General features: G+C 43.6%; 1 protein-coding gene and 2 long non-coding RNA genes across 3 annotated transcripts; 2 read left to right on the top strand and 1 right to left on the bottom strand.

Annotated features, from left to right (window-relative positions):
- Positions 1–8,978: 8,978 nt before the first annotated feature.
- On the bottom strand, positions 8,979–88,386 carry LOC137383826 (peroxisome proliferator-activated receptor delta-like). The gene is made up of 7 exons (XM_068057096.1): positions 88,252–88,386; positions 51,499–51,733; positions 34,981–35,129; positions 24,768–24,906; positions 23,293–23,495; positions 16,671–17,118; positions 8,979–9,318 (listed from the first exon to the last, which is right to left on the bottom strand). The coding sequence occupies exons 2-7, from the start codon at positions 51,620–51,622 to the stop codon at positions 9,071–9,073; spliced, it is 1,311 nt and encodes a 436-aa protein (XP_067913197.1). The 5' UTR covers positions 51,623–51,733; positions 88,252–88,386; the 3' UTR covers positions 8,979–9,070.
- Positions 54,894–66,282, top strand: LOC137383828 (uncharacterized). The gene is made up of 2 exons (XR_010977471.1): positions 54,894–55,256; positions 64,305–66,282. It is a non-coding gene; the product is annotated as an uncharacterized lncRNA (long non-coding RNA).
- Positions 71,908–110,589, top strand: LOC137383827 (uncharacterized). The gene is made up of 3 exons (XR_010977470.1): positions 71,908–72,096; positions 91,470–91,522; positions 110,299–110,589. It is a non-coding gene; the product is annotated as an uncharacterized lncRNA (long non-coding RNA).
- The last annotated feature ends 1,415 nt before the right edge of the window (positions 110,590–112,004 follow it).

Raw genomic sequence — 112,004 nt, 5'->3', positions numbered from 1 at the left:
TACAAGGATTACAGGTTGAAAGTTTTGGGAAAAAGATGCAGGGGGAAATGAGGAAGTACTTTTTTATGCAGCGGGTGGTAATGACGTGGAACTGGCTGCCCACAAGGGTGGTGGAAGTAGACACAATCAGTGACTTCAAGAGGAAGTTGGATGGCCACCTGAGAGAATTAGACTTGCAGGGCTACAGGGATCAATTCGGGGAGTGGAACTGACTGCATAGCTCTGTGGAGAGCTAGCATAGACCCGATGGGCTGAATGACCTCCCTTTGTGCCAGAAATGACTATGACTCTGGGCTCAGAGTTGATCTGTATCTCAGAACCACTATCGACTCACCTATGCTAATCATTTCATAATATACAAAGGAATGAGTGATGGTGTCATTGAGTTGCTGATCATAACTACAAAGTTTCATAACCAGTAGAAACTTAAAAACAATTGATGGAAATCAAAATAAAAACAGAAAATATGGGATCTGTACAGCCACTCAGTTTTCTGAGGAAGGATCCACATCTAAATCATCAACAGCCTTTCCTGATAGGATGATCAAGCCTCTAGCATAAAGGCCTTAAGTACCAGTGACCACGATATGATCACATTTGCCATTACAGGAATTGGAGAGGTTACTAAAATCCAGATAAAATTGCTATATTTTAAGAGGACAAACTTTATGTGCTTGAAAAGTCTTGTCATAGTGCACCTGTAAGGTTTGAATATGGCTAGGAGAGTGGTAAAGCTGCATTGTATAGATAAAATTCTAAAAGTAGTGACACAGGTTAGTAAGGCCACCACAAAAGAAAGCACTGTGGTTCATTTCTAAATGGATTACATTTCAATTCTGAGAAGTTGTGTTAAATTTGCAGAGAAACTTGCTTACTGTGAACAGTTCTGGTCTCCATATTATAAAAATATAGAAAATGCTGGGGTAGATGCAAAACAGATTTACTAGAAAGATACAGTAACTGAAAGATTACACCCATCAGGAAAGATTGAATATGCTTGGGCTCTTTTCTCTAGAAAAGAGAATACTGAGGGGTGATGTGTTAGAGGCCTTCAAGATTATGAATGGCTTTGATAGGGTCGACGTAGAGATGTTCCACTCACAGGCAAAGCCAGAACTAGGGGCCTAAATATAAGAAAACCACTAATAAATCCAAAAGGGAATTCAGAGAAACTTATTTTCCAAGGGAGTGGTTAGATTATGGAACTCCCAACCACATGGAGTAGATGAAGCGAATAGCATAGATGCATTTAAGGATAAGTGTATGGGGGAATAAAGGAATAGAAGGATATATTGATGGCGTTGGATAAAGAGAGGTAGGAGGAGGCTCATGTGGAGCATTACCACCGTCAACTTCTTAGGCCAAATGGCCTGCTTCTGTTATGTACATGCTATGCAATGTAAAATCAAAGTGATCTGTGGCTTGATTGACAATAAAGCTATTGCATCAATGTTCAGTGACTGAGTAAAGCAAATTAGATGTTAGAATGTACTAAAAGGTCAATTTCAATCCAAAAGTGAGGTAACCCTGCCACTTTATAGCTTATTAGTGCAATTCTACTTAGAAAAAAGTGTACAGTTCTGGTCCCTGTGGTACTAGAGAGATTGCAGTTATTGAAAGTGTACCAAAGAGAGCAACCAGAATGATTGTGGATGGAGGGATTAGATTATGAGGAGCAATGATGTTAATTAGACATGTTCACACTGAAAGAAGACTAAGATGTGATATGATTGCTGTTTTGGGGATTCTGAAGGGACTAGATCATGTAGACAATGACAAGTTTTTTCATCCTAGCTAGAACAGTAGAACCAGAGGTCATGGCCTGCATTTAAAGGGGGATAAATTCAAAACTAATCTGCTGAAACATTGGTCTGAAATTTATAGTCCCGCCAAGATCAGCGGCGGGCGAAAACAATGGCGGTCTGCCCGTGCAGGCCGCATGTCGCAGAGCTGCCGCAATATTAAGCACGGTGGCTCATTTAACTATCCAGAGTGGACCACCCACCCCGATGACATGGAGGTGGCAGACTGTCCATCCAGGCAATGGCGTCGATTGCCTTTTTGCAGGCATTGATGCCATTTTTAAAGGACTTCGAGCCCTACATTTCAATTTAAATTTTTAAAGGGAGATTGATTTTTTTAAATTAAATGAATTGATCTTGCCCCTCTCCTACCCACCCCCGCCACAAATAACCATAATTTAATTACCTGCCCTCCCCCCTCAGAAAAACACACATTGTGCACCTGACCTTCTTCCCCCAAAGTGCATCAACTTTACACTTTACCCCTTCCCACCATCCCCTACACTATTGAGATGACTGTGACCTCGCTCCTCCCTCATCCCGCACAGAGAAACTTACCTGACCCCTCCCCACCTGCATTCCACCACGGATCCCCAGACAGGGATCCTAAGGCACGTGAGTGCCGGCCACCAGCATGAATATCGCACCAGGAGAGATGGCCGGAGTGTAAAGGTAATTTATTCATCTATTTAAATTAATTTACATATTTAAATTGGGGTCCTGTCACCGAGTAGCAAGGGAGCCACCATGCGGCCTCGCTGCTGCTGGCAATATCGGCATTGAGGTCTGTGGCGGGACTCTCCCAGAGGCATTTTCCGCCCCACCCACCCCCGCCATCGGTGGTCTGTAAAATTCATCCCATTATTCCGATGGAGCAGGCTACCTAGGGAAACTATAGAAGCAGATAGTATTCATTCAAATCCAAATTTGATAAATTTCTCTCAGAAAAAACAGTATTCAAGTAAATTGAAACATGATAAAGTGTAGCATGCTTGAGTGGAACAGGTGACTTGGAATCTTGTTTCCCAAAGCTTTCCACCAGAGGATTTCCTCAGCTCATGTTTGGGTCTGTTGTGGACTAACTGATAGAGTTCTATTGCTAAGAATGGCTTTGGGGTCTGATCTACATAATAGGAGCTGCACGTAGATGTATTTATGATACTCCCAGCTGAGTCAGAATCCTCTTTTTAGTGAGAACTAAAGTGTTTGAGAGATTGTTTTTTCCAGTAAAGTGATTTGCACCAGTTCAAACAACGACAAAAACGTCCAACCACTTGCTTTACTCTGGATTAATTTTTATTTCAATTGCCTGGTCTTTTGAGGTAAGAGGCTTCATTAGGTACAGGACAAGAGAACCCAACTTATCCAAAAGTCACAGCATAATTTATTATTTTCGCTTATTACACAAAGCCACCTTATATTTTCCATGAGTTTCTAAAATAGGTTATTTTTGGCCCCATTAAACCTGAACTATTGATTTATATTGGCTGAGGTTCACTTCAATAGAAATAACAGCCTAAAAGGAACAACTTTTGGGAGGGAAAAAAATACTCGGTGAAACTGGTTAATACAGCTGAGTGAAAGGTGTATTCCATGGGACAGTGTAACAAACTTTAGGAGAATTGGCCCCTAGTGGTTGACATTTGCAGAATTTCAGCAAAAGGCATTAGACACGGGCACTCCTTAATAGTAATTTTTAGTAACATATGCCATTGAATGCTTTAGGGAAGTCATGAAGGATGCCACAAAAATAACATGTTTCAACATAAAAATATGCAGTTTTCACGTGTTTAATTTTTCCAGCTTTTACTTTGAAATTTATTGCATGCTTCTTAGGACATATATAACGCACAACCTAAATACAGTATCAAAAAACCTTACTGTCCTGAGATGTGATAAAAAGGATGCCCATTTCTACTTTGAGACATCAGTATTAGAACATGAATGGTGAATAAAGCACCTTGCATGTCTAGGCACCAACCCTAATTTGTTTTGTTCAACCATAATGGAATCCTTTCCTATGGAGGTAACAGCTATATGAGTCTAACCTCTGAACATAGAATATACACATACCTATAACTGATATGGTCACAGCAACTATGTAAACAAAGGAAGCTTGCCTGGGATGTTAAAATAAACTAATTATGGGATTGAAATATTTCAAATAAATGGCACAGTGCTTTGAAGTCCTGAGTAGACACTTGTGTCTGAGTTTCCTGTACGTACTACATTGAAAACATGGTGAGTAAAATATCCTATTTATTCACATGTCAGGGCAGATTTTAAAAACAGGGAAAAGTGCAAATGTACAATTACCTGTCCATGGGACAAGTATGTCATGTCTGATGCTCTGATTTAAGATCAAACCACAAAGAATGGAGATGGAATTACTGGTGTTGGCTTCCATTTTGACATAATAGGACAATTATTTAAATTGTGCAATTGTTTTGTGTACACCTGCATCTGAAACCCTATCTGTTGGTTTTGGAAAAATTGAATTAGGGAACAGGGATGCATTTTCAGTTTCATGGCCAGAAATATATTCCTGTTGTGTAGTGTTTCAATGGCAGACCAAATTCCTGGTGTGAGAAAATGATTGAAGGAGATAAGTCTTGTTCAGTTTTACTACTATATTGGAGAGACATGCGTAGGTCCCCTTATTTCTGATAAAATAATGTGCATGTTCTGTTGCTAGTAAGATGGTAGAGCTGCAGACAATATCTGTCTACATTGGTGAGTATGAGTTTAGCTCATCTTTCCACTAGGCGAGTGCTGCAATGGTTACTGACAGTTTTAAGATTTCCGGGTTCCAACATAAAACACATCCTTACACTGGAGTCTTTAAGAAGCTGTTTTAGTACAAAAATACTATCAGTGCAACAGCATAATGTTAGAACCACATTGACCAGGTAGTGCATAGCTCTATACAACAGTATTGAAAGGAAATAATCTTACCAAGAAAAAAAAAACACATCAACCAAACAGAGGCATTCTGTATAGGTGACAAAAAAGACAATCTTTAACAAGACAAACAGCCTGAAAAAATACATATGTTAGTTTAGCAAAACATACATGATAAAGCTTATTTATTGCATCTCCCATAGATAGAAACCCTAATAATACTAAACAAAAATGATTTAAAAAGGTTATAACCATTTGGTTCAAAAACTAATTAAACTGATTTATATTTAAATTAGTATTAGAGTCTATTAGACTAAAAACAAATCCATTTCCCAGGTGCCATTTGCAATCATTGCATGAGGCTTATTACATATGTAGAAATAATACAAAGACAGTTGGTAGAAGATCTCTTTCAGTTTAAGAATGTAACAGACAATTCAAAGACAAATACAGTTGATAATGTACATGGAGGGCACAAACTCAATAACACCATGAATATACATTTAGAGTCCGAAGCAAATAGTCAAAAAGTGCATAAATCAATTTCAGACTGTTTATGTTCATTATTTCTCCTGTCTTGCTATCATTTGTAGTTACTTACTGCCACCAAGCGATATTCAGTAAATATACTTGACATCTTTAATGAAGCCTTTGTATTGCAATAGCCATATAAAATATGATATTGGGATGGAAAATACCAATATCACATGAATAAATCACCCTGGTTTCCTTTAGACAGAACATCTCATCTGAAATCTATCAGGGTCATCATGGAAAGCTAAATATTTCCAGTTTAAATCTTGGGTAGCTATAGCTCAAGAAAATCACAAATGTATTTAATTGTGAATTTAATTTGGTGTAATCCCTTCCAGAGAAATGGTATGTATAGGTTTGAGTATAGCTGTCATATTAACAGTCATTACAGTTTATTCATCCTGTAAGTTTCATAATTTCTGCCATCAATCCCTGCACTATCCTTCAGCTCATGAACAGGCAAGCAGAAAACACTTCCCTATTTTCAAGCGCTAGTATTGCTCAATACTGACTCACGAAGTAAACTAATTAGTAATTTAAAAAAAAAACCTGAATATCAATTCGGATATAGACTTTTTAAAACTTCTATCAGTTTTCTGTGTTCACATTATTTTACCAGTGAGAATCTGCATTCAGATTTTCCAGCAATCTCCCAGCAGAATTTGTGTTAGTGTTGAATATAAATGATCAATATTTTGTGGTAAAGCTCTCAAAATAATTTGCTATGTGAACAGTATCTGGGCATCATCTGATGTAAAGTAAGCAGTTATACATATTATATCTGTCCAGGGTCTACTGGAAAATGTCAATTGGGAGTCAAATCCTGTCTTGAAAGGAGAAATCCAACACTGCACCGTTGTTGCACTGCATACTTGATTCCCCCGGCAAATGTCATGGATGGTGTTGCAAATATACATATTTGTTGCTCCTTCCCTCCTCGCACCCATTTTACTGCCGTTGGGCTTATATAATATAAATCATCATAAGGACACTTCCCCTACATCTCCGTGGTTTATACAGTAAATAGCTGAGCCTTGCAGACCAGAAAAACACCAAGTTCAATCTTCAAATTGTCAAATTTTGTCCATACCCTCCTGTAAAGCACCTTGGGACGTTTTATGATGTTAAAGGCACTATATAAATGGAAGTTGTTCTGAAATGCAGAGTTTGGCGATCTGAAGTGGAGTAGATTGGCAACTGGCCTCAGCAACCTCAGGGTATGGAGAGATAAAGTTAGCCACATTTCCCACTCCTGATATCTATCCAGCACTCCTGTTGGAGGGTCACATGTGGACATTGAGTTAGGACAGGGCTGGCCTCAGCTTCAATGCATCCTCTGTGGTCAAATCTGCGCTGTCAAGGCTCACGTGTGGAAAATGAAATAACAGGCCAATTGCATAAGGTAGTGGAGGGCACCTGGTGCTTTTGGAACTACACCCGAAGCAAGGAGTGAATATCTGTAGGAGAGGACTAGAAGGAAAACACTGGCAAGGGAAGAAAACATTTAAAACAAAATCACATGGCATCAGGAGGAAAATAGATAAAATTCACTAAAAGAAATGTAAAAAACATAAACAAAGATTATAGCTATTTGAAACAAACAGCAGCAAAACTCATATCTGCATTCAGTTTCCATGATTTAATCATGTGCCAGTATTACAAAGTCCCCTGAAATGGCCCTACCCAGTTTTAAGTTCCAAACTGATACTTGTCTGTCTTCATTATGTCCTGCAGCACACTCCATTGGCCAATCATCAATCACCTCTTGTTCAGTCTCTGCTGCATAACAACTGAACTGACAGCTAATTCCAGTAGGCATTCCCAACTCTGAAAGCACTACCAGGACATATCAGAAACCTCTCCAAGTTCCATTGAAGAGATCCAGCAATAAAATAATTCTAAAATTGTTGCAATTAAGTCAAAACTACAAATGAATATAAAATATCATAAAACTGTAATACTGCACATTATTTTGTGGACTTACAGAAGAATTTTCACTTATGGCTTAAGCTACATTACTTCATGGCTAACGCATGGACTATCCAGGACTCAACATCAATTTTGCACTGAACTAAATTTAGTATGGGCTATACTTTGGAAAAGCTTGGCAGTGTAAACTTTTCTGGTATCATGCAGACAGAAAACAATATCTGAATGCTAGAATTCTTAAATGAAACCAGAAAATGCAAAGCAGGTGCTACAGAATCTGAAAAATATATGGTAGCATTTCAAAGGGCCTAAGATTGGAATTTGATCCTGTTTTCCTCTTCAAATGCTGGTGGGTCTGCTAAGTATTCCCAATATCATGTTTCTGAATATAACAGTTTTGTATTGATATCATAACAAGTGCAGTAGCTGAGTTTGGAGTTTGCCAGCCAGTCACAAACCAATAGCTTGGAGATACTGTACTACTATTCTTGTTCCACTTGTGCTCCCAATTATTGAAGCATTCCTTGTTAAAATGGCTCCTAGAGAAGAAAAACTGCAGCATTTCCATGTCTATAGGAATTCAGTACTCATCAGGAAAATAGCGTATTCAAAAAAATCTTTTCAGAAAGTTGCTACAACATAGAAATGGAAGGAAATAAATAAATATGGATGTATCCAGTGTGCCATTAAGAGGCACAACAGAACACAAAACAGAACTGTAACCAGGCCATACCAAATTAACAATTTTCAATGCAAAGGGAAAATACAGTTTTGGCAATTAAGATAGATCTGTTTCAACTAGATATTTCATTACTAATTAGAAAGACATTAGAACAATTTCATTACTTTCATATATAGTAATATTTCACTCAGAGCTTCTGACCATATTATTTCCCGCCAAAGTCTTCAATGATGTAAACTGAGAGCTTCATTAAAGGTTCCTCACTAATCCTGCTGAGCCTATTTGGGTGCATTTTACCAAAGCAAGGAAGGAATGCTCCTGTGAACAGTCCAAGGCTATAAGCCTACTGCAGATACCCTTAGAACAGTCTGTAAAATGGTAGGTAAAGGGTCAGTTTCTCCCAATCCTAAACGTTAATGCCCAACAGGGAATTTACAAACATGCCCTCAACAGAGTTTGGTAAGCAGGTACAGCTGTCAGATACAGAAGGGTGAAAGTAGTGACTTGAATAACTTGAATGAAATTCTTCATCATTAAAGAAAGAATTGCATTTATCTAAGCAATTCATTACATTTGTGAAACTTCTCAAAGCACTTCACACAGAGTCCTTTTGAAAGGTGGTAAATTACTGTCTCCAAAAATGCTACCTCGGAAAAAGTTAATGACTAGCCCTATAAATTTATGCACATTCTTAACTAAGTACTTCTTGATGCAAGTTCTTTTCCACTACGGATTGTTACATAGTATACTCTACATTCATTGCAGCAGTTTATACAATTTCCATACCCTCTAATTATATCAGAATGAAGACCAGCAAAATGGATGTATACTGTTGGGCTCAGCATGCTTAGTACCATTGAATAGTTATGCAAAATTTTGTTTCTGGCCAGGGTTGCATCTACCAAGCAGAAGTTTTAGTACTGTAACCAAGATCATAAATTACAACACAAAAATCATTTATTGCAGTAAGTCAGTAGTGTTGTAAATGTATATGCTTTCCCACATTCTTCAGCTTTAATCATTATAGTTCTGTTCTGCTGACTTCAAATGAGTCAGCTGCAATCAGCCAACTGAAGAACAGAAAATTCAGAGAGGAGTGCCTAGTTACAGATCTATTACGTATCATCACGCAGACCTATTTTGGTGAGAGTTCAATGGAGCCATGTTGGGGTTTGGCGTGGGTGTGTGAAATTAAGCATGTATACTGAATGTGCAATGTTTGTCAATACATGTCCTTGTAGATCTCCTGTAGCAGAGGATGTAATGAAGTATCTGCTTCAGTTTTCTTAATCTTCTGGACAAGCTGCGCATTCTCAGTTACTAGCTGGCGCAGATCAGCCATTTTCTGGAGGAGCTTTGGGAAGAGGTACTGAGAGTCTGGATGGTTGGTTTGCAAGTGTAGGCTCAAGGCTTGGAGAATACTGTCTTGCATCTTTTCAATCTGCTTCACACTCATCAGCCCAGGACGGTCTACATTAAAAGAAAAAATTACGGGCTAATTTGTTAGCATTTTTTTTGATCTGATTGTTCAGCTGAGACAATGATGCTTAAGAATAGAACATTTTCCACCTTATTCCTAGCTGTTTACTCTCCTTCCCCTCCTTGTAGGCAAACATTCAAGTAAATCCAGACAAGGGTAACAGAGCCAAAAGATTCTATAAAACTGAATTTTTGCACAACTTCCTGAAGCTGGAAGTTAAAGGAGCCTGGTCAAAAACTGGAATTGCAGGAGCCACAAACTAACAATTTGACACATATTTTCTTGCTTTTGATGGCAGTGCTGCAATATAAAAAGAAAAATCAGGCTAATGCCATTGGAGAAGTTTAGAATCATGACAGAAAGTGGTTTTCTGAGACCTTTAAGCCATCAGCCTCACTAGCAGTGAATGTAAACTGCAGCCGATGGTGTCTCTGGGTGCTGAGGGCTGCCAATTTTATAGTATGAGTGGGTTTACTCTTGAGTTGCCTGTCCACATGAGAAATACAATTTTTATTTTTTTTGCCCTATACTGAGAGAGATCTTGAATACCAAATTCATGGTAGTTTTAAACTTAATCCCAATTCTGGGAAACTGACAGCCAGGAGCCAGGTCATGGTATTTACACTATTGAATGCATTTTCTGTAACCTGTATCAGACTCATAAGATCTAATTATCGATCTCATGGACACTGGGGTGTCCAAATTAAAATACAAACCAGTCAGAGTTCCACAAGCACAATCTACACAAGTAGACAATTTTTAAATACATTAGCTGGGACAGTGATTTTTGGAGGGCTATTCAATTGTGGGGAATCAATAGTCAAGCTGGATATCCTGCCTATCCACTCACAAACACTTTGGGCTGGATTTTGTTGTCCCACCACTGGGAGCAGCAGCGGGTACAGAAAATGGCAGCCACCTGCGCGGGACCCACACCGTCGCGATTGTGTGGTGGGCAGCCAGTTAGCATATTCACGGTGGCCACCCCCCCACCCCCCAATTATGTGGTGGGGGCAGCATTGGTGAAGCTGTTCACAGCATCACCTGATGTGGGAGCAGGTGCTGCCGACAGCCCTGCAGACAGTTCAACAAAATGCAGAGTTGACCCCTTCCCTATACAAAAACTGCAGAGTTGACCCCTTCCCCCCCACGTTCCCTATACAATTACTGCAGAGTTGACCCCTCCCCCCCCACGTTCCCTATACAAATACTGCAGAGTTGACCCCTCCCCCCACGTTCCCTATACAAATACTGCAGAGTTGACCACTCCCCCCACGTTCCCTATACAAATACTGCAGAGTTGACCCCTACCCCCACGTTCCCTATACAAATACTGCAGTTGACCTCTATACCCGCCCCCCCCCCACTCCTAATACAAATATGGCAGAGTTGACCCCTTCCCCCCCACAAAGGTTCCCTATACAAATACTGCAGAGTTGACCCCTTCCCCACCTCGGTGGCACCAGGTTTCCCTGGATGGGAAAGTGAAGGCGAGCGAGTGCCGCAAGTTATGTTGCAGATCAGGACTGAAGTTAAGGTCGCTGCGGGTTACATTCGGAAAGAGGGATAAAGGAAAAGAAGGTGCATCTTCAGCAATGGAAAAACAGACATGCAAGATTGCTCATTACCTGTTGTTGAAAAGTCATAACCATAACCTTAATTTTCTATCTGCAGACGATCATCGATGTTGGGGGGGTCGGGGAGGGGAGGGGGTGTAATCTGAACCATCAGCAATGCAAAAACTGCTGTTAGACTATACAGGCCAGATAAACACCAAGCCCAATCATGGCCTGAGAAAAAGTGCAATTCTTGCAGCAGAATTTATATTTACTGCTAGTGGCACTGCACCTCTGGCTGCGAAAGAACATACCACTTGTTGAGGTGGTTCTCTGTGGCAATAGACATCACCACATTTATATTGCAGCCAGAACCAGGTCTGCTGTCAATAGGTTTGCCGTTATGTAAATTCATCAGTCAATTTTTAAATTGAATATTTAATGTCAGTACTGAAACTTCATTTGCTGCAAGAGTGCAGTATCTACAGATCAGGATCTGTACAACTCATAGCTTTGTGCTGCCTTTACACAGGAAGTGTTTCAGTGCAGTTATGCTGCTTTGCAACCATTTGCATACAATTTTTCACTTGGCAAATAAGATTTGCATACTAAACAAAAAGGCTTGGCTCCTCAATAGACTAATATCAGAAGACTGACAAGTTCATTTATGAAGCTGGTAAAAAAATGCATTTGTGAAACATGAGATTAACATTTTTCCTTAAAAAACTTGTAAAATACACAAATTTCAAAATATCAAGCAGCTTGTGGCTGATTTCAACTGTTACAGTTAAATAAACTTTAAACCTCAAAGTCAAGCTTTGAAACCAGCTCACAGCTTAAGGGATAAATAAATCATATACTGCACTTAAAAATAAAAGCATTTTATGGTAACTACTCATACAGCCATAGAAGATCCAAGGTTTATTTCCTGGTCAGCTAAATTAACTGATCTCAACCAGTGCAGTACAATTGGCCTCTGAGCTCCTAATGAATAGGAAAGGGATAATCAACCAGGATTCCCACTCAGGATTACTGTTCTGTGAAATAGGAAGAGGGTGTTACAAGCGGTTTCAACTTTGATTTAGGAAAGGTAGCCAGGGTTCCTGATCCCAATGGGTAACCTGTGACCCTGCTAGAGGCATGTTTGCTAGGTGAGGATAGGATGAAATTGAACTGTGATGCCTTCTGTAGTTGTGTAGGCTTCTCACATTCACTGTCCCGTGTCACACATGAAGAGCGACCACATAGGTGAGATACCCAAGGACTACCAGAGGCTGCAGAATTGCATCCCATCCAGTACAAACATTGAGAAAAGTGACAGGGAAAGTGAGAAAGAAAAATAGGCAATTTGCAGATGATAGTAGCCATGTGAACAGAGGCAGTGATGTGAGGGGAGACAGTGCATCAGTGCATGCAATGGGGGGAGGGGAGGGCTCAGGTGGAAAAGGTTGTATTAATAGTTCAAAAACAAACGACAGGGAAGAGAGTAGAACAACAGCAACAAATTGTGCTTTAGGCAATACAGTTAAAATAAAAATTAAGAGATGTAAAGTGATTAAGCCAGGAGAAAGAAATAAGAAACATGTGAGTGATAATTAGAGCTGAAGGATAGGTTAGCATGTGTGGCCCAAATAAGCATTCTTAATACAAATTCACAGAGTGTAAGGAGCAAACTGACTGAATTGCAGGTGCAAATTCAATTTGGAGGGTGTGACATGGTAGCCATTACTGAGACATGGCTGCAAGACAGTCAGGAATGGGAACTAAACATACCAGGTTATAAGGTCTACAGGAAAAATAGGGAAAATGGTAGAGGGAAGAGTAGCCTTAGTGATTAAGGATGAAATTGTTTCAATGATAAGGGAGGATATAATGAGAGGTAAGCAAGCAGTGCAGACTTTATGCATAGAATTAAGAAACAGAAAAGTATTTAAGACTGAATTGGGAGGTGTGTATAAACCCCCTGGTAGCAGCTGTGAGGTGGTAGATTGTATAAATGCAGAGATTAGACAAGCATGTAGCAAAGGCAGAGTGGTTTTAATGGGGTTTTTAACTTTCATATAGGTTGGGACAAGAAGACTAGCACACATCAAAAGAATTTCTTAAGTGAGTCAGAGTCAGCATTCTGCAACAATGTGTCCTAGAACAAACAAGGGCACATGCCATATTAGATTAGATTATTAGATTATAGATACAGCACTGAAACAGGCCCTTCGGCCCACCGAGTCTGTGCCGACCATCAACCACCCATTTATACTAATCCTACACTAATCCCATATTCCTACCAAATATCCCCACCTGTCCCTATATTTCCCTACCACCTACCTATACTACTGACAATTTTATAATGGTCAATTTACCTACCAACCTGCAAGTCTTTTTGGCTTGTGGGAGGAAACCGGAGCACCCGGAGAAAACCCACGCAGACACAGGGAGAACTTGCAAACTCCACACAAGCAGTACCCAGAATCGAACCCGGGTCCCTGGAGCTGTGAGGCTGCAGTGCTAACCACTGCGCCACTGTGCCGCCCTAGGTGTATTAATGAGCAATGAGCCAGATTTAGTTAAAAGCCTAACAATGTGTGAACATTTATCTAACAGTGATCATAATGTGATTGAATTCAATGTCATGCTTAAAAGGGGGAAACAGCTACTAAGATTTTAGATTTAGGTAAAGTTGATTGCAATGTGATGAAACAGAATGTCCACAGTAAACCGGTCAAGTTAGTCTATGAGTTAAAACAGCAAAAGATCAGTGGCAGGTGGTCAAAAAGAATTTGCTATGATACAGAACCAGTTTATATCCCTAAGGGGCAAGAACGCTACTTGCAAAAAAAAAAGCCATGGATGACTAAAGAGGTGACAAAATGAAACTAAGAAAAAGCACACAAAAGTGCAAAAGAATGACAGCTCCTGAAAAATGGGAAAGATACACAGAACAGCAAAAGGGTGACAAAACAGGTAGTAAGAGCTACAAAAGGACTAAGCAAATAAATTTCTAAGGGATATCAAAATCAACACAATTTTTACAATTATATTAAGAAAAAGTGGTCAGGAGCAATGTGGGTCCATTGACAATTGATAATGGTGACATTGTCAATGAAAATAGGAAATGGCGGGCATATTGAATAATTACTTTGAGTCAATATTTACAGTAGAGGAAAAGGTCAGCATTTTGGACATCCCGATGAAAGTAATATCAAATCAGGGACAAGAACTCTCCAAAATTAGCGTAAGCAAAAAAAACAGTAATGAAGAAAACAATTGCACTAAAGAATGACAAACCTCCAGGACCAAATGGTTTTTATCCCAGGGTTTTAAAGGAAGTAGGTGAGAACATTGCAGATGTCCTAACTATAATCTTCCAAAGTTCTCTCAATTTGGGAACTGTTCCTTTATATTGGAAAATTTCACGAAAGGAGAAAGAGATGAAAACCAGGGAACTATAAACCAGTTAGCCTAACATCTGTCGTTGGGAAATTACTAGAGGCTACAATTAAGAATGGGTTGACTGAACATCTAGAAAACTCATGTGATTAAGAGAGCCAGATGTATTTGTAAGGGGTAGGTCATGCCTGATGAACCTGATCAAATCTTTTAAAGAGAGGACTAATGTAGTGGATGGAAAAATCAATGGATGTTAATTATATGGACCTCAAGAAGGCATTTGATAAAGTCCTTCATAACAGACTGTTAGCTAATGTTGAAGCCCATGCAATTGAGGGCAAATTATTGACCTGGATGGGAAATGGTTGAGCAACAGGAAAGAAAGTAGGAATAAGGGGCAGATACTCTAATTGCCAGAATGTGACTATTGGTGTCTGACAAAGCTCTGCGTTGGGTCCTCAACTATTCACCGTATTTATTAATGACTTAGATGATGGGTTAGAAAGCCACATATCCAAATTTGCTGATGACACAAAGATAGGTAGCAATGTAAGCAGTGTGGATGGAAGCATAACATTACCAAGAGATATTTCTAAATTAAGTGAATAGGCAAAACTGTCTCAAATGGATTTCAATGTAAGCAAATGTGAGGTCATCTATTTGGACCTATAAGGATAAAACAGGGTACTTTCTAAATGGTGAAAAGCTAGAAAAAGCAGACGTCTAAAGAGAATTGAGGATCCCAGTATGTAGATTAGTAAAATGTCATGAATATGTACAGAATAGTAATCAAAAAGGCTAATGGAATGCTGGCCCTTATATCTGGAGGATTAGAATACAAGGGGGAAAACTCAAGCTTGATTAGACGACATCAGGAGTACTGTGAGCAGTTCTGGGCATGACTCCTGAGGAAGGATATATTGGCTTTGCAGTGTAGATGTACCAGGACTCCAAGGGTCAAATTACCAGGAGGGAATACACAAACTATGAGTGAGAAACTATTTCCACTAGTTGGGAAGTCTAGTCTAAAAATTATACTCAGACATTTTAGGAGCGAAAATAGGAAACACATCTGCACACAAAGGATGGTAGAAGTTTGGAATTCTCTTCCGCTAGATCAATTGTAAATTGATAGATTTTTGTTACTCAAAGTTATTAATGGGTATGGGGCAAGGCAGGTATATGGGGTTGGGTTGCAGATCAGCCATGATCTCATTGAATGGTGGAACAGGCTCAAGGGGATAAATGGCCTACTCTTATTCCTATGTAGGTGGAGGCAGTAATGTGAAGGGAATCACTATATGCAGCTGGCAGCAGTAATGTGAAAGGAGTCAGTGCTCGCAGATGGCAGCAGTTAATAAAGCAGATGGGATCTCGGGCTTTATAAATAGAGGCAAAGAATATAAAGCACTATATATAAAACACTAGTTCTTTCCCAGCTGGAGAATTGTATCCAATTCTGAGCAACACACTTTAGGAAGGACCTGAAGACTTTAAAGTACAGAAGAGATTTACTGGAATGGTCCCAGGGTTGAGGAATGGACTGAAGAAGCTGGGGGTTTTCTCCTTAAGAGCAGAGAAGGCTAAGTGGGGATTTGATGGAAGTGTTTGAAATCATGAAGGGTTTAGTTAGACCAAATAAATCTCTTTGAAACGTATAAAACTTTTAAAAGCTTGACAGGGAAGATGCTGAGAAGCTGTTTCTAGAACAAGGGGTCATAGTCTCAGCTAAGAGGTCAGAAGGGGTCAGCCATTTAGGATTGAGATGAGAAATTTCTTCCCTCAGAGTTGTGAATCTTTTGAATTCTCTATCCCAAAGAGCTGTGGATGCTCAATCGATGTGTATATTCAAAGCCGAGATCAATTGATTTTTGGGTACTAAGGAAATCAAGGGAAATGAGGATAGGGCAGGAAAGTGAGGTTGATGTAGAAGTTCAGTCACGATCTAACTGAATGGCAGAGCAGGCTTGAGGGGCCTTATGACCTACTCCTATTTCTGATGTTCTAAGAGAAACTGTTTCCAATGGCTGAAGGGCTGACAACTAGAGGGCACAGATTTGACATGACTGGCAAAAGATCTAGGGGCAACATGAGGAAACACTTCTTTTACCAACAAGTGGTTAGTATTTGCAACACACTGCTTGAAAGGCTGGTGGTGGATAGAGATTGAATAGTAACCTTCAAAAGGGAATTGGATTTGGAATTGGAAACCTGAAGGAGAAAAAAATTACAGGAATATGGGGAAAGAGCGGGGGAGTGGGAACTAACTGGATTGCTCTTCGAAAGAGCCGGTGCAAACTCTATAATCTGAATGGCTTCCTTCTGTGCTGTACTATTCCATGATTCTACGAAGTGAAGAGAGTCAGTGCTTGCAGAGATAAATATGGTTATTTCCTTACCTCCACATAAAATAATGGCAGCCACAAAAAGAGCCAAGTCACTATCATCCAGTTCCAAGGCATTGAATTTCACTGCAAACTCAAATTTGGGTTCCATAATTTCACTAAACGGTTTGCGTAAGCTCCTCAGGAACTCCCGAGTCACAAATCCATTTCCATTAGCCACAAGAAGACCATCCTTATTCATAATTGATGCCAACATGGCAAAAATGGCTTCATGTACACCATATTTTAGTAATGTCACCTGGTCATTCAGGTACAGCTTTAAGAATTCAGGGATGCACTTGGCAAATTCAGTGAGTTCTCGTACGGTTTCAACAGTTGTACACTGGCAACGATGGAAGACATGAACCGCAATCTCTTTATTCGGAATTCCATTTACCGATTGTTTCCAAACTAGATTTTTCTCGGCCTGCCAGAGGGTCTCCATGTCATGAATAACAAAAGGCTGCATTCAGGAGAGAAAATTATAAATTAGAATTTGCTTGGAGAACCAGATGTGTGTTTACTACCTTATAGCCAAAGAGAAAAGTGACCTTGACTTTTTAAAAATATCAGGATATAATTGAAAGCACCATCAAATATGAAGATTTCCTACAGTTCTAATGCTATACATAACAATCAATTAAAAAGCTGGCAGTACAAAAATTTCCATTAATTTTGGAATTAATAATGACCCATTTTATTCAGCTAGCCAGAAGTGAGTGAGGAAAATATCCACGGGCCAGTGCAAATGCTAACACTTTTAAGTTCCCTGTTACCAACTTCATTTCCCTCAATATTTAAAAATATTGATGGAAAATGCAGAGGTACATCAGGTGACAGAGGGGAAATGTCACACAGGTGAAGAGTAAGGCTGGAGTTATATACCATTCGATGCAAGTTCAAATTGATGGGCGACAATCTCCAGGGGTTAGCCCTCCAAGTTATACTGTAATTTTTCTGTTGATGCGCATCCAAAGCCACTTTACATTAATGTGAAACTGGGAATATAATTGTGCATTAAGGACTTGGAAAATAAGTGCGAGAGTATTTGCTCAGTAATTTTGTTATAGAACTGAATAACGACAAACGGAACCAGTAGAAATTTGTTTTCCTGGTTCTCCCACTCCGCTGATTAAAAATACAGGGAAATGAAGAAGTTAAGGAATGAAAGAAGGTTCTGAAAAGATAAAATAAGTATAAATTTAAAAATATATATAAAATTAAAGTAGCTTGGATTTTTCTGCAATGGCTATTTCAATTTGTTTAAACAATAATTTGATATGCATACAGGATCAGATTTCATACCAAGAAAATCAGGATGAACAGTTTGAAAATATGCTCAAATTCTCAGAAAAATCTTAAGGGTACTGAGAGGGAGCAGTCCGTCGAAAGGGGTATGTTACTGGTGTCAGGGGTAGGGGAAAACAGAGAGAGAGAGAGAAAGAAAACACAAAGCAGTGTATGTCTGTGAATGCGACCATGATGCTTTATCCTTCCTTGACCTTTCTGCAGAGTCCCATGGTTAACCATGCCATTTTCCTCAAACGCCCCTCCTCTGTTGTCCAGCCATACGGGACTATGCTTGCATGATTCCACTCCTGTTTTTCCAAACGTAACCAGAGCATCTCCATAATGGCTTTTCTTTCCATCCCTTCACTATAACCTGCAGAATGCCCCAAGGACCTATTGCTGGTCTTTCTCTTCCTCATTGACGTCATCTGCAGACATCAGAAAAGCTTCCATGTACATGGAAGATCATCCTGAACTACCTCTCTTCCACTGCCACTGATTCTACCTCCATTGGCAGCCACTGTCTCAAGCTGAACCTGAGTCTTTGAAACCTCAGTATCCTGTTCAACCCCAAGTTAAGCTTCAGATCTGATATACCCTCCACCACAGATGCTGACTTCCAACTCTGTAACAATGCCTGTCTCTGCTCCTACCCAAGTTCCTCTGCTATTCAAGCCACTGTGTAAATGTCGTTGTCATCTACAGAATCAACTACTCCAATCATCTCCTTTCTGACCTACCATGCTTCAAAAAATTCAACTTGCCCAAAACTTTGCTGCATGTATCCTATCCGGCTTTCCCTTCATCCCAGTCCTCACTGACCTACCTACATTGGCTCTCTGTTCCCCAACACTTCAAGATTAAAATCTTTGCCTTAGGCTAAGATTCCTTTGGTACCTCATCCCACATTATCCTCTGCAATTTCTCAAGCTACATATCCCCACTGAACTGCCTATTCTAAGACTCCAACTTCATGTGCAACCCCACCCTCATGTCACACGACTGGGCAGAGTCTGCCACAAGCCTAGGTTCCACTCTGAAATTCCTTTTGTAAAACCCTCTGCTTCTTCATCTCTCTCATTAAAATTTCCTCAAAATAAACCTCTTTGACTAAATTTTTGGTCACCTCTCCTTGGTATCCATTTTCCAGATCGCCTTTGTCTTTTTAATGCAAAAGATACTATGTAAATTGGAATTATAGTTGTAAGTGAGAGAAAGTGCAAGTCAAAGAGAGACAAAAAGAAAAAGAGCCACACAGAACACAAGTGACTCAGAAGGCAGGCAAGCATGTGAACTTGAGAGTATGTGCACAATTGAGAGACACAGATCATGCATGACTGAATGCAAGTCAGAAAGAAAGCAGCGTGACACAGAAAGCATGTGATACTGAGACAGCATGCACATGTAGCTGATGAGGGTTGTGGGGGTGAAGGAGCATGACTTAAGAGACTAAAAGCCTAGGATTACACTTTCACCAAATATAAGTCTATTGTGTTGAAACTCTCTATTCAGAAGTTCTGACGTATTGCCCTCTCAGTCAGAAGGCTCGCACAGTACCATCTATAGTCACCAGATGTCTCTGCTGTACATTGATTGTAAACGTTCAAAAATACATCCCAACATTTTAAGTTCCTAATTCTGAACAGTAGAGTATTGAAAACACATTAATATCTATTAACAAATAGATTGGTACTGGAAACTAACTACAAATAGAAAAACATTAATTTGATGTGATCATCTGCAACATGCACTACAGCAACTCACCGAGGCTTCTTCAACAGCACCTTCTAAACACGCGACCTTTACCACCTAGAAGGACAAGGACAGCAGACACATGGGAACACCACCACCTGCAAATCCGCCTCCAAGTCACTCACCATCCTAATTTGGAACTATATCGCCTTCTTTCACTGTTGCTGGGTCAAAATCCTGGAACTCCCTCCCTAAGAGAACTGTGGGTGTACCTACACCAGATGCACTGCAGCGGTTCAGGAAGGTGGCTCATCACAACTTCCCAAGGGCAAATCATAACTATATTTGGTCTAGACTTTAAGTGAAGTTCAATCTTTTTAAACCGTAAGCAGAACACTGCAAATGTTTGGAACCCCACTAGGTATCATGTGTCAATTAAAAAAAAATTATTCTATCCCACACATTAACTCTTGCACAGGATAATAATGGCTATTGCCAAGTCACGATCAGAGAAAAAGTATGAATGTGTGCATTATATCCAATATCACCAATATTTTTTAGCGATGGACAAACCTCAGCCAGTCAATGCACATGACACCAACCACTGGAGTACTACCCTGCCACTTTCAACAAAACAAAAACATGCACGGACCACAGTCCTCATCACACAATGGTTCTGAATTGTACCATTGAATTTTCCTATGAACCGTTCCATGATTTGCCTCAGGCATGAGGGGTGTGAAAAGAGGACAATTAACTATTTATGAATTCCATGGTCGTCCCATTTTCCTCCCCCAAAATGAGTGCACACAAAATCCAGTGCAGAAAAAATGTTGCAAAAAATTATTTGCAATAAAAAAGCATGCTAACCTCTATGCAGCACTGCCAATAACATGAACTACTGCAAACAACATAATTATTATACCACAAGACCGATTACAACACTGAATTATTCATACAAACATATCAGGTTCTGCATCTTGAACTGTTTGTGCTCATTGCATGGATATTGTTGAAGGACAGAATTTAACAGCTGTATTAAGTGCTTCTCTATTGGGCATGATTTAGCTCCAATGCTAAATACATTTGGAAATATATAGCCTTAACATTTGACTTCAGAAAAATAGTGCTTGTTGGAAGCTATATTTCTAATAGCTTGGCATTTGACAGGACACTTCCTTCTCAGTCAGATGGCTATGCATTCAAGTCCCACTTCAGGACTTCAGCATGTAATCCAGGCTGATATTCATCCCAGTGTTGTAGTGAGGCTAAGGAGCTACGCTTTGGAATAGATGTTTTCAGATGTATGTTGAAGACTCCACGGCATTATTAGTGTCTTGGGCCAACAACACTAAAACAGATTAACCGATTATTCATCCCAATGCTGCTTTAGAAATCTTGCCGTGTACAAAATGGCAGTACCATTTGCTTATACAGTAATAATTTGCGTATTTCAAAATAATTAAGTGCACATAAAGCACTTTGACATATTTCTGAGAGACATAAGGTGCAATATAAATGTAAGCCAGAGGCTTGACTCTGGAAAAAAGATCTTACACTTCAATATTTCCAGCAACAGCCAAAACTTTCCCTTTAAAAAAAACAAAATCAATAACCAGACTGTTCTAATCTAAAATTTGTTTGGTTAGCTTGGGACGACGGGGGTGGGGGGGGGTGGTGGCGTGGAGAGGGGGTACTTTTATCAAGCCCAAGTGTTTGTCACCCATTCCGGTCTTTGGGCCAGGCAACTTTCAGGTGAACGAACTTCAAATAATTCACCATCGAAAGAGCCTCATTTATATTTCTCGGAACTGGACAAAAACATGAAGCACTGATATCTAATGCCAATCCAGATTACAGTTCAGCACAAACATGGCATTACATCACAATATGAGTTATGCATTATTATAGCGCTAACATCATTCTCAGTTGGGACTGCTATGTCAAACAGTAAAGAATTCTTGTCTCATTTTCATTCTGGATTAAAGTTAAATTTCTATAACATAAGAAACAGTACTTTAAGTATCTATGCAGCTGTGTCGCAATTTTGCATCAAATTGATTGAAAAAGTCTCAGAAGCCATTATTTGACCGTTATTGCCATATAGGAGGTTGCAGCCTACCTTTTCCTGCACTTTTGTTTTATTCTGAGAGCCATCCACTGAATCTCAAAAGAAGTGCATGGTTTTTTCCCTAAATTTAATTGGAAAGCAAAGTCTAGGAAGAGTACTTTCTATTCAAAGTACACCCCTCCAGTTCTATCTGAAAGTAATAATCACGTTATATTATAAATTCTACATTTGCACACACACTTTCTGACACAAATGCCTATAATTAACATTTTTTATTGGAAATTGCCTAAGTAAATTTGTTACACTGCAAGTATAACTTCCTACCAGTTGGTACATAGAGTTTGGATTATGTCTACACTTATCATTCTTTCATTCCATTTTAGAGATCGAGCTCCATGCATTTCTCTCCCATGTTTATACAGCTGCCTTGTATGGGTCCCTGTGCAAGTCTGAGAGAAAGCAGTTCTGGGAGTGGGCGTGGGATTGTTGTGTTATGATGGAATTGCATGTAGTGAGTGGACTAGGGAATCAAACTGCGCAGGTGCCATGCCTCAGGGTGTGTATATCATGATGTAATTTTGAAACTCAACAGCCTGAACAATTTACAAACCGGAGGAGATTGTTGTTCTCAACCAAGATCAGGAAACCTATGAAAAAACAGGTCTCTGTTGTCTCAGAAATAAAGGTCAACTCATTTATGTTTACTGATTATTTCAGGGTGTGCACTTCAAAAGTACTAGCTTCTTGTCTCCATTATCAACTGTCTGCTTTGCCCTCTCAAACACAAGGAGCTCGTGGACTTCGTCATCACTAAAATTCAGATTATCTGTTCAGCTGCTTCTGCTTCTCCTACCCCTCCCCTTCCCCAGTCTCTAACCCTCCATTCTACATAAAATTCAGTCCATCCAAAACTCTGCTGCCCATATGCCATCATGCACTGACCCACTCACCCATCATCTCTGCCCTCAGTGATCGGCACTGGCTCCCAACCTCCATTCAAAATTCTCACCATGGTTAAATTCCTTCTTGGCACCACCCCCCCTCCCTATCTTTGTAACCTTCTCTAACCCTATAATTCCACCACTACCCCACATCTGCACTCTATGGACTCTGATCTCATGCATGTCTCTCCTCTCTTTGCCTCATTGTTGGTAGTCAGTCATCTAGGCCCTACGCTCTGGAATTCCCTTCCTATACCTCTCTGCCTCACCACTTCCATCTTCCCCTTTAAGACCCTCTTTAAAAGTCATCTCTTTGGCCAAGCTTTTGGCCATCCCTTCTAATACAGCCTTCTTTGGCTCAGCATTTGTTTTTATCTGATTAAGCCTCTGTGAGGCATCTTGGGACATTTTTCTATGTTAAAAGACACTGCATGAATGCAATTTGTTGTTGCGGTGCTTCATTGGCTGTGAAGCACTTTGTGATGTCCAGAGGATGTGAAGTACACCATATAGCTGTAAGTTGTTCGGTTCTTGTTTTTTATGAGTGCAGCCAACGTTAGGAGAACCAAGTAATGAAGCGCACTTATACTGATCACAAAATTCAAACCAGGATCAACAAGATTCTTCTTCTCCCTTTACTTACAGGGTCCTTTGTAGCCTTTCCACTTAGGATATCTCGTGCTTTTTTTTTAGTCATATTGAAGTTCTTTAGGTATGCATCGTAAACATGTTTCGCCAGTGATTTCAGATCGGCTATTAGTGGATTTTGAACTGTTGCTTCACTAGCTAGAAGTCCCGCAACTAGCTTTTTCTTCTCTGCTTCAGGCATTCGCCCAAAACGGATGGCTGTTACCAGAGAAAAACAAAATTAGATTTAGCAAAGAACTCAGTTTGTTTTGGTTAAGTATAAATTTAATTACATTTAAATTATTTATTGTTAGGCTGGTCAGTGAATCGCGAGTCTATTTCCAGCCAGTATCAATCATTGCAGGCTCTACTGCCATTGGAGGTTTCAACCCAAGGTCATTAGCACAAACTGAAAACAGGCAGTGCTCCACACTGATAACAACTGTAACACAAGTATCCCTTTCACTTTAACCTTCTCCCAACACACAAGGACCAGCGATCATACTGTTCTTCAGAGCTGTTGTCCTGACAACTCCAGAGATAACACTGAGGAATAATCAAGAACTATAGAAACTATAGCTGTGAGGTATCACTAAGATGGAACACAAATCGAGGGGCTTAGAGGACATTGTAAAACATACAAGGAAAGAAGAACAGACAGTCAGGGATTTACATAGCACCTTTCACATCTATTTTTTGTAGGAAAACACAGGCAGCCAATATGCATACAGGAGGGTTCCAAAAAAGCAATGAAGTGAATGAGCATTTGTAATGTTTGTGGTGGCATTGGTTGAGGGATGAACGTTGGCCAGTACACTGACGGAACTCCCCGTTCTTCTTCATAAAAATGCCATGGAATCTGTTGCAGCCACCTGAACAGGGGCAGGGCTTTGGTTTAAAACGTTACCTGAAAGACAAAAGCAACCCTTACAGAGTTTACAGTCAACTCTGAGGTTGCACCTCTTTAAAACATATGTTCTTTTTAAAACCAGACTTGCCTGGTTGATTTTTTTTGTGCATTTCTTTCCTTTCCTCTTCTGACAGTAATCAGGATCAGAAACATTGGCTGGCTTTCCTCCCTCCATCGCCTGGATGCAGTGAAACCAATACTTAGTGCCAAACTGCCACATCAGCCAAGCACATTTAACTCAGCAGATGTCATGGCTAAACCTGTGGCTTTCCTGGCAAGTATGACGCAATGGGTACAATCATTTTCAAAGACTGGACTAATTCCTAATTGAATTAGGAATCAACAATGAAGCTGAACAATTGAAGTGAATCAGGAATGAAGTTGTGGCAAGTTATCAACTTATACTCTGATTTTTAGGATATTTCTCCCATGTCAGATGCTTGTAAAGCACAACTTAACATAAGATGTATTTATACAAATAGCTTATAAAATTACTTAATTCGCTATTTGAAAACCTGTTAAGCCTGCCAACTTATCATGTCTTAAATTTTCATTTGCTCATTTTGGCAATATTGACTAACCATTATGTGACATCCCTAACGCCAGGCACTTCTGGAAGCGACAATACTGGCACTTATTCCTGTTCTTTTTCTGGATCTTGCAGTTACGATCACATTTCTCATACTTCAGCTTCATGCGAATTGTTCTTCGGAAGAAACCCTGGAAGCCAAATTTAACTTCAGTTTAAACTATGCAGTGAGACAGAAATAGAACTTCAAATCAGAGTAGGCGGCTCATTGATAAATACATGCAAATTTCAGTTAAATTAAATGCTAGCTTGGACAACATTTTACTCCTTGTCTTTCCAAGGTATTGAGTTATTTATAAGCATTTGAGTTTTCCATTATCATCTGTAGAGTAAATCATAACTGTCTCATTTTAAAACTCTCGAGAGTAAACAAGGATTAATTAAAAATTATCTGTATATATTAAAAGAATGCATGCACTCCCTGGAACAAACACAATTATTTCTTGTAACTTTCCCATCATACACTATGACTATCTAAACTTGCATACTCAGCTCTGCTTTTGTTCTCCTAGCTTCCATCTCCTGTCACCCACCTGGGACCCACTGAAAAGCTTTCTATATACCAGCCCCCTTTCTCACCTGGTTGCTGCTACTTCTCTACTCGATCCAAAGCCGCACTGGGCCATTCCTGCTGCCGGTCCAACCCGAACCCCAATACCCATGCTAAAGAAAATCCGTATTCTTGCCATCAGCAGGATCCAACTTCAAGTTGGCTTGAATTCTTTTTAAAAAGTTTCAGTTTGCCATATTATAATAATAACAATAATAATAATAATAATAGAGGCTTCTCAGGTTGGCAAGATGCTTGTAAAGCATCTCAAACCTGGGTAGGGAGTAAGATTCTTCTCCTCCACCCTATTCTATCTGCCAGAGCACTCAGGTCTTCCTGCTTCCCTCCTGCTGTCCGTTACCTTGTCCCCTCCTACTTCCTCTATCCACCCAACAACAACTTATATTTATATAGCACTTTTAACATAATAAAATGTCCCAAGGTGCTTCTCAGGAGCATTATAAAACAAAATATGACACCAAGCCACATAAGGAGATATTAAGTCAGATGACCAAAAGCTCGGTCAAAGAATTCAGCTTTAAAGGAGAAAAGCAAGGTGTAGAGAGAGTATTCCAGAGCTTGGGGCCTAGGCAACTGAAGAAGCAGCCACCAATGGAGCAGCGATTAAAATCGGGGAGGAACAAGAGGCCAGAATTAGAGAAGCACAGATTTCTGAAGTTTCTAGGGCTGAAGGAGATTACAGAATACGGAGGGGCAAAGCCATGGAGGGATTTGAAAGCAAGGATGAAAATTTTAATACGTTGCTTGATCAGGAGCCAATGTAGGTCAGCGAGCATAGGGTTGATAGGGGAATGGGACTTGGTGCGAGTTAAGACATGACCTCGAGTTTAGGGTAGAATGTGGGAGACCATTCAGGAGTGTGTTGAAATAGTCAAGTCTAGAGATAACAAAGGCATGACGGTTTCAGCAACAGATGAGCGGAGACGGGGCCAAAGTCGGTCAATGTTACGGAGGTGGAAATAGGCTGTCTTAGTGATGATGCGAATATGAGGTCTGAAGCTCAAATCAGGGTCAAATGTAACACCAAGGTTGCGAATAGAATGGCTTAATTTTAGAATGTTGCCTGAGAGAGGAATGGAGTTGGTAGCTAGGGAATGGAGTTCCCTGCCTTAAGTACTAGTGCCTTCTCGCCTTAGTGCTCCCTCCTGTACTTGCTGTTCCCAACGCAGTCCTGCTATATCCCATCGATCCCAACCCCTTGTTGAGCAACCATGACTTTCCACACTCCAAAACAAAGCTCCGAAAGTTCTTTATGCCAACTACCAGCAATGCTGCTTTGAGATTGGGGAGAGGAGGTAAATGATCGTGATTCCAGGTCATACCAGGGGAACAATGGTTAGGGAACTTTCTTAAAAGTGCTTCCCCTGCAGCAAGCTGTGGAAACCTATTATTATAATAAAACAGCAGTATTTATTTAAATAATGCAGATTTCACCAGGTCACTGTGTGAAAATGATTTTTCTGTACTTCTGCAGAGTGAATTCTGCAGAGTAAAAATGGTAGTATCTTTACCATCCCAAGGTACTTCACAAAGAGCTATTATGCTGAGCAGGAAGAGAAAGGTTAGGAGCAGTAACTGAAAGATTGGCTGAAAAGATAGGTTTTAAGAGGGCTTTTATTGGGAGAGGTAGAAGTGGAAGGGTGGAGAGGTTTAGGAAAAGAATTTCAAAATGTAAGACCCAAACAGTTGAAGGTTTTGTCACCAATTATGAGGAAAAGGAAGGAGAATTGCACAAAATACCAGAGTCAAAGGATATGTGTTGTGGGTGGGCATTAGTGGAGATATAATGACATAGGTTGCTTCATTATCATAAATCACCCATGAGCTGACATTGAAAAAACTGGATTCTCAAAAGAATCAAGACTGTACACAGTAACTTAACCTTCTCTCTAATGACCCGGATCTGTGTTTGCATGTTCCTGTGTGTCCAAGTCTGGCAATGCCTGCATTATCATACCTAAATAGCAAAAATTCAGTGAACAGACATGAATGCAAGTTTTGAATTTTGGATAATTATGACTTTGGGAACAGTCAGAATAAAACTTCTGATCATTTACATGCAGGAAACTGCATTGGCTGAGGCTAAACTTTGGAATTTTCCTGATGAATGCAAGCTATTGAAGTATAAGTTGCAATTAATGTAATTCTTTCATTGGTGATCTCTCTTGGGTGGAACTCCTTTCCATAAGGTCACAATACTTTTAATAAAAAATTAACCTAACCATTCTGAACAACAGTCTGCACCAAAACATAAGTGTATTTTTGTTCTCTTTAAAGGCACAGACTGACCTGCTGTGAGTTTCCAGCTTGTGGTTTTTGTTAGAAATAGCTAAGGCAAGTAAGGAGAAATACAATGAAGTGAAATGGAAAACCTGAGAATCAGGTATTAAATTAAAGCAGGTTTAAAAATGAAAATATAATTAAAGTCTTAATTAATTGAAGTAAATGTTCAGATCAGTTACTTTTCAGAGGATTGCATGTGCCTAGGAAAAATATGAAATACTGTTGTTAAAGCGTGCATTAATCTTTGTTGTAACAGTGTACAAGGCTAATGACATAGAAAGGACATTTGAATTTCACCTGATTGGAAATCAACCAAAGAAAGAACTTCCTGGAATAGCCTAAAATCTGCATTAGGAATTTCAATTAAGCACAGCTGGGGTACTCCATACACACAGCTGACTTGTACCCTGTGGAGTGGAGAGATGACAGAACATTGGGCATGAACACTCAAATAGGTGCATGGAGTGATGTTCATTGGACTCCAACTTGAGTCAGCTTCGACCTGCAAAGAATAACCAAAGGTTCTGACTCATGCTGCAGTATAACAACATAGTTGGCCAATCATCCTGTGGGAGTCTAGACATAAGCATTAGCAGGCTATTTGACTGTGGATGACATCACAGCCAAGTCAGGCATCCATTCAAGGATTTCCAGCAGAAGTCACTCTAATGAGGACCTGGCTAATTTTTCACTTCAGTAGCCCAGGGATACCAACTGTAATAACCATATCATCACCCTGGCTAAGATTAGTTAATTCAGTTCAGACTAGAGTCTGAATTAGAACCGGGCCCTTCCTTGTTTGTATAGTTCAGTTCAAGCAGCACACTTACCAAATGAGCCACGGGGAAGCACTTTTTAAAAATTAGTTAAATGGCAGATTTTTTCCCCCAGTGCAATCCTAACACCTGTTCAAATAGAAGCCAGCAGCTTGATATTGCACTTTTGCCAATTTTGCAAATTGGATCCAAAATTGGCTTAGTGGCAGGAGGCAAAGGATGATGGTTGAGGGCTGTTTTTGCAATTGAAAGCCTGTGACCAGTGGTGTACCGCAAGGATCGGTGCTGGAACCCTTGTTGTTTGTAGTGTACATTAATGATTTAGACGTGAATATAGGAGGTATGATCAGTAAGTTTGCATATGACATGGAAATTGGTGGTGTCGTAAATAGTGAGGAGGAAAGCCTTAGATTACAGGACGATATAGATGGGCTGGTAAGATGGGCAGAGCAGTGGCAAATGGAATTTAATCCTGAAAAGTGTGAGGTGATGCATTTTGGGAGGACTAACAAGGCAAGGGAATATACAATGGATGGTAGGGCCCTAGGAAGTACAGAGGGACCTTGGTGTACATGTCCATAGATCACTGAAGGCAGCAGCACAGGTAGATAAGGTGGTTAGGAAGGCATATGGGATACTTGCCTTTATTAGGCGAGGCATTGAATATAAGAGCAGGGAGGTCATGATGGAGCTGTATAAAACGCTGGTTAGGCCACAGCTGGAGTACTGTGTACAGTTCTGGTCGCCACATTATAGGAAGGATGTGATTGCACTGGAGAGGGTGCAGAGGAGATTCACCAGGCTGGAGCATTTCAGGTATGAAGAGAGACTGAAAAGGCTAGGGTTGTTTTCCTTGGTGCAGAGAAGGCTGAGAGGGGACCTGATTGAGGTATACAAAATTATGAGGGGCATAGATAGGGTAGATAGGAAGAAACTTTTTCCCTTAGCGGAGGTGTCAACCAGGGGGCATAGATTTAAGGTAAGGGGCAGGAGGTTTAGGGGGGATTTGAGGAAAAATGTTTTCACCCAGAGGGTGGTTGGAATCTGGAACACACTGCCTGAAGGGATGGTAGAGGCAGGTACCCTCACAACATTTAAGAAGTATTTAGATGAGCACTTGAAACGCAATAGCATACAAGGATACAGGCCAAGTGCAGGAAAATGGGATTAGAATAGATAGGTGCTTGATGGCTGGCACGGACACGATGGGCCAAAGGGCCTGTTTCTGTGCTGTATAACTCTATGACTCAAGATACTAGAGTGGGGCTTGAAACCACAACCTTATGACTCAGGGGTGAGAGTGCTACCAACTGAGCCATGGCTGACACAAAAAGTCTTGCATTTAAATAACGCCTTTCATCCCAAAGTGTTTTAAACAACCTGAAACGTTAACTCAGTTTTTCTCTCCACAGATGCTGTCAGACTTGTTCAGTATTTCCAGCATTTTCTATATTTATTTCCAATTTCTAGCAACCGCAGTATTTTGTTTTTATATTCCTTAAGGAATCAGTCTAGTCTAAAATATTCTCAACCATCTTCCAGAACTGAGTTCTTTGGATCCCTCTTGCTGCTATCTATAATCCATCTTCCTACTGTTCTCTTACTTGTAATTCTCCTTTTAGTTATATTTAATTGACGTTCGTTTAAAGAAAAAGTCCCTCACCCAATTCTTTCCCTGTTGGGGTGTCATTTCACAGTCACCTTCTGGCATCTCCCAATGGAACTTTTATTTATTCTTCAGCCGCAAATAATCCAATACTGGCCTGATCTAATTAGTACTTCCAGTAGGAACAACTGGAAAATGATCAATAATGAGATCCCACCCTGATTTTCCTCTTTCATACCAGAGGTAGTGAAGCCAATTGAGGCACTAGTTGAGCTCTGCTAACTCAGTACAAACAGAGATTAAATCTACCTGGCCTGTATGTCTCACTTACTAAATAAGTAAATTTGCCGAGCAGCAGCTGCAACACAATTTATATTTATATAGTGCCTTTAACGTTATAAAAAGTCCCAAGGTGCTTCACAGGAGCATTATAAAACAAAGTATGATACCGAGCTACAAAAGGAGATATTAGATCAGATTACTAAAAGTTTGGTCAAAGAGATAGGTTTTAAGAAGTGCCTTAGAGGAGGACAGCGAGGTGGAGAGGCGTAGGGAGGGTATTCCAGAGCTTGGGGTCTAGGCAACTGAAGAAACAGCCACCAAAGGTGCAGCGATTAAATTCAGGGATACACAAGAGGCCAGAATTAGAGGAGCGCAGATATCTTGGAGGGTTGTGGGGCTGAATAAGATTACAAAGATAGGGAGGGATGAGGCCATGGTGGAGTTTGAAAACAAGGACGAGAATTTTAAAATCAAGATATTGCTTGACCGAGAGCCAGTGTAGGTTAGCAAGCAGGGGGGTGATAGGGGAACAGGACTTGGTGCAAGTTAAGACGTGAGCAGCAGAGCTTTGGATGACCTCAAGTTTAAAAATATGGGAGATCAGCCAGGAGTGCACTGGGAATAGTCAAGCCTAGAGATAACAAAGGCATGAATGAGGGTTTCAGCAGCAGTTGAGCTAGACAGGGCAAAGTCGAGCAATGTTACAGAGTTGGAAATAGACGGTCTTAGAGAAGGCACGAATACGAGGTCCGAAGCTCAGCTTGGGGTCAAATGTGACACCAAGGTTGCGAACAGACTGGCTTAATCTCAGATTGTTGCCAGGGAGAGGGATGGAGTCGGTAGCTAGGGAACGGATTTTGGAATGGGGACCGAAAACAATGGTTTCAGTCTTTCAAGTATTTAATTAGAGGAAATGTCTGCTCATCCAGTACTGGATGTCGGATAAGCATTCTGATAATTTAGCAACAGTGCAGCAGTCGAGAGAAGTGGTTGTGAGGTAGAGCTGAGTCCTCACTGCTTTTGGTATATGCAGTCATATAAAAGTGAATTAGAGCAGATGATTCAGTAAGTTTATATTTATTTTCACCTCTTGAGGTATTGCTGTTGCTCCTCCCTTAACCTCAGGAATATACATCTTACATCTGCTAAAAATCTGCTCTATTAAGTGTTCTGCATTCAACAATGAAATTAAAGTTATAATAAAAGCAAAATACTGCGGATGCTGGAAATCTGAAACAAAAACAAGAAATGCTGGATTCACTCAGCAGGTCTGGCAGCATCTGTGGAAAGAGAAGCAGAGTTAACGTTTCGGGTCAGTGACCCTTCTTCGGAACTGACAAATATTAGAAAAGTCACAGATTATAAACAAGTGAGGTGGGGGTTGGGCAAGAGATAACAAAGGAGAAGGTGCAGATTGGACCAGGCCACATAGCTGACCAAAAGGTCACGGAGCAAAGGCAAACAATATGTTAATGGTGTGTTGAAAGACAAAGCATTAGTACAGATTAGGTGTGAATATACTGAATATTGAACATCAGCAAGTGCAAACCTGAAGAAAAACAACCTGAAAAAAACAGTGGGTAAGCAAACTGAACAAACTAAGATGAAATGAAATAAATGCAAAAAAAATTGTAAAAAATGTAAAAAGGAATGCAAAAAAAAAAGAAAAAAAAAATTAAAGTTATATTCAGACATAAGTCTGAAACCTGTCTCGTGCGAAACAGAAGCTAAAACTAAACTTATATTGGACACTTGTTATGATCATTTGCATAAATGACCAATCCACTTAGTAACTGTATGATTATACACACAATTAACTATTGAAATAAATTTTGTGAGAAAGCAAACAAATAGCATTACTGTCAATTAAAGTCACCAGTCTTCTTACTCAGACTTAAATAAATGGACACTTAAATCAAACTCACAGAATTCTCCAATATGTAAATAAGATTGACTGTTAAGTAGCCTTTATTATCTATCCCAACTGTGCATGAAAATACCTATTTGCAATTTGGTTCGATAAACAACCAGGATAAAAATTCAACTGAGGGATACGAAGAGAACAAGACTATCAAGATAGTAAATTAGCAAAAATGTCCACCAGATCCTCATCATAATAAGAATTTGCATTTATTTAGCACATTTAATATCGTAAAACATCGCCAGATGCTTCACATAGACATGAGGAAAACGGACCCTCAAACCAAAAGAATCATTAAGATAAAAAAGCAAAATACTGTGGATACTGAAAATCTGAAGTCAAAACAAAAATGACAGAAATACTCAGCAGGTCAGGACCAAAAACTTGATGGAAGAAGTAGGTTTCAAGGACAGTCTTAAAGGAGGAACAGAAAGTGAGAGGCAAAGGCTTTAGGAAGCGAGGGATTTTCAAAGAGTTACAAGGAGTGCAAGCAGATAAAATGCATTCAGATTCTAGGGCCTATTTGCTGTTGCAAGTTTTCTTTCCTCCCCTCTCTTTGTCCTTCTCTTTTCTCCTGAAGGTGTGGACTCATTTTTGGAATACAGTTCCATGGATGCTGATCACCTTCCAGTAACTACTCAAAGTGGCCAATGTTCATGTGAGAGCTTGGAAAATGAATTTCAACAAGTTACTCAGCTATGGAGGGCATCACAACTGAGCCTGGTTTTCTCCTCAACCAATGTTCATGAGTGCATATGCGCCAGTAATCACCAATAGATGATGCTCAAGAATGGATATTCTGGCCATCTTCCCCTCCCTAACCAAACTGCAGTATTCCAACTGCTGCTCCAGCTGAGATCAGGAGATTCAGCCAAGACTGGGGATCAAACCTGGGAATCTTGCTGGTGTACATGCTATTCAGCTTGCTGAAGGTGTGTGAATAATATGCTGGAATTGCCCCCTGACTTTCCCTCTGTCTATAGGTTGTAATGTCTGCTATCCTTCACTCATAGTAAGGCCAAGACTGAGACCTCGCTGTGTAAGAATCCTAAAAGTAGAGTTGAACCTTAACATCAGCCATGATCGTGCTGAATGGCGGAGCAGGCTTGATGGACGATATGTTCTACTCCTGCTCCTATTTCTTGTGTTATAAAGATATTCAGATGTTGACATGGATTTTTCAATTTAGAGATTGAGCTAGCAGAATGGTATATAATATGTCACGCTGGATGAGGTGAAATTGAAAAAATTTGAAACCACAAGGTAAAATACCTCCTGAAGCTTTGCTAACAGAATTTCTAAAATGTAGTTGGAATTTCCACTTATTTAGTTATATTTGCTGACGATGCTGCTTTAACATCCCACACAGAAGAGTGTCTGCAGAGACTCATCGACAGGATTGCAGCTGCCCTCAATGAATTTGGCCTAACCATCAGCCTCAAGAAAACGAACATCATGGGACAGGACATCAGAAATGCTCCATCCATCAATATTGGCGCCCATGATCTGGAAGTGGTTCAAGAGTTCACCTACCTAGGCTCAACTATCACCAGTAATCTGTCTCTCGAAGCAGAAATCAACAAGCGCATGGGAAAGGCGTCCGCTGCTATGTCCAGACTGGCCAAGAGGGTGTGGGAAAATGGCGCACTGACACGGAGCACAAAAGTCCAAGTGTCTCAAGCCTGTGTCCTCAGTACCTTGCTCTACGGCAGCGAGGCCTGGTCAACGTATGTCAGCCAAGAGCGACGTCTCAACTCATTCCATCTTTGCTGCCTCCAAAGAATCCTTGGCATCAGGTGGCAGGACCGTATCTCCAATGCAGAAGTCCTCGAGGCAGCCAACATCCCCAGCATAAACACCCTACTGAGCCAGCGGCGCTTGAGATGGCATGGCCATGTGAGCCGCATGGAAGATGGCAGGATCCCCAAGGACGCATTGTACAGCGAGCTCGTCACTGGTATTAGACCCACCAGCCATCCATGTCTCCGCTTTAAAGACATCTGCAAATTTGACATGAAGTCCTGTGACATTGACCACAAGTCGTGGGAGTCAGTTGCCAGCGATCGCCAGAGCTGGCGGACAGCCATAAAGGCAGGGCTAAAGAGTGGAGAGTCAAAGAGACTTAGCAGTTGGCAGGAAAAAAGACAGAGGTGCAAGGAGAGAGCCAACTGTGTAACAGCCCCAACAACCAATTTTATCTGTGGCTCCTGTGGAAGAGTCCGTCACTCTAGAATTGGCCTTTATAGCCACTCCAGGCGCTGCTCCACAAACCACAGACCACCTCTGGGCGCTTACCCATTGTCTCTTGAGACAAAGAGGCCAAAGAAGAAGAAGTTATATAACTTGCAATTCTGAAAATATCTGAATAGAACGGTCTTCTGACAATTCAGGATTTTTATGTTAAAATGAAATTGTTCAATAATTTCAATTAAGCAATATAGATAACAAAATCAGAAGTTCAGCTAAAAATATATTTTAGATCATTTGAATTAAGCAATTGAATTAAGGGTAGACTGTACAACAAGTGTTGGAAGTGCAATTACCATACAATAAAATGTCAGCGCGCAGTAAAATGTAGCTGCCTTTTTCTGAAGCCATCTAGTAACTTGGATTACCATACAGGAATCTTATATTTCTACTGATCTGAACATTAATACAGTATTAAGAGTGAGAAGGAGGTTTCAGTCCTTTTACGTGTTGTCATAAAATGTGAGGGAACATTTCTACAGTAGCACATTACGTGTTAGGAACATAATAACACAGTACCTTACAACCCTCACACGCATGTACGCCATAATGGAAGCCCGAAGCCTTATCACCACATATTCGGCATTCAACATTCACTCCGGAGGTGGTGGCCTCCTCATTAGTAAGTTTGGATTGCACAACTGATGGACTTGCAGCTTCCATTACATCTGAGAAAGGAAAATGTACTAGTTACAAAAAAAAACTGTTCAAAAATTTTAAAACTGTTACATGGGGGTATGTCTGACACAATTCAGTTCAACAGCCATAAACCATAATTAATTCTTAGCCCCGTTTTCAGTTATTTTCCCCCTTCATTTTACAATCTCTCTCTTCTATGTATCATTACAGAGTAAGATGGTGGGAAAGCAAACTGCTTTTAAGCTGAAGACTGCTACTAGTATGTTGAGAGGAGTTAAGAGAAGCCCTGGTTTAATTGGGGAATTGTCAAATATTAGTCAGATTCATACGCTCACACAATAAAACAATAGCTTGTTTATTAATTGAATTGAGTTTTTAAACCACTGAGTTTTAATTTTAAACAATGTTTTCCAAACGCTGTTATGGTTACAGGGATAAGGTGCTTCTGCACAAGGAAAAGGGAGAACAAAAACAAAAAAATCAGATACAGACTCATTATAAGTAAAATAGGAACAGGAGTAGGTCATTTAGGCTCTTGTAAAGGCCTGCTCTGGTATAAAATTGAAACCCGACCCAGGCCCAACCCAACCCGAACCTGACCTGGGCCCCGAGTTCTTTAATTTCTTTTTGCGCCCAACCCGACCCAACCCGACACGAATGCCGTTCATCTGTTCCGGCAGCAGGCTATTCCTGCAGATGGAGTTGTCGGGAATCATGGGTAAGCCTGATCCCATGAGTTCCCAGAAGCAGCATTGTCCAGCCCGACCCGACCCAAGCCCGATTGCTGGACTCAGAATATCGACCCAACCTGAACCCGACATATGTAGTCGGGTCTAGTCGGATTCAGGTCGGGTAGCCAGGCTTTAGGCTCTTGAGCCTGTTCCACCATTCAATGAGATCATGGTTGACCTGCAACCAAACTCCATATACCTACCTTTTCCCCATATCCTTTAATACATTAGAGAATAAAAATCGATCAATTTCAGCTTTAAAAGTTACAGTGATCTAGCAGCAATGTTGTTTTCCGCTGAACATACAAATTAGGAGCAGGAGTAGGACACTCGGTCCCTCGAGCCAGCTCCACATCTTAACTCCACATTCCCCCCTATCCCCAATAACCTTTCACTCCCTTGCTTATCAAGAATATATCGACCTGAGCCTTCAAAATACTCAAAGACTCTGCTTCCACTGCCTTTTGAGGAAGAGAGTTCCAAAGATTCACGACCCTCTGTCAGAACAAATTTCTCATCTCTGTCTTAAATGGGCAACCCCTTATTTTTAAATAGTGATCCCTAGTTCTAAATTCCCCAACAAGAGGAAACATCCTTTCCATATCCACCTTGTCAAGACCCCTCAGAATCTTACATGTTTCAATCAAGTTGCCTCTTACTCTTCTAAACTCCAGCTGATACAAGCCTAGCCTGTCCAACCTTTCCTCATAAGACAACCCACCCATTCTAGGTATTAGTCCAGTAAACCTTCTCTGAACTGCTTCCAAGGCATTTACATCCTTTCTTAAATAAGGAGATCTTATTAAACTGAACTGTACTAGGAGAAACCTTGGAATACGAAGAGGCTGACTATCAAACTCTTTAGGAAATGGCTTATTAGGGTATGTTTAAAGTCGAGTGTTAGCAATCACTATGCAATAAGTTTTTTCCATCTTGTTTAGGGAATTTTTCTGCAAAAGCTGTGAAGCTGTTATGTAGTTATTTGGTTTGATACCTAATTAAAAAATATTTTCTCTTCTGCAAGACCAAACCCAATTTTAAAAGGATAAAAATGATTGCATTTGGTGGAGTTATGTAAAACAAATTATTTAAATTGTACATTTTCTTGGCATTGTTTTGCTTATTGTGGTAAGCCAGTAAAAGAGAATGAATTTTTTTTCTTTCATGAGATGTGGGTGTCACTGGCAAGGACAACATTTGTTGCCCATCCCTAACTGCCATTGAACTGAACGACTTGCTAGGCCATTTCAGAGGGCAGTCATGAGTCATCCACATTGCTGTGGGTCTGGAGTCACCCGGTGCCAAGGTTCGGGACATCTGCTCAGGACTGGAGAGGAACGTACAGTGGGAGTGCGAGAATCCAGTTGTCGTCGTCCATGTACGTATCACTGACATAGGCAGAACAAGGAACCTCAAAGGTGATAATCTCTGGATTATTATCTGAATCACGTGCAAATTGGAGTAGGGCAAATAAGATTAGAGAAATTAATGCGTGGCTCAAAGACTGGTGAGGTAGAAGTGGGTTCCAATTCTTACGGTATTGGCACGTGGGGGCTGTACCGCTGGCACAGTCTACACCCGAACCGTGCTGGACCAGTGTTCTAGCAAGCCGCATAACTAGGGAAGTAGAGAGGATTTTAAACTAAATAGTGGGGGCAAGGGATCAAATTTGGGAAGATGTGGTAAATCAAAGAGTAGAGACAAGGCAAGAGAAAAAGTTATTAATATGGGAAAAGATAAACAGACTGTGACAGGAAGGGATAGTGAGTATAAATCTAAGAGTTAATCAGACAAGGCTAGAGGTTACAAAAATAATAAAAAAGACAAAACTAAAGGCTCTGTATCTGAATACACGTAGCATTCGAAACAAAACAGATGAACTGAAAGCGCAAATAGAAATAAATAACTACAATCTAACAGCCATTACAGAGACATGGCTGCAGGATGACTTAGATTGGGACCTGAAAATTGAAGGGTACATGACATTTAGGAAGGACAGGAAGCGAGGAAAAGGTGGAGGGCTGGCTCTATTAATTAATGATGGCACTAGCACAATAGAGAGGGATGACCTAAGTTCAGGAAACCAGGTTGTAGAAGTGGTTTGGGTCGAGATGAGAAATGCTATAGGTAAAAAGTCACTTGCGGGCCCCCTAACAGTAACCACACAGTAGGACGGGGTATAAAGGAAGAAATAATGGGAGCTTGTCAGAAAGGTACGGTGATAATCATGGGGGATTTTAATCTACATATAGACTGGAACAATCAGATGAGCAAAGGTAGCCTAGATGAGGAGTTCATAGAATGTTTTTGGGATAGTTTCTCAGAACAGCATGTTCTGGAGCCCACCAGAGAGCAAGCTATACCATACCTGGTATTGTGTAACGAACAAAGAACAAAGAACAAAGATAATTACAGCACAGGAACAGGCCCTTCGGCCCTCCAAGCCTGCGCCGATCCAGATCCTCTCTCTAAACATGTCGCCTATTTTCTAAGCTTCTGTATCTCTTTTCTTCCTGCCCATTCATGTATCTGTCTAGATACATCTTAAAAGACTCCATCGTGCCCGCATCTACCACCTCCGCTGGCAATGCGTTCCAGGTGACCACCACCCTCTGCGTAAAGAACTTTCCACGCATATCCCCCCTAAACTTTTCCCCTTTCACTTTGAACTCGTGTCCTCTAGTAATTGAAACCCCCACTCTGGGAAAAAGCTTCTTGCTATCCACCCTGTCTATACCTCTCATGATTTTGTACACCTCAATCAGGTCCCCCCTCAACCTCCGTCTTTCTAATGAAAATAATCCTAATCTACTCAACCTCTCTTCATAGCTAGCGCCCTCCATTACCAGGCAACATCCTGGTGAACCTCCTCTGCACCCTTTCCAAAGCATCCACATCCTTTTGATAATGTGGCGACCAGAACTGTACGCAGTATTCCAAATGTGGCCGAACCAAAGTCCTATACAACTGTAACATGACCTGCCAACTCTTGTACTCAATGCCCCGTCCGATGAAGGAAAGCATGCCGTATGCCTTCTTGACCACTCTATTTACCTGCGTTGCCACCTTCAGGGAACAGTGGACCTGAACACCCAAATCTCTCTGGACATCAATTTTCCCCAGGACTTTTCCATTTACTGTATAGTTCACTCTTGAATTGGATCTTCCAAAATGCATCACCTCGCATTTGCCCTGATTGAACTCCATCTGCCATTTCTCTGCCCAACTCTCCAATCTATCTATATTCTGCTGTATTCTCTGACAGTCCCCTTCACTATCTGCTACTCCACCAGAGACATGGCTGCAGGATGACTTAGATTGGGACCTGAAAATTGAAGGGTACATGACATTTAGGAAGGACAGGAAGCGAGGAAAAGGTGGAGGGCGAGATAGGATTAATTCATGACCTCATAGTGAAGGCACCCGTAGACCGCAGTGATTATATGATTGAATTTTACATTCAGTTTGAGGGAGAGAAGAATGGGTCTAAGACGAGTATTTTAATCTTAAATAAGGGCAATTATGAGGACATGAAAGCAGAGCTTGCAAAAGTGAACTGGCAAAGTAGGTTAAGGAATAGGTCAATAGAGATGCAGTGGCAGACATTTAAGGGGATATTTCAGAATACACAGAATAGATATATTCCAATGAGAAAGAAAAATTCCAAGGGAAGGACCCACTATCCATGGTTAACTGAAAAAGTTAAAGATAGTATCAAACTTAAAGAAAAAGTATATAATTGCGCAAAGACAGGTGGCAGGTCAGACGATAGGACTGAATATAAAAAGCAGCAAAGAAACTGGAGCAGCGGCAGTCGGCAGCGGACCTGGGAGGCGGCGAATCTAGAGCGGGACCTGTGGAAATAAAGAGCGGGGCTCGAGGCCCTCACCTACCTCAGACCGGAGCAGTGGCAGTCAGCGGCTCTGTCTGTGTCAGCACATGCTGGGTTTCAAAAGAGGAAAAAAAACTGCCAGTGACATCACAGAAACTCTGTAAGCTGATTGGTTGGGCAAGTAACAGCTGTTATTACCAGTAAATAGCTTTAAAAAAAATCAGGGGGAAAAAGTTCTTTTTTTAAAACCCTCAAATCATTACCTTGTAAGTGATAAGGTTAGTACTACTAAGGTTTTGTTTTAATTAGTGTAATTTATTAAAAATAACTACTTAGAATAGTGGTGTTTGGACAGTCAGGCTGTGAGTTGTGTGTGAGAGATTTTACTGACTAGGGGAAAGAGGTCTTTCTTTTCTTTTCTGCCTTTTTAGCCTCCAAGGTACAGGGGAAGAAGCTGATTGGCAAGTAATTGGTAAGTTATTCCACTTATTATATTAGCAATAGTTGGTTTGTAAAGCTAAGTAATGGCAGGGCAGCTCGGCCAAGCGGATTGTGCCTCCTGTGATATGTGGGAAGTCGTGGACGCATCATGTGTCCTTGACAAACACATCTGCAGCCAGTGTCACTGGCTGCAGATGCTTGAGCTCCGGGTTTCGGAACTTGAGTAGCGGCTGGAGTCACTGTGGCGCATCCGCGAGGCAGAGAACTACGTGGATAGCACGTGTCAGGAGCTAGTCACCCCAGAGCTTAAGAGAGCACAGGTAGGGAGGGACTGGGTGGCTGCCAGACAGACAAGAAGGTCAAGGCAGGTAGTGCAGAAGTCCCCAGAGGGCATCCCACTTTCTAACTGCTATTCAGTTCTGAGTACCGATGGGAGAGAGGGTTCCTCTGGAGAGTGCAGCGAGAGTCATGACCAGAGCACCATGGGTGGCTCAGCGATGCAGGGAGGGAGCAAAAAGGACAAGAGAGCAATAGTGATAGGGGATTCTATAGTAAGGGGAACAGATAGGCGTTTCTGTGGTCGGCAGACGTGATTCCAGGATGGTATGTTGCCTCCCTGGAACAAGGGCCATGGATATCACTGAGCGGCTACACAGCATTCTGGAGGGCGAGGGTGCACAGGCAGAGGAGTGGTCCACATTGGTACCAACAATGTAGGAAGAAAGAGGGATGAGGTTTTGCAAGCTGAGTTTAGGGAGTCAGGAACGAGATTAGCAAGCAGGACCTCAAAGGTAGTAATCTCCGGATTACTCCCAAGGCCACGTGCTAGTGAGTATAGAAATAGGAAAATACACCAGATGAATGCATGGCTGGAGAGATGATGCAAGAGGGAGGGCTTCAGATTTCTGGGGCATGGGGAACGGTTCTGGGGAAGGTGGGACCTGTACAAGCCGGACGGTCTGCACCTGAAAAGGACCGGGACAAATATCCTTGCAGGCAGGTTTGCTAGTGCTGTTGGGGATGCTTTAAACTAACTTGGCAGGGGGGATGGGAACATGAGCGCAGTCTCAGATAGGACAATTTCAGGGCAGGGAACGGGAGGCAGAAAATTAGTGAGTGACTCTGAAAGACAGAAGAAGCAAAGGTTGAAAAGTGTGCAGCACATGAATTTGGCAGTGTTGAAGGGTATTTATTTAAATGCAAGGAGAATAGCAAATAAAGCCAATTAGCTGTGGGCCCAGATAGACACATGGCAACATGATATCGTTGCTATAATGGAAACTTGGCTTAAAGAGGGGCAAGAATGGCAACTCAACATCCCTGGTTATAGAATTTTCAGGCGATATAGAGAGGGAGATAAAAAAAAGAGGGGGTGTAGCATTACCAGTTAAGGAATCAATAACAGCTTTGAGGAGGGATGATATGCTAAATGAATCATCAAATGAGGCCATATGGGCGGAACTCAGAAATAAAAAAAGGGCAGCCACACTACTAGGAGTGTACTATAGACCCCCAAATAGTGAGAGGGAGGTAGAAGAACAAATATGTAGACAAATTTATGAGTGCAAAAACTATTTTGATTTCAACGACCCCAATATCAAGTGGGATACAAACAGTGCGAAGGGCACAGAGGGGACAAAATTCTTGAAGTGCATTCAAGAGAACTTTTTTAGCCAGCACGTAACAAGCCCAATGAGAGGGGGAGCAATTCTAGATTTAGTCTTCAGTAATGAAGCTGGGCAAGTGGATGAAGTAACAGCGGGTGACCATTTTGGAGATAATGACCATAATACAGTAAGTTTTAGCATAATCATGGAAAAGGACAAAGATAAAACAGGAGTAAAAGTTCTAAATGGGGGGAAGGCAAATGTTACGAAACTGAGAGGTGACCTGGCGCAAGTGGACTGGATACAGCTACTTGAAGGAAAATCAGTGGCAAACCAGTGGGAGGCATTCAAAAGCGAGATACTACAGACACAGTGTAGGCATATCCCCACAAAAATAAAGGGTGGTTCAGCTAAATCTAGAGCCCCCTGGTTATCTAGAAGCTTACAGGGCAAGTTAAAGCAGAAAAAGAAAGCTGATGATGACCACAAAAATCTTAATACCTTAGAAAGCCTAGAGGAGTATAGAAAGTGCAGGGGTGAAGTAAAAAAGGAAATTAGAAAAGCAAAGAGAGGACATGAAAAATTATTGGCAGGTAAAATCAAGGAAAACCCGAAGATGTTTGATCAATACATTACGAGCAAGAGGATAACAAAGGAAAAGGTAGGGCCAATCAGAGATGTACAAGGGAACTTATGCATGGATGCAGAAGATGTGGGCAGGGTTCTTAATGAGTTTTTTGTCTCTGTCTTCACAAAGGAGGGGGCTGAGGTAGACATTGTAGTTAAAGAGGAGGAGTGTGAAATATTAGATACGATAAGCATAATTAGAAAGGAAGTACTAGAGGGTCTGACATCCTTGAAAGTGGATAAATGACCAGGGTCAGATGGATTGCATCCTAGGTTGTTAAAGGAAGACAGGGAGGAACTAGCAGATGTGCTAAGGATCATCTTCAAATCCTCACTAGATACAGGAGAGGTACCAGACGAGTGGAGGTCTGCGAAGGTTGTACCATTGTTTAAAAGGGTGCGAGGGATAGGCCAAATAATTATAGGCCGGTCAGTCTGACCTCAGTGGTGGGTAACTTGTTAGAATCTATTCTGAGGGACAGGATAAACTGCCACTTAGAAAGGCACGGATTAATCAGGGATAGTCAGCATGGATTTGTTAAGGGAAGTTCATGTCTTACTAGTGAGTTTTTTGAGGAAGTAACAAGAAGGACTGATGAGGGTAGTGCAGTGGATGTGGTCTACAAGGATTTTAGTAAGGCATTTAACAAGGTCCCACATGGCAGACTGGTCAGTAAAATGAAAGTCCATGGGATGCAGGGGAATGTGGCAGGTTGGATCCAGAATTGGCTCAGGGCCAGGAAACAAAGGGTAGTAGTCGATGGATGTTTTAGTGAATGGAAAACTGTTTGCAGTGGCCTTCCACAGGGCTCAGTGTTGGGTCCCTTGCTGTTTGTGGTATATATTAATGATTTGGACATAAATGTGGGAGGCATGACTGCGAAATTTGATGACACAAAAATTGGCTGTGTAGTTGATAGTGAAGAGGATAACCATAGACTCCAGAAAGATATCAATGGTTTGGTTGAGTGGGCGGAGTACACAATGAACGGGAGGATATTGAGAGGGGTAGAAGAAGTGAGAGACCTTGGAGTGCATGTCCACAGGTCCCCAAAGATGGCAAGACAGGTAGACAGAGTGGTGAAGAAGGCATATGGAATGCTTTCCTTTATTGGCCGAGGTATAGAGTTCAAAAGCAGGGATGTAATGCTGAAACTGTATAAATGCTGGTTTGGCCACAGTTTGAGTATTTTGTACAGTTCTGGTCACTACATTACAGAAAGGACATAATTGCTCTGGAGAAAGTACAGAGGAGATTTACAAGAATGTTGCCAGGGCTCAAAAGTTGCAGCTATGAAGAAAGATTGGATAGGCTAGGGTTATTTTCTGTAGAACAGAGGAGGCTGAGGGGTGACTTAATAAAGGTGTACAAAATTATGAGGGGCCTAGATAGAGTAGAAAGGAAGGACCTATTTCCCGCAGCAGAAAGGTCAATTATCAGGGGGCACAGATTTAAGGTGACTGGCAGAAGGATTAGAGGGGACATGAGAAAAAACTTTTCACCCAAAGGGTAGTGAGTGTCTGAAATTCACTGCCAGGAGTGGTGGTGGAGGCAGAAACACTCAATTCTTTCAAAAGATACCTGTACATGCACCTGAAGTGCTGTAACCGGCAAGGGTATGGACCAGATGCTGGAAGGTGGGATTAGATTGGGTGGCTAGTTTTTTCAGCCAGCATGGACACGACGGGCTGAATGACCTCCTCTGTGCCATAATGTTTCTGTGGCTCTATTGTTCTAAGAATGACTAAAAGATTAATAGGAGGGAAAAAATAGAGCATGAGAGAAAGCTAGCTAGAAATATAAAGACAGATAGTAAGAGTTTCTATAGATATTTTTAAAAAGAGAGTTAACAAAGTGAGCGTTGGTTCGATAGAAAGTGAGTCTGGGGAATTAATGAGGGAAAATAAGAAGATGGCAGATGAATCGAACAGATATTTTGCACCCATCTTCACCATAGAGTATACAAGTACCAGCCCAGAAATAGTCGTTTATCAGGAAATGGAAGGGAGGAAGAAAATTACAATCACTAGGGAAGTAATACTGAGCAAATTATTGGAGCTGCAGGCTGACAGGTCCCCAGGTTCTGATGGACTTCATCCTAGGGTCTTAAAAAAAGTGGCTAGTGAGATAGTTGATGCGTTAGTTTTAATTTTCCCAAATTCCCTAGATTCGGGGAAGGTTCCATTGGTTTGGAAAATAGCAATGTAACTCTTTTATTTAAAAAGTGTGGGAGACAGAAAGCAGGAAACTACAGGCCAATTCGCTTAACATTTGTCATAGGGAAAAAATGTTAGAAGCTATTATTAAAGACGTTATAGCAGGGCACATAGAAAAATTCAAGGTAATCAGGCAGAGTCAACATGGTTTTGTGAAAGGAAATCATGTAAAACCAATTTACTGGAGATCTTTGAAGTAACATGTGCTGTGGATAAAGGGAAACCGGTGGATATATTGTACTTTGATTTCCAGAAGCCATTTGATAAGGTGCTACACCAAAGGTCTTTGTGGAAAATAAAAGCTCATGGTGTAGGGAATAACATTTTGGCATGGATAGAAGATTGGCTAGATAACAGGAAACAGAGAGTAGGTATAAATGGGTCATTTTATGGTTGGCATGATGTAAGGAGTTGTGTGCTGCAGGGATCATTGCTGGGGCCACAACTTTTTACATATATAAATGACTTGGATGAAGAGACTGAAGGTATGGTTGTTAAATTTGCTGATGACACGAAGATAGGTAGGAAAACAAGTTGTGAAGAGGACATAAGGAGGCTACAAAGGAATATAGATAGGTTAAGTGAGTGGGCAAAGATCTGGTAAATGGAGTATAATGTGGGAAAATTGTCCATTTTGGCAGGAAGAATAAAAAAGCATATTATCAAAATGGTGAGAGATTGCAGAGCTCTGAGATGCAGAGGGATCTGGGTGTCCTAGTGCATGAATCGCAAAAGGTTAGTATGCAGGTACAGCACGTAATTAGGAAAGCTAATAGAATGTTATTGTTTATTGTGAGGGAATTGAATACAAGAGTAGGGAGGTTATGCTTCAGTTATACAGGGCATTGGTGAGACCACATCTGGAGTACTGTGAACAGTATTGGTCGCCTTACTTAAGGATGTAAATGCAATGGAAGCAATTCAGAGAAGGTTTACTAGACTAATACCTGGAATGGGCAGGTTGTCTTTTGAGGAAAAGTTGGATAGTCTAGGCTTGTATCTGCTGGAGTTCAGAAGAGTAAGGGGTGACTTGATTGAAACATATAAGATTCTGAGGGGTCTTAACAGGTTGGATGTGGAAAGGATGTTTCCTCTTGTGGGAGAATCTAGAATCAGGTAGGGGTCACTGTTTAAAAATAAGGGGTCGCCCATTTAAGACAGAGATGAGGAGAAATTTTTTCTCTCAGAGAGTCATGAGTCTTTGGAACTCTCTTCCTCAAAAGGCAGTGGAAGCAGAGTCTTTGAATATTTTGAAGGCACAGGTAGAGAGATTTATGATAAGCAAGGGGGTGAAAGATGATTGAGGGTAGGCGGGAATGTGGAGTTGAGGTTACAATTAGATCAGCCATGATCTTGTTGAATGGTGGAGCAGACCCGAGGGACCAAGCGTCCTACTCCTGCTCATAATTTGTATGTTTGAATGTAGACCAGACCAGACCAGGTAAGGACAGCAGATTTCGTTCCCTAAAAGACATTCATAAATCAGATGGGTTTTTACGACAATGATGATAGTTTCACAGCACCATTACTGAGACTAGTTTTCAATTCCTGATTTAGAGTCATAGCGTTATACAGCACAGAAACAGGCCCTTCAGCCCATCGTGTCTGTGCCAGCTATCTAGCACCCAACTATTCTAATCCCATATTCCTGCACTTGGCCTGTAGCTTTGTATGCTATGGCGTTTCAAGCGCTCATCTAAATACTTCTTAAATGTTGTGAGGGTTCCTGCCTCCACCACCACATCAGGCAGTGCGTTCCAGATTCCAACCACCCGCTGGGTGAAAACATTTTTCCTCAAATCCCCTCTACACCTCCTGCCCCTTACCCTAGATCTATGCCCCCTAGTTCTTGACCCCTGCGCTAAGAGAAAAAGTTTCTTCCTATCTAATCTATCAATGCCCCTCATAATCTTGTACACCTCAATCATGTCCCCCCTCAGCCTTCTCTGCTCCAAGGAAAACAACCCTAGCCTTTTCAGTCTCTCTTCATAACTGAAATGCTCCAGCCCAGGTAACATCCTGGTGAATCTCCTCTGCACCCTGTCCAGTGCAATCACATCCTTCCTATAGTGTGGTGACCAGAACTGTACACAGTACTCTAGCTGTGGCCTAACCAGCGTTATATACAGCTCCATCATAACCGCCCTGCTCTTATATTCTATGCCTCAGCTAATAAAGGCAAGTATCCCATATGCCTTCCTGACCACCTTATCTACCTGTGCTGCTGCCTTCAGTGATCTATGGACATGTACACCAAGGTACCTCTGACCTTCTGTACTTCCTAGGGCCCTACCATCCATTGTATATTCCCTTGCCTTGTTAGTCCTCCCAAAATGCTTTACCTCACACTTTTCAGGATTAAATTCCATTTGCCACTGCTCCGCCCATCTATATCTCCCTGTAATCTAAGGATTTCCTCCTCACTATTTACAACACCACCAATTTTCATGTCATCTGTGAACTTACTGATCATACCTCCTATATTCACGTCTAAATCATTAATGTACACTACAAACAGCAAGGGTCCCAGCACCAATCCCTGTGGTACACCACTGGTCACAGGCTTCCAATCGCAAAAACAGCCCTCCACCATCACCCTCTGCCTCCTGCCACTAAGCCAATTTTGGATCCAATTTGCCAAATTGCCCTGGATCCCATGGGCTCTTACCTTCTTAACCAATCTCCCATGTGGGACCTTATCAAAAGCCTTACTGAAGTCCATGTAGACTACATTAACTGTGTTACCCTCATCTACACATCTAGTCACCTCCTCGAAAAATTCAATCAAGTTAGTTAGACACGATCTCCCCCTGACAAAGCCATGCTGACTATCCTTGATTAATTCCTGCCTCTCCAAGTGGAGATTAATCCTGTCCCTCAGAATTTTTTCCAATATTTTCCCAACCACTGATGTTAGACTCCCTGGCCTGTAATTACCTGGTTTATCCGTGCTACCCTTCTTGAATAATGGTACCACATTCGCTGTCCTCTGGTAGCTCTCCTGTGGCTAGAGAGGATTTGAAAATTTGTGTCAGAACCCCTTCTGTCTCCTCCCTTACCTCACATATCAGCCTGGGATACATCTCATCTGGGCCTGAGGATTTATCCACTTTTAAGCTTGCTAAAACAGCTAATACTTCCTCCCTTTGAATGCTAATATGTTCAAGTATATCACAATCTCCCTCCCTGATCTCTACACCTACAACGTCCTTCTCCATAATGAACACTAATGAAAAGTAATCACTTAAAACCTCATCTATGTCCTCCGGCTCCACACAAAGATTGCCACGTTGGTCCCTAATGGACCCTACTCTTTCCCTGGTTATCCTCTTACCTTTAATATATTTATAAAACACCTTAAGATTTTCCTTTATGTTGCCTGCCAGTGTTTTTTCATGTCCCCTCTTCGCTCTCCTAATTACTTTTTTAAGTGCCACCCTACACTCTCTATACTCCTCTAGTGCCTCCGATGTTTTCAGCGCTTGGGATCTGCCATAAGCCTCCTTTTTTTTCCTGATCCAATCCTCTATATCCCTTGACATCCAGGGTTCCCTGGGCCTGTTAGTCCTACCCTTCACCTTAATGGGTACATGTTGGCTCTGAACTCTCACAATTTCCTCTTTGAATGTCTCCCACTGGTCTGATGTAGACTTTCCTACAAGTAGCTGCTCCCAGTCCACTTTGGCCAGATTCTGTTTTATCATATTGAAATTGGCTTTCCCCCAATTCAGTACCTTTATTTCTGGTCCATCTTTGTCCTTTTCCATAACTACCTTAAATTTTACAGAGTTATGGTCACTATCCCCGAAATGCTCTCCCACTGACACTTCTACCACTTGACCGCCTTCATTCCCTAGGATTAGGTCCAGTACTGCCACTTCTCTTGCAAGACTTTCGACATACTGGCTCAAAAAGCTCTCCTGTATGCATTTTAAGAATTCCGCCCCCTTTAAGCCTTTTGTGCTAAGACTATCTCAGTTAATACTGGGGAAGTTGAAATCCCCTACTATTACTACCCTATTATTTTTACACCTCTCTGAGATTTGCCTACATATCTGCTCCTCTATCTCTTCCTGACTGTTTTGAGGCCTGTAGTACACACCCAGCCAAGTGATTGTCCCCTTTTTGTTTTTAAGTTCTACCTAAATGACCTCATTTGAGGAACTTTCTAAGATACCATCCCTCCTTACTGCAGTAACTGACTCCTTGATCAACAGTGCAATGCCACCCCCTCTTTTATACCCTCCCCGGTCGCACCTGAAGATTCTATACCCTGGAATATTGAGCTGCCAGTCCTGTCCCTCACTCAACCATGTCTCTGTGATAGCAATAATATCATAATCCCATTTGCTAATCAACGCCCTCAATTCATCTGCCTTACTAGTAAGATGCCTTGCATTGAAATAGATGCATTCCAACCTTGCATTTTTCACTTGTGCCTTACCAGGTCTATATTTGCTCAGCCTTCCAGACAGACTCACTCTCTATTCTATATTACCCCCTACTGTATTGCCACTCTGTATCCCACCCCCCTGCCAAATTAGTTTAAACCCCGCCCCCGCCCCCCCAACAGCACTAGCAAATCTCCCAGCAAACCTCCCACCAGCTGCCATGGTGGGATTTGAACCCATGCCAGAATTTTACGGTGGATGGATGGGAGCCGGACTCCGACGTGAAAGTACGCGGTGAACCCGCTTCCGCCTAATTGTCCTTTAATTGTCCCGAGCAGGACTTCCACCCACCTGTGGGAGGAGATCCCGCCTCAGTGAGCTGCCGGCCAATCAGCGGGCCAGCAGCTCTTAGTCCCAGCAGCACCACTGGCAGCCCAGGCGACACCATGGATTGAGGAGGGAAGATAAGTAGGGGCATGCCTCACCAGTGGGATCGGTCCATTCCTGGTGAGGCTGAAGTGGTCCTTTGTGGGGAGGGGGGGTGTGTCTGGTCCCGGCGGTGGGTTGGGAGGCGGGTTGGCCCTCAATCGGGCACCCTGTGCCCGACTGCCATGCACCCCCCACCCCCCTCCCACCCCGGGGTGCGGAAAGACTGGCAGCTATCGGTAGGTGGCCTTTCATGTCCCCAGCACACCCACGTGTCACGGGTTAAATACCCGTGGAGGCGGGCGAGGGCCCTTAAGTGGCCACTTAAAGGTCTTGATTGGCCTCGGGCGGGCGGGCCGTTTCCCACCCCCCGCCTGACCGCCATAAACTTGTTCGGAGGCAGAATCAGGGCGGGTAGGCCTCCCAGAGCCTGCCGCTTAATTTTACGCCACCCCCACGCCACCATCCGACCCGCTGGGGCAGGGTAAAATTCTGGCCCATGTCTTCAGGGGATTCGCCTGGGCCTCTGGATTACTAGTTCAGTGTCATTACCGCTACACCACCATCTCCTCCTTTCTTTACAACTTTTGGCACCTTATGTCATAAGCAAGCATTCCCAGGCCAGGTAGAATAGCCTCTGTCTACTCTGTCCAGCAACCATTTTCTCTCCTCACTGGAGTACAGATTCACAGTACTTCATTCGAGCAGCCTTTGCACTTCTACTAGCCTTGTCAGTGAGCGCCAGAAAGTTATCCAATTACTGAGAACATCACAGCTGTTCCCAATCTTATATTCACTCAGCATCCACACATGCAGACTTCCAGTTGCAATCCAGTGGCCATCAGAAGAAGCTCTGGCTGATTTTCCTCTTCACAAAGTGTTGTGGCAACTACGATCCTGGATGAAGTTAGTTAACTGAGCCAAAACCAGAAATTGAACCTAGACCATTTTTGGGTATTTACAACACTAAGGTGGAAATTTGACATTTGAGCCATCAGGAAACTACCAGTTGGAATTTTTCTACTTGCCTGCTACCATCTTTGACCTTTTCCATGTGAGGCATGCAATTTTGCCACATTATATCAATATTCTGCTCTACCAAGAAACAGCTCTGACACTGCCCAATCTGCAGTTTGGTACCAATTAACATGGGTTATATTTTAATCCAAATTCCAAAAGTGAAGTAAGAATGTTAACTCAATGCCCCACGAACATCAACGCAAGCTCGAGGAACAGCATCTCATTTACCGATTAGGCATAATATAACTTCAGAGCATGACGGGCCCCCCATTTTACTTTTATTTTTAGTTATTTTTTTCTTTTTTAATTTTTTTTTGTGTTTATTTTATTTCATCTTAGTTTGTTCAGTTTGCTTACCCACTGTTTTATTTTCATGTTTGTACTTGCGGCTGTTCAATTTTCAGTCCGTTAGCACCCTATCTGTACTAATGCTTTGTCTTTCAATACACTATTAACATATTATTTGCCTTTGCTCCATGACCTTCTGGTCAGCTATTCTGTGACTTTGTCCTATCTACACCTTCTCCTTTGTTATCTCTTGCTGCACCCCTGCTTTACTTGCTTATACCCTTTCACATTTCTAATATTTGCCAGTTCTGAAGAAGGTTCACTGACCTGAAGTGTTAACTCTGCTTCTCTCTCCACAGATGCTGCCAGACCTGCTGAGTATTTCCAGCATTTCTTATTTTTTACCCCATGAATTCCTTTTGGTGTTATCATTCAAAAAATTTTATAACCACAAAACTTATTTTTGTCAGATCAATCTCAATATAAAAACACCAAAATCGAAATGGCAGGAAATTTACCTGCAAAATTAGTAGTTATCAATAAAGCGAATGCGCTTCCATTTTCTTAGATAGATAGTTACATATAAACAGGACAATAAATACCATATTCCTAGGACAGGCAGTATCAAAGAACAAATATTCTAAACTGCAAGAAAACTGTACTATACTCAGTCTTATCTAAATGATTTATGTAAGATTCCCTAAGGTATTCAGATAACTAGCAAGCAAAAGCTACTTACAAAGCTACAGCAATACGTATAAATGATACAATAGCTATAATACTTGTTTTTTTAAATGCAACACACATTAATTGATTACCTTTTTGACTACTGGAAGCTATTTCAGTAACTGGTCCCAGAGTTTCATATTCTGTGGTCTTTGAATCCACCCAATCATCCCCCTCCTCCTTAGAATCTGATGACGCATCCTGTAGCTTTTCCATGACCTACTACCCACTTCCTCAGCAATCTGACTCTTGAGTCATATCTTTGACGTGTGCATTGCTGGCACAAACGCAAACTGGTCAAAGCCCCGGTAAAAAACATTCATAGACCTGATGAGATACAAACATATAATTTTAGAACATGTTTCCCTGCAACAATTAAATGTCAATGAAACTGGGTTTTGGCAATGAACTGATCCTTTAGAGACAGGATTATTTTTACCTCTTAGATTGAAATATTGTCTGTTCTTTCACTATTTATAAAAGTGGCAAATTAACCTACACACACATGCTCTTGTATCATTTTAAATTAAAACAGAGGCCCATTCCTGTGACTTCATCACACCACATTTTAAAAATGCTTACAGAAGTGTATCCACATGTTCTCTCAAAGCTATGTATCACCTTGTTTGAAGCAGCTGCAACAGGCTCAACATGTTATAACACTATACATAGCTTTTAAAAAACCCTCCAGACAGCTGAAGATAATATACATTTTTCAAGTTTGCAACATATGTTTCCTTTAAATAGTTAGTACCTCCAACAGATTATGATCTGTCAATCACAAACAATTTGTTGTTGTGCAGTGACTGACACGCCTGTATTTCTGTACTGGCTGCTTTGCAGACAGCCATTTAACAAAAAATGTTGTGTGGTGTCTGATTAGGCACAAACAAAACATGTTGAAAAGTAAAAGGAAAATTTCAACAGTATTTCCAGCTGATGGAATGGAAATTTGTCTGTGCAAACACTTTTAAAGCATGTATTTAAAGGATTTAAGACACATATGAAACAAATTCAAGCAAGAATTTTATTGGAGGTTTACAACACCTCTGTTTTACTTGGGACAAATCCAGCATTTAACACCCAATTCAGGAAGCAAAAAACAAGAGCCAAACACATGAAAAAGGAATTTCTCCCCTCCACTGCTGAAACCATTGACTCCTGGTCAGTGTCCGTTGTGGCTCAGCTGGGCTTTGAGTCAGACGGTTCAAGTCTCAGTCCAGAGACTTGAGCACAAATATCCAGGCTGACACTCCAGTGCAGTACTGAGGGAGTGCTGCACTGTCAGAGGTGCTGTCTTCCCTAACTCTGTAACTTTCTCCAGCCCTACAATCCTCCGACATACCTGCGCTCCTCCAATTCTGGCTTTTTGCACATCCCCGATTTTAATCACTCCACCACTGCCAGCTGTGTCTTCAGCAAGCGAGGCTCTAAACTCTGGAATTCCCTTCCTAAACCCCTCTGCCTCATTGTCCTCCTTTAAGATGCTCCTTAAAACTTACCTCTGACGAAGCTTTTGGTCATCTGCCCTAATATCTCCTTATGTGGCAAGGTGTCAATGTTTGTTTGAAACTGCTCTTGTGAAGCACCTTGGGGCATTTTACCATGTTAAGGGTGCTATATAAATTTAAGTTGTTGTTATTGTTGACTGCATCAAAGGCTGCAAGCAGTTGAGGGAATAATGTACCACAGTCATGCAGAGAAAACATTAGTGACTTTGATTAGGACCATTTTAGTACTGTGGCAGGGAAGAAACCTGATTGGAAAGCTGGGAACAAATTTAGGAAGTGACAGCATGTTCAAGCACTTTGGAGAGGAAACATACTTTGGAGATGGGGCAATACTTCGCAAGGACAGAGGGGTCGAGGATTTTTTTTTAGAGAAGGGCATGGTGATGGTGCTTTTTGAATGGGAGTTCCAGCAGAGAGAAAACCATTTACCATATCACCTAGCATGGGAGCAAAGAAGAATGAGCCGCAGTAGAGCTTTACATAGTCCAGCTAGATCTAGTGATGGATGGCAAAGCCAATCGTATGCCAGATAAGTTGAAGTCTATGTCCTTTGGACTTGAGTGATGAAGAAGGGATCCATACCAAGGGGATGCGAGACAGTAAAAGGTTTTGCTAAGGACAAGGTTACGGAGTACTTGAGTAAATTGACAGCTATGGAGGAATCATGGTAAATAGATCCCAAAGGTTAGGCAGTTACAAATTTGAAATTTCAAGTCATACAAAATTCTTCTTTCCCATCAAATGCGCACCATCACGTTCACCATTACCCCTGTCCTCACTAATCCCCTAATGCCTCCAATTTAAAATCTTCATCCTCATTTTTAAAATCTTCATGACCTCACTCTTTCACCTCTAATTGTCTCCAGTCCCATAACTAGCCACCCACCCAAACATTCTTCACTTTCGCCTCATGCATTCTCCTGCCCGCACCCCGCCCTCCACCAATCCCCACACACGGTTATTCATGGCCGTACCATCAATCCCATAATCCCACAAGCATGACGTCGACATTGTCACTCTACAAGAAACCAGATTAGCCGACACAAGCTCTATCTGAGAGGCTAATTACACCTTCTACTGGCATGGAAACAGTGAAGATCGCAGAGAGCATGGAGTAGGCTTCGCAGTGAGCCTCCAGCTAACAGTCAATTGAGCCACCAGTAGCAACTTCGGAGCACCGGAGTCATCTGACAGAGGCACAGTCAACATCATATACGTCCACGCACCAACTCTGATAAAGATAAACACCAACTCTGATAAAGAACATTTCTATGACTCCCTAGGTGACGTTCTGAGGCACATCCCAAATGGCGAGAGGCTATTCATCCTGGGTGACTTCAATGTACGAGTTGGGGAAGACAATGATTCATGTGCCTCGGTTGTCATGGGGTTAACGATCAATGATAACGGACAACGCCTTCTTGAGCTTTGTGCGCTGAATAAATGCTTCAGCACCAACCCCTTCTTCCAGGATAGACACTGCCGGAAGGTATCAAGGTGTTATCCAAGGTCAGAATAGTGGCAACAACTAGAAGGCATGATTTGCCCAGTGTTCTTTACACCCACACCTACCGTAGCGCAGATTACGACACCGACCACTCTCTTATCAGCAGCAGAGTGAAGGTGCACCCCCAAAAATTCCACAGCACTAGACATGACGGCCCTGCACGCACCAACATCCCTTGCATAAGCAATGATGCCAAATCCCAGCGCTTCGCACTGTCGCTAAAACTCTTGCTATCCACCAAAGCCTTAATGGGAAGCACCAATGCTGGCATCGATGAAACTTGGAAGTCACTAAACTCAATCATCTATGAAGCAGCAGAAGCATCATTTGGTAAAGGTGGAACCCACAAGAAGGGCTGGCTTGAGACCTACTCAGCTGAGATGTTATCTGTCATTGATGCAAAAAACAAAGCCAACATGATGCACAACATAAACCTAACAGCTAAGACACTGCACGACCTGAAAGCAGCCAAGACAACTGTGCAAAGGAGAGGGAGATACTGTGCAAACAAAACACTGGATCAGCTTATGTCAGAAAATCCAAACTGCGTGCAGCAAAGGAAATCTACGAGGTATGTACAAAGGGATCATGATGGCGCTTGACCCTGCTATCACCAAAGTTGCTCCCCTGAAGTCGTCAAATTGTGAAGTACACACCAACAGAAGTAAACAGATGTCCCGCTGAGCTGAACACTACCGTGAACTGTACTCCTGTGAGTCAGATATCTACTTCCTGTCATGAATGAGTTAGATGAAGAACCCTCATCACTGGAGCTCGAGAAGGCCATAGACCACCTAAGCGAATGGAATCCCAGCTGATCTGCTCAAGCATGGTAAGTCCCATCTATTGCCACACCTTTGTGACCTTCTCCTTCTCTGCTGGAAAGTAGGCTCTGTTCCAGAGGAGATATAGAAGCCAAAATCAACAGACTGTACAAAAACAAAGGCGGCAGAGGAGTCTGCAACAACTACAGGGGCATCTCACTCCTTAGCATCACGGAGAAGGCCTTTGCTAGGGTCATACTTAAAAGACTCCATTTACTTGCAGACTGAGTGTACACTGAAGCACAGTGTTTCCGTGCCGGCAGATCTACTATGAATATGATCTTCTCCATACGCCAACTACAAGAGAAGTGTAGGGAACATAGTATACCCCTTTACCTTACTTTTGTAGATCTCAATAAAAAATTAAACACTGTCAGCTGAGCAGGGCTCTATAAGATTTCGGGAAAAATTGGCTGTCAACCAAAGCTCCTCAGTCTCACCTGCTCCTTCCATGACAACATGCACTGCACTGTACAGTTTGATGGCTCCACTTCTGACGTTTCGGAGTGAAGAATGGAGTGAAACAGGGTTGTGTCCTAGCCCCTACTCTGTTTGGCATCTTCTTCTCCGTGCTGCTGACCTTCGCCTTCCCTGCAGATATGGAAGGAGTCTACTTGCACACTAGGTCAGACGACAAGCTCTACAATCTATCAAGGCTGAAAACGAAGACAAAAACACATTGCGTCCTGATCAGAGAACTCCTCTACACTGATGATGCTGCGCTAGTCGCTCACACGGAAACTCAGCTACAAAGACTCTTGGACTGTCTCTCCCATGCCTGTAATATGTTCTCCTTGACTATACGCTTCGAGAAAACCATGGTCATGGCACAAGGTGTTGCATCTCCACCCCTGATCACACAAAATTACACCAAACTGTAAGTGGTTAGCAAATCCTGCTACCTTGGGCCCACAGTGACCAACAATCTGTCCCCTGATGCAGAGCTTGACACACGCATAGGGAAAGCAGCTATCACCTTTGACCAACTCACAAAACGCGCATGGGCTAACACTAAGCTGACCTTTAGGACCAAGCTGATGCTTTATAAGGCCTGTGTTCTCAGCACCTTGCTGCATGGCGATGAAGCATGGGCAACTTACAGCGACCAAGAAAAGAAGCTCAATAATTTCAATCTTCGCTGTTTGCGGCGCATTATGGGTATATCCTAGCAGGACAAAATCACAAATGTGGCAGTCCTCTCAAAGGCAGAGCTTCCAAGTGTGTTGGCACTAATCAAACAAGACCCTCCTTAAAACCCATCTCTTACACTAAACTTCTGGCTTGGAGCCTGGATTATGCAATTGTGAAGCAACTTGGGACATTGTTTTTCGTTAAAGGCACAATGTAAGTACAAGCTGTTATTTTATTGAACTGAACAGTTGCAGCAAAACATGCTACGCTAGACTTCCAAACCATACAGGTATCCTCCACATCAGCAAATCTTCTTGGAGGAAACTGCGGGCTTTATATGTGGTTCGACAAAATACGTCTGTGTACTTCTGTAGTTGAAGCCAAATTGAGAAATGAGAACAACACTGAGCACACAGACAGCTGGCTGTCAACTAATGTAAGCTGTTAATTAATTAACTTTAAAAAAATTTCAATTTTACTGTCTTCACAAATGCAATACTCCAGTAAGAGATTTTGGATTAACAGTAATTTAATGAAGGTCTTTATTATACATCAACAGCTACCTGAGTGGAAAGAGGCCTGGATAGAAAAATAATAAATTTGTGACTAATAGATTGAGGATTATAGAGACAATGGACAAAGTACTGAAGCGAGTCTAGCAAAGGAATTCCATTCAATATGGCAGCAATTCAAACTGTAGTATAGTTCAATGGATGTCAGTAGAAACTAAGCAGGCATTTTTAAAAACAAAATGCATTTGAACCTAGACAGCAGACGTGAGCAGGCTATAAAATGCCAGGGGCCCAATTCCAATCCCATTCCCATTCACATTCAGCATCAAAATGTACAAATGTTTCAGCAGTGATCATCAGACTGCAAATTTAGGACCACTAAGGCTAATTGTAATAAACCTAAAATGGCCCATTAGAGATCAGAAATCAGCAAGAAAAGGGATCAAACCCAGAACCTTCCTCCTCTACGTGGCCCAATTCTACACAATCTAGTGTACTTTCTCACTAAGCCATCCGACTGCAGTTCAGGTAATTAGATCATTAGGGCGGCACAGTGGCGCAGTGGTTAGCACCGCAGCCTCACAGCTCCAGGGACCCGGGTTCGATTCCGGGTACTGCCTGTGTGGAGTTTGCAAGTTCTCCCTGTGTCTGCGTGGGTTTTCTCCGGGTGCTCCGGTTTCCTCCCACAAGCCAAAAGACTTGCAGGTTGATAGGTAAATTGGCCATTATAAATTGTCACTAGTATAGGTAGGTGGTAGGGAAATATAGGGACAGGTGGGGATGTTTGGTAGGAATATGGGATTAGTGTAGGGTTAGTATAAATGGGTGGTTGATGTTCGGCACAGACTAGGTGGGCCGAAGGGCCTGTTTCAGTGCTGTATCTCTAATCTAATTAGAATTAGAATTAGAATATTACAGCGCAGTACAGGCCCTTCGGCCCTCGATGTTGCGCCGATCATCTGACCTACACTATTCCATTTACATCCATATGTCTATCCAATGACCACTTAAATGCCCTTAAAGTTGGCGAGTCTACTACTGTTGCAGGCAGGGCGTTCCACGCCCCTACTACTCTAATCTAATCTAATCTAATCATGTGAGTATGGGCACATAGGCATTTTCTATTGAATGCTCTGGAGCTAAATGTCTTTCTGTCTTTCTGTGCACTCTTGCAAACAGTATTTGTCATTCTTTTCCCACACTGTCATGAATCCTTGTGGAGCCCCTCTCAGACAGCATGGCAGGAGAACTCACAAGTACTGGCTCTGTTAGTGGTAAAAACAGGAAATGTGTAACCAACAGGTGAGATTTACAATGAAGTTCTTTTGGGGTTCAACAAGACACAGTACAATCTGTTGTGGTACTGACCTATCTTTTTCTTTTGGGCCTCCTTATCTCGAGAGACAATGGATACGCGCCTGGAGGTGGTCAGTGGTTTGTGAAGCAGCGCCTGGAGTGGCTATAAAGGCCAATTCTGGAGTGACAGGCTCTTCCACAGGTGCTGCAGAGAAATTTGTTTGTTGGGGCTGTTGCACAGTTGGCTCTCCCCTTGCACCTCTGTCTTTTTTCCTGCCAACTACTAAGTCTCTTCGACTCGCCACAATTTAGCCCTGTCTTTATGGCTGCCCGCCAGCTCTGGCGAATGCTGGCAACTGACTCCCACGACTTGTGATCAATGTCACACGATTTCATGTCGCGTTTGCAGACGTCTTTATAACGGAGACATGGACGGCCGGTGGGTCTGATACCAGTGGCGAGCTCGCTGTACAATGTGTCTTTGGGGATCCTGCCATCTTCCATGCGGCTCACATGGCCAAGCCATCTCAAGCGCCGCTGACTCAGTAGTGTGTATAAGCTGGGGATGTTGGCCGCTTCAAGGACTTCTGTGTTGGAGATATAGTCCTGCCACCTGATGCCAAGTATTCTCCGAAGGCAGCGAAGATGGAATGAATTGAGACGTCGCTCTTGGCTGGCATACGTTGTCCAGGCCTCGCTGCCGTAGAGCAAGGTACTGAGGACACAGGCCTGATACACTCGGACTTTTGTGTTCCGTGTCAGTGCGCCATTTTCCCACACTCTCTTGGCCAGTCTGAACATAGCAGTGGAAGCCTTACCCATGCGCTTGTTGATTTCTGCATCTAGAGACAGGTTACTGGTGATAGTTGAGCCTAGGTAGGTGGACTCTTGAACCACTTCCAGAGCGTGGTCGCCAATATTGATGGATGGAGCATTTCTGACATCCTGCCCCATGATGTTCGTTTTCTTGAGGCTGATGGTTAGGCCAAATTCATTGCAGGCAGACGCAAACCTGTCGATGAGACTCTGCAGGCATTCTTCAGTGTGAGATGTTAAAGCAGCATCGTCAGCAAAGAGGAGTTCTCTGATGAGGACTTTCCGTACTTTGGACTTCGCTCTTAGACGGGCAAGGTTGAACAACCTGCCCCCTGATCTTGTGTGGAGGAAAATTCCTTCTTCAGAGGATTTGAACGCATGTGAAAGCAGCAGGGAGAAGAAAATCCCAAAAAGTGTGGGTGCGAGAACACAGCCCTGTTTCACACCACTCAGGATAGGAAAGGGCTCTGATGAGGAGCCACCATGTTGAATTGTGCCTTTCATATTGTCATGGAATGAGGTGATGATACTTAGTAGCTTTGGTGGACATCCGATCTTTTCTAGTAGTCTGAAGAGACCACGTCTGCTGACGAGGTCAAAGGCTTTGGTGAGATCAATGAAAGCAATGTAGAGGGGCATCTGTTGTTCACGGCATTTCTCCTGTATCTGACGAAGGGAGAACAGCATGTCAATAGTCGATCTCTCTGCACGAAAGCCACACTGTGCCTCAGGGTAGACGCGCTCGGCCAGCTTCTGGAGCCTGTTCAGAGCGACTCGAGCAAAGACTTTCCCCTATAAAGAGCAGCAAGTTACCCAGGTCTGTCCTCAGTTAATGGTTGTCAGCAAAGAGCAAACTTCAACTGGCCTCAACATCCCTGCATTGGGGAGAGTGAATAAAACATTCAGCCAGTATTCCCAATCACGATTGCTTTTAGTGACTCCTGCTGAAAAGTGTGTATACGTACACATTAGGCGAGGATAGGATTGGCTAGGCTGTGGTGTGATCCTGGGGAAATAGACTGCTGGCATCCACTGTTTGAGCTGATATACAGTTACTGAGGTACTGCACCCTAAAGAAGATGGCTCACAGTAGAGATGTTAAAAAAAAACCAAAAATTAAAAATAAATATTGCATTATTTATAGCAGAATTGTAGTAAATTTTTCCCTAAGTTGAAGGTGCATTTATGAAGAGACATCGTAAATTTGATGCAAAATGTGATCTATGTGTCCATGTGATCTCCAGGATTTGTTTCAATCATCTGAGGGGGTCGAAGTATTTTTCCCCAGATTATTATTATATGTCTGTTTTTTGGGGGCAGGGGAGTGTTTAGCCATGACACTCCAGCCATCATGGCGTGAGGCAGGCTCATTGGACCAGCTGCTCTTTCCTGCCTGTCAATTTCATTTGGTCATATGTTTACTAATGCACACCAGCACATTCACCACATGCATGGCTGGTAGACAAAACTCACCATTAGCATGCACTTTCTGTCCTGTACTACTATCCTGTGCATTTTTGCCTCTTCTCTTCCCCAAGGCCCTAATTTCTTCACTGGAGTACAGTTTCACAGGTGTCAGCTGTCTTCCAATACTGCAAAATGTCCAGTATTCATGACAGTGACTGCCACCTGATGATGTACCTCATTGTTGTACTAACAAACAGCACTTGCAAGTGACAGGAGAAAAGTTGCACTTTCAGTTCCCTAAATGGCGAGTTCTATATTTTGTCTGAACTTAAGAGCAGCTAATGAGCAAAGAAAGTAGTTTTCTCGGAGTAACATTGGATGTGTACTTGGGGAGGGGGAAGAATCAGAGGTCGAGTCATCCCCGACTGCTGAGTGCTATTGTGCACTTTCCAACAGCTAAATAAATAACATGGTTGGACGCTTGAGTAGGTACCACCTACCTTCCATTCAGCCAGAGAAAGATGTGCCACAAGTATACAGAGAAAGGTGAAGTGGTGGGGGGTGGCGGGGGGGGAAGGTGTTGGCGTCAGCATAAATACAGTCGTTCTATGATCTTAATAGCGATTGGAAGATAGAATTGTAGCTCCTCCCACCCCCTGTGAATCTACAATACTGTTAAGAAAATCATACAGGTCAATATTTACAACACATCAAATGCTTATTCCTGTTATTTACTTTTTAACAATGAAGACAATTGCATAACAAAATATGAAGTTAGCAGGGTAACTACAAACATATCTCATTGCTTTTTGGATCTTGATTTAGTTGATAACATAGGTTTGGCCAAGAGGAAAATTTCAACTGGTTTTACAGAACTGAATTCAAATGAGATGACTTAAAGAGCTCAATTCAAATCTCCATTCATGTGCTTCTTACAGATGCTTCAAATTTTTGCAGAAGTGTTCATGCATGTTCTGGTTCAGAGTCTAGATCACTAGAAGGATTGGGAAGCTTAGAAAAATGAAACCTATAAGCTAGCTACACGAACAGAGCTCACTGCAAAAGACTCCTGGTTCTCAGTTCAAGATGGAAGATTATTAAAACAATTAAGAATCTGCAAGCCGAACTTTTTATTTCTGAACTACTGGTTACAGATACAATAAACTACAAACTAAAAAGTAAAAAGAATTCTATTAAGAGCCATTATGAGGGAGTTCAGTTGCCTAAGGGAAAAATCAATTTCACAAATATTCCTCCGATTGATGCTCTTCATCCTGGTTGACTGACAGGAACATAGACTGAAGGCCGAAAATCAATGCCACATACACAATCCTTTATTCCCTCCCCCACCCACCTCCTATTTTCGCCCCTGAAGGTAGAGGATTCATGATAGAGTACAGCTCCAGAATTGCAAGCAGTAACTTTTCATGTGTGCCAAGACAATGAACGCCAACAGCCTATTCAACTGGGGGAGGCATCATAAAGCTCAAACCCGCCTCCTAGTCTGGGAGTCAGAATAAATGGTCATTCTCAGGATGGCAGGCTGTTACTAGCAAGGTACCAGAAAAATCACTGCTTGAGCCACAGCTGTTTACAATCTATATAAATGACTTGGATATGGGGACCAATTGCAATATTTCCAAATTTGCAGATGACAAAACTAGGAGGGAATGTGAGTTGTGAGGAGGAAGTAAGGAGGCTTCAAGGGGATTCAGACAGGCTAAGTGAATGGACAAGAACATGGCAGATGGAATATAATGTGAATAAGTGTGAAGTCATCCACTTTGGTAGAAAAAACAAAAAGGCAGAGAATTTCTGAAATGGTGAGAAGTTGGGAAGTGTTGATGTCCAAAGAGTCCTTGTTCATGAGTCACTAAAAGCTAGTATACAGGTGCAGCAAAAAATTAAGGCGGCAATGGTTTGTTGGCCTTCATTGCAAGGAAATTTGAGTACGGGAGTAAAGATGTATTGCTTCAATTCTATAAAGCATTGGTGAGACCGCACCTGGAGTATTGTGTACAGTTTTGGTCTCCTTATCTAAGGAAAGATATACTTGCCATAGAGGCAGTGCAACGGAGGTTCACCAGACTAATCTCTGGGATGATGGGATTGTCTTATGAGGACAGATTGCAGAAACTGGGCCTGTACTCTCTCGAGTTTCGAAGAATGAGAGGTGATCTCATTGAAACTTACAAAATTCTTACCGGGCGTGACAGGGTGAATGTAGATAGGATGTTTCCTCTGGCTGTTGAGTCTAAAACATGGGGACACAGTCTAATAAGGGGTAGGCCATTTAAGACTGAGATGAAGAGGAATCTCTTTGCTCAGAGGGTGGTGAATCTGTGGAATTCTCTACTCCAGAGGGCTGAGCAAGCTCAATCGTTGAGCATGTTCAAGACAGGAATCAATAGATTTCTGGATACTAACGACATCAAGGGAATAGTGAGGAAAAATGGCATAGCGGTAGATGATCAGCCATGATCTGTTTGAGTGGCAGAGCAAGCTCAACGGGCCGAATGGCCTACTCCTGCTCCTATTTCCTATGATCCTGTCCTCACCTGACATCAACATATGTAGCAGCAATGAACAGTCAGAAGTAGGCATAAGGAATTTTTTTTTTACTGCCTAACCGAAGGATATAACTGCACCACCTTATTACCTTCTCTGCAAAGATCAGTTTGCTCAACATACACAAGGAATTTAAGACCATCAATCTGCATGCTTCAATATCAACCCTGTCTCCACAGTAATTTCTCCTTTAAGCCACTGAAGGAACATTACCATACACAATTTCAAAATCACTTCACTACATGAACATTAATATCTCCATTATGAGAGGCACTGGGAAGGAATTTTGCTTACAATTAAATCAATTAGCTCATTTAGCACTTGATTATACTTAGGAATACTCAATTTCAAGTTAACCATTGAGCACAATCATGTGCCACACTTACACAGTCCTTCACCTCTTATGCTAGTTTTAAAGAAAGTTTCTGAGATGTTTTGACAACAGGTTCGTAATGCAAGGGCTAATACACTGTGCAGGTCGCCGGTCAGACTGCATTTGGAGTGCTGTGCATAGCTTGGTCCCCACACATAACGGGTGATATAGTAGCCTTGGAAAAAGGTCTAGAGACGAGCTAGAAGAATGATTCCTAGCTTAAAGCAGCTCAGTTTCTTAGATAGACTCAAGAACCTTGTTCTATTTACTTTAGAGCCGCATAGAATTACATTTGAAAGAAAACCAGAAAATGCTGGAAATACTTAGTAGGTCAGACAGCATCTTTGGAAAGAGAAACAGAGGGTTGGACTTTGCGTTCCCAATAGTGGCGAACACTATTGAGAGTCACAACAGCACTGCAACTGCTGACTGCACACATGTGCACGCTTGTGTCGAAAACTGGAAGTTGTGATACGTGAAATTACGCTCCAGAGTAGCCTCCACTGATGGGTCCTGCCAACCTGCTTTTTAAAGTGGCAGGGACCCGTGGTTCATTAATTTGGAACTAATGCTGAGTTTTACGTGGGTTTGTTTACAGCTGGTATTATCAGGCACAGAGCCTGCTCAGGGAGGGTTTTTTCTTTTGTGTTCAGCAGCTCCCCGATTCCAGGAGGCATGAGCAGCAGCTGGAGGGAACTTTTATAGGTGAGTGCAGACATTTTAAATGTTGATTTCTATTTATTGCTGGTATGTAACTTTTTAGCATAGCTTATCAGACTTCTTAAATGGATTTTATTTGCCTGACTTTTTTAAAAACAAGATTGAAGTGACTTAAAAGATCTTTAAATGATTATGATTTATCAATATTTACCTGGCTTTTGTTTCAATGAAAAAGACTCTAACAAGATTGAAGTGACTTTTGCCATGGACCTGTAATTATTTTTTCTCCTCAGATTAAAAACAGTGTGTGCGCCTTTAAGAGTTTGTTAAAAACAGTGCACCTTTAAGGGAGAGAACATTCTGGAGAGACAATGTGCCACAGCTGCATTTTCTGTTACCCTGGGCAACAGCAGGAGAGAGAAGTCACATGGTGCAATGTGTTCACTTGACTGTGTGGAACTGACAGAAACTAGTTAGTTCTGAGAGACTTTCCAGCGAGGTGAACTGAAGAGAAAGAAAGCTGTCTATTTCCTCTCAGCAGAAAATTCTACAAGAAGCTACAAGCCAAGTTAATTCCCTGAGTAAAGAAGAAAAGCCTTCTTTTTCAAGACACCGTTTGAATTGCTGTGCTCATCGTTCAAAGAACTGTTTAATTGCTTGTTGCAGCCGAAGAGTTGAATGCCTATCTTCTGAAGGACTATTTTCATCAAATCCGGATGAAGAATTCCAGTGACCTTTGACTATTTCCACATTAGAAGACCTCATCCAGCAGGAATGTAACATGCAAAGACTTTCTTATTTTATTTATTCCTAAGAGACAGCTAGTTTGAAAATCTCCACTTTTAAAACCGGTTAACTGTGAGTGTGTGTGTGTGAGTGTGTGTGTGAATGGGGAGTTACATTAAAATAAGTTTTATAATGGGCTTGAGACATAAGTTTATCTTAATAGTGTTTAAGATTTAGATTTTTTAATAAATAGTTAACTTGTTGTCTAAAGATACCTGGTTTGGTCTGTTTCATTCTGGGTCACTAGCGTGTTTAATTTGGCTGTTTTTCTGATTGGGTGTGAAAGCTTAATATGCTGCGACCTGTGGAGTAACGGGCCTGAATTGACAGTGCATTGCTCCCGCTGCAGTCGTAACACTTTTAAAAGCTTTTTAAATATATATGACTATTTAATCAACAGTTATCTGACTTACTTGATGGTTTCAATGTAAAAGAAATTTTAGAAAGATTGAAGTGACGTGTAAAAAATCTGATGTTTTAAAATCCTGGTTACAGGCATTGTCAGATGGCTTCAAAATAACAGACTATTTTTCTAACCGGTACTGCAATACCTTAAAGGTTAAGCCTGTGAGGGAGAAACACGCCTTTTCCACTCTGTGCATCAGTTTTGTATGGTTTCTGTTGTGAATGCTGCAATTTTTAGTAGGATCATATTTTAAAAATTGTGATCTTTAATGCAGTAACCTCATATCAAGTCAGGCCAGAAGCACTCCAGGGGTCTTGGTTACTATGACAACAAGGAACCCAGATCAAAGACCCTTTTGAAAGCAGAGCGCAAGCTTGTAAAACCTGAAAGCGTATCGCTCTCCCAGACACTCAAATCGTAAACAGGGAGCCAGGGACTCTCAAATGCAAATCTGAATTGCAATTACTAACATCTGGAAACAAAGGAAGGCCCAGGTGGTTTTCATATAGCCAGACATATGGACTCTGAATATTGTAAAAGGAAAATGACTATTGACTTTGTATTCTGGATAAATCCAACAGGCTTTCCTAAGTCTGTAGGCTGTAAGGAAGAAAATAAGGCATGAAGAAACCAACAGGAGCTGCACAGCCTCGGGAGAGAGACAGAGAGAAAACAACTGCTCTCAGAACACTTGATACAGCTAAAGACTGCTAAGATTTGAACCTGGTTTGAAGGCTTGTGGTTTGTGGAGGAGAAAAAACCAACAGGGTCACCGGAGATTGTCTTATTAACAAAAGACCAGTTGCGTGTGCTCAGAAGAAGTGAGCGAAGAAGTCATTGGCTTTAAAGGACACGAAGATCCAACCCAGTGCAACTGGGAGGAGTTTGGGACTTTTAACTGCAAGACTATCGTTTTGCTGAGAATATTGCGTAACATATAAACGTGGTGTGGGGTTTTCAAGTGTGTTAATAAGTTAATGGGAAATACCTTTCTCTGTAATTTAATGTAATCACTACCTAAGTACTGTTCAGTTAATGTTGATTTTAATTAAGTTTTAGTAAAAGTCTTAAATGTGAAATCTTGTTGCATAATTCTTTAATTGGTCTGGGGAGTTCATATCTCTTGCTTTAAAGTTAACGGTCTCCACTAAGATCAGAAGAAATAGGAGCAGCAGTGGGCCATAAGTCCCATCAAGCCTGCTCCACTATTCAATATGAACATGACTGATCTTGGACTTCAATTCCACTTTCCCTCCTGCTTGCTATATCTCTCGATTCTGCAAGACCAAAAATCTGTCCATCCCAGCCTTCAATGTATTCAACTATGGAGCATCCACAACCCTCTGGGGTGCAGAATTCCAAAGATTCACAATCCTTTGAGTGAAGTAATTTCTCCTCATCTCAGTCCTAAATGATCAGCCCCTTGTCCTGAGACTGTGCCCTCTTGTTCTGGATTCCTCGACCAGCGGAAACAGTTTCTCAGCGGCTACTCTATCAAGCCCCTTTATAATCTTGTATGTTTCAATGAGATCGCCTCTCAATCTTCTAAACACCAGGGAATATAGGCCCAATTCACTCAGCCTCTCATCATAGGACAACCCTCTCAATCCAGGGACCAATCTAGTGAACCTTCACTGTACCGCTTCAAATGCAAGTATATCCTTCCCTAAATATGGAGACCAAAACTGCACAGTACTCCAGGTGTGGTCTCACCAAAACCCTGTGCAATTATAGCAAACTTCCTATTCCTGTACTCTAATCCCCTTGCTAGAAAGCACAACATGCCATTTGCCTTCCTAATTGCTTGTTGTACCTGTTTGCTAACTTTCAGCATTCCTGGTACGAGCACACCTCTCTGAACATCAACATTTAAAAAGAACAAAGAACAGTACAGCACAGGAACAGGCCATTCGGCCCTCCAAGCCTGCCTAAACTAAAACCTTCGGCACTTCCGGGGACCGTATCCCTCTATTCCCATCCTATTCATGTATTTGTCAAGATGCCTCTTAAACGTCGCAATTGTACCTGCTTCCACCACCTCCCCCGGCAGCAAGTTCCAGGCACTCATCACCCTCTGTGTAAAGAACTTGCCTCGCACATCCCCTCTAAACTTTGCCCCTCGCACCTTAAACATATGTCCCCTAGTAACTGACTCTTCCACCCTGGGAAAAGCTTTGACTATCCACTCTGTCCATGCCGCTCATAACTTTGTAAACCTCTATCATGTCGCCCCTCCACCTCCGTCGTTCCAGTGAAAACAATCCGAGTTTATCCAACCTCTCCTCATAGCTAATGCCCTCCAGACCAGGCAACATCCTAGTAAACCTCTTCTGTACCCTCTCCAAAGCCTCCACGTCCTTCTGGTAATGTGGCAACCAGAATTGCACGCAATATTCTGAGTGTGGCCTAACTAAAGTTCTGTACAGCTGCAGCATGACTTGCCAATTTTTATACTCTATGCCCTGACCGATGAAGGCAAGCATGCCGAATGCCTTCTTGACTACCTTATCCCCCTGCGTTGCCACTTTCAGTGACCTGTGGACCTGTACGCCCAGATCTCTCTGCCTGTCAATACTCCTAAGAGTTCTGCCATTTACTGTATACTTCCCACCTGCATTAGACCTTCCAAAATGCATTACCTCACATTTGTCCGGATTAAACTCCATCTGCCATTTCTCCGCCCAAGTCTCCAACCGATCTATATCCTGCTGTATCCTCTGAAAATCCTCATCACTATCCGCAACTCCACCAACCTTTGTGTCGTCCGCAAACTTACTAATCAGCCCAGCTACATTTTCCTCCAAATCATTTATATATACTACAAACAGCAAAGATCCCAGCACTGATCCCTGCGGAACACCACTAGTCACAGCCCTCCATTCAGAAAAGCACCCTTCCACTGCTACCCTCTGTCTTCTATGACCGAGCCAGTTCTGTATCCATCTTGCCAGCTCACCTCTGATCCCGTGTGATTTCACCTTTTGTACCAGTCTGCCATGAGGGACTTTGTCAAAGGCTTTACTGAAGTCCATATAGACAACATCCACTGCCCTTCCTTCATCAATCATCTTTGTCACTTCCTCAAAAAAAACTCAATCAAGTTAGTGTGATACGACCTCCCCTTCACAAAACCATGCTGCCTCTCGCTAATAAGTTCACACCTTTCAAAAAAAATTCTGCTTTTCTATTCATATGAACAAAGTGAATAACTTCACACTTCCCTACATTGTTCTCCATCTGCCATCTTGTTGCCCACTCACTAAACCTGTCTATTTATTTTATTTTTTTATTTAGAGATACAGCACTGAAACAGGCCCTTCGGCCCACCGAGTCTGTGCCGACCAACAACCATCCATTTATACTAACCCTACAGTAATCCCATATTCCCTACCACCTACCTACACTATGGGCAATTTACAATGACCAATTTACCTATCAACCTGCAAGTCTTTGGCTGTGGGAGGAAACCGGACCACCCGGTGAAAACCCACGCAGTCACAGGGAGAACTTGCAAACTCCGCACAGGCAGTACCCAGAATTGAACCCGGGTCCCTGGAGCTGTGAGGCCTCCCCACAGCTTACCTTTGTATCATCAGAAAACTTAGGTACATGATTCTGTCTCTTCATCTAAGTCATTAATATAGATTGTAAATAGCTGAGGCCCCAGCACTGATCCGTGCGGCACTCCACTAGTCACTGGCTTCCAACTTGAAAATGACCTATTTTTTCCCCACTCTTTGCTTCTTGTCCATTAATCAATCCTCTATCCATTCTAAAAAATACCCCCAACTCCATGAGCCATTATTTATTTATTTAGAGATACAGCACTGAAACAGGCCCTTCTTGCCTATTAACCTTTTGTATGGCACCTTATTGAATGCTTTTTTGGAAATCCAGGTATACTACATCAACTGGTCCCCCTTCATGCATCCTACTAGTTTCATCCTCAAAAAGCTCTAATAAATTTGGCAAACAGGATTTCCCTTTCGTCAAACCATGTTGACTTGTTCTAATTATACTATGCTTTTCGAAGTGCATTGTTAAGACTTCCTTTCTCTCTTCCTCCTTTCTTGGGGTCGGAACATTTCTGTTATGTGACAGCCCAATACAGGGATCAACAAAGAGTGAGGCACCATGCGCATAGGTTGATCAGAAAGCACTATAGCACAATTTTGCCCTGCAGGAAGGACTGACCCTCCATTCTGCAGATAAGATTGTGCCAGAAATGGAGGATCCCAACATGGATGTCGCTGGAGCCATGCCTCATGGGACCACCTGAGGAAGCCCCAGCTACCAGCACGGCTAGAGAGCAGCTGGTGGCTGATGCATTTGTACATTGAGAGTGACAAAATTCCTCTCCCTCCCCCAGGAAATCAGACAGAAGAACAGCATAGATAGAAAGTGAAACGTGACATTTTATTTTAGCAGCAAAGACTTATTGCAAATCTTTTGAGGTAGTTATTGTTGAACAATGTAAATTTCAGGTGCTTAATGCAAGACTTTTAATATCATTTGTGCTAATTAGCTATTTTTCTACTTTGTAAACTGTTGTAACATTAAAATGGTTCTGGTTAATAAAATTATTTTGAAATCTTTAGAATGACTACAGGCTAATGTGTAAATACGACGACAGACTCAAGAAGAACACAAATAGTCAATTAACACAGCACTGCCTGGCCCTCCTTCACACTCATTAAGGCTATATCACCTCCTGGTCAATAAATGCCCCTCGGCATCTTACACTAAACAGACATGCATAATAATATAACTTTGGGCTTCCTTGTTGGTTTAGGTAAGACTTGTTTGGTGGTTTGGAGACAATTTCACACTTCCACTCTGTGGCACGCAGACAAGATCTTCGCTTCAAAAACTTTTAAATCTTAAATGAGAAAATTTCCAACAACTCTACGAACCCTGGAAAAATGCATTACATCATTCAATTTCTTGCGACATTGCTTTGCAGTCCGCGAAATAGTGCTGTTAGCAGTCACAGACTCTGCAACCTCCTTCCACACCAAGATGCTAACTTTACTGGGCACCCTACACTTGTTACCAATGAGCCTGTGGCACTTTGCCTCCACTTCATTGAGAAGTGGGCTGATGTCTCATTCACTAAAGTTATGACACTTGTTCCTCAGCGCCTCTTGTGCTGCCATCTTCTTTTCTGTGAGCAAGTAAATAAGTGCTTTTCAAAAACTGGTCAGTTTTGCTTAGATCGTCTTTTTAAAGGATGTCCAATGGATTTTCCCAGTTATTTTGAAGTTTTCAAAGGTTTATTAAATTATGTCAAAGTTTTTAAATGTTTTTAAACTTATTTTTTAAAACATTTAAAAGTTTTTAAAATTATAAAACACTCACTTGCCTTTCAGCTGAAGACTGACCTTAATTTTTTTTAAATTCTTTCATGGAATGTCACCGTCGCTGGCAAAGCCAGCATTTGTTGCCTATCCCTAATTGCCCTTGAGAAGGTGATGGTGAGCTGCGTATTTGAATCACTACAGTCGGTGAGGTGTAGGTGCACCCACAGTGCTGTAGGAAGGGAGTTCCGGGATTTTGACCCAGCGACAGTGAAGGAACGTTAATATAGTTCCTAGTCAGGATGGTGCGTGGCTTGGATGGGAACTTGCAAGTGATGGTGTTCTCATGCCTCTGATTAATGGATGTGTTTTCGGCTCATGGTGACACCCAGAATGCACTTCGCTGAAGGGACTTTCTGTTCCTCCTGTCAACATGCCATGCTGCAGCCACTGAACTGAGTGTGAATTTTTCAGTGTGGTTAGCGGTGCCGCCACTTCACTGCTGACTGCAAAATCCAGGCTCGAGTTAACATTTCAGGTCAATGACCTTAGGTTCTGTTGAAAGGTTATTGACCTAAATGTTAACTCTTTTTCTCATCACAGATGTTTCTGACCAGCTGAGTATTTCCAGCGTCTACAGTATTTTACTTTTGTTGACCAAGAGATGACCTGTTAAAGGTCAATAAAATAAAGGGCTGGATAGCATGCCTATTGATTATTCCAGTTTAACAGATTGGGAGGACCAGGGGACACAGGGTGGCGCAGTGGTTAGCACTGCAGCCTCACAGTTCCAGCGACCCGGATTCAATTCTGGGTACTGCCTGTGCGGAGTTTGCAAGTTCTCCCTGTGACCACGTGGGTTTTCGCCAGGTGCTCCGGTTTCCTCCCACAGCCAAAGACTTGCAGATTAATAGGTAAATTGGCCATTATAAATTGCCCCTAGTATAGGTAGGTGGTAGGGGAATTGTGGGGATGTGGTAGGAAAATGGGATTGATGTAGGATTGGTATAAATGGGTGGTTGATAGTCAGCACAGACTCGGTGGGCCGAAGGGCCTGTTTCAGTGCTGTATCTCTAAATAAATAAATATAAACTATGTAAGAATAGAAATAGACACAAAAACAAAAAGTTCAGGAAATACTCAGCAGGTCTGGCAGCATCTGTGGAGAGAGAAGCAAAGTTAACGTTTCAGGTCTGTGACATTTCATCAGAACTGGACTGGAAATAGACAGTTTTTCTTTTTCCAGAATTGGAATACATTGCTGGCTGATGTGGTGGCTGTCTGCATGCCTTCATATAGAAGGTAAGTGCCTTTACATAGTGATTGCTTGCAGTTATCTGGGCTTCCCGTATACCGAGACTGTTGGGACTGCACATGCGCACTCGATCAGCCACGCATGCGCCTAGACTCCATAAAGTCGACTGAAGACGAAACCAGAAGTGGGGCCTGTCCAGGGTGGTTGCCTGCGCTATTGGTGGATCACCAAGCGGTTGGAGTGTAGGAAGTGTTTGCTGCACTCTTCGCAGCGGAAGGGTTTCTCCCCCGTGTGGACTCGCCGAGGCTCGTAGAGGGAATAAAACCCTTCCTGCAGGCCAGGTAATGGAAGGAAGGGCTTCTCGCTTGTGTGAATGTGCTGGCGGCCGGTCAGGTTGCAGTGACGGGCGATGGAAGCCCTTCCCGCATTTCACGGACTGATAGGGCCATTCGCCGCTGTGGCTGCGTCCATGCCGCCCCAGCTTGTTAGATTTTAATTAACATTTCTACCTTAAAGTAGTAGTTTTGGCCTTGGTCTCTTCATTCTGAAATAAAGAACCATCACTTCCAAAAAGAAAACAAAAAATAAAATTCCAAAGAAGTAACTGATCCACTAATTAGAGTATAGAATCTTTTATTTTACCAGCCAAGGATAAATAGAATTATAATTGCAAAATACTAGGTAAGGCCTGCACAAAGCTAACTGCAGCTCCATTTTATACATTTTACCAGATCAGCAATCTCAATGTTCTCCTTAGCCTTCGCACCTTCCTCAGCCAAGCTGTACACAGCAGCATTAATGAGTTTTGAAGCGTGCTTGCCTGTCTAACAATGACCGGATCAAATTAACACATTTCAGACAACACTCTACAGCAGGCAGGATCAAATTATATAAATAAAAGCAAAATACTGCAGGTATAGGAAATCTGAAATAAACACAAGAAATGCTGGAAATACTCAAGTCTGGCAGCATCTGGGGAGAGAGAAGCAGAGTTAAAGTTTCAGTCAGTGACCCTTCATCAGAGCAGGATCAAATTATACCTTCCAGACAAACTGGTGGGTGGCTTGTCCTCCAAGGTACCAATCAAAAATCTAGTCCAACCCACTTGTGTTGCAAATAAACAGCCGTCTTTACAGGTAGCACTTAATCTGTGTGATGATCTGGACTGGTTTTGATCGCCTAAGGGGGTGTAAGTGAAATTTTCCAAGAATATTTCCCCCTCATTGGCTCTGTTCTCTTTTCCCTTTTTTTGGCACTCAGATTATTACATGGTTTTTTTTGGGGGGAAGGGTGGAATGGTGAGGTAGAGTGGGTTTGGTCATGATCCTCTGGCCATCATGGCAAGAGGCAGGCTTAATGAACCAGGTGGTCTTTCCTCCTCAATCCCACACATTCTTAAGTTTACTAATGCACATCTGCACATTCTCAATTGTCAATAGCTAGCAGATAAAACTGTTTTTGTGAAAGAGAAATCATGTTTGACAAATTTGCTAAAGTTCTTTGAGGATATAACAAGCAGAGTTGATAAAGGGGAACCGGTAGATGCAGCATATTTGGATTCCCAGAAGGCAGTCGATAAGGTGCCACATAAAAAATTACTGCACAAGATAGGAGTTTACGGTATTGGGGGTAATGTATTAGCATGGATTGAGGATTGGTTAACTCACAGAAGACTGAGTCGGGACTAATTGGTCTTTTTCAGGTTGGAAAAGCGTAACTAGTGGAGTGCCACAAGGATCAGTCCTAGGGCCTCAATTATTTACTATCTATATTAATGACTTGGAGGAGGGGGCAGAATGTAACGTACCCAAATTTGCTGACGATACAAAAATAGATGGGAAAGCATGTTGTGATGAGGACATAAGGAATCTGCAAGGGGACCTAGATAGGTTGAGTGAGTGAGCAAAAACTTGGCAGATGGATGTTTAATCTAGGAAAGTGTAAGGTCATGAACTTTGGTAGGATGAATCACAAGGAAGACTATTATTTAAATGGAGAGAGACTTCAAAAAAGTGCAGCACAGAGGGATCTGGGTGTTCTTGTGCATGAAACACAAAAAGTTAGCACGCAGGCAAGTAATTAAGGAGGCAAATGGAATTTGGGCCTTTATTGCTAGGGGGTTGGAGTTTAAAAATAGGGAAGTCTTGTTACAACTGTACAGGGTGTTGGTGAGGCCACACCTGGAGTACTGTGTATGGTTTTGGTCCCCGTATTTAAGAAAGGATATACTGGCATTGGAGGCAGTTCAAAAAGAGATTCACTAGGCTGATTCCTGGGATGAAGGGGTTGACTTATCAAGAACGGCTAAACAGGTTAGGCCTTTATTCATTAGAGTTTAGAAGAATGAGGGGTGATCTTATTGAAATGTACAACATTCTGAGGGGGCTTGACAGGGTAGATGTTGAGAAGATGTTTCCACTAGTGGGGAATCTCGAACTAGGGGACATAGTTACAGAATGAGGGGACACTCATTTAAAACTGAGAAGCGAAGGAATTTGTTCTCTCAAAGGGTAGTGAATGTCTGGAATTCTCTACGCCAGAAAGTTGTGGAGGTTAGATTACTGAAAGTATTTAAAGAGGAGGCAGATAGATTTTTGAAATATCGGGCAGTTGAGGGCTATGAGGAGTTGGCACGAAAGAAGAGTTGAGATCTGGGGCAGATCAGCCATGATCTTATTGAATGACGGGGCAGGCTTGAGGGACCGAATGGCCTATTCCTGCTCCTATTTCATATGTTCATATATTCCCCACTGTTAGCACACATTTTCTACCCAGTCTACAGCTGTGCATTTTTGCCTGTTCTCTTCCCCACTGTAGTACAGGTTCACAAGTGTCAGTTGTCCTCCGGTACCGAAAAAAGTGTCCATTACTTGTGATTTTGACAGTGACTGCCAGACTAACAGTGGAGGACATCACAGCCGAACACAATTCTACCTTCACCTCCTGTCCACACACTTATAATAGTTTGGTGGATAACGGTCAGGAGAAAGCAACCTGGACAAATTTCATTCTTCTGACAGATGCTGCAGCCAACTATGGCATCTCTACCACAGTGTGGCGGAGGTCAACTAACTCAGCACAGGCTGACACTGAATCAGGGAACTCACTATTCAGTTGGATTCAAAGCCAGATATTTTATTTCTGACCCATCAGGATGGTGTCCTTTGCATTTTCACAATTTCCTTTTTATGCCCATTTTCTTTCTCTGTCTTGCAAGAACCTCTCACACCCTCTTCCAGTTGGAAAAGCAAGATTCAAATTCACTAATAACGTAATGGCATATTTGGTTATTAAGCAATCAAACCAAAAACACTTAACTGAAGCACTTAGTGCTTCAAAATTTAGGTAGCACATGTGATTTGGCAAAGGCATTGCAGAGTCTATTTACATGACTGCATATTGTAACAAGTCATAAGATAGACTATAAACACTTTCAGCCTGTATTGAAATCTCAGCTTTAAGCCTTGGAGGGCCATAAGTTGTATATGTTCACTAGCAATAAATGATGTCCATACATATCACGCAAAAAATCTGAGAAAGGGCTTAGAAATGTTAGAAAGGAAGCTTAGTGTTGCACAACTCCATTAAGCTCAGATGCCTAAATGCATATTCTGTGGGCCAAATATATATTCTCAATGGTAACAGTAGGTAACCGCCTGAAATTGTATAGAAGGTCACATCATGGTGAATAATAAACTTCTAGGCTATTTACATTAATTTACCTTATTCAGAAGGTCACAGAAATTAACTAAATCTAACCATGTAATGTAATCCATGCGTATAATCACTCAAATCATGTTTAACACAAGGTGAAAGACCACCTGTAGAAGTTGGTCTCGTGCTGCTTCAGTATAATTGCAGCTTTAAAATGAACATTTGTGCATGTAAAGCTACAGCTTATTTTGCACCAAACCAGCTTAGACTTCACTTCTCACTTGGTCTATTAGGTGCAGCAGTATGTTGGACCTAGTACATAAAACATTGCAGGCTGGATGCAACATCCTGTCTGGTTCCACAAAACTACTAATGAATCAATTTGAAAACATATGTGACTCAGACTCAGGTTGGCAGACTGGCCTTATGCTGTGTAATGTTTCCCATGTTTCAGAACACTTTCATTTCAGGTAAAAAGGAAAACAATTCAAAATTTCAAGACTGCTTAAGAAGCATGTTTTAATATGTGGCCATGTATGAATAATTTCATCCTAATTTACTATATTTAACAATTTAAAACAATGATTGTCAAAATGTTTATGCAACTCAAGCATGGTGCAATTAATTGCAGTATTATTCTAATGCCTTTTCAATGTTGATTTGAAACAGTGTTTAGTTTCTTCTGCTGAATTTCCCAGGTCAACAACTGACCTGTCAGTTTCAGGTCAATTTCACACTGGAGGCAGGTGATCTCTGTACACTCAAGCTTATGAAAGATTTTGAGCAAAGGAATACAATTTGAACTGTTGTGTAAATTTAGCTACTGGACCGAGTTCAAGAAGCTTATAAAATGCTGAAGTAGGATTGAGCTTCACATTTGACCTAGTCAGGTACGATTTCAGCCACTGAAGGATTCATAAGACTGCGACACAGTGCTAAATGGAACAAGACTGTCGTTTTCACTTTCTACACAGTAACTATTTGTAACAGCACAAAAGAGAAAATTATAATGTAATTACTTCCACAAATCAATAATACATATCCAATTATACAAGCACTGACAGCAATTATTACATTTTTATCTCATAAGCATGTTTAGTTTACAGCAACTGCCAGGGTGAAACAATAGGTGCTTCTGTCACAGTATAAATATGATTACACTGTCCACAGTTCCTGCAAAGGGACAACATTCATTCTGTTTACTTAGAATTTAATCCACTCTAGTGAAACTAATATCTTGTCAACATTTTATTATTCAAAGCCATAGAATGTCTTGCAATGACGTGACTTCCATTTTCTTAAATGCAAATTGAACACGGTTACATTATTTTAGATCTACTTCATCGTCTTTTTTAATACTTCGTTCTGCTAATTTATGTAAAGGTCTTATTACCCTGAACACTTAAAATATTGTGCAAAATGATTCTCAATACCAACTTGGTCTAAATGATTACTTTTGCATATTGAGCACAAAGTATATTATTGTTGGGTTAAAGAAATTAAAAATACTTTCAGAGACATCAAGTTGAATTTTAGCTAAACCGACGAAGTCCCAACATTGGGGCTCAATGTGGCCGCATAGGTGGGAGGAAGTTCCGGCAGGTGCCATATTGAAAGGGAACTGAGCAGTCTTCAGGTTGCACACAAAGAGGGCACTGGAAGGGGTGCTGAACAAGGGAGGCTGAGCAGGAAGGGCTGGAGTCAGAAGAAGGGTAGCACCAAGGTTCAGTGAAGCTTCACTGGAGGGGGTTTGTGCAGGCTGTGAGGGAAACGAGAGAGGTGCACTCCCCAGCAGATGGGAGGAGGAGGAGGAGGCCAGCAAGCCTCATGAAGGAGGCATGGCTGGAGGTGGCCAAGGAGGTCAGCAGCTGCAGGGTGGTTGCATGAACAAGGGCGCAGTGCTGCAAGCGTTTCAAAGACCTTGTATGGTCTGGTAAGTGAGTGGCATTCATAATAGCAAGCTCGTATCCCTGCAGGTCATCAATGGAACCCATGTGGCCAACCCATGCATCAGGCATGACCAGGAACCAGCGTTCATAGTGAGGCACAGAGTAGCCTCACACGAGCCCCATTGTCAGTCAAAATTGAACGCTACATTACCAAGACTGAATTGATGCTTGCAGCAGGCCTCCCAGTAGTAAGATGCTCGAGATGGAAGCTGGCCTAGGCTGACGAGCACCACATGCCTATGACAAACAAGTGGCACTCTGTATATTCGTGGTTGCAGGAGAAGCGTGCTCTCAACGCCAGGGAGTGTAGAAGAACTGGAGGTGGTGTGGCATTCATACCTGTAGTGACTCCGATGGAGGAGGCAGCAATAGAAATAGGATGGTTTGCAGCAGGGCAGACTGTCAATGAGGGCAAGGTGGTTGTGGAGCCCATGAGAGTGAATAACGTGATGGAAACAGGCATTGATCTTTCTGCCGAGTACAAACTATGGCACCCCTATGGGCCCTGAAGAACATAGGAAGCTCCAGATCAAGAACAGGCAGCAGTTGTTGATTGAAAGCGCAACATGCTAACAGTCATTTACAACATAGGAGGCCATTTGGCCCATCGAGTCCATGCCAGCTCTCCGCAGAGCAATCCAGTCAGTCCTAATCCCCCACAAGATTATTTCAAGTGCCCATCCAATTTACTTTTGAAATCAGTGATTCTCTCTGCTTCAACCACCCTTGTGGGCGGCGAGTTCTAGGTCATTACCACTCATTATGTAAAAAAATTCTTCCTCACATTCCCCCTGCATCTTTTGTCCTAAACCTTCAATCAGTGCCCCCACTCCTTCTGCCATCACTTAGTGGGAAGTTTTACCTTGTCAAACTTATCTAAGCCTGTAAAATCTTGTACACCTTTAACAAATCTCTCCTCAATCTCCTTTGCTTCAAGAAGAACAATCCCAGTTTTTCCAACCTAAATTCCCCATACCTGGAACCATTCTGGTAAATCTGCTGTCCACCTGCTCAAGGACCTTCACATCCACCCTAAAGTGTGGTGACCAGAACTGGGCACAATATTCTAGTTGGGGCCTAACCAGAGCTCTAGAAAAGGTTCAGCATAACTTCCCTGCTTTTATACTCAATGGCCGGAATTTTACACCACCCCAACGAGCCGGATGGTGGCATAAAATGGAGCAGGAGGCTCCCCCGACCCACTCCCGCCTCTGCCCCCCCTTTGCATAGGGCGGGGGGGGGGGGACAAAAAAAAACGTCCCGCCCGCCCCAGGCCAATCAAGGCCCTTAAGTGGCCACTTCAGGGCCCTCGCCTGCCTCCACGCAGATTTTACGTGTGGCAAGCGGGCGTCCTGGAGCCGGGAAAAGCTGCCTGAGAATTGCAGGCAGTTTTCAATCGTCTCAGGTGGGGTGGGGGGAGTGTGCCCAATGGACGGCTGTCCCCACTACCCCAACCACCCCCAAGATCCAACATGCCCCCACTCCCCCCAAACGACCACCCTTGCCTTGCTGGGGCCCAACCGATTACCCCAGGCAAGGCAACCAAAAAACCTACCTTTCCTCCCGGCTCCACAACATCTATTCGAGGCACTGGACTGTAGTCCTAGCAGTGGCCACCGCTCCTGGTGGCGCTGCTGGGACTAAGAGCTGCCGGCCCGCTGAATGGCCTGCCACCTTCAAAGATCAATGCACATGCACCCCCAGGTCCCTCTGTTCCTGCAAACTCTTTAGAACTGCGCCATTGCTTCAACCTATCCCTTCTGCCAAAATGTATTAAATTCCATCAGCCACTTGTCTGCCTATTCTGTGTCCTGTTGCAGGCAGTTCATATCATCTTCACTGTTTGCCGCTCCTTCAAGTTTGGTATCATCAGCAAATTGAGATTATACTCTGTATTCCAAGATCTAAGTCATTTATATATATCAACAAAAAAAAAATCAGTGGCCCTGGCACTGACCCTTGGGGAACATCACTGTCTACCATCCTCCATTCTGAAAAACATCCATTTACCAAGACTTGCTGTTTTCTATCTTTTAAGCCAGTTTTTTAAAAATCCAATTGGACACTGACCCTCCTATTCCATGGGCCTCAATTTTGTTAACCAGCCTCTTACGTGGTACTTTATCAAACGCTTTCTTAAAATACATATAGACAACATCCACTACATTCACTTCATCAACCTTCGCTGTTACTGCATCAAAAATTTCAATTAGATACATCACTCATCGTTCCTGCAGGTCCAGTTGCAAATGAGGGACTGACAACAGCTCCGTGACCAAATGATACCTCAGAGGGGAAACCAACAACTGAGGAGACAGCGTCACATCATTCTAGCACACCTTCCACCTCGCAGATACTCTCATGTCGGTGGGCATTGAAGCGTGGTTAGAAAAGGTGGCACCAGCTGGTCAGCCCAGCACAGGTGCGCAAGAGCAGATAACAGAGGCAGTGACAGCTGACAGCCTATGGGGGCTCTTCTCAAGGTGCTCTTTGCATTGAACTAGGATCCTTGGCCCCTTTGATGGTGACACGAATGCTTCATGAAGCCCCAGTGACACAAGCAGCCCCTGCACAGATGCAGGTGGCCCCACCCCACCCCATATGCTGGACCCATCTAGAGCTCAGGCACCCAAAGGCTGTCTGCCACGGTTATCTCATGTACAGGAGCAAAACAGGCAGTGGCCAGTCTACCTCCATTTCAAACACCGGTGCTGGGAGGGCACAACGTGGGAGCACCAGAGGCCTTCGGGTAAATCCACTTAGGTTGCACTGGGTGATAGTTTTATGCTGAATGCCAAAGCATTAGATGTATGTGCCACTTAAAAGATCTTGTAATGCATATGTAATGGTTTGTCTGTTCATTTCTGCACCAGTGGGCCATTACTAGATGATGAGTACTTAAGATGGAGGGCATGAAAGCAGAATGAGGTAAATCCCTAGGATTGCTATAGTAATGGAGCCAGGTAAGGATGTTTAATGAAAGGCCACCAAGGCTACATCAGAAAGAAGAGTGAGTGAATCATTTCCAGGGACACTTAAAGGGTATCTCAGGAGAAAAGTGTGCTTACGAGTGAGTCATGTGTCTCATTGGCACGTATGTCAATGTCCATTGACATCGTTCCTGCAAGTGCATTTCCATTGTCCACCTGGTCTTGATCCCCCTCTAACTCTTCCTCCTCGGAGGGGGAGCGCTCAATGTGGTCATTCTCCAGTGCTACTCCCCTCTGGGGCACCAGGTTGTTCACAGCACAGCAGGTCATCAGAACATGGGAGACCCTTGCAGGGGCATACTGCAGGGCTGCCCCAGATCTATCCAGGCAATTGAACCTCATTTTCAGAAGGCCTATCGCTTGTTCAATGATTGCCTTTGTCCTCCGAAGTCATGTCTTCAGTGCATACTCCTGGTCACCTAGTATCCATCCACAAAGTCGTTCGGGTGGCCCGAAAAGCCAAAGCATCTGGGAGTCGTGGCAGTTTCCCCCGGAACCGTGCACACACCTGCAGGATCCTTTTGCTGTGGTCGCAGACTAATTGAACATTTAGCAAGTGGAACCCCTTCCTGTTGAGAGACTCCTGGCTGCTCCGTGGGAGCCTGGATGGCCACATGCATACAGTCGATTACTTCCTGCACCTGAGGGAATCCAGCAATGGTCTCGAATCCTATCGTCTTCTCAGCTTGATCTATGCGATACCTTATGTATTGCCCTGCCCTCTGGTACATGGCATCTGTCACCTACTTGATGCAGAAATAGGCCGCTGACTGGCATGTCCCACAGATGTCTCCAGCCGACCCCTAGAATGATGACAGACATAAAAGTGGAGCGCCACAGTCACCTTCACCGCCAGAGGCCACCGCATCCCATTGGCATCAACACCTCCTCCAACATTCCGTAGAGACCCACTACCACCTGGCTGGAGAGATGCAGTCTTGAGATACTGGTGCTCCGACATCCTCACGAAGCAGAGCCTCTGTAAATCCTTTCCGCTGCGTAGCACCTTCTGGCTAACATAATCTGCATTCTTGGCCCTATGCGCCCTCCTCATCCATGTCCCCTCTTGCCATCGCGAGGCTACTGCCCACTCCATGTGGCTGCAACTGTCTCTCACTCCCCTTCTCCTCCCCACTGAAGGAGTCAAATTCTTAAAGTACATACCATACACTGAGAACTGGATCCCACAAGGTTCTCAATCCCCTAGTGCTGTCTGCACTAGATGAAGTGGACCTGGGAGAGGCCCTTCCAATAAATGGGCTCCCACTGTGCAATCCCTTCAACTTTTCACTCCTTTGCTTGAATGAATGTCACCTGCCTGTTTGGCTACACGGATGTATATGATGGCTTCCACCTCCAGCTACCAGTCATCTGCCGCTGATCTCTCACCTCCATTTAGCTGGCACGCCACTGTCACTCCATAGAACCCACGCATCCCCAGTAAAGTTTAAAATCCACCTCAAAAATTGCAGACAATTGGCTGCTCAACGGCCTCAACTGCCTGTCCGGCGCTGTTCTGCACAATTGCGATCCTACTGCCTGACCACCTCTGGGAAATCTGCCCAGTGGTGAGAAGACGTTGGAATTCTGCTCTGAAGTTTTCCCCTAACATTCTACCAGTCCCCCAGACCCTCACTAAGGGGACGGTAAAATTCCACCCATTGTGTCAATACATAATACATCATGCTGGCCAGGAGGTGGGGGATGGAGAAGAGAGGAAAAAAATCAATTTAATTGCCAAAAGTCTAAGTTTCACTGTCTAATTAAAATAATAGACGAATACAAACACTAAAGAATGAAAATTCAGTATTTTTAGAAGTTTTAGTCTTAGAATAAATTGAGATACTAAATCCATTCTGACTTTTATTCTGTTCCACTTCAATAATTCACTTTATTGCAATGAATGAACTGTCAAATAGGCAGGTTTCCAAAGAAAAATTCGCCTACACTCAAGAATTATAAGTTCATACTCATTTTTTAATGATTTCTCTTAAAGAAGTGTTGCCTCACTTGTCATGCAACAATCTCTCCACTCTTCGCTTTTTGGCTGGCTAGTGCCTTTTCTAATTCCATAGTGTCTTAAATACAAACAACTATATTAACTATGTAACTATACTTGCAATCCACTGCATAACAGGATTATACCACGACCAAAACCGTTGCTATCTAGCAGCAAAATTCCAACATTGGTAACAATTTATATACTTTTTCTGTGAATAGAAATGTCACAGGTATTCTTCAATTTACGACCATTTTAAGCTCAATACTGTACTAGTGGCACAATCGCTTTGTTTGCATTCTAGCAAAAATGTATTTGCCTTCTTAGTTACCATAGCAAGGTCTCTGCAATGCACTGAGACCAAGAAAGTATGACCTTATTACCTACGGTGCTGCCATTAGCAGTCTAATGAATTCGAAGTGATGCCTATAGCAACCCGATATCCACTTCCATAATCTTTAATGTTACACATGATACACAACTATAAAATGTACTCCCTCAAGTAAATCTGTACCAAGGTAGTTTTAAATAAAACAGTACTCCCACAACATGGGAAGGAAATGGTCTCTATTTTCGGGGGTTATTTTCTTCCCTCTGCCAATATAGAACAGCAGCAAAAATACTGCATAAGAAACTAATTAGAATTCACTTAGCTGTATCAAACATCATGGCACAGAATAAAACTAGCTCATTTTAAGTTACCTGGTTTTACCAACTTAATATAAAACAGAATTGAATTTTAATTGTAATTCTATACAAAATCACTTTTATACATATTCAATACATATAAAATGGGTCCACAAATTAAAAAAAAGTTCTCAATATATCTAAAAATTAGCAAAAAACTGAACACCAATTGATAATAAATTGTCACATATACGTATCCTAATCATTGTATAACCTTGGTTTAAAATAGTTTGTTGTTTCACAATATATTCTTCCATCAGCCCCCACAAATTCTGACATTACAAAGTTAGCAGGAAGTCCAATTCCAAGAACAAAATTACAACAAACCATTTATGAAAGCCGAGCTTGAGACTCACTATAAGCAATTCAGAGGACTACCAATGATCGATGCCAACTTGCACAAAGTCACTTGGGATAACACAGTATTAAGATTTTGTACTCTGATGAAATGTTTTATTACCTGCACCCCCTTCCCTTCCCAGGGGGGGAGAGAGATGAGTGCGGGGTGGGGGGGGATGAGTGCGGGGGGGGATGAGTGCGGGGTGGGGGGGGATGAGTGCGGGGGGGGATGAGTGCGGGGTGGGCGGGGGGGGGGATGAGTGCGGGGGGGGGGATGAGTGCGGGGGGGGGGAGAGGATGAGTGCGGGGGGGGGAGAGGATGAGTGCGGGGGGGGGAGAGGATGAGTGCGGGGGGGGGAGAGGATGAGTGCGGGGGGGGAGAGGATGAGTGCGGGGGGGGGAGGATGAGTGCGGGGGGGGGGAGGATGAGTGCGGGGGGGGGGGAGGATGAGTGCGGGGGGGGGGGTAGGATGAGTGCGGGGGGGGAAGGATGAGTGCGGGGGGGGAGGATGAGTGCGGGGGGGGGGAGAGGATGAGTGCGGGGGGGGGAGAGGATGAGTGCGGGGGGGGGAGAGGATGAGTGCGGGGGGGGGAGAGGATGAGTGCGGGGGGGGAGAGGATGAGTGCGGGGGGGGGAGGATGAGTGCGGGGGGGGGAGGATGAGTGCGGGGGGGGGGAGGATGAGTGCCGGGGGGGGGGAGGATGAGTGCGGGGGGGGGGGGTAGGATGAGTGCGGGGGGGGAAGGATGAGTGCGGGGGGGGAGGATGAGTGCGGGGGGGGGAGGATGAGTGCGGGGGGGGGGAAGGATGAGTGCGGGGGGGGGGAAGGATGAGTGCGGGGGGGGGAAGGATGTGTGCGGGGGGGGGAGAAGGATGAGTGCGGGGGGGGGAAGGATGAGTGCGGGGTGGGGGATGAGTGCGGGGGGGGGGGAGGATGAGTGCGGGGGGGGGAGGATGAGTGCGGGGGGGGGGGGGAGGATGAGTGCGGGGGGGGGGAGGATGAGTGCGGGGGGGGGGAGGATGAGTGCGGTGGGGGGGAGGATGAGTGCGGTGGGGGGGAGGATGAGTGCGGGGGGGGGGGAGGATGAGTGCGGGGGGGGGGGAGGATGAGTGCGGGGGGGGGGGGAGGATGAGTGCGGGGGGGGGGGAGGATGAGTGCGGGGGGGGAGGATGAGTGCGGGGGGGGAGGATGAGTGCGGGGGGGGAGGATGAGTGCGGGGGGGGGGGGGGAGGATGAGTGCGGGGGGGGGGAGGATGAGTGCGGGGGGGGGGAGGATGAGTGCGGGGGGGGGAGGATGAGTGCAGGGGGGGGGGGAGGATGAGTGCGGGGGGGGGAGGATGAGTGCGGGGGGGGGGGGGGGGAGGATGAGTGCGGGGGGGGGGGGGAGGATGAGTGCGGGGGGGGGGGGGAGGATGAGTGCGGGGGGGGGGGGAGGATGAGTGCGGGGGGGGGGGAGGATGAGTGCGGGTGGGGGAGGATGAGTGCGGGGGGGGGGGAGGATGTGCGGGGGGGGGGAGGATGTGCGGGGGGGAGGAGGAGGATATGTGCGGGGGGGAGGAGGAGGATATGTGCGGGGGGGAGGAGGAGGATGAGTGCGGGGGGGGGAGGATGAGTGCGGGGGGGGGAGGATGAGTGCGGGGGGGGAGGATGAGTGCGGCGGGGGGGAGGATGAGTGCGGCGGGGGGGAGGATGAGTGCGGCGGGGGGGAGGATGAGTGCGGCGGGGGGGAGGATGAGTGCGGCGGGGGGGAGGATGAGTGCGGCGGGGGGGAGGATGAGTGCGGGGGGGGGAGGATGAGTGCAGGGGGGGGGAGGATGAGTGCGGGGGGGGAGGAGGATGAGTGCGGGGGGGGAGGAGGATGAGTGCGGGGGGGAGGAGGAGGATGAGTGCGGGGGGGAGGAGGAGGATGAGTGCGGGGGGGGGAGGAGGAGGATGAGTGAGGGGGGGAGGAGGAGGATGAGTGAGGGGGGGAGGAGGAGGATGAGTGCGGAGGGAGGAGGAGGATGAGTGCGGGGGGGAGGAGGAGGATGAGTGCGGGGGGGAGGAGGAGGATGAGTGCGCGGGGGGGAGGAGGAGGATGAGTGCGCGGGGGGGGAGGAGGATGAGTGCGCGGGGGGGGAGGAGGATGAGTGCGGGGGGGGATGAGTGCGGGGGGGGATGAGTGCGGGGGGGGGGATGAGTGCGGGGGGGGGGATGAGTGCGGGGGGGGGGATGAGTGCGGGGGGGGGATGAGTGCGGGGGGGGGATGAGTGCGGGGGGGGGATGAGTGCGGGGGGGGGATGAGTGCGGGGGGGGGATGAGTGCGGGGGGGGGGATGAGTGCGGGGGGGGGGGGAGGATGAGTGCGGGGGGGGAGGGGGAGGATGAGTGCGGGGGGGGGAGGATGAGTGCGGGGGGGGGGAGGATGAGTGCGGGGGGGGGGGGAGGATGAGTGCGGGGGGGGGGGGAGGATGAGTGCGGGGGGGGGGAGGATGAGTGCGGGTGGGGGAGGATGAGTGCGGGGGGGGGGGGAGGATGTGCGGGGGGGGGGGGAGGATGTGCGGGGGGGGGGAGGATGTGCGGGGGGGAGGAGGAGGATATGTGCGGGGGGGAGGAGGAGGATATGTGCGGGGGGGAGGAGGAGGATGAGTGCGGGGGGGGGAGGATGAGTGCGGGGGGGGGAGGATGAGTGCGGGGGGGGGAGGATGAGTGCGGGGGGGGGGAGGATGAGTGCGGCGGGGGGGAGGATGAGTGCGGCGGGGGGGAGGATGAGTGCGGCGGGGGGGAGGATGAGTGCGGCGGGGGGGAGGATGAGTGCGGCGGGGGGGAGGATGAGTGCGGGGGGGGGGAGGATGAGTGCGGGGGGGGGGAGGATGAGTGCGGGGGGGGGAGGAGGATGAGTGCGGGGGGGGGGAGGAGGATGAGTGCGGGGGGGAGGAGGAGGATGAGTGCGGGGGGGAGGAGGAGGATGAGTGCGGGGGGGGAGGAGGAGGATGAGTGAGGGGGGGAGGAGGAGGATGAGTGCGGAGGGAGGAGGAGGATGAGTGCGGGGGGGAGGAGGAGGATGAGTGCGGGGGGGAGGAGGAGGATGAGTGCGGGGGGGAGGAGGAGGATGAGTGCGCGGGGGGGGGAGGAGGATGAGTGCGCGGGGGGGGAGGAGGATGAGTGCGGGGGGGGGATGAGTGCGGGGGGGGGATGAGTGCGGGGGGGGGGATGAGTGCGGGGGGGGGATGAGTGCGGGGGGGGGGATGAGTGGGGGGGGGGGATGAGTGCGGGGGGGGGATGAGTGCGGGGGGGGGATGAGTGCGGGGGGGGGGATGAGTGCGGGGGGGGGATGAGTGCGGGGGGGGGATGAGTGCGGGGGGGGATGAGTGCGGGGGGGGGATGAGTGCGGGGGGGGGATGAGTGCGGGGGGGGGATGAGTGCGGGGGGGGGATGAGTGCGGGGGGGGGGGATGAGTGCGGGGGGGGGGATGAGTGCGGGGGGGGGATGAGTGCGGGGGGGGGATGAGTGCGGGGGGGGGATGAGTGCGGGGGGGGGGATGAGTGCGGGGGGGGGGATGAGTGCGGGGGGGGGGATGAGTGCGGGGGGGGGGATGAGTGCGGGGGGGGGGATGAGTGCGGGGGGGGGGATGAGTGCGGGGGGGGGGGATGAGTGCGGGGGGGGGGGATGAGTGCGGGGGGGGGATGAGTGCGGGGGGGGATGAGTGCGGGGGGGGGGATGAGTGCGGGGGGGGGGGATGAGTGCGGGGGGGGGGATGAGTGCGGGGGGGGGGATGAGTGCGGGGGGGGATGAGTGCGGGGGGGGGGGAAGAGATGAGTGCGAGGCGGGGGGGAGGGGGAGGATGAGTGCGAGGCAGGGGGGGAGGGGGAGGATGAGTGCGGGGCGGGGGGGGAGGGGGAGGATGAGTGCGGGGCGGGGGGGAGGGGGAGGATGAGTGCGGGGCGGGGGGGGGAATGGGAGGATGAGTGCGGGGCGGGGGGGGGAATGGGAGGATGAGTGCGGGGCGGGGGGGGGGGAAGGGGAGGATGAGTGCGGGGCGGGGGGGGGGGAAGGGGAGGATGAGTGCGGGGGGGGGGAAGGGGAGGATGAGTGCGGGGCGGGGGGGGGAAGGGGAGGATGAGTGCGGGGCGGGGGGGGAAGGGGAGGATGAGTGCGGGGCGGGGGGGGGAAGGGGAGGATGAGTGCGGGGCGGGGGGAGGATGAGTGCGGGGCGGGGGGGGGATGAGTGCGGGGCGGGGGGGGGAAGGGGAGGATGAGTGCGGGGCGGGGGGGGGATGAGTGCGGGGCGGGGGGAGGATGAGTGCGGGGCGGGGGGAGGATGAGTGCGGGGCGGGGGGAGGATGAGTGCGGGGCGGGGGGAGGGAAGGGGAGGATGAGTGCGGGGCGGGGGGAGGGAGATGAGGCGGTACATTATGCTCTAGACAGCTACCCCCGTCAGCGGGCCGCTTCACACCTGCTCAGGTAACTGAGCTCTTGACAGCCGCAAACTTTCAGAGAGTTTGAGTTTCCAGTGAGGAGAAACCGCACAACAGCTGGAGCAGAGGCGGGGATGCCGCAAGTACAGCCGGGAGGTGATGCCTGATGGAAGAAGCCTGACCTTATGTTTCTTTTCAAACCTCGCCCATAAAGCATTCCTTCCGCCCCCCGCCAACCAGCATAACCTGCTGCGGGGAGCAGATACCACCCTCCTAACTGACAGGGCAAACTGCCAATTAGAGGTACGCATCCTCCCGAGCCAACCAATCAGAGCCAGCCTGAGGCGGGATTTCCGGCGCCAGCTCCGGCGGTTCCACAGCGTCAGCCTGGCTGTCTTGTGAGGTTTTCAATCATCCTTCCTGTCTGAAAAGAATCTTTTCATTAAGAAAGAAAAATCAAACCCTAATTCACGGGACTTACTCGCATCATTCCACTCGTAAAAATCTTGTCGCTCCCAAACTTCCGCATCCGCCGTTGCTCACTCACTTTTAAAGCGACTCCAACTTCTCTCCCATAATGTTTACGTGCGCAGCGGCCTAAGCAGTGACAGTGCCACTGACGTCATGCAGCGTGACAACCTCGCGCGACCATCACGCGTCGTGACGTCACCAGTCGGCTGGGGGCGGGGTCCTGATGTGACGTAACAGGCAGACGGCGCTGCGACATTATGCGCAGTGCTTCAAATTGCTGGCTTCCAAGTTGGGAACTTGCCATCCGTTTACCTGCTTTATTTGTGCTGCACAGTAGTCTGACTGCTTTTGTTTTTGAAAGCGGGATGATTGCCCACTTTCGTTCATCAGGACCATAGATCTTACAGTACAGAGAGAGGCCATTTGGCCTATCACGCTTGTGCAGGGTCTTAGAAAAATTTCACCACTTAGTCCACTTCATTCCTCATTTGCCCCAAATCTTTTCATTTCTCCCATTCTCGCTGTTGCATATTTCCCAACATGTGTTTTTAATTCTTTTTAGTTCTTTTTTTCCCTAATATTTACAGAGGAGGTACTTAAAGTTTTGGCAGTCCTCAAAAGTAGAAAAGTCACCCAGTCCAGAAGAGATGCCCTCTTGGTTACTGAGGGAAGTAAGGGTTGAAAGCATGAAGGTTCTGGCCACAAACTTCCAATCCTCCTTCGATATGGGGGTACCAGGCGGCTGGAGAATTCCAAATGTTACACCCCTTTTTTAAAAAAGGGCAGAGGAATAAGCATGACAACTGCAGTCCAGTCAGTTTAATGTCAGTGGTGGGGAAGCTTTTACAGACAATTCAAGTCCAAACTAAGTATGAACTAATCAATTAAAGTAAGCATAGTTTTGTTAAATTATGAAAGCAAAACACTCCGGATGCTGGAAATCTGAAATAAAAACAAAAAATTCTGGAAATAGTAGGGTCTGGCAACATCAATTATGTTTGACTAGCTTTATTGAATTCTTTGATAAAGTAACAGAAGGTTGATGAGGGTACTGCTATTGATGTGTATATGGATTTTCAAAAGATGATATGTAACTCAAATGTAGTAAACAATGAAGAGGATAGTAACACATCAGGAAGACAAGACTGGTGAACTGGGTAGGCACATGGCAAATGAAACAATACAGAGAAGTGTGAAGTGCTACTTTTTGGTGGGAAGAATGAGGAGAGGCAATATTAACTAAATGGTACAATTTTAAAGGGCGCGTAGGAGCAGAGATCGGTGGGTGTATATACACTAATCTTTTCAGATGGCAGGCTGTTAACATATGGGATCCTTGGCTTCATTTGAGGCATGAAGTACAAAAGCAAGGAAATTATGCTAAACATTTAAATACATTAGTTAGGCCTCAGATGAAATACTGTGTTCACTTCTGGACACCACCATTCAGCAAGAATGTCAACGCCTTAAGGTAGAGAAGAGATTTACTAGAATGGAATCAGGGATGAGGGACTTCAGTTATGTGGAGATGGAGAGACTGGAGAAGCTGGGGGGTTTTGATAAAGTAAGTAAGGAGACACTATTTCCAGTGGCAGAAGGGTCATTAACCAGAAGACACAGATTTAAGGGGATTGGCAAAAGAACCAGAGGAGGCATGATTTTTTTTCCTCATCTACTTTATCAAAACCTTCATCAATTTTGAACATCTCTTAATTTATTTTGCTCCACTGACAAGAGGTGCAGTATCTCTAGTCTCCCAACAACTAAAGCCTCTTATTTCTGAAATCATCTTATTTAAATAAAATCTGCACTCTCTCCAGGGAGTACCTCTTACTGAAATAATCCTCCCAAAATTGGATTCAAATATTCACCATATTCTATCAACAGCCCAATCAATGATTTATGTATATTTATCATTACCTCTTTTCTTTTGTAATATTTACCACTATTTATAAAACCTAAGATTCCATTTGCTTTTGTTTTACAACTTTATCAACATGTCCTTCCACTTATAAAGCTTTATGCATCTGAAACCCCAAGAGTCTCTGCTCATCTAATTCTTTTGAAGTTTTACCACTTAATCTGAATATCATCTCCTTATTCATCCTCCCAAAATGTATCACCTTGTATTTCTCGGCATTTCATCTGACATCCATGTACCCAATGTACTAAAATAAAAGCAAAATACTGCGGATGCCAGAAATCTGAAATAAAAACCGAAAGTGCTGGAAATACTCAGCAGGTCTGACAACATCTGTGGAGAGAAATAGAGTTAACGGGCTGGTTTATAAAGGTGCTCTGATGCCGGGACCAGCAGCGGTGGGGGGATGAAGATCGCAACGGATGAGGCCTGTCAGCAACTCCGGCGATGGTAGGGCCCGTACTGATATCGGCAGCGGCAGCAAGGCCACGTGACAGCCCCCCACCCCCCGCCACTCGGTGAGGGACCCGTCATTAAAATATGCAAATGGATATTTACCTTTCATTAGCATGCTGTCCGCAGCAATTCTGAGAGCAGTTTCCGATCTTCATTCCGGTGGCCGGCAATGCTGCACCTTCGAATCCCCATTCGGGGAAATGAGGTGCAACACATACAAACAGCATTGAAATAAATAACCAGACCATCTGTTTTTAGGCGTTGGCTGAGGGTTAAATATTGGGATACCTCCCCCTTCTTTGACTAGGGTAGGGGGTTCTTTTACAGCCACTTGAGAGAGTTTAACATTTCATCTGAAAGATGGCATCTCTGAGAGTGCAGCACATCCTCAGTACTTTATAGAAGCACTAGCTGATTTGATTATGCATAAAGCTCTGAAGTGGAAACCACAACCTTCCAATTCAGAGACAAGAGTGCTACCACTGAGCCACAATTGACACTGAATGAGCAGATATAGAATATATTCAAGACACAGCTTGTGTGACTAGCTAAAGGAGTATAGCTAAGTGGTGGGTATGCAGGTAGAAAGGAAGCATGAAAAATGACTTGGGCTTCCCAATATTGATTTGGAAGAAGATTTCTTTATTCAGATGCTGACAGTCTGCTGTGCTTGTCCAGCATTTCATGTGTGTTTTTCTCATAATTCGCTGCCTTTTCATGAAGATTGTTCAGTTTTTAGAGCTGGATTCCATAATTATAGTTAATCCACAAACATTTCACAAAGGAACAATGGCACTTTGAATAATTACTTTCTCAAATTTATTTTTTCTTTATTTTCTGTTCCTGTTTAGATTAATTTGCTGAATGAATAATGAAATGGAAGTATGATAAAAAAAGATTTGAGGTTGGTAGAAATCCTTCACCGAGCATAACCTGATTCAAATCCTAACAAAATATCGGCAAGTTTGCCAGGATTTATGTGTACTAGTATATTAACAGATTTGATGTTTAACTGCTCCATTCTTAGTGTTGTGCAGGAAATTAGCACAAAATATTAATGTTAATGCATAAATAGTACTACTCTGTGAGTTGGAAAATAAGACCACCAAAAATATAAATGGTAAGAACTTCTGATGCAGAAGACTCAAAGTTTCATGGCGAATTAATAATTAATGAAGCAACTTATTAACCTTTCTGGTCAGTTGTGATGGTAGATAAGTTCCAATCATTGTCATAAACTCTGATTGGTATTCAGTTGTACTTGAATGTTATTATATTACTGACCTTATCTTGGCTATGATTTTAACATTTTTGTTGTTGTTCTTTTTGTCCAATATCTATAATTAGCATTGTTACGACCAGGTGTGAAAAGGGACTAGGGTTCCTTCTCAGCCTTCACCTGGTCTTATCGTAACAGGGTTTTATTTTTAAACACACTGGGCTGAATTTTACCGGCCCCTCAACACCACAGGTCGTGCCGTGGGAGCCAGTAAAATCCTGTGGGGAGAGGCCCACCTCGACCCGTGACATCGAGAAAGGCCCGCTGCATATTACCGGTGGTGGGGAGACCTCGGTGTGGCCCCCCGCCCCCCCGCCGCCAGATGGTGGGCCCTTCATATACATATGCAAACCGTACCAAATGGGATGCAAATAAACTTACCTGCAGGTGGCAGCTGTCCCACATTGATACTACGGCCGCTGTATGTGCTCCGCGTGCCTTCGGAACTCCGCATGGGCGAGAACCTGGAGGGGAGGGGGGAGCAATAGAATTTTCAGGGCAGGAGGGGTGGAAGAGCAGGGAAAACAATCTTTACTGGCTATTGGGATGATGGGAAGAGGTTGAGGGTCAAAGGGAACACATTTTGGGGGGGAAAGTTCGGAATACTATTAGAGGTTTATTATGGGGGAAGAGTGCGATTAATGTTTAATTTACCCGTTGGGGGCGGTGGGAGAAGTGATTTCTATTTGACATGACAATATATTGTTACATCCTGGAGATTGGGACCTTTAAATTTTAAAAGGCTACTGAAGGGCTTATCTTTTGGGCCTCCTTATCTCGAGAGACAATGGATATGCGCCTGGAGGTGGTCAGTGGTTTGTGAAGCAGCACCTGGTGTGGATATAAAGGCCAATTCTGGAGTGACAGGCTCTTCCATAGGTGCTGCAGAGAAATTTTTAAAGGGCTTATAGCCCTTTAAAAATGGCACTGCCCCTTACCTCATCGGGGGCGGCCACGCCGTCCCCCTCTATTTAAATGAGCCCCCACACGTAATATCGCAGGGGCTCAGGGACAGTGCATCCGCGTGGGATGTATGCCATTTTTAGAGTGCGCCGTCACAAACTGTGGTGCACTCGTAAAATTCACTGTTTTTAGCTCCCCCGTGGTGAATCCTCATTCACCGCTTTTCAATTATAAGGCAAAGAAAGCAGCACAAACAGGTTTTCTTAGGTTTAAACAAGAAAAATGTAAATTTATTAAACTTAAACTCTAATTCGGGTAACGCCTACAGATACACAACGTGCCCACGCTAGTATGTATACGTGATATACACATGCAAATAGAGACAGAAAAGAGCAGAAGAAAAATAAAGTGGAAAAATTTGAGGCAATATCTGAAGAGTTGTTGTTACGGTTCTTCGAGCTCACTGTAGAGTCCTTGATTGTAGGTAGATCTTGCTTTTTGTAGGGACCCAGTATTCTTCTTAAACCTTGTTCACATGTAGGAGACTTTTCTCTCTTGGGGTTCATGTGTCTTCAGTGGATTCAGAGGCTTGTGAGAAAGAGATGGGAGCAGGCAGACACGAGAGATCTTCTTAGTTCAAAAGCAAACAGCCTTTTCTGAGTTCAAACTCTCGGTGGCTAGTTCAAAAAACTCTGGAACAGCCAGTTAGTCATGTGACCAGCTGGTCTAACCAATCCTGGAGACTTAGCAGTCTCTGGAATGGTCCTCTTACACACAATACCTGGTGATCAAGGTCCATTGTGGGTAGAATGTGTCAGGGAATGGTCCTTTGACCTTCCAAGCACTGTCTGTTAATATGTGAATATCTTTTCCAGCCACGCCTGATCTGTTTAACAAGTAATGTCCTTGCTCCAGCAACTGTTTAAAATCAATGTTCATGACAAAATTAATGTATCTCATTCTTGGCAGGTGGGGCCTTGCATGACAGCCTGTTATTAAGTAATACTACACAGGAAGGAAATAGTTTGCAACTGCACTTTAGTTTCCTCTCTCAATGTAACCCTTTGTATAGGTATTTACATTTACAAATCCTGCTTGTCTCCAGACAATACAGATACATAGTTCATGTTCTTCCTTAATGATTAATTTGTTCATATGGTGCAAGCAAAGCTTTTGCATTTTAGAATTTAGAATTTTAGCCAGCCAAAAATACAAGAAAAGCAGTGCTTAGGCCAAGTGGTGGACTACACGCATACACCGAACACAACTTCACCTCCCCTCCCCATTCAATATTCCGAAAGAACCATGTCCAATCTTCAATCACCCCCAATGCCTGGTCCCCTTTCCATGGCACTATCCCATACAAATGTAGGAGATGAAACACCTACCCTTGCACTGCCTCCATTCCCACCGTCCAGGGCCCTAAACACTCCTTCCATGTGAAACAGCAATTTGCTTGTACATGGTTTTGATTTAGTATACTGTATTCACTGGTCATGATGCAGTCTTCTCTACACTGGGGAGGCCAAGTTCAAATTGGGTGATCGCTTTGCTGAACAGTTCAGTCTGTAAGCGTGACCCTGAGCTTCTGGTTGCTGGTAACTGTAAAGGGATGGGAATCCTGGTGCAGCCACTTAAGTGCTGGAACAACTCAAGATTGTGTCGGGGAGGGCTCGGAAAGACCGAGGTGGGGTCGCCCTGCCTTTTCGGTCTGGTGCCAGGAGACCTGCCGGTGCCACAAAATCCAGCCGATTGTGTGAAGAAATGTTTCCTAACATCTCTCCTGAATGGACTGGCTTTGATTTTAAGGTTATGTCTCCTCGTCCTAGACTCCTCCAACAGCAGAAAAGGTTTCTCTCTATCTACCTTAGTAATTCCTTTCACAATCCTAAAATCCTCAATCAAATCAATCTTCTCCTTCAAAGTTCCAGGGAACACAAGCCTAGTTTATGTAAACTGACGTTATATTCTAACCCTTAGAGCCCTGGTTACAATCTGGTGAATCTGCATTGCATTCTTTGTAGATATTAATATATAATTTTCTAATGTGCAGTGCCCAGTACTGTACATGGTACTCCAGGTGTGGTCTGACCAGGGCTTTGTAAAGCTTCCTCCCTTTTATATTCTAGTCCTTTAATTAAAAAAATTAACATGCTATTAGTCTTTTTGAATTTTCTTTGTACCTGACTGCTACATTTTAGTGATCTGTGTACGTGGATGCCTAAATCTCTTTGGACCTCCATTGTTCCAAGCATTTCACCATTTAAATAATATTCAGATCTATACATTTTTTGTCCCAAATGGATAACCTCGCATTTACCTGCACTGAAATCCATCTGCCAGAGTTTTGCCCACTCACTTAATCTATCAATAAGTCCCTGTAATTGTTTGCTTTCATCTTGAGATTAAAGGATTGAGAAAGAAACAGAGAAAGTGTAAATTAGAGTGGGGGAAGTCAATGTCAGATCAGATACTGAAATAAATAAAGGGAATGAAATACTGGATTAAGAGAGAGAAATAAGAGACAAAAAGAAAATTTAAGCAAAAAAAAATTTATATTTGACATTTTTAAATTTCCTAAAGCAATTCACAATTTGAAGGAATGAGACTCCATATTTTTAATTGTTCACTTTCTGTGCGACAGGTTGATTGGCAGTCATTAACAATTGTCATATCATTAAAAGAGTACCTAGGTTGGCTAGTTTAATGGGCAACTAATGTGCAAATACAGCAACTTCATGAAAATCACGGGTAGGTTAAGGGCGAGATACCATTTTCACTCAAATTGGCCGGCAACGTATGGTGATTCATATGACATCTCTTTCTCGCCACAAGTTGCTGGCCAATTTGGACATTAATAGGGGTGTGCGTTGTTCAGACGTCATTATATTTTCATCAAATTCTGGGCCAGTGTTGCTCTGCCTCATATCCACTGTTTGATGGCCTGTAATGCACTGATAATTGTACCATTTCCCTTCCCTTTGTCCAACACAATCCTCTAAGGCATCCTAACATTCTAACATTGTAATGAAATTCTTATTTACTGCTCCTACTCACCCTTACTTTTCCTTCTCTATTTCCCCAGAAAATGTTACAACCAGAAATTTCAAGTATCCTGCTCTGCCCAAACCTAAGCCACATCTCCATTATGGCAACTAAATTATACTCTTTCATTGCTATTAATAGTTCCAATTTCCCAGTGTTTAGAATGCTTTGTGCATTCACATACATACCAATCAATCCTGACTCCACTTGTTTGGATTACTGACCACTATTACTTTTCCTGGTTTCCTTTTCATATTTATCCATACATACACATTGGATTAAAATAGACTCACAATTTAACAATTTAAAGGTTTCCACACATTCCTTGGTAGGTTCTCACTTGTATGTGTATCTGTATTGTACAGGAAAACACATAGAAACAAGTGTCATGAACATGTGCCATTTATAGAGGACTGGCAGGAAAGGCCACAGGAAAGGAAAGATATAAACATGAAGTGGGAATACTACACATCTATAATTTCAGCCGCCATAATCTGCGAAAGAAAAACAATTTTGCCCCCAATTGTTCACATGTTCCAGAAATCACCCTGTTCTTTAAAATAAAATCCAATGCCCAGATGTTTGGTGATAGTGTCTTTACTTCTGCTCAGATGACTCTTTTATCAGGCGTTCATGTCTGTAATTGTTAAACCTCAGCATCCTAGCCAAGATCTGCCTGGATCAATGACAATGTTATCTTGAGAAATAGCTCCCTCTGTTGGATACATATTCAATTCGAAAATGTAGGGCCAGATTTTGCTGGAGTGGGCCATCTTGAAGCACGTCCCGTTATTTAGACTTGTTCGTGCATATTAAGGTTGACAAATTTTGGCCCACAAAGTTGCTTGAAGTGTGTGCTGATAACAGCACAGCGAGAGTAACAGGGTATCTGGGATCTTGATGAACAAAGGGGAAAAAGAGTGCATCAGAGCATGAGGGTGAATTAGAGTGGATGGAGTCAATGTCAAATCGGATACAGAAAAAGAAATAAACAGAGGGAACGAAAGATTGGATTAAAAGAGAGAGAGAGAAAAAAGACAAAAAGGAAAAGTAAGAAAAAAAGTCAACATTTAAATTTGACATTTTAAAAATCTCCAAAATAATCCACAACCTGAAGGAATGAGATTCCACACTTATTATTGTTTATCTTTGGGCAAGCAAGATTGGCAGCTGTGTTTATTTGCATCACGACTGGATTGGACCAGATTTTTGATTGGTCCCCTTGGAGGACAAAACATATCCACCAGTTTGTCTGGAAGGTGTAATTTAATCCTGCCTGCTGTAGAACAATTCAATAATCTCTGAAATGTGTTCATTTGATCCAGTCATTGTCAGACAGGCAAGCAAGTTTCAGAAATCATTAGTGCTGCTGTGATTGTACAATTTGGCTAAGAAAGGTGAAAAACATGTGAGAACGATGATATGGTATAATGCACAAAGTGGAGATGTAGTTAGCTGTGGAGCTGTAGTTAGCTGTGTGAAGGCCTTAGCTAGTGTTCTGCAATTGTAATTCTAGTTATTCTTGGCTGGTAAAATAAAAGACTTTATACTCTAATTAGTGGGTCAGTTAGATTTAGATATACAGCACTGAAACAGGCCCTTCAGCCCACCGAGTCTGTGCCGACCATTAACCACCCATTTATACTAATCCTACACTAATCCCATATTCCTACCACATCCTCACCTGTCCCTATATTCCCCTCCCACCTACACTAGTGGCAATTTATAATGGCCAATTTACCTATCAACCTGCAAGTCTTTTGGCTGTGGGAGGAAACCGGAGCACCCGGAGGAAACCCACGCAGACACAGGGAGAACTTGCAAACTCCACACAGGCAGTACCCAGAATTGAACCTGGGTCGCTGGAGCTGTGAGGCTGCGGTGCTAACCACTGCGCCACTGTGCCGCCCTTTTGAGTTTTATATCTTGTTTTCCTTCTGGAAGTGATAATCTCTAATTCAGAATAAAAGGAACAAGGACAAAACCATTACTTTAAGGCAGCAATGTTAATTAAAATCCAACAAGCTGTTGCGGCACAGAAGCAGCCACAACGCCGAGTGGCCCTTTCGGTCTGGCAAAAGTGGGAAGGTCTTCCATCGCCCGCCACTACAACCTTACTAGCCACCAGTGCATTCCAACAGATAAGAAGCCCCTCCTTCCATTACCTGGCCTGCGGGAAGGGTTTTATTGATTTGGATGCCCTGTGTAAGCTCCAGCGTGTTCACACAGGGGAGACGCCCTTCTGCTGTGAGGCTTGTAGCAAACACATCCTACACTCCAACCACTTGGAGGTCCACCAGGACATGCACCCAGGGCTTGGCTCTTCATCTGTGAGGCCTACAGACAAGACTTTGCCACCTATGGGAGTCTGAGCAGGCACTGTGGGGTCCACACGGGTCAGCGGCCCTTCAGGTGGGCCACCTGCATCAAGGCCTTCACCAGCTCGGGCAACCTTGAGCCATGGCTGGATCCACATGGGCAAGAAGCCCTTCCACTGTGAGGAATGCAGCAAACATTTCCACTAACAGCACATGCAGCCACCCAGGCAGGCAGAAATCACCTCTAGTCTCAGCAAGGCAACGTGCTTTGGCAGGCCCTTTTGTGATATCACTTTAACAGTTTAAGTACTTCACATATCATCACAGTAAGTGATATCCATCAACATGTGATAGTTCAGTTGGAGTCATGTTAGTCACCAGTCATACATGTATAATAGAGCTGTCTTGTAAACTAGTTACTTCACAATAAAGAACACACTCATTAACTACCATTTAGCTCAAGATTGTTTGGTACCTTATTGCTGAAGAAAGCAATAACACAATATGGTGGCAGCAGTACCGGCAATGTGTATTTGAAAACCACAGCGAGGAGGCAGCAGAACGCATCAAAGTAGCAGTGCTGCAGAGAGGCTCACCAACAGTGTTCAACAGGGACAGTGATCTTAAGAGAGACTTCAGGATCAGTGATCTCTCCCACCAGAATCCATCAAAGACAGGACAATGTGACAAATTGTTGGAGGTAGCAACAGCATGACACTGTCAGGTTCGACAAACATCCTCTGAATTCGGTGCTCAGGAGTGTATGAGTACACAGAGGGCTGTTATTTCGATGGTGGCTGGCAAGAAAAAGCAGGAATCAAGTGGAATCAGTCTCGGGAAAAGCGAGCAGAATCAGTTCACACCACGGATGCAGAGCGGCATTGCCATTGTGCATTGTGTATTTTCCACCATAATTGCTTCACGGGTGGAGTCTCTCTGATTGCAGCTTGGAAGCCAGTGCTGCAGGCACCGAGCTCAGGGCATGGCTGAAGTCTGACGCTATAGACACAGCAGACCTGCAATTTTTTTCTCCTTCAGGAAAAGCCTCATGTCATGCAGGCGCCTACCTGCCAAGAATGAGGCACATATATTTCACCACATGAACATTAAAACTTAAAATTGTTGCTGGGAAGAAAAGAGGGCCTATCACAAGGAATTGCCAGGCCCCTCACCAGAAAGACCTTTTTTGCATGCTAGCAGGCAATGTTGGAACAAAGGAACCAGTCACTGCTCCCCAATACACATCAGATGTGGTCAGACCAGTTTAGTCACATGACTAACTGGCTGTTGCAGGAATTTCACTTTTCTTCTTTAAACCTGAGAAAACATGGTGTGCTGGTTTTTTTGCCTTATAATTGGAAAGGATTAACCAAGGGAGAGCTAAAAACACCACTGTGTTTAAAAAACAAAACCCTATTACAATAAGACCAGGTGAAGGCTAAAAGGGACCGCTAGACACCTTTCTCACCTGGTTGTAACAGAAATTTGGGTGCTAGCATCTGGAATTTTACCCACAGACAAACAAGAGAAATTGGAAGTGGGAAGCTAAATTGTTCCCAATAAAAAAAAGAGCCAGATTAATACAGGTTTTCTTGTGGTTGTGTGTGATTGAATACTAACATGTTTGCAACTGAAGCTAGTAGCTCTCCAAGCCTTCCAAACCCGCGACCTCTACCAACTAGAAGGACAAGGGCAGCAAATACATGGGAACACCACCACCTGCAAGTTCCCCTCCAAGTCACACACCATCCTGACTTGGAACTATATCGCCGTTCCTTCACTGTCGCTGGGTCAAAATCCTGGAACTCCCTTCCTAACAGCACTGTGGGTCTACCTACCCCAAATGGACTGCAGCAGTTCAAGAAGGCAGCTCACCACCACCTTCTCAAGGACAATTAAGGGATGGGCAATAAATGCTGGCATAGCCAGTGATGCCCACATTCCATGAATGAATAAAAAAAAAGCCAGGGTGAAGTAACTTGGGATAAGATAAAAGCACTGTCTATGGAGGAATTGAGGAAAATGACTGAGCAGTGTGTGATCACTGTGGCAAGGCTAGGAAGTCTGAACTCCTAAAGCTAGTGGCCAACCATTTTTCCCTTGAATCTGAGGAAGGAGAAACAGGGTTAGAAGCAGACCCAGACAGGGTACTGCTAGCAAAGATACAATTGGAACAAAAGAAACTTGAATTTGAGGGAAGAGAGAAGGAGAAAGAGAGAGCCTTCCAGAAGGAACGTGAAGAAAATGAAAGGCAGGAGAGAGAGAGAGAGAGAGAGAGAGACAGGAGATGGAACGAGAGAGAGAGGACAGAAAGAAAGAAAGAATATTCCAGAAAGAATGTGAAGAAAGATAGTTGAAGTGGCTTGAGTTAACTAGGGGGCAACAGAGTAACCTCAGTGAAAGCATGGCCAATATGGAGGAGCAGAATTCAGGGCTGGGTACAAAATTGCTAAAACTCACTCAATTAATTCCAAAATTCAATGAGGAAGATGTGGAAGCTTTTTTTGTGTCTTTTGAGAAACTGGTAAGGCAGCTAAAATGGCCAGCTGAGACCTGGTCTCTTTTAATACAAAGCAAGCTAACTGGAAAAGCCCATGAGGTTTATTCCTTGTTGCCAGATGAAAGTTCATCAAATTATGAACTGACCACAAATGCTATCCTTGGAGCATATGAATTAGTATCCAAAGCCTATCACCAAAAGTTTACAACCCTCAAGAAGCAAACTAATCACACTTATCTGAAGTTTGAAAAAAGTAAGCAGCTGTCTTTTGACCAGTGGCTGAGGGCTCTTAAAGTACAGCTCAGCTATGAGAATCTTAGAGAAGTAATTCTGTTAGAGGAATTTAAAAACTCTCTTCCACTCTCAATAAAGACCCAAGTAGAGGAACAGTGGGTTCAGGGAGCCCGGCAAGTGGCCGTTCTGGCCGATGAGTTTGCTTTAATTTATAAGTTGGTTTCCCAGGGGAAAATCTTTCCTAATCACCCCACAAATCTGAAAAGGACAAAGGGTGGGAAGGTGATTTCCGCCCAGGCAGTCCTGGGAGAGAAAGGAAAGCAGGAGACACAGGGAGCCCTCCTCCAGCCAAAAAGGAAGGTGCTGTGAGCAAGAGTGAGACCTGGAGACCTATGTGCTTCCATTGAAATAAGACAGGGCATTTAAAAGCTAACTGCTGGAAACTAAAGGGACAACATGTAGTGTTAATCAGGGCACACCCGCTCAGTGAAGATGGGACCCTGATGGAAAGCCCAGCAGAGCAAGCTGTGGCTTTAACTGCAGTGTGTGCAACCCAGGAAGCATACTACTGCCAGTGGAGGAAAAGTTAATAGGATTCCTGAAGGTTATCAGGGTTTTGTATCTGAAGGGAAAGTAACCCCTCGAGTGGGGCAAGCAAGCCCATAGTAATTCTCAGGGACACAGGAGCCACTAGATACCGTTTACTGTGAAAAAGCCTGATCTTTCCCCCAGAGAGTGCAGTAAACACTAAAATGATGGTGAATGGTATTGGAGGGCAGTGTATGCCCATACCTGTACACCGGATACACCTGGAGTACGACCTAGTTTCAGGACCGGTGACCACAGGGACTGTCCCTAGTTTGCCTGTGGACAGGGTTGACCTGCTCCTAGATAATGAGCTGGCGGGGGTGAATGTGGTAGCTCCCCCAGTAGTGAAAGAAAGACCACAGGAGGTCAGAGAGACAGGGCAGTGGCAGGAGACAATCCCCTGCAGTGTCCCTGAATGTGTAGTGAATCAGGCCATGATCAAACCAGGTCCCCCAGAGGAGACTGCATTGGTACTGCAGGCAGATGACCATGAGGTATGCCTGTCTGAGATTTTCTTTGGAAAGTTAGAAGACCCAGGGAATGAATTAAATGGATTTTCTCTAGCTGAGGCTCAGCGAGCCGACCCAGTATTGCGAGAGTTAGCACAGGCTGCCCAGTCTGAAAGTGAAGCAGAGGGAGTCCCTGATTGCTACAATTTAAAGAATGATGAGGAACTGGAGTTCTCCTCACAGACGTGAGGGCAAGGAGTGGACAGTGGTTCACCAGTTAGTAGTGCCGCAGAGGTACCGGAGAGAAATATTAAGAAAGGCCCATGAGACTACAATGGCTGTACATGCCAGGATACGAAAAACCAAAGCCTGCATAACACAACAGTTTGACTGGCCAAAACTCCACAAAGATGTGGCGGAGTACTGCAGCAGTTGCCTCAACGTGCCAGGATGAGGGGAAACCCCAATCTACAGTGAAAGCTGCACCCTTAAGTCCTGTACCAGTGTTAGGAGGATCCTCCAGCAGAGGGCTGGTGAACTGTGAGGAACCCCCGCCGAGAACAGAAGGGGACAGGCAGGCACACGGCTGGCAAAAGTTTGGAAAGAGAAGGGGAAAAAGTGACCAAGAGGGTAGGTCAAAGCAAATCTGGGAAGAATTCTGGATGAACACCCCTACTGTCCGGCCAGCCAACCCCGAAAACTGTGAAAAGTTAGTTGCCACATCCTCCTATGTAAATGCAGACTCTAAAAGCACCTCAGCAGAGTTGTTAACAGCATTTACAGGAACCTGCAGAGACAAAGAAAGACCTCTAGGGTCAGAGAAACTGTGAGGGAGATACCTCCCATAGTCGAAGTAGCACAGGAAAGTGCAGTAGAGTCTGCACAAATACCTGCAGGCAGGAGTGTCCCAGAGGACAAAGGGGAGATTACCAAAGAATTCTTCCCCACAGTCAATAAGAGAAAACCACCCATCCCGCTAAAGTCAAAAGCCTTCGCATGACCCAGCAAAGCACTGAAGGAGAGTTCAGGATAGACCCGCCCACTACTGATTCTCCTAAAAAAAATTACCTCAGCTGGAACAAAGACCCTAGACAGCCATGGAAATGGGCAAAGGGAAGAGAAACATCCCCAAAAAAGAACTAGATGTTTATTGGGATGCCAAAAAAGGGGCGATTTTAATAAGTTTTAGGATTTGTGAATGAATAAGAGAAATGCATTTTTTTTTCTGAATTTTATTTTCTCTTGATGTTTTTAATGAAATGCACCTTTTCTCAAATCGCATTTCATTCCACTGGGTATGGAGGTGTCATGCTAGGCCCTCACCTGCCAAGAATGAGGCACATTAATTTTGTCATGAACATTGATTTTAAACTGTTACTGGAGTGAAGAAAGGACTTGTTAAACAGATCAGCCATGGCTGGAAAAGACATTTGCATATTAACAGACAGTGTTTGGAAGGACAAAGCAGCTATTCCCTGACACATTCAACCCATAATGGACTTTTAATCACCAGACGTTGAAGGTGGGGGAGCTCGCTTTCCAGGTTGACTGCTAAGATGGCCGAATACACAAACGGACATGGTCAACCCAGCTAGTCACATGACAAACCTGCTGGGCAACCTGAGTTTTTTGAATTTGTACAAACAATTTGGAAAAATAGCAGAATGCTCCTGGACTGAGAAGATCTCTCCTGGCTGGCTTGCCACAGCCTCTCCTGTCTGCTTGCTCCCATCTCTTTCTCACAAGCTTCTGAATCCACTGAAGACACATGAACCCCTAACGCGTATCCTACAGTGAACAAGGTTTAAGAAGAAATCTGGGCCCCAACGAAAAGCAAGATCTACCTACAATCAAGGACTCTACAGTGAGCTTGAAGAACCGTAACAAAAACTCTTCACATATTGCCTCAAACTTTTCCACTTCATTTTTCTTCTGCTATTTTCTGTCTCTATTTGCATGTGTGAATATCAATTGCATACTAGCGTGGGCGCGCCATGTATCTGTAGGCATTACCCAAATTAGAGTTTAAGTTTAAGTTTGATAAATTTCAACTTTTCTTCTTTAAACCCAAGAAAGCCTGTTTGTGCTGATTTCTTTGCCTTATAATTGGAAAGCGGTGAACAAGGATTCACCAAGAGGGAGCTTTAAACACTGTTTAAAATTAAACCCTGTTACAGTAAGACCAGGTGAAGGCTGAGAGGGACCGCTAGACACCTTTCTCACATAGTCATAACAGTATAAAGTATGCCTAGAGAGTGACTTAATATCTGGGATAGTAACTGTAGAAGTTGTCCACAGTTTGCCAGTAAAGGAAATTGATCTTCTCTGAGGCAATGATTTGGTTGGATCAAAAGTATCAGTTTCTCCTATAATTACAGAGGTACCAAGTGAAATTAAGGAAACAGAGCAATTACAGGAACAAGTTCCAGGAATATTTCCCGTGTGTGTAGTTACCCGAACAATGGCTAAAAATGATCCATTGTCGGAGGTAAAAGGAGCACTACAAATAGATAGCCAAGTATCTGAAACCTTATTTGGGGATTTAGATAATCCAAACGAGATGTTTAACAGATCATCTATCATTGCAGCACAGCAAACTAATCCAGAGATATACCGAATAGCACAGACAGCTGGATCAGAAGCTGAGGTGAAAGGAGTTCTGGAAGGCTATTATATGGCAAACAGGCTTTTGAAGAGGAAATGGAGATGCCTCATAGACCTGCAGACGAAGATTGGACAGTTGTTGAACAGATTGTTGTACCACCTAAATATTGCCAAGGATTATTAAGATAGCACTTGACAAAAAGGGCTGAGGTCCTGCAACAAGAATTTAGGGAACTAGGTAGCAGATTAAAAAGCAGGATCTCAAATGTTGCAATCTCTGGATTACTCTCAGTGCCACATGCTAGTGAGTATAGGAATAGGAGGATAGAGCAGACGAATGTGTGGCTGAAGAGATGGCGCAGGAGGAAGGGCTTTAGTTTCCTGGATCACTGGGTCTGTTTCTGGTGAAGGTGGGACCTGTACAAGTCAGACAGGTTTGCATCTGAACAGGAACGGGACCAACATCCTTGCAGGGAGGTTTGCTAGTGATGTTGGGGGGATGGGGGTGTTTAAACAAATTTTGCAGGGGGATGGGATACAGAGTGGAGGTACAGTAGGGGGTGATGCACAGCCAAATATAGAAGAGAAACTAGGTAAGTCTGGAAGGCAGAGCAAATATTGACCTGTTAACGCACAAGCGAATAATACAAGGCTGGATTGCTTCTATTTTAACGCAAGGAGTCTCACAAGTAAGGCAGATGAATTGAGGGCATTGATTAACACATGGGAATATGATATTATCGCTATCACAGGGACATGGTTGAGGGAAGGGCAGGACTGGCAGTTCAATATTCCAGGGTATAGAATCTTCAGGCGGGACAGGGGGGCATGTAAAAGAGGAGGTGGCACTATTGATCAAGGAGTCAATTACTGCAGTAAGGAGGGATGATATCTTAGAAGATTCCTCAAATGAGGCCATATGGGTAGAACTTATAAAGAAAAAGGGGGCAATCAGTTAGCTGGGAGTGTACTACAGGTCTCCAAACAGTCAGGGAGAGATGGAGGAGCAGATATGTAGGCAAATCTCAAGAGGTGTAAAAATAATAGAGTAATAATAGTAGTGGATTTCAACTTCCCCAATATTAACTGCTCTACGGCAGCGAGGCCTGGACAACGTATGTCAGCAAAGAGCGACATCTCAACTCATTCCATCTTTGCTGCCTCCAGAGAATCCTTGGCATCAGGTGGCAGGACCGTATCTCCAACGCAGAAGTCCTTGAGGCGGCCAACATCACCAGCATATTCACTCCACTGAGTCAGCGGCACTTGAGATGGCTTGGCCATGTGAGCCGCATGGAAGTTGACAGGATCCCCAAGGATGCAATGTACAGCGAGCTTGTCACTGCTATCAGACCCACCGGCCGTCCATGTCTCCACTTTAAAGACATCTGCAAACGTGACATGAAGTCCTGTGACATTGACCACAAGTCGTGGGAGTCAGTTGCCAGTGATCGCCAGAGCTGGCGGACAGCCATAAAGGCAGGGCTAAAGAATGGCAAGTCAAAGAGACTTAGCAGTTGGCAGGAAAAAAGACAGAAATGCAAGGAGAGAGCCAACTGTGTAACAGCCCCTACAACCAATTTTATCTGCAGTGCCTGTGGAAGAGTCTGTCACTCTAGAATTGGCCTTTATAGCCACTCCAGGCGCTGCTTCACAAACCACTGACCACCTCTGGGCGCTTACCCATTGTCTCTCAAGACAAGGAGGCCAAAGAAGAAGAATAGTAACTGGGATAGTCTTAGTGCAAAAGGTTTAAAGGGGACGGAATTGTTAAAATGCATCCGGGAGAGCTTTTTGAGCCAGCACGTAGAAAGTCCTACAAGAGATGGGCTATACTGGACCTAATCTTAGGGAATGAAGCCGGACAAGTGGTAGAAGTGTCAGCCGGGGAGCATTTCAGGGATAGTGACCAGAACTCTAAGATTTAAGGTAGTTATAGAAAAGGACAAAGATGGACCGGAAATAAAGGTACTGAATTGGGGGAAGGCCGATTTCAATTTGATAAAACAGGATCTGGCCAAAGCGGACTGGGAGCAGCTACTTGTAGGAAAGTCTACATCAGACCAGTGGGAGTCATTCAAAAAGGAAATAGTGAGAGTTCAGGGCCAACATGTTCCCATAAAGTTGAAGGGTAGGATCAACAAGTCCAGGGAACCCTGGATGTCAAGGAATATAGAGGATTGGATAAAGAAAACAAAGGAGGCTTATGGCAGATTTAGAGGGCTGAAAACAGTGGAGGAAAATGTGGGGGGGGAGGGTACTTAAAAAAGTAATTAGGAGAGCAAAGAGGGGGCATGAAATAACACTGGTGGGCAAGATAAAGGAAAATCCTAAGGCATTTTGTAAGTATATTAAGGGCAAGAGGATACCAGGGAAAGAGCAGAGCCCATTAGGGACCAAAGTGGCAATCTGTGTGTGGAGCCGGAAGACGTAGGTGAGGTTTTAAATGATTACTTTTCATCCGTGTTCACTATGGAGAAGGACGATGTAGGTGTAGAGATCAGGGAAAGGGATTGTGATATACTTGAACAAATTAGCATTGAAAGGGAGGAGATATTAGCAGTTTTAGCTGGCTTAAAATTGGATAAATCCCCAGGCCCAAATGAGATGTATCCCAGGTTGCTATGTGAGGCAAGGGAGGAGATTGCAGGGGCTCTGACACAAATTTTCAAATCCTCTCTGGCCACAGGAGAGGTACCAGAGAACTGGAGGACAGCGAATGCGGTACCATTATTCAAGAAGGGTAGTAGGGATAAACCAGGTAATTACAGGCCAGTGAGTCTAACATCGGTGGTAGGGAAACTATTGGAAAAAATTCTGAGGGACAGGATTAATCTCCACTTGGAGAGGCAGGGAGTAATCAAGGATAGTCAGCATGGCTTTATCAGGGAGAAATCATGTCTAACAAATTTGATTTAATTTTTCGAGGAGATGGCTAGGTGTGTAGATGAGGGTAAATGAGTTAATGTAGTCTCCATGGACTTCAGTAAGGATTTTGATAAGGTCCCGCATTGGAGATTGGCTAAGAAGGTAAGAGCCCATGGGATCCAGGGCAATTTGGCAAATTGGATCCAAAATTGGCTTTTTGGCAGAAGGCAGAGGGTGATGGTTGAAGGTTGTTTTTGTGATTGGAAGCCTGTGACAGTGGTGTTATGCAGGGATTGGTGCTGGGACCCTTGCTGTTTGTAGTGTACATTAATGATTTAGACATGAATATAGGAGGTATGATCAGTAAGTTTGCAGATGACATGAAAATTGGTAGCATCGTAAATAGTGAGGAGGAAAGCCTTAGATTACAGGACAGTATCAATTGTCTAGTAAGATGGGCAGAGCAGTGGCAAATGGAATTTAATCCTGAGAAGTATGAGGTGATGCATTTTGGGAGGACTAACAAAGCAAGGGACTATACAATAGATGGTAGGACCCTAGGAAGTACAGAGGGTCAGAGGGATCTTGGTGTACTTGTCCATAGATCACTGAAGGCAGCAGCACAGGCAGATAAGGTGGTTAGGAAGGCATATAGGATACTCGCCTTTATTAGCAAAGGCATAGAATATAAGAGCAGGGAGGTTATGATGGAGCTGTATAAAATGCTAGTTAGGCCGCAGCTACTGTGTACATTTCTGGTTGTCACACTACAGGAGGGATGTGATTGCACTGGAGAGCATGCAGAGGAGATTCACCAGGATGTTGCCTGGCCGGAGCATTTCAGCTATGAAGAGAGACTGGATAGCCTAGGGTTGTTTTCCTTAGATCAGTGAAGGCTGAGGGGGTACCTGATTGAGGTATACAAAATTATGAGGGGCAAAGGTGGGGTAGATAGGAAGAAACTTTTTTGCCTTAGGGGAGGTGTCAATAACCAGGGGGCATAGAATTTAAGGTAAGGGGCAGGAGGTTTAGAGGGGATTTGAGGAAAGATTTTTTCACCCAGAGGGTGGTTGGAATCTGGAACACACTGCCTGAAGGGGTGGTAGAGGCAGGAACCCTCACAACATTTAAGAAGTATTTAGATGAGCACTTGAAACGCCATAGCATACAAGGCTACCGGCCACGTGCTGGAAAATGGGATTAGAATAGATAGGTGCTTGATGGCCGGCATGGACACGATGGACCAAGGGCCTGTTTCTGTGCTATATAACTCTATGACTCTATAATCCTTTTGTAGGACATAGGGCAATTCGGAAGACCAAATCACACATAAGCCAACATTGTTACTGGCCAGGTGTGAGAAAGGATGTGAGACAATTTTGTAGGACATGTCATACCTGTCAAATGGTGGGAAAACCACAACCTACCATAAAACCAGGGGATGAAGTATTAGTTTTGTTACCATTACAGGGAGAACCATTAAAAGCACAGTTCAGTGTCTCATACAGAGTGACCAAAAAAGTGGGTAAGGTAGATTATTTGATTGACACCCTTGATCGCCAGAAGAAGAACAGGTTGTGTCACATTAATATGCTCAAGCAATATTACCGCAGGGAGGAGGATAAGCCAATACAGGTATGTCAGGTAATTGGGACTGTTGAGAAGGGAAAGGATAGTGAGGATGAGGCAGAAGCAGACCTAGGAAATTCTCAGATTGAACCTCCAACTATCAGATTAGCGAATACAAAATGGCTAGCAAAACTAGACAATATGCTTTTGCACTTAGGCAAAACAGCATGAAGACCTAACCAGGCTTTTCACAACATTTCAAACAGCTTGTAGGGATAAGCAGGCATGTACAACCTTAGCCACGCATGATGTGGGTATAGGGGGAACCATTCCTTTAAAACAACATCCTTGCCGCTTAAGTCCAGACAGACAGGCCCAAGTGCAAGCAGTGCACAATGCATGCTGAAGGGCAGCTTAGATGAACCTAGTCAGGACAGCTGGAATTCACAAGTGGTCTTGATGTCTAAACCTGGTGGGTTGGCTCAAACTTGCATAGACTCCAGAAAAATAACTGTGGTAAAGAAGGCAGATTCCTACCCAAATTTCCATCTACAGCGTTATATGGACAGACTGGGCAACACCATGTGTCTTAAAGAGACAGATCTGTTGGAGGGATATTGTCAAATTCCTTTGACACCCCAAGATAAGGAAAAATCAGTTTCTGTTACACCGGACAGGGTTTTCCAGTGTCAAGTGATGCCACACAGGTTAAGGGGTACTTGAGAAACTTCTCAGAGAATAGTGAACCCAGTAATGGTCAGTACTCCTAGCTGTGCAGCTCACCTGCTGAGGTGATGGACAAATAGGGACACTTGGAAGGAAAACATGAAACAATTGGAAGACTATGCTTGGAAATTTGAAATGGGTTAATTGGGGCAACCTTTTGAAAATTTAAAGCTGAAAATGGTGGAACTTGTTGCTGTAGTCCTATCATTTTCGAAAATTGTATACCTGAAATGCGGGGGGAAAAAATGTGTTCGCGTTTTTTTAAATTTGTATTTTTTACATTGTAATGAAATGCATTTCAGGAATAGCGATTCATTCCGCCAGGGGTGGAGGTGTTATGACTTGTAGTTTTTTTTTTTCGGGAAATATGCGGTGTCTTTAAGACAGCAAAGGATCAGTACTGCTTTAAGAACAAGCAAGCCTCAGGAGTTACCGAGAAGGTGCATTTTGGTTGCCGTTGGATAACACCATACAGAGAGGGAACCAACCAGCTTCAAAAAGGTGCATCCTAGTTGCCTTGGATACAGTCACTCAGCGATTGAGGATCGATATACAATGTTGTGATTAACTTTTAAACTGGCTTTTTATTTTTGACAGACTGTTCTAACACACAGACAGCTGGGCCAACATGAACTGAACAGAGATCTCTGTTAATTTAAACTGAAGAGAATTTAAACTGTGACATTTTTTAATTATCCCTCAAAATTCTAAAGCCAGGTTGATTCTATTGAAAGTGCTTGTGAGTTGTTGATCTGCTGTGGTCATCGCTGGAAGAAAGAGAAGTTTGAAGCTTTGGATGTCAGACTGTTTTCCTTTCCTCACCGGACCCTGGAAGATTGTGAGTGGACTTTAATCAGAGGATTGTTCATCAGGAAGTGTAAATCTGCAAGGACACTAATTTTTTCTATTTTAAATGTTTTTATCTTAGTAGTGTTTAAGAATTTCGTTTTTTCTAATAAACAGTTAATTTGTTGATCTAAAGACACCTGGTTTGGTTCGTCTCATTCAGGGATTAACAGATTGTTCAACTTGGCTGTGGCTTTCTTTAATTTGGAAAGTTTAAAGTGATATGTTATGCGATTTGTGGAGTGATGGGACTGAATTGACAGTGCCTTGCTCCCACCGCAATCAGAATTATATATTTTGACTGGGGGCTTTGTCTTGAGCGGTCATGTCATAACATTTCACAATAAGAGCCCACTCTTTAACTACCATTCATCTCAAGATTATTTGGTACTTATTGCTGAAGCAAGCAATAACACAGTTTCCTTTCCAGTCGACAGTATGAACTCTAGGCACATGCGTGACCAACGAAATGTGCACGTGCAGTCCCAAAACAGTCTTTAGGCTCCCCATACAGAGTGCATGTGCAGAAGGACTAATATGCCTCGTAAGTAATCACTCCAGAGATTGATTGGCAGTCTTTAATAATTATCATGTCATTGAAAGGATACTTATGCTGATAATTACCAGACTTATCTTTCCATTGGCATGTTTAATAGGCAATTATTGTGTAAACTCTCAGAAGTTACGGGTGAGATGACGTTTTCTCCGAAGTTAACAGCGGAGCAGCTCAAATCATGCAGCATCTTGTGGCAATTTGCAATTCACAGGGTATCTCTTCCGTGTCACAAGGTTGCTGGCCAATTTGCATATTAATAATAGCCTGCACTATTGAGAAGCCGCTAATTTTTCAACAAAAACTGGGCCAAAGTTATGATCACTTGACTTGCTTGCAGGCAGTGAATTATAAGGCACCAGTTCATTGGAGTGATCCCAATAATGTCATTGCAATAATGAGGAGAACCTTGAGATTGAAGCATTGCCTTTAACTCACTACCAAAAAATTGCTTTTTTTATATTAATGCAGGAATTAGCACATTTTTAAAAGATCAAGTTTGGTTTTACCTTTCCTTTTCTTATTATGACACTAAGCACTGTGCAGGTTGTTCAATGAGGGCAAAAGAATAAACTGGCCACAACACTGAAATAGAATATGATGTGACTGGTGCCCTAATATGACAACTCTAGCTACAGTACTGATGTCAGTAAAAACAGATTCAAAGCAGAAGCCATGTTCACTTCAATTCCTAATTTGGCAAGAAGTTACCAGGATGAGAATGTAATGCCACCTGGGCCAGCAGAGGACACTCTGCTAAGCTTGTAGTTAAAAAGCGAGAAGTTGTAGAGACATGTACTTACAATGTTGCCAAAAAGAGTAGCAAGTCTGAGGATTAGGAGTGTTTCACAAACCAGCAAAGGGCCACCAAAAATTTGATAAAAATCAAAAAATAGAATATGAC

Source organism: Heterodontus francisci, chromosome 25 (assembly GCF_036365525.1).
Source record: "Heterodontus francisci isolate sHetFra1 chromosome 25, sHetFra1.hap1, whole genome shotgun sequence".
Lineage (NCBI taxonomy): Eukaryota > Metazoa > Chordata > Chondrichthyes > Heterodontiformes > Heterodontidae > Heterodontus > Heterodontus francisci.
Note: the sequence above shows the minus strand (reverse complement) of the source record. Positions and strands in the feature narration are given on the sequence as shown.

Coding starts and splice junctions, on each gene's coding strand:
- LOC137383826 (XM_068057096.1), bottom strand. CDS start 51,622: ATGGAAAAGCTACAGGATGCGTCATCAGATTCTAAGGAGGAGGGGGAT. Junction 35,130..51,498: donor AGCTTCCAGTAGTCAAAAAG/GTAATCAATTAA, acceptor TTCCTTTCTCAG/ATGTAATGGAAGCTGCAAGT. Junction 24,907..34,980: donor ATGCGTGTGAGGGTTGTAAG/GTACTGTGTTAT, acceptor TTTGGCTTCCAG/GGTTTCTTCCGAAGAACAAT.